We start from the raw sequence: 112,376 nt of genomic DNA on the forward strand, positions 1-112,376 counted from the left end.
TACTGATTATTGGGTATAGTTTGATATATACTTAAATTTGGTATGAATCTGGATTCTGAGAGCTTTTACTCATGCCTCATGCTGTTTTCATGAGGTGATTTTTTTTTTTTTTTTTTGAGACAGAGTTTCACTCTTGTCACCCAGGCTGGAGTGCAATGGCGCGATCTCAGCTCACCGCAACCTCTGCCTCCCGGGTTCAAGCAGTTCTCCTGCCTCAGCCTCCCAAGTAGCTGGGATTACAGGTGTGTGCCACCATGCCCGGCTAATTTTTGTATTATTAGTAGAGATGGAGTTTCACCATGTTGACCAGGCTGGTCTCAAACTTCTGACCTCAGCTGATCTGCCCACCTTGACCTCCCAAAGTGCTGGGATTACAGATGTGAGCCACCGCACCCGGCCTATGAGGTGATTTTTGCTGATAATTTTGAGGCTATCACTCAGGGTTAGAGTAATTAGACACACCTTAGTGATATTTGCTATCTTCCTTTTTTATATTTTGTTGGTGCTTTAGTTGCAGCTCATGCCAAAATCAATTAAATACCATGAGCAGGGAAACCCTTCCTGTTTCATGTCAGCACCATGATTTAAACACTTAGATTCTCATACAGCCTTTGTATATTGCCTGAAGGATGCTGACATTCACTGTGATGCAGCTGCACTTCCTGACAACCCATCACTGTCTATTACATGAATCATTCTGATGGGTGTCATTACAGGGCATCACTGTGCCCTCTTCTAGCCTTGTAGGGACCTCTATTCATCCCACTCTAGAAGCCAAATGGATGCCAATGCAATAATAGCACTGTTATTAAATAGGCTACTTAAGCAGTATTTTCTCAATTTAATTTGACTGTGCTTTACAGGGAGAGTTACAATCCTGAGCCACAATTAAAATCCTGATCATAAGGTACTCACTTTTTTTAGACAGGAATATTAATGTCTATACTGCTTATTTTTAGTGGCATTCTAGGGTCATGCGTATACTGCGCAAAATAGAACAGTGGGCTGAGAGTTCAGAATGTGCGGGGCTTTGGGATGACTTGTGGCTTGGCCCAGGCTAGTCACTTACCCCTTTTAAGACATCACTGAAAAAAACGGGAGTTCTGGGATATGTCTCCCAAGGGAACAACTGAGCTGCCCAATGGGGTGGGCAGAAAGTTAACCTAGGTGGAACTCATCTATGAATACTTGAGTGTCTACTTCTTACAAATCTGTCTCTTTGTCCCTGTTTCTGACATAGGCATCCTAAGGTGCTCCTAATTTCTCAGTGTTCACAATATACTAGACGCGTAATGTAATAAGCAATCTATTTATATTATTTCACTTGATTTTTGACAACCATCATATGAAATAAATATTAGGGTCCAAGATTATAAATTAGGAACATAGGAAGCAAAAGCTTAGAGTAATGACATTCAAAGTGTGATCTAAGCTGTTAACAATCCACAAATTGGGTTCGGTGTATACTGCTTGGGTGATGGGTGCACCAAAATCTCACAAATCACCGTTAAAAAACTCATGGAACCAAATGCCACCCATTCTCTTTCTTTTTCTTTTTCTTTTTTTTTGAGACGAAGTCTCCCTCTGTTGCCAGGCTGGAGTGCAATGGCGTGATCTCAGCTCACTGCAACTTCCGACTCCCTGGTTCAAGCGATTCTCCTGCCTTAGCCTCCTGAGTAGCGGGGATTACAGGCACGCGCCACCCACGCCCAGGTAATTTTTGCATTTTTAGTACAGACAGGGTTTCACCGTGTTGGCTAGGATGGTCTCGAACTCCTGACATCATGATCCACCCACCTTGGCCTCCCAAAGTGCTGAGATTACAGGCATGAGCCGCTGCACCCGACCCACCCATTCTATTTCTTAAAAAAAAAAGAAAAAAGAAAGCTGTTAACAGTCCACAATGAATTTAGAACAAAACTTGAGAGTATTGAGGAATATTTGTAGCAATTTGGCATTGCTAAGATATTTTTATTGCATTTTGCAAAAGTATTGGTCCATAACAGATGGGAAATAGCAAGAAAGGAAGAACAGAAGAAGTGAAGGAAGGAGAAAAAAGCAGGAACAAAGGTTAAAAAAAAAAACAACAAAAAACCCTGATCCTTCACTGTAGACAGCTTGAGAAACAGGGGCTTAAACCTTTAATGATGAGTCCAAGTTCCACATCAAGCACATTCTAGAACCAAGATTTACACCCTATCCTGGCTTCAAACCCTTGCTCTTTAGCATACCACTCTATTACCTACTTGATAACAGTGATGATAAGTCAAGAAAGAAATAAAACAGCAATTTGATGACTATCATTATCTTCTAAAGATTCAGGAACTCAAACTTCAAAATTTGGGAGACTAAAATAAGAAGAGAGTTTATACCTAAGTCAAGATTCTGGCCTGCAACCATCATCATTATTTATTTATTTATTTATTTTATTATACTTCAAGTTCTAGGGTACATGTGCACAATGTGCAGGTTTGTTATATAGGTATACTGTGCTATGTTGGTTTGCTGTACCCATTAACTCGTCATCTACATTAGGTATTTCTCCTAATGCTATCCCTCCCCCAGCCCTCCACCCAACGACAGGCCCCAGTGTGTGATGTTCCCTGCCCTGTGTCCAGGTGTTCTCATTGTTCAATTCCCACCTATGAGTGAGAACATGCAGTGTTTGGTTTTCTGTCCTTGCTATAGTTTTCTCAGAATGATGGTTTCCAGCTTCATCCATGTCCCTGCAAAGGACATGAACTCATCCTTTTTAATGGCTGCATGGTATTCCATGGTGCATATGTGCCACATTTTCTTAATCCAGTCTATCATTGATGGACATTTGGGTTGGTTCCAAGTCTTTGCTATTATGAATAGTGCTGCAATAAACATACGTGTGCATGTGTCTTTATAGTAGCATGATTTATAATCCTTTGGGTATATGCCCAGTAATGGGATGGCTGGGTCAAATGGTATTTCTAGTTCTAGATCCTTGAGGAATCACCACACTGTCTTCCACAATGGTTGCACTAGTTTACATTCCCACCAACAATGTAAAAGCATTCCTATTTCTCCACATCCTCTCCAGCATCTGTTGTTTCCTGACTTTTTAATGATCACCATTCTAACTGGTATGAGATGGTATCTCATTGTGGTTTTGATTTGCAACATCTTTTTGACTGTCATTATCATGGTTAACATTAATTGGGAGCTAAGACCCAAAAATTGTCCCATGTGCTTCACACGAATTATCCTATAATCCCCAGGATAACCCAGTGAGGCAGTTATGATTTGGCTTTGTAACATCAGGGCCAGGATACAAATCGAGTGTGCTTGACACCGAGCCCTTAACCACTAGGTTATAATTTTCCTGTCTATAATCCATGATAGATTCACAAGAAGGTTTGGCAAGGCACTAGAATTTATTCGTTAATACCAGATGCTGGGTTTGAATTTCATTCTAGAGCTTGTGATCTTGGACCTGTTACTTAACCTCTCTGTGTTTCAGTTATCACTGTAAAATGGGCAGAACAAGACCAGCCTCAAAGGTTTATGGCAAGAATTTAATTTTTAAAAATGCATATTTGCACAGTGCTTGGCACATAGACAGTGCTCCATAAATGGTAGCTACTGGTAATATTAAAATAATAAATCAGTAGTTTTTAGATTAACTCCAGAGTAAAAAAAGAGTGGCATTTGATAGTTTGTGGATTTTGATCCTCAATCATAGATTGTACTAAACTTTGCTTTTCACATTAATGTGTGGCTTTAAGGGGTTCTTTTATATTGTGGAAGAGTGAAATTAACTTAATTCTTCCTATTTGCTGTGATGCCACACTATTTCAAATATTCCCACTTAATTAAATTGCTGCTCCTTTAAGTATTAAAATATGAAGACTTCAGTAAACATCAGGAAGGTCTTAATTCGGGGAAAGGAAACTATCATCTATGTGCGTTTCATTAATTATCAAGATTACCAAGATTTATGACTTGCATTTTAAGAATGTAAGTTCCAGGCCAGGCGCGGTGGCTCACGCCTGTAATCTCAGCACTTTGGGAGGCAGAGGTGGGCGGATCACTTGGGGCCAGGAGTTCGAGACCAGCTTGGCCAATATGCTGAAACCCCATTTCTACTAAAAATACAAAAATTACCCAGTCGTGGTAGCACACGCCTGTAATCGCAGCTACTAGGGAGGCTGAGGTAGGAGAATTGCTTGAACCCGGGAGGTGGAGGTTGCAGTGAGCCGAGATCGCGCCAGTGCACTCCAGCCTGGGTGACACAGCAAGACTCCGTCTCAAAAAAAAAAAAAAAAAAAAATTAAAAAAGAATGTAAGTTTCAGAAAGCAAGAATATTTGCTTGTTTTGTTCCACAATGCCTAAAACGGTGTCTAGTGCTCAGTAGGTAGTCAATATATCTGTTGAATAAATGCATCTTATTGGATAACTCAGTCACAGCAATGCATTCTTCTTTGAATTGGATTTAAGTTTGCCTTTTAAAAAGTGTATCTTTTTAAGAAAATTAACGTTTGCTCTTTCTCTGCTAAGAAAAATCAGCTTTACTACACTGGAGGTGGGACCGAGGGAAGGAAACAAAGGCATTCTGTATTCACCTGCATGAAGCAGAAAAGCCAGCCCGAAGCTACTGGCTGAGCTTCTGCCCTAGGTGCGTCTCCTGCGTGCAGCGTTGCTGCAAGGCCTGGCAGCTTCTAGGAGCCTACACCTCTGTCATCGCCTTCGGGGAGGGATAGGGCTAGGAGCTCTGTGCGGAACCGCGTCCAGCCACCGAGTCACTGACACATCACGATGAGTCAGGTGCTCTGTGCACCGGGCGGATTTGTCAGATCCGCTGCTGCATCACGGCTCGACAGGGCTCTCTGGGTTCTCAGTGCCGTCCTAGGTCTGCAATGCAGTGCGAGAGAGGAGGAATATGGGCTTGTGGGGGCAGGGGCAGCGCCCCGACTCCTCCCGGGGCAGGACTCTCAGAAACGCAGGAAGCGATGACGCTGCTCAGATAAACCCTGGCGTCTGCGCTGGCGTCCCGGCCAGGAGCTCCTCTGCCACGGACTCTTCTCGGCGCGCCTGCCGTTTCTGCCTCCGTTATCTATTTACCGACCTCTCATCTCCCCCGAAGATGTTCTCAGTTCTCAGCAGTCAGTGCTTCTCCTCCAGCTTCACTGACCTTTTTGTGGGGGTAATAAACTAAAGAAAGAAGTCGATGTTTGAGTAGATAAAATGTGTTATGCCAGTGCCCTGGGAATCCGATACAGCTGGCCCAGGAGGGGCCTGGGGTTCTGCTTTGTTTTGTCTTCAGATAGTGTCTAGCTCTCTTGTCAGGCTGGAGTGCAGTGGTGAGCCTAACTCACTGCAGCCTCTACCTCCCCGGCTCTAGTGATCTTCCTGCCTCAGCCTCCCGATTAGCCGCAACTACAGGTGCCTGCCACTGCGCCCAGAAATATTTCTTATAGGGGTCTTGCTGTGTTGCCCAGGCCGGTCTCAAACTCTTGGACTCCGGGGATCTTCCCACGTCGGCCTACAGAGTAGCTGGGATTACAGATGTGCCACCGTGCCCAGCTACGTCTATTCTTGAAGGCTGTCGATGTCATTTCCATGGGCAGCCAAGCTTCCCCGTCACCAGACTAGATGATTTCCAAGAGCCCTTCCCACTCTAAAATTCTATGAACAATGATATTTTTTTCCCAACCTAGTCCCTTTGAGCCAAGAAAGGAACTCATTTATTGTATTAATTTAGACAAACCTACAAAGGTAGAAAGATTCTTATAATTTTATTTCATTAAAAATGAAATGTTTATATGCCTGTTTTTAAAGCAGGGTCACCTGGGAAAGTACAGAGCTGTTTACACTTAAATTCCCATGTGTAAGGGGGATATTCTATGCCTCAACTTCCAAAGTGAACAAAGTCCTAATTCGGAGCCCATTGCTCTGCGGCCTCTCATGCCCTGGTAGGGCCAGGGCCCCAGGGAATAGGACCTGGCTGCTGGGTCAGCAATGTTTGAAGGCTTCCATTTTATTTGCAGCCACAGCCAGCCAAGTTCATTGTGAGCAGCACTTCCTGCCTTGTTTGTGAGCTGCAGGCTGCATCAGGAAATAAAGTTTGTAAAATTACATTCTCTGGCTGAGCCTAGCCCTTTGTTGAAATAGCCATATTATCTATGACGACAGTGACAAGGCCAAAGGTGAGAAAATCTACATGAATTATTCCCTCAAAAGTATTCAGATAAGGGCAGAAAAGACCAGATGTTTCCTTTCTAAGTGACAAAGGGCTTGAGAATAAGAGGTAGGAAGAACAACTTGAAAGATTCACTTGGGCTTCTTTCTCAGTACCTAAGAATATTACTAAGTTCCCTAAAAGCATTGCACCCCTGGATTCTAGTCTGTTTTATTTTTTTGAGACAGGGTCTTGCTCTGTCTCCTAGGCTGGAGTGCAGTGGCATGATCACAGCACACTGCTGCCTCGAACTCCTAGGTTCAAGTGATCCTCTCACCTTGGCCTCCCAAAATTCTGGGGGTACAAGAATGAGTCACCATGCCTGGCCATCCCTGGATTCTAGATCAGGGCCTGGCACATAATAGATGTTCAGTAAATATTAAACAGATGTATGAATCAGACAGTCCTGGTCATCTATGTATCTTTATCTACTGAGAGTTTCGTGGGTTTTTTTGTTTATTTTTTTGAGACAGAATCTCACTCTGTAGTCACCCAGGCTGGAGTGCAGTGGTGCGATCTTGGCTCACTGCAACCTCCACCTCCCAGATGCAAGCGATTCTTGTGCCTCAGCCTCCCGAGTAGCTGGGATTAAAGGCATGCGCCACCACGCCCAGGTAATTTTTGTATTTTTAGTACAGACAGGGTTTTGCCATGTTGGCCTGACTGGTCTCGAACTCCTGGCCTTAAGTGATCTGCCTACTGAAAGCTATTTCAAGAAAAACTACTAAATTATAAGCTCCTGAAGGCAGAGATTGGGTCCTTATAGGACCTGGCAAAATTATCAGCAAAGGTTTCTTGAAATGAATTTGCCAAGAGCTCTTCTAGACAGGGGGAAAGTGAGGAAACATAAAAGCTAATAATAAAGATTGGAAAAGGACATATGTATGTATTGGACAAATCTAGCATTTCTTGAAAATTCATGTATTGATTCATTGATGACATATAAGCAAAGATAAAGTCATCTTCAACCGTAAATGTTAATACTTATTCAGTAAGAGAAACAGCATGACTCAAGTCAATGGATTTAGGGACATTAATTTGGCAGTTTTAGGGCAAAATTCTAAGTGGTTGATGATAGTGAAAAATTGAATTGCCTTAAATGCCTAACAGTAGGGAACTTGTTAAATAAACTATGATGCTTTCATGCAATTATGTTTTCAGATAAAATCATGTTTTCAAAAACTATATATGGACATGGAGAAATTTAAATGTGTTAAGTCAAAAAGATATGGTGGCAGAAACTGTTGACTTCCTACCCATACCACTTCTCTTCTCCTTCCTAACACCTCTTAATTTTGGTGGGCTTTCTATTCTCTGCACAGCAGTGTGCTTCAGGGGAGGCAGTCGCCAGCCCTGCCCTGGGGAGTGAATCATCAGTGAGTGGTGAATGTGAATTCCCCTGGCTAGTGATCTTCTGAGTCCGGGGAGTATGATTCATTCCAGGCCAGTGAGGTGGATGAGAGTGGAGAGGCTTCTGGAAAAGCTTCCCTCTATCTTTAAAAGCAGGAAACAAAGTCATGCTTCCATTAAATGTTAGACTCTACATGTGATAAAGCCACCATGCAGCCAGGCCTGAGGCTGAGCTGACAGGCCTGGCAATGTGGAAAAATGCAAAGGCCCCAGCTGATTGATCTGCTGATCTGTTGACTTATTAGCCTTGGAGGCTGCAGGTCAGTGACCAAGAGGCAGTTCACCAAACACCCACCCACTGCAAATCAGTTTCCACTACGGCTGATTTGCTGGATTTACTCGCTTCTTTTAACTATTTAGATATTATTGACTGATTTTCATTTTGTCTTCATAATAGCATTTAAGGAATATTAAAATTGTCTCAATCCTAGTTCATTATTGAGTAACTGAAGACTGACTTTTGATGAGTTGTCCAGCTAAATAACTCATCTTATTTCCAAACTTATTATATGAGCTAATTGTTTCTTATAGTTTAAACCAATTGCATATTGAGTCCAGGTTTTCTCTTAATTACAACTAAAAGTATACTAATGGGATACGTGTAGAATAAGAGAAAGAGAGAAATTGGGGGGTGGGGAGAGAGAGAAAGAATGAATTATTTCCAGGTTGTAGGATTGGGAATATAGCTGATTTATGCCATTACTGTATATTCATCTTTGTATTTCTCTATTTTCTAAATTTTCTGTAATGAACATATATTGCTATTATGAACAAAGTGGAAAGTTGTTCTTTGTTTTGAGACAGAGTCTTGCTCTGTTGCCCAGGCTGGAGTGCTGTTGCTCAATCTGGGCTCACTGCAACCTCCACCTCCCTGGTTCAAGTGATTCTCATGCCTCAGCCTCCTGAGTAGCTGGGATTACGTGCATGCCACCACACCCAGCTAATTTTTGTATTTTTAAGTAGAGACAGGATTTTGCCATGTTGCCCAGGCTGGTCTCAAACTCCTGGCCTCAAGGGATTCGTCCTCCTCAGCTTCCCAAAGTGCTGGGATTACAGGCGTGAGCCTCCACCAGCCCTGAAAGTTGTTCTTAAAAACTGGTTTGAGGGCTATAAAAGGTATGAGTGCTAATCTCAGAGGACTGCAGAATCATTGAGAACTGACATCTACAGCTTAATAAAGTGGTGGCTGGGCTGGTGAGGCTTCACAAACAAGGAGTAATTGAATTAATTCTAGAAGACTGAGTATGTGTAGGATGAGTAGGAAGAGGTGAGGCTTAGGACCTCTCGATCCATTGTTTGTGATTTGGTGGGGGAGGACTGAAAGGCCATATTTACAATATTTAGACCAGGCGTGGTGGCTCATGCCTGTAATCCCACCACTTTGGGAGGCCAAGGTGGGCAGATCACGAGGTCAGGAGTTAGAGACCGGCCTGGCCAACATGGCGAATCCCCGTATCTACTAAAATACAATAAATTAGCCAGGCATGGTGGCGGGTGCCTGTAATCCCAGGTACTCGGGAGGCTGAGGCAGGAGAATTGCTTGAACATGGGAGGCGGAGGTTGCAGTGAGCCAAGATCGTGCCATTGCACTCCAGCCTGGGTGACGAGAGCAAGATTGTATCACAAAAAAAAAAAAAAAAAAAAAAAGCCACAATATTTATTGTCTCTTCCATGCATGATGCTTTACAAATATGCCATCTCCTTTCATCATCACAATTGTGAAAGTAGGTAGTATTATCTTCATTTTGTAGAGGTAAAAAGTGAAGCTCAAACGTGCACAGAAGTAATAAATATTGGACCTGTGATTTTAATGCACAGCTGGCATTAAACGTCGTGTGCAACACCCCTCACAGATGAGCTTACTGGAAGTGAAAATCAGAACATCAGAGCCAAAGAAAGGATTCTGACAAAAAGCTGTTGTGATTGTAAGTGACAGGAACCCAACTCGAAGTACTTAAGCAAAAATGGGAATTTATTGCCTTAGGTAGCTAGAAAGGAATGGAGTGAAACCAGCAAAAGGCTTGACTGTGCCTGGGGTGAAGGAAGGTGTAGACTGTACAAGAGGTATTGAAGCATCTTTTTCCACCTTAGGAGACAGCTTCCCAAGGCTGGAAAGAGGGGAGGGCGAAACATGCCTCCAGCATACCACTGCCCACCTCCTGTGACCTCTGCAGCAAAACCTGAAGTCCCAAAGAGGCAGCTTCTCAAAGTAAAAGTGGAATGAAGGTCAGGTTGGTCTAAAAACCCATCCAACAATTTGTGGAAAGGGTTTACATCATTTTGTTATTTACATGTCATTGCTTTTTGCATCATATTGTTTGTCCTTACAAAACAAATCTGGACACAGCAAGTTGTTCATTCGCAGAGAAAGAAACCTTACTCACACTTCCTGTCATCCAGCAGCAAAGAATACCGATCACAGAGTGACCTTTAAGTGTAAGGCTTTAATGAGTATTAAGCTGAATGCCTGTTTTCCAACGTGGTGCAAAATATTTATATTTTAGAAATTGTGATTTTTAACATTACTGCAAGAAAGAGGGTCTTCTATTTCCTTTTACCTCTATTTAGTCCCTAGATTGAGTTGGCAATTTTTTTCTACAAAGGACCAAATTGTAAATATCTTTGACTTTGCAAACCATGTGATCTCTGTTGCAACTGCTCAACTGCCTTTGTCTTGCAAAAGCAGCTGTGGATGATATGTATGCAAATGAACATGGCTGTGTTCCAATAAAACTTTATTTTCAAAACCAGGAAGTCAGCCAGATTTTGTTTACAGGTCTTGGTTTGCCCTAGATCACTGTTTTTCCCCCTCAGTTTAAAATCATCATTTTTTTGTTGGTTTTAAACCCATGCCAGAGCAAGTGAACTTCACAATTTTCTATGGGTATACTATGTTTTAGTTGTTTGGATGATTGTCCAAAGAATCAGTCTACAATAGGAATTATTGTTACCTGTTTTGTGTTTCTGTTGGTTCCAGAGAGGAATAATCTTATCAAGTCATGTAGATTAAAAAATTAAAATTAGTAAAACTATAGCAATAGAAAAATAAATTTAATGTTTTTAAACCTTGCATTTAAAAGGTAAATTTGGCTGGGGGTGGTGACTCACACCTGTAATCCCAGCATTTTGGGAGGCTGAGGCCGCTGGATCACTTGAGCCCAGGAGTTCAAGACCAGCCTGAGCAACATGGCGATACCCCATCTCTACAAAAAATACAAAAATTAGCTGGGCATGGTGGCGCACACCTGTAGCTACCTTGGGGGGCTGAGGTGGGAGGACCCCTTGAGCCCGGGAAGTCAAGGCTGCAGTGAGCCGAGATGGTGCCACTGCACTCCAGCCTGGGCGATAGGGTGAGACCTTGTCTCAAAAATAAATAAATAAATAAAATAAAAGGTAAATTTGATTAAGAAAAAGAAAGATGCAAAGTGAACTGTGAGTAGATGGAGGGTTCATAAATTTGGGAGACCAATAAATATTTTCCTCACTGTGGTGGGGAAATTGATAGGTGAAATAATAGAGTAGCTGTTATTTTAAGTCTGTAGGAATTTTTGCCCAATGACAAGTGTGGAATTCAAAACCCGTTTACAGGTTGTGCCTGACTAGTTTTCTTTTTCTTTTCTGATTAATAACAATGTATTATTATATGTTTAAAAAATCTGGACTTACATAGCATTTTAATAATTGTTCATGTACAGCATTAAATGCACAACTATCTTATTTAAACTTAAAAAGAAACTCCATTTTGGTGATAGCTATTATCATCTCTTATAGCATGACTAAAAAATATCCTCAGAAATATAAGCCTACCTCACATGTACATGGTAACCTTGGAAATTAGGGTGTGTTGGCATTATTATTCTTACTTTCAGATATAAAACAACATGGAGACTGATTTTTCCCAAGTCGTATATCTAGTGACCTGCAGATTTTTGGACCCCAAGTCCACATTCTTATACTACGCCACAGTTACCAAATTGCCTTTGTTGACACGTAGACTTTTCAATTTGCAATTGCTTTACACATTAAAAAAAATTGTGAATAAAAGAACAAACTATTTCAGTTTCCAGTTGCAACTTAGAGAACAATTAAATAATAACAAAAACATAGTATGTGTTTTGGGTGTATCACTTAAATCAGTAGAATAAAGGGGTAGAAATAAATATGTATGTGGAATTTTTCTTCTTTTCTTTTTCTTTCTTTTTTTTTTTAAAATTTGAGATAAGGTCTTGCTCTGACACTCAGGCTGGAGTGTAGTAGTGCCATCACTGCTCACTGCAGCCTCAACCTCCCAGCCTCAAGTGATCCTCCCACCTCAGCCTCCGGAGTAGCTAGGACTACAGGCACGTCTGCAACCATGCCTGGCTAATTTTTTTTGTATTTCTTGTAGAGTCTGGGTTTTGCCATGTTGCCCGGCCTGGTCTCGAACTCCTGGCCTCAAGTCTCTGGCTCAGCCTTCCAAAGTGCCAGGATAACAGGCGTGAACCATGACACCCAGCTTGCTTTGTGTACTTCTAGGGGCTCAGGTGAACCACATGAGTTCCTGGATGTGCTTCCATGTTTCACAGTGAATTCATGTTTTTGGCCCAATCATGACCATTTAGACTGTTTAATCCATCAGTGGACATTTGGGTTGTCTCCACCTTTTGGCTATTGTGAATGATGCTGCTATGAACATGGATGTAGAAATATCTGCTTGAACCCCTGCTTTCAATTCTTTTGGGAATATACCCAGAAGTGCCATTGCTGGAGCTATGATAATTCTGTTTAACTTTCTGAAGAACTGCCACACTGTTTTTTTGTTTGTTTTGTTTTTGTTTCTTGAGACAGAGTCTGGCTCTGTCACCCCGGCTGGAGTGCAGTGACGCCATCTCGGCTCACTGCAACCTCTGTCTACCACGTACAAGTGATTTTCCTGCCTCAGCCTCCCCAGTAGGTGGGACTACAGGCGCGCTTCACCTCACCCAGATAATTTTTGTAGTTTTAGTAGAGACGGGGTTTCACCATGTTGCCCAAGTTGGTCTCGATCTCCTGGGGTCAAGCCATCCACCCGCTTTGGCCTCTCAAAATGCTGGGATTACAGGTGTGAGCCACCGTGCCCAGCCTGCCATACTGTTTTTTGTTGTTGTTTTTGCTGTTGTTTGCAGTGGCTGCACCATTTTACATTTTCACCAGCAATGCACAAGGGTACTGATTTCTCTACATCCTCCTCAACACTTGCTCTTCTCTGTTTTGTTTGTTATTTTTTCTTAAGAGTTGCCATTCTAAGGGTATGACCTAATTAGTTTTTAACTGGTTGAGAAGATGAAGAAAAAAGAGAGCAAATGAGCATGAGAATCCAGTAACAACCAAGCAGAACTAAAGACTCAAGACTTTCTATAAGCAGCCATGGACTATCCCTTTGCCTTGGCCTGTTATAGTTATTCCTGAAGCAGTGAGATCTCAATACACTAATAAGAAAACAGAGGCACACACCAGTTATGTTTTATGTCAACTAGGTTATGACTTCAAACTGTTATTCTCTGGAGTCATAAATAGAGCCTTTGGGTGAAATGACCTTATAAAAAGTCTTTTGGATACAATGTTAACTATTTTTTTGCATAGAATCCAGGATCACTTCCCAAATCCCTCTCCTTCATAAAGCATACTCTTTCTGAATATATACAGCAATTTGTATATAATTCCAAATATATATGGCAGTTTAAGAACATACAATAAGATCAAAGAATTCAGAAAAAAATAGAGGAAACTTAAGCATTTAGATCAGGATTATCACATGTGAATTGATATTACTTTATACTATTTTTCTCCAAAATCAGTGGAAACTCCCCAATTCCAGCATTTGTTAAGAGTACAGTATTTAATCATTCCTTAAGTGCTCCCTTCCACTGCCCTCCCTGACACCTAAGCACACCCTTGGGCTCCCATGTCCTCAAAGTGCCATCTGCCTGACTACCAGACCTGAGAGAGAACAGTACTCATATCAGAACAATTTAACCTTGCTATTGTTTCTCACTGACAAATGGAGTTTTGCTGCGTATTTGTCATCCTCTGACAACAGATGGTGCTGGTCTACTTCACAGCAATTCTGCTCCATCCTGGTGCCCTCATAATCTTCTTATAGGGAACAAGCTTAGCTGTCTGTGCTCCCAGCTCAAGTTCTCTCTTCAATGAATACAACCATGCTCAGCAATTGCTCCCAGGACATAGACACTATACTTATCAGAATAGCTGCATTTGGAAGAACTTTTATAATAGCATCAGTTTTGTGCTAGTCCAAACCAGCTCTGTTCCACAAATTCTGGAAACTGGACTTTAGTCTTCGTTACCAGTTTGGACACCCATTTCCTCAAGATAGTTTTTGAAATAGGCTTTATTTTTTAGAGCAGTTTCAGGTTCATAGCAAAATCAAGCAGAAAGTAGAGAGTTCCCATCTAGTGGTATACAGAATAGTTTACTGCTCCCAGAATCTATGTGCTGCTTATTCTTTCTCCCTCCCCACTATCTCCTGATCTTTTTATCTCTTTACAGTTCTGCCTTTCCTAGAATGTTGTGAAATTGCAATTATATGGTATTTAGCTTTTTTCGACTGGCTGCCTTCACTTAACATATGTATTTAAGTTTCTTCCATGTCCTTGTTTCTTGAAACAGGATCTCTCTCTGTCACCCAGGCTGGAGTGTAGTGCCATGTTCTTGGCTCACTGCAACCTCCACCTCCTGGGTTCAAGCAATTCTCCTTCCTCAGCCTCCTGAGTAGCTGGGACTACAGGCGTGCACCACCACGCCCGGCTAATTTTTGTATTTTTAGTAGAGATGGGGTTTCATCATGTTGGCCAGGCTGGTCTTGAACTCCTGGCCTCAAGTGATTCACCCATCTCATCTTCCCAAAGTGCTGTGATTACAGGCATGAGCCACTGCACCCAGCTTGATAACTCATTTTTTTTGGTGTTTGTGGACCTAAGTTTTAAACTTATTTGGGTAAATTCCAAGGAGTGCAATTGCTGGAATGTATGGTAAGAGTATGTTTAGTTTTCTAAGAAACTTCCAAACTGTCTTCCAAAGCAGCTGTACCATTTTGTATTCCTACCAGCAAGGAATGAAAGTTCCTGCTGCTTCATATCCTTACCAGCATTTAGAGTTATCTGTATTCTGAGTTTTGGTCATTCTAATAAGTGTATAATGGTATCTCACTATTGTTTTTGGCAATTGACTAATGAAATTTGATGTTAAGCATCTTTAATATGTTTATTGGCCTTCCATATATCTTCTATGGTGAGGTATCTATTTGGATCTTTTGCCTATTTTTTTAACTAGGTTGTCTATTAGTCCATTCTCACATGCTAATAGAAACATACCTGACACTGGGTAATTTGTAAAGGAAAAAAGTTTAATTGACTCACAGTTCAGCATGGCTGGGGAGACCTCACAATCATGGCAGAAGGCGAAGGAGGAGCAAAGGCACATATTACATGGCGGCAGGCAAAAGGCATGTCTTACGTGGCAGCAGGCAGGAGAGTATGTGCACAGAAACTCCCCTTTATAAAACCATTAGCTCTTGGGAGATTTATTCACTATCTCGAGAGCAGCACAGGAAAGACTTGCTCCCATGATTCAATTACCTCCCACCCGGTCCCTCCCGCAACATGTGGGAATTATGGGAGCTACAATTCAAGATAAGATTTGGGTGGGGACACAGCCAAACCATATCAGGTTGTTTGTTTTCTTATTGTTGAGTTCCAAGAGTTCCTTGTATACATATTTTGGATGGCAGTCCTTTATCAGATAGGTCTTTGCAATTACTTTTCTCCCAGTCTGTTGCTTATTGCCTTCTCTCTACAGTGTCTTTTGCAGAGACCTCAGGATAATTTTATTTCTGGAAACTCACATTTCTTCTATGCCACTGGGCCTTAGTCTGGACCAAAATTACTCTGTTTTAAAATTCCTTCCCCAGAGACTGCATTCTTCTTAAGCAGATTGAACCACATCCTCCCTAATAACCAATTTTGAATAGTAGGGACTCAGGTCAACTCTACTTAGTCACAGAAGGCTCTGTTATACCCAAATCTGATGACATGCTGTCTAGACACCCACATTTGCCTGAAAGGGTCACACAGATGACCCGTGACAGGAAAAACATCTGACTAAAAAACTTCTTGGGGCCAGGCACAGTAGCTTATGCTTCTAATCCCAGCACTTTGGGAGGCTGAGGCAGGCAGATTGCTTGAGGCCAGGAGTTCCAGACCAGCTTGGCCAACAAGATAAAACCCTGTCTCTACTAAAAATACAAAAATTAGCTGAGCGTGCTGGCGTGCACCTGTAGTCTCAGCTACTGGGGAGGCTGAGACAAGAGAATTGCTTGAGGCGGAGGTTGCAGTGAGCTGATCCCACCACCGCACTCCAGTCTGGGCAACAGAGTGAGACTTCATCTTAGAAAAACAAAACAAAACAAAACAAAACAAAAACCTTCTTGATTAAAATATATAGTTCTAAAACTATTCTGTAGGACACTGTAATGATGGATATATATAATTATGCATTTGTCAAAACCTGTAGAATGCATAACACAAGGAATGAATCCTAAAGTCAACTATGGACTTTAATAATAATAATGCATCAATATTGGCTCATTAATTATAACAAATGTATCACACTAATTCAAGATGCTAGTAATAGGGAAAATTATGGATGTGTATGTGTGTGTAGTGGGTATATGGGAGTGCTCTTTACTCTGTGACCAATTTTTCTGTAAATCTATAACTGTTCTAAAAAAAGTCTATTAATTAAAATAAATACACTGCCTCAAATACATGTTTTATCTATATATCAATTTAGTTCATTTGTTTGAAGAACATTTTGCAATGGTAAAAACAACCATTAAGGTACTACCTTACATTTAATAAATGCTGATCAATTCATTAAGGTGAAAGTTTAATTATTTGAGTAATTAAATGTGGTATCTTTTTTTTTTTTTTTTTTTTGAGACACTTGCTTTGAGTCTTGCTTGTTTTTGAGACACTTGCTTTGTCGCCCAGGCTGGGGTGCAGTGGTGTGATCCTGGCACACTGCAACCTCTGCCTCCTGGGTTCAAGTGATTCTTCTGCCTCAGCCTCCTGAGTAGCTGGGATTACAGGCATGCGCCACCACACCTGGCTAATTTTTGTATTTTTAGTAGAGACAGGGTTTCACCATGTTGGCCAGGCTGGTCTCGAACTCCTGATCTCATGATCCACCCACCTTGGCCTCCCAAAGTGCTGAGATTACAGGCTTGAGCCACTGCGCCCAGCCTAAATGTGGTATCTTAAACATACACCTTTGATATTCTGCCTCCCCACCATCCCCCTCCCCCACCAGTTCTTTATTAAAGCAACTCAACAAACATAGAAGGAGAAATTCTATCTGCCCTTCCCCACTAGTTCTTTATTAAAGCAACTCAACAAACATAGAAGGAGAAATTCTATCTGCCACTGGAAACTAAAAGGTATTCTCATACTTCTGAGATTCTGGAAGGCAAAATTCTTTTTTTTTTTTAATTTAACTTTTAAGTCCAGGGGTACATGAGCAGGTTTGTTATATAGATAAACCTTGTGTCATAGGGGTTTGTTTTACAGATTATTTCATCACCCAGGTAGTATCCATTAGTTATTTTTCCTGATCCTCTACCTCCTCCCACTCTCCACCCTCTGATAGGCTCCAGTGTGTATTGTCACCCTCTATGTGTCCATGTGTTCTCATTTAGTTCCTACTTATAAGTGACAACATGCAGTATTTGGTTTTCTGGTTCTGCATTAGTTTGCTAAGGATGATGGCCTCCAGCTCCATCCATGTTCCTGCAAAGGATATTATCTCATTCTTTTTTATGGCTGCATAGTATTCCATGATGTATACATACCACATTTTCTTTATCCAGTCTACCATTGATGTGCATTTAGGTTGATTCCATGTCTTTGCTGTTGTGAATAGACCTGTGGTGAACATATGCATGTATGTGTCTTTATGATGGGATGGTTTATAATCCTTTGGGAATACACCCAGTAATGGGATTGCTGGCTTGAATGGTATTTCTGTTTTTAGGTCTTCGAGGAATCACCACACTGTCTTCCACAATGGTTGAACTAATTTACACTCTGATCAACAGTGTATAAGCGTGGAAGGCAAAATTCTAAGCGGGTCCCAACTCCCAACCCCAGATGTACATGGCTTATTTGTGGAGGAAATGCGGGAGTGTGGAGGGAATCTTTGACTATGATGGGATAATTGCTCCATTAATTAGACTGCATCATATGGCACATGGTGGTGGCATAATCACTCCCTTCATTCCATCACATTTTATGAGACTCCCATGGAGCAGATTGGAAGAAAGTTAGAAGTCAGAGATTTGCTTCTGCTGACCTGGAAAAGAGCAAATGAACTGCCTTTGAAGGCCATGTGGCAAGAGACTGCAAGTGGCCTTTAAGAACTGAGGGTAGTTCCTAGCAAGAACACAGGGATCTCGGTCATACAGCTGCAAGGAAGCGAATTTTGCCAGATACCCAAATGAGCTTGGAAGATGACCTGGAGCTCCATATGAAAACTGCAGCTATGGCCAACGCTGATTGTAGCCTTGCAGGGGATCCAGCTGTACCTGGACTCCTGGCCCGTGGGAACCATGAGATAACAAATGATTTAAGCCATTAAGTTTGTGGTACTTTGTTACACAGCAAGAGAAAATGAATACAGAGGGGGTACAGCAGAAATCACATTACAGGAAAGACCACGTGCTCTTGCTCACCTTTCCTGGGGAAGCCCATGGACTCCGTGGTCAGAAGCCTTGTTTGAGGGGGTCCTCTCACTGCCCCAAATCTCCTCAGGCAGTCAGAGGAGCAGATTCAGTGAGACTTGTCACTCTGACCCACTGCTGCCTGCCTTGATGGAGAGGAATTAGCACAACCGGAAGAGGAGCCCTGTTCACCTGCTGTGTGTCCTCACCCCTACCCCCGCTGAGAAAAAGCTCAAGCCCTCTTGTTTATCAACTCTCAGACCATTTCCTTTGGGGAAATCCCAGAGCCAGAGCTCTGCAAGAACTTAGGAAACTTGTTCCAGCTAATAATACTAAATAAGCTAGACAATAATAACAAACCACTAGCTACATGGGTAGAACTGTCTGGTGAAAAGGAGGGCACCAGATTGACCACTCAGAACAAATGAACCTTTCTGAAACAGGAACCAGAAGAGAGTTTAGAAGAAATATTCTAATTCAGATTCACAATGAGATTGGAGAGATCACTTTTAAAAATGTCTTTCATGAAAAAGAAACACTCTGAAATAATTCTTTGAAAAAAAACTTAAACCATAATTGTCAAAATACAAATCTAAATAACAACAGTGAATAATATAATAGACAATTCCAAACACTGCATGATATTGACAGAATGTGCATATAAGAGAGAAGTCATGAGAAAGGATAAGTATCTTGGAGAACAGATTTGGAAGTCCGATCTAAAAATAACGGGAGTTGTAAATGCAAGAAAAAAATGCAATGAAGAACAAACAATCAGTGAAATAGTAGAAAATACTTCCTCAGAGCTGAAAAAAGGGCTGTGTCTGTGGATTGAAAAAGTTCACCCATTTATGATGGCCTTATTTTTCAAAAGCCCATTTCTAATGTCAAGAACTGTGAAGGCTCTGAGACTTAACCATAGTGGCAAGTTAACAAAGCAAAGGAGTCTAACTCACCATCCTAGATATTCAGGGATTCAGAATGTAAATGTATAGCAACAATGTGCACTTTTTGGATAACTACTTGTGAAAATACTCTAGTTAAATGAAAACAGAGTAAAAATGGCAAAAAAGAAAAAACCCACAATATACAAGAAAGACTAGTAAGTAGTAAAAATTCAATGAAACATAGAATTAAATCTAAATAAATTTTCATAAGTGAAGTGTGATGCAATTAAAAGTAATCTTGAAAAAGAAGAGGTATATTATAAGAAAATAATTTTTTGAGCATCTGAAAAATTAGGCAGATTATTCACTAAAACCATGAGGCAGGAGAGAGGGAGGGAGGAAAAAGTAAAAGCTTGCAAAAGGTCCTAATCACATTTCTTTGTTAAAATATAATAATAGGCTGGGCGTGGTGGCTCACGTCTGTAATCCCAGCACTTTGGGAGGCCGAAGTGGGCAGATCACGAGGTCAGGAGTTCAAGACCTGCCTGACCAACGTGGTGAAACCCCATCTCAAAAATACAAAAATTAGCTGGGCGTGGTGGTGCATGCCTGTAATCCCAGCTACTCAGGAGGCTGAGGCAACCGAATTGCTTGAACCCGGGAGGTGGAGGTTGCAGTGAGCCGAGATCACACCACTGAACTCCAGTCTGGGTGACAGAGCGAGACTCCGTCTCAAAAAAAAAAAAAAAAAAAAATATATATATATATGTATATATTTAATAATCTACTGGTAGAATGAATATAGAGAGCTGTCTAGTCCACTAAAAAAAAGCAAAAGAAGAAGATATGAAAACTGGTTTAATGAAAGGTAAATCAAGAGGGAAGAAATGAAATAAACAATAGTAGGAGGCCAGAAATAGTGGCTCATGCCTGTAATCCCAATATTTTGGGAGGCCAAGGAAGGAGGATTGCTTGAGCCAGGAGTTTGAGGCCAGCCTGGGCAATATAGTGAGACCCTGTCTCTACAAAAAATAAAAATAAATTAGCTGGGCATAATGGTGCATGCCTATAGTGCCAGCAACTTGGAAGGCTGAGGTTGGAGGAGAACTGCTTGAGCCAGGGAGGCTGAGGCTGCAGTTAGCCATGATTGTACCACTGCAGTGCAGCCTGGGTGACAGAGCAAGACTCTGTCTCAAAAAGAACAAAAAATACCAAAAAATAATGGTAGAAGAGGAGAAATTTCTGCTGTGTTCCCTCATGCGAGCCTGCCTTTAACCAGGGCCTTCCCTACAGGGAAGAAGCTTATGGGTGTTAAAAGGGAAGAACTCATGGTTGACTCCATCTCACTCATCTTTTCTTTTCCTGCATTTGGTGGGCAAATAAACTCAGGGCTTGTCTCAGGCTGTTTGTACTGCTGTAACAAAATACCACACATTGGGGCATTTGTGAAGAACAGAAATTTATTTTCTCACAGTTCCAGGGGCTGGGAAATTCAAGATTGAGGCGCCGGCAAGTTTGTTGTCTGATGAAGGCTGCTCTCTGCCTCCAAGATGGAGCCTTGTTGCCACATCCTCCAGAGAGAAAGAATGCTGTGTCCTCACATGGTGGAAGGTGGGAGAGCAAGAGAACTGAATGCTGCCTGAAGTCTCCTTTATAAGGGCCTTTATCCCATTCATGAGGGAGGAGCCCTCATGACCCAATCACCTCTAATGGCCCTACTCCCACTTTTTAAAAAACAAACTTGTTTTTATTTTTTATTTTTTTGAGATGGAGTTTCACTCTTGTTGCCCAGGCTGAAGTGCAATGGCGTAATCTCAGCTCACTGTAACCTCCGCCTCCTGGGTTTAAGCAATTCTCCTGCCTCAGCCTCTTGAGTAGTTGGTATTATAGGCATGTGCCACCACGCCCGGCTAATGCTTGTATTTTTAGTAGATACGGGGTTTCTCCACGTCAGTCAGGCTGATCTTGCACTCCTCACCTCAGGTGATCCACCCTCCTTGCCCTCCCAAAGTGCTGGGATTACAGGCATGAGCCACTGCGCCTGGCCAAAAAATCAACTTTTATTCTAGGTTCAGGAGGTACATGTGCAGGTTTGTTACCTGGGTATGTTGCATGATGCTGAAGTTTGGGGTATGAAAGATCCTGTCACCCAGGTACTAAGCATAGTATCCAATAGTTAGTTAGCCAATCCTTACCCCCTGTCTTTGCCTACCACTTCTAATAGTCTCTAGTTTCTATTGTTGTCATTTTTATGTCCATGAGTATCCAATTTTTAGCTCCCACTTATAAGTGAGAATATGTGGTATTTGGTTTTTCTATTCTTGCATTGATTTGCTTTTTTTCTGGATATATACCCAGTAATGGGATTGCTGTGTTGAATAGTAGTTCTAAGTTTTTTGAGAAATCTCCAAACTGCTTTCCATAGTGCCTGAACTCATTTACATTCCCACCAACAGTGTAAAGGAGTCCTGTTCCTCCACAGCCTTACCCATATCTGTTGTGTTTTTTTTTTCACTTTTTCATAATAGCCATTCTGACTGATGTGAGATGATATCTCATTGTGGTTTTGATTTACATTTATCTGATGATTAGTGATGTGGAGCATTTTGTTGCATGTTTGTTGGCTGCTTGTATGTCTTCTTTTGAAAATGGTTCATGTCTTCTGCCCATTTTTAAATGCGTTTATTTGTTTTTTGTTTGTTAAGTTGTTTAAGTTTCTTATAGATTCTGGATATTAGACCTTTGTTGGATGCATAGTTTGCAAATATTTTCTCCCATTTGGGAGAAATCCGTTAATAATTTCTTTTGCTGTGTAGAAGATTATTAGTTTAATTAAGTCCCACTTGTCAATTTTTGTTTTTGTTGCATTTCCTTTTCAGGATTTAGTCATAAATTCTTTCCCAAGGCTGATGTCCAGAATGGTGTTTCCTAGGTTTTCTTCTACATTTCTTACAGTGTGAGGTCACAAACATTTAAATCTTTAATCCATCTTGAGTTAATTTTTGTATATGGTGAAAGGTAGGAGTCCAGTTTTATTCTTCTGCATATAGCTAACCAGTTATCCCAGCACCATTTATTGAATAGGGAGTTCTTTCCCCATTGCTTATTTTTGTCAACTTTGTCAAAGGTCAGATGGCTGTAGATGTGTGGCTTTATGTCTGAGTTCTTTATTGAGTTCCATTAGTGTATATGTCTGTTTTTGTACCAATGCCATGCTGTTTTGGTTACTGCAGCCTTACAGTATAGTTTAAAGTACAGTAATGAATGTCTCTGGCTTTGTTCTTTTTGCTTAGAACTGCTTTGGCTATTCATGCTCTTTTTGGTTGCATATGCATTTTAGAATACTTTTTCCTCATTCTGTGAAAAATGATGTTGGTAGTTTGAAAGGAATAGCATTGAATCTGTAGACTGCTTTAAGCAGTATGGCCATTTTAACAATATTGATTCTTCCAATCTATGAGCATGAAATGTTTTCCCATTTGTTTGTGTCATCTATGATTTCTTTTAGCACTGTTTTGTAGTTCTCTTTGTGGAGATCTTTCACCCCATTGGGTAAGTGTATTCCTAGATATCTTATTTTTTTGGTGGCTATTGTAAATGGGATTGTGTTCTTGATTTGGCTCTCGGCTTGAACTTTATTGCTATATGGAAATGCTACTGATTTTCATATATGGACTTTGTATCCTGAAAATTTATTGAAGTTGTTTATCAGTTCCAGGAGGCTTTTTGTGGAGTCTTTAGGGTTTTTTAGTTATAGAATCATATTGTCAGCAAAGAGAGATAGTTGACTTCTTTTCCTATTTGGATGTCTTTTTCTTTCTCTTTCCTGATTGATCTGCTAGTACTTCCAGTACCATACTGAAGTACTGGAAGTAGTGAGAGTGGACATTCTTGCCTTGTTCCAGTTCCCAAGAGGAATGCTTCCAGTTTTTGTCCATTCAGTATGATGTTGGCTGTGGGTTGTCATAGATAGTACTTTTTATTTTTAGGTATGTTCCTTCTTTCTTGAGGGTTTTTTGCCATGAAATGATGTGGATTTTATTGAAAGCTTTTTCCACATGTAATGAAATGATCATATGTATTTTTTTAGTTATATTTATGTAGTAAATCACGTTTATTGATTGTGTATATTGAATCAACCTTTTATACCAAGAATGAAGCCTATTTGATCATGGTGAATTAACTTTTTGATGTGCTGCTGGATTCATTTTGCTAGTATTTTGTTGAGGATTTTTGCATCTATGTTCAGCAGGGAGATTGGCCTACAGTTTTCTTTTTTTGTTGTGTCTTTGCCAGGTTTTGGTATCAGGGTGTTGCTAACTTCATACAGTGAGTATGGGAAGAGTCCCACCTGCTCAATTTTTTGGAATAGTTTCCATATTAGTAGTACTAGCTATTTTTGTACATCTGATAGAATTTGTCTGTGAATCTGTCTGGTTCAGTGCTTTTCTTTGGTTGGTAGATTTTTTATTACTGCTTCAATTTTGGAACTCAATATTGGTCTGTTCAGTGTTTCAATTTCTTCCTGATTGAATCTTGGAAGGTTTTGTGTTTCCAGGAATTTATTAATTTCCTCTATATTTTCTAGTTTTTGTGCATAGAGAGGTTCATAACAGTCTCTGAGGATCTTTTGTATTTCTGTGAGATCAGTTGTAATGTCACCTTTGTCATTTCTGATTGTGCTTATTTGGATCTTTCACATGCTCATCCATAAAGCAGGTCTCAATAAATTCAAAAAAATTAAAATCATACTAACTAACCACAGTCAAATAAAAACAGAAATACCAAGAAGATCTCTAAAAACTGCACAATTACATGAAAATTAAACAACCTGCTCCTGAATGACTTTTGAGTAAGCAATAAAATTAAAGCAGAAATTTTAAGTTCTCTGAAATAAATGAAAACAGAGACACAATATACGAAAATCTCTGGTATGCAGCAGAAGTAGTGTTAAAAGGACAGTTTATAGTGCTAATGCCTACCTCAAAAAGTTAGAAGGATCTCAAACTGACAGTCTAACACCACCTCTGGAGGAACTAGAAAAACTAACCCCAGTGCTAGCAGGAGAAAAGAAAGAACTAAAAAATCAGAGCAGAGCTGAACAAAATTGAGACCCAAAAACTATACGAAGAATCAACGACATCTAAAATCAGTTCTTTGAAAAAATGAACATGATCAATAGACCACTAGCTATATTAACAAAGAGAAAAAAGACGCCACCTCTTAATACCACCACAATGACCATTAAATTTCAACACCTGAATTTTGGAGAAAACACATTCAAACCACTCTGTCTCTGCATTCGCTACTGAGCATGCTCATCATCGCATAGTGACCAGTTGGAAAGTGAGTGAGAATCCCAAGATTTAGATTTGGGCATGAGCCCAAAGGTGTCTCTTATACTTCATGTCTAAACCATAGTCTTGATATGAGCTTTTACAGAGCTCTGTATTTAGTGTTTGCATAGCTAATCACGGAGTGGACATTGTTTTTCATTTGCTGACTGTGGAAAGCCCATGGGAAAGACAATGATGAGCTGGATCATGTGATACATCTGGGGAGGGGGTCTCTGACCATATTAGTGTAATGATTAAACTGTTAAAATGTGAACCATGTCTTAATAAGAACAGCTTCAGCAGCACAATGACAACAGTGATAACAAAGGGAAGTGGACACTTATACAATGTGGTGTAGACTTTCACCCAGAAATTCCTCTTACATAACTTACCTTTGGGAAAATACTTGCTCATGTGTTTCATGAGTTTGCAAAATCCCAATGATGTTTACTGCAGTGTTTTCTTTAATAGAGAAACAACACTGGAAGGAAACTTTCATCAAGAGACGACAGCTTAAATAAATTGTGGGATATTCAGTCAATGACTTCAGCCCATGAAAAGAATGAGATTGATCTCTATATAGTAATCATAAAATTCATTAGGTGAGGAAAGTACATTGTAGAACATTATCTATATTGCGATCATGTGTGTGTGTTTATCCTAAGAAAGAGGTCTGGCAGAGGCTGGGCATGGTGGCTCAGGCTTGTAATCCAGCACTCTGGGAGGCCGAGCAGGAAGATCTCTTGAGGCCAGGAGTTTGAGACCAGACTTCTCAACATAGTGAGACCTGCTGTCTCTACAAATAATAATAATAATAATAATAAGTAAAAATTAAAAAAAGAAAGAGATCTGGCAGTATATTATCTCTGGTCTCTGGAGACTGTGGGACTCTAAGGGGTATTCACACATTTTTGTATTCCTGTATTGTTTGAATTTTCTACCATGAGAATGTTAAAAAAAAAATTAAAGATAGTCTACTTAATGATAAAGTAGAGTGTATTAGTCTGTTCTCATGCTGCTAATAAAAACATACCCGAGACTGGTTAATTTATAAAGGAAAGAGGTTTAATGGACTCACAGTTCCACATGCATGGGGAGGCCTCACAATCATGGCGGAAGGCAAGGAGGGGCAAACCCATATTTTACATGGCGGCAGGCAAAGAGAAAATGAAAACCAAGCGAAAAGGGTTTCTCCTTATAAAACCATCAAATTTCGTGAGACTTATTCACTACCATGAGAACAGTATGGGGAAAACAGCCCCCATGATTCAATTATCTCCCACGGGGTCCCTCCCACAACGTGGGAATTATGGGAGCTACAATTCAAGATGAGATTTGGGTGGGGACACAGCCAAACCATATCATACAGCAAGTCCTCGAATGTCTTTTTTCCTTTCATTTAACGTCATTTCCTTACAATGCTGATGAGAAGAAAAAATTGATTCCCAGCCAGGGCCACTGTCTGTGTGGTGTGTGTGTTCTCCCCATGTCTGTATGAGTTCTTTCCAGGTACTTGGGTTTCCTCCCATATCCCACAGATATGCACATTAAGTGAATTGTGTCTAAAATGGTCCAGGTGAGAGTGAGTGGGGGTGTATGTGAGTGCGCCCCATGATGGGATGGTGTCCTGTTGTGAGTGGGCTCCCACCTTGGACCCTGAGTTTCTGGGAGAGGTTCTGGCCACCAGTGACCCAGAACTGGACTAAGCAGGCAAATCATGTTACTTGTTTTGATTCATCTTTCTTAAATGTTAAGTAGAGCTTACATGTATTTCAATGTTTAATATTAGAAGTGCTTTGGGTCTTTATTTGAAAGTTGGGTTATGTTTTTGTGATCAGAAATATGCCAGAGGATCTTAACTCTTGTTTATATCAAGTAGCCTATGATCAAATTGATTTCATTATATATCCTTTCACCTAAAGTTGAAATTTTCAAGAACCTATTGACAACATTAAGTACGAAATCACTGTACCAGATTTTTTTTTTTTGTACACAAAGAAAAGCCCACGGTGTAATTACTTGGTTTCTTCCATCACTTTTGTCATTAAGTCTTAGGCAGTGTCACAGAGGCATTTTCCTAGCTGGTTTATGTAGGATAGATACTCCTTTTTTTGTTTGTTTGTTTGTTTGCTTGTTTATGGAATCTAAGAATAAGTTCACGGGCTCCCTCTGGTTATTTTGTAATGTTTAGATTCCTCATATTATATGCCTATTATCATCTGATAACAATGTATTATATATAATTGTATATTGATCATCAGAGCATAATAGGCTGTGACAGAAAAGTCGAAAAAATGAGAAGATATATATTTCTTCCAAGTGATTCAAAAAGCTTTAAGGGAATAATCACAGAAAATATTAATAGAGTACTAAAAACTAAGTAGAGACAGATGCTATTATTATTTTATGAGTGAGAAAGTGAGGTTTGGGGAGCTATGTGCAATCCAGCAAAATGGAAGTCAAGAATAGGTGTAAAAGATTTCCATTGTTTTCCAAACATTCATCCAAGTCCTTTCCCTCTTCCTGAAACATGTCTACTCAAAATTCTTGATAGTTCTATTTTTTTTTCTTTTGCCAGTAACTATGATGTCACAAGCATCAAAACAATTACTATATACTTACTAACCATTTCAACTTGTCAGCAAGGTTGTCTTATGTCTGTGGCCTATATCTGCATTAAATTTTTTTTAACATTTATTTATTTATTTATTTATTTATTTATTTAGAGACAGAGTTTCACTCTCGCTACCGAGGCTGGAGTGCAATGGCATGATCTCAGCTTGCTGCAACCTCCACCTCCCAGGTTCAAGCGATTCTCCCACCTCAGCCCCCCGAGTAGCTGGGATTACAGGCGCCCACCACCAGGCCCAGCTAATTTTCGTATTTTTGGTAGAGACGGGGTTTCACCATGTTGGCCAGGCTGGTCTCGAACTCCTGACCTCAGGCGATCCGCCCGCCTCAGCCTCCCAAAGTGCTGGGATTACAGGTGTGAGCCACTGTGCCGGCTACTTTTATTTTTTTAGAGATGGGGGTCTCACTCTGTCACTCAGGCTGGAGTGCAGTGGCTAGATCATAGCTCACCGCAGCCTTGAACTCCTGGGCTCAAGGGATCTTCCTCCTTCAGCTTCCTGAGTAGCTTGGATTACAGGGGCATGCCACCAAGCCCGGCTAATTTTTAAAAAGTTTTACTTTTTGTAGATGGGGACTCACTTTGTTGCCCAGGCTGGTCTCAAAATTACTGTTTCACGTGATGCATTATTTTTTGACCTACAGCAGTGCTTCAAAGTCACAGAGATTTTTGTCCTAGATCATTAGCTAAACTGCTTCTATTTAGAATTTTTTGTTGTAGTTTTCTTAAAAAAAAAAAAAAAAATCTAGAAATAAAGGTAGGAACACCTTTTTCCCCCCAAGGTTGAGAACAGTCTCTTTCATCTGTTTTCCAGAATTTTAATAACTGCTTCACAGCCTCTCCTGCGGGTTAGATGTCCTGAGTGTGCTGATGTTTGCAACACTTCCCTTTTCTGCTGTTTGAATCATCTGCAACTTCACAGGGTTAGTAATAAAGTCGGCTAAAGGGCAGATCTCATCCTGACCCCGGCAACAGTCACTCTTACCTAAGGCAACTGACTCAGGCTTCTCCTGGGCTCTTTTTTTCACCCCACTAGGCAGATTTCTCTCTATATATGGTAATAATGCTCCCAAGCAGAGGCCGCTGGCTTCCCCAGGAAAACTGGAAAGTGAAATCACATACCAGAAACTTTGTGGTACTGTGGCCACGGTCGTTTTTCTGCTACTAAGGGTGAAAGTCGATTACTAAAGCAATTGCATCTTCCGAGAGCGATTTTCCCGCATCCCTCTGGGCTTGGGGGCTGCAGGGACCCAGCCGGCACACTCCGCACGCCCTGCAGATGACTCACTGCGTTTGCACTGCCGCAGGCGGACTCGGTGGTGGTGACGCGGCCCGGCAGCCCGGGAACGCAGGCGGGCTGCACCCTCTGGAAGCCAGCCCGGGTCTCCGCGCTGTCTTTCCCAACATCAGAAATGCTGCTCCTATTTGCATAGTGCTTGACCTTAATTGGAGTCCTGTTAGCGCCCGCGATTCTCACCAAAACTTAGTGAAGTGTGGGTCAGTGATCTAGGCCCTTTACTCATCGGGGAAACTGAGGCTCAGATGAACGTCTTGCCCAAAGTCACACCTAAATTGCACAGCTTAGATGTAAATACATAATTGCAGGGGGAGGCACTGTGCTTATGTCACTCCATGCTGCGTTTTAGGTTTTCTTTACAAGGGCCAAACACCATCTGCTTTCATATAATAAACTTCCATTCCACTTTAAATATATAGAAAGCAGCAGAGAGGAAGTTCAAGGGAGGGGATGAGCAAGCATGTATGGGAGTCCTATTTGTGGAAATATCACTCCAAATCAGTTACAGTTTTTTTCCCAGTGAAGTTGATCAAAAGAAAGCCCAAGTTATTCAGAATGCTGAGATTTAAGGAAATGTGTAAAAATATTTATTTCTATCTTTTTAGTGTGATCTCATTAGCTTTAAATAACTGGTCTTCCTTGCTTTTTTGGGAGAGGAAAACAACGTATCTTCAAAACAGTTATCTAAAAATAGTAGAAGCTTTACCAAGGGAGCAAGGCGTGGTGGCTCATGGCTGTAATCCCAGCACTTTGGGAGGCAGAGGTGGGCACATCACTTGAGGCCAAGAGTTCGAGACCAGCCTGGCCAACTTGGTGAAACCTCATCTCTACTAAAAATAGAAAAATAGGCCGGGCATGGTGGTGTGCACTTGTAATCCCAGCTACTCAGGAGGCTGAGGTGGGAGAATCGCTTGAACTCAGGAGGCTGAGGTTGCAGTGAGCTGAGATGGTACTGCTGCACTCCAGCCTGGGCCACAGGGCGAGACTCTGTCTCAACAAACAAACAAAAAGAAACTTTACCAAGGGAGTTGTAAATAGAGGTTTGTTTTCAAATTTCATTTTCAAATGCAGCACTATTTGTTTTGCTGTCTGGATATTGTTAGAAAGTGTGTGAGAGAAAACTGAATGTTGTTAGAATATTTAAAAATATGCAGCAGTCTCACAAGCTTTGGTAAGTTTTAAGTTCCTTTAGGTGGGTGTGATAGTTATGACATCAGTTCAAGAATACTAACTGTAGAGTATGTTAGACAAAATACACACTCAATGGATATTGATTAAAACCATTCTTACCCCACTGTTCAAAAAAATTCAATTGTTGTTGTTGTTGTTTTTGTTTTTGAGATGGAGTCTTGCTCTGTCACCCAGGCTGGAGTGCAGTGGCACAATCTCAGCTCAATGCAACCTAAGCCTCCGGGGTTCAAGCAATTCTCCTGCCTCAGCCTCCCAAGTAGCTGGAATTACAGACATACACCACCACGCCCAGCTAATTTTTGTGTTTTTAGTAGAGAGAGGATTTCACCATGTTGGCCAGGCTGGTCTTGAACTCCTGATCTCAGGTAATCCTCCTGCCTTGGCCTCCCAAAGTGCTGAGATTACAGGCGTGAGCACTGTGCCCAGCTGAAATTCAATATTAGAGTCAGGTTTGAAGCCCACTGTCAGCTTCATTGTACTGTTGATATAAGTATAGTTCTATCCAGAAGAAGAATAAACTAGATGTCTCCGTAAAGTAACTTTTAGTCATGTTTCTCAGCCCCGTCTGGATTGCCAGGGCATTTCTAAAAGGGGCCAGGTGCAGTGGCTCTTGCCTGTAATCCTAGCACTTTGGGAGGCCAAGGCAGGAGGATCACTTGAGGCCAGGAGTTGGAGACCATCCCGGGCAACATAGCGAGACCCCATCTCTAAAATAAAGTAAAAATAGGGCCAGGTGCGGTGGCTCATGCCTGTAATCCCAGCACTTTGGGAAGCTGAGGTAGGCAGATCACCTGAGGGCAGGAGCTTAAGACCAGCCTGGCCAACGTGGTGAAACCCCATCTCTACTAAAAATACAAAAAATTAGCTGGCTGGGCATGTGACAGTCCCCTGTAATCCCAGCTGCTTAGGAGGCTGAGGCAGGAGAATCGCTTGAACTCAGGAGGCCGAGTTTGCAGTGAGCAGAGATTGCGCCATTGCACTCCAGACTGGGCAACAAGGGCAACAAGAGAGAAACTCTGTCTCAAAAAATAGAATAGAATAGAATAGAATAGAATAGAATAGAATAGAATAGAATAAAATAAAATAAAATAAAAAAATAAAAATAAATAAAAAGCCAGATGTGGTGTTGTGCGCCTGCAGTCCCAGCTACTGGGGAGTCTGAGCTGGGAGGATCGCTTGAGCCTGGGAGGTTGAGGCTGCAGTGAGCCATGAGCCATGATTGTGCCACTGTACTCCAGCCCGGGCAACAGAATGAGAATCTGTCTCAAAAAATAATTTTAGAAAAGGGTGGCAAAGACTGTATGGCCTTTGGGAACAGTCTCATTGCTATTCACCTTGATCATATCTTCCACCTGCACAATTCCCACTGCCCTTCCCACCCGCACTCCCCTTAACCCTGACTGCAGAAAATTAACGAATGAATTAATTAAAAATTAATACATTGTAATCAATATAGTCTCACCTTATAACACTATCATTACCACCTTCATTATCTGTTCCCGGCACTATTTTTCACCTGGACAAAACACAAAGACGTCAATCAAGCAAACAAAAAACTCTAAAAACAACACACAAAAAGCAAAAGTACCTGTACCCCAACTCAGTAGTTTGAAAACCCTTCCGGCATTTTTCAGTGGACTACAGAGCGATATTGGGCATACAAATTTGTGTTTCCTTTTCTAAGTTCAGAAGACAAATAGAAATGTGTGAGCCACAGTGCTTAGTTTTTCCATATTGTGGCTCTCATTTTCCGACCGGGATGCAGAGAAAGTAGTTCTTGTCTGTCACCTAGTGGACAAAATTGGATTTGCGCCTTGCCACTATGCTCTGATATCTAAACTTCAGAAAAATACTGCATTGATTCAAATAGAGATTGTTGGATTCTATGAGATGATTCTACTTTCCGAGCTTCAGAGCTCCACAGGTTGAAACAAAAACAAGATGATATAATGCTGAAGACTTGTTGCAAAACAGAACAGGAGCTGATGCAAAATCAAGATGGGAAGAAAACCACACTTACAGAACCACGTAATAAATAGCTGTGCTTGGTGAGGGAATATTATTGTCATTCATATGAGTCAATTGCAATCAGAATACTCTGTGGAGCAATGGCTTTAAATGGCCCCATCCTCCAATAAAGCAAAGCAAACAAGAATGTATGCTGACTTTCAAACGAGCAGAAGTTCTTGTAATCCCCCTGCTAAAAAATTTATGTGAACTTTAACCCAACTCTTTCCCTTTTATCTAGCAAGTCATCTAGTCTTACCAGTTTTTTTCTTACTGCTACTAAGAGTGAGCAATAGATGCTTTTCCATATCAGTTTCCATCTTAGCTCTGACCAGACTACACACTGTCATTAGATTCATCTTCCTTAAACTTGTCACTATTTTTTGAAAATACCCTATAACTCAATTTCCCTTTCTTTCCAAATACCTCCTCCATCTGATTTCACTGTTACTTTAATCCAGTGTCTTCTACCCTTACATTTTCATTTCCCTGGCCCATTGAGGAAGTGTTGCTCATTGCAGCCTTTGAGTCTTCAGATGAGCTCCTGTCCTTCCCTCCCTTTCCCAGATGAAGCCTTTTCATCCCGTAGGATCCAGCCCAGCTGTTGCCCCTCCATGTCACTCTCCCTTGTCTGTGTAATCCTATGGGGGTTATAGGTTATATTCTATAACTGTGTGCTTGTGTGAATACTTGTCAAATGGTTTACTATTGATACACAGGTTTTAGTCTCATCTTATCCAAAATCTATTGGGAAATATTCCAGGCCAGATACCATTTCTTATCCCTTTTCAAGCCCTCGTCAGGGTCTACATTTTTGGGGGCACTGTGAGCTCAGTAAGATACTTGTCGATTGGTTTTCTTTATCAGTTCATAATTCTGCAAGGAAGATGGAGCTGGTATTGTAATTCCCGATTTACAAACTAGGATGCTGAAGCCCAGAGCATTTTCAAGACTTGTTCTTGGGAATGGCAGTGCCAGGACAGGAACTCTGGGTATTTCCTCCTTGTCTAGTCCCCTTCCCGGTGCGCCCCACGGTCATCATACTGATAGAGTGATGCACTAAGCCTGTATTTATTTTCAGATCGATTTCTAGATAATGAGCACGAGCTCATATTGTCAGGAGCAGCTAGACAACAGATGATAATCAGGGTGTGTGCTTATGCAGCCTGTGTGGCAATTTCAGTTCTTTCTGGGTGGTGATGCCACACTTTCAGCCCACACCCATTTGTCCTTTCTGAAAACCACAAACAAGTGCTTGGGCATATATGACATTCTCCGGCACAGCCCTCTGTACTCATCCAAATACATGAACTGGCTTGTTTACTCCTTTAAACCACAGTGGCTCCAACTGCTTCCTGCCCTCCTAGCCTGCTGGAAGGTCTCCTGTGGTTTTGGAGCTCACAGGCACATGAGGAATAACTAAAAACCACTGCTGTGCGAAAGAGTGTTTTAACAAGAGTTGTCAGTGAATGACTGGAGTTGGAGAGAATTTCTAGGTAGTTCCTCCTCTGGCCACAGGATGGATTCATTTTCCATCTGGAATTGCACCGTGAAGCCTCCTTGGATGCTTTTGTTCTTCCATGCCTGGCTTGGACCCTGAGGCTTGGGTGTGCTGGGCAAGAGCACACGGTAGTAAAATGAAAATATCGTGTCTACACTCAGGGAGTTCAGAGGGATGGCCTTGATGAAATCAGTCCATTAAATACTTAGAAAATAGATGTTAACAAGATTGTTATGCAATGCTACTGATTTAGAAAGATCGTGTGTATTAATCAAACAAAAGCAGTAGAGAGAGGCATAACTTGATTGTTTAAGGAAAATCTAAATGCATAGTTGTAACAAGTGACTTTTTTTTTTCTCTCTGCTTTGAGACAGGGTCTTGCTCTGTCACCTAGGCTAGAGTACAGTGTCTCTATCACAGTTCACTGTAGCCTTCATCTCCTTGGCTCAGGTGATCCTCCTGCCTCAGCCTCCTGAGTAGCTGGGACTACAGGTGTGCACCACCACACCTGGTTGATTTTGTACTTTTTGTAGAGGTGGGAGTGTCACTTTGTTGCCCAGGCTGGTCTCAAACTCTTGGGCTCAAGCCAGCCTCCTGACTCAACCTCTCAAAGTGCTGGGATTATAAGTGTGAGCCACCATGCCCAGCCACAAATGACTTTTATAATTGCACCTAAAAGTATCATGAAATGCAATATTAGTACTTCTATTTTATGATAATACTATTGACATATAAAGAAGATTGGTTTTCAAATTTACAAGATAAAAACAACCCCATTAAAAAGTGGGCAAAGGACATGAACAGACACTCCTCAAAAGAAGACATACATACGGCAAAAACATATGAGAAAAAGCTCAACATCACTGATCATTAGAGAAACGCAAATTGAAACCACAATAAGATACCATCTCATGCCAGTCAGAGTGGCTATTATTAAAAAGCAAAAAACAAACAAACAACAGATGCTGGCAAGATTGCAAAGAAAAAGGAATGCTTTTACATTATTGGTGGGAATGTAAATTAGTTCAACCATTGTGGAAGACATTGTGGTGATTCCTCAAAGACCTAGAGGCAGAAATACCATTTGATCCAGCAATCCCATTACTGGGTATATACCCAAAGGAATATAAATCATTCTATTACAAAGATACATGCACGCGTATGTTCACTGCAGCCATTCTATAATAAAGATACATGCACGCGTATATTCACTGCAGCACTATTCACAATAGCAAAGATATGAAATCAACCTAAATGCCCATCAGTGATAGACTGGATAAAGAAAATGTGGCACATAGCCCCATGGAATATATGCAGCCATGAAAAGGAACAAGATCATGTCCTTTGCAGGGACATGGATAGGGTTGGGAGCTGCTATCCTCAGCAAACTAATGCAGGAACAGAAAAGCAAACACCGCATGTTCTCGCTTAAAAGTGGAAGCTGAATGATGAGAACACATGGAGACATAGCGGGCAACAACATACACTGGGGCCTGGCATGGGGGTGCAGGGGAAAGGAGAGCATTAGGAAGAATAACTAATGGGTGCTGAGCTTAATACCTAGGGGATGGGATGGTCCATGCAGCAAACTACCATGGCACAGGTTTACCTATGTAACAAACCTGCACATCCTGCACATGTACCCCTGAACTTAAAAGTTGAAGAAAAAAGAAAGAATATTGGTTTTCGACCAAGTTATAAAAAAGTTTCATGATGAAAGTGGCAAGAGATTTTAAAATGAGGGTTGAAACCAACTAGGAACTTGCCATGTAATGTACCAGATACAGAGGACTCAGGAAGAGCCCAGAATTATTCCCACTGGGAACTGCCCAGATGGTGACAACAACACCAAGTACAACTGCAAACCTTGTGTTCTTCTGTTCTCCCAGCAGGCCAGTGGGAGAGAAGACCAGCTATTCAGAGCCCTCTTTTGTAGGCTTAGAAAGTCAAATGTCTCCCCAACCCCACATTCCTCATTGCTTGGTGGTTGTGGTGAGGGTGGGCGGGTCCCGGTTCTGAAGCCAAGGCCGTGTGACTTCACTATCCACTGAATATCCATACACCAGTGTGTTAAGATACAAACTCCAGGCTGGGTGCGGTGGCTCATGCCTGTAATCCCAGCACTTTGGGAGGCCAAGGTGGATGGATCATGAGGTCAGGAGTTCAAGACCAGCCTGGCCAAGATGGCGAAACCCTGTCTCTACTAAAAATAGAAAAATTATCCAGGTGCAGTGGCAGGCTCCTGTATTCCCAGCTACTTGGGAGGCTGAGGCAGGAGAATCGCTTGAACCTGGGTGGCAGAGGTTGCAGCGAGCCGAGATTACACCACTGCACTCCAGCCTGGGTGACAGAGTGAAACTCCATCTCAAAAAAAAAAAAAAAAAAAAGATACTAACTCCACCCATGTCATAATAATATTGACTATTCAGCCCTTGGAATATGTGCGCGAAAATATTATTTTTCTACTCTTACGTAAATTCAAATGTTGTCTGAACAAGTTTCAGTGGGAAAACTTAGGGAAAAAATCCATTGGGAAATGTCTTGTGGGCTGGGTGTTGTGGCTTACCCCTGTAATCCCAGCACATTGAGAGGTCAAGGTGAGAGGATTTGTTGAGTCCTGGAGTTCAAGAGCAGCTTGGGCAACACAGTGATACCCTGTCTCTACAAAAAATTGAAAAATATTAGCTGGGTGTGGTGGTGCACACATGTAGTCCTAGCTACTTGGGAAGCTGAGATGAGAGGATCAGTTAAGTCCAGGAGTTGGAGGCTGCAGTGAGCTATGATGGCACCACTGCATTCCAGCCTGAGTGACACAGCAAGACTCTGTCTCTCTCTCTCTCTTTTTTTTCTTTGAGATGAAGTCTCACTCTTGTCCCCCAGGCTGGAGTTAAATGGCACAATCTCAGCTCACTGCAACCTCTGCCTCCTGGGTTCAAGCACTTCTCCTGCCTCAGCCCCCCAAGTAGCTGGGATTACAGGTGCCTGTCACCACACCTGGCTAATTTTTGTATTTTTAGCAGAGACAGGGTTTCACCATGTTGGCCAGGCTGGTCTCGAACTCCAGACGTCAGGTGATCTGCCCACCTCGGCCTCCCAAAGTGTGGGGATTACAGGCATGAGACACCGTGCCCAGCCGACACTGTCTCTCTTAAAAAAAGTCTTTTAGTATAAATTTCATTGTGTATGAGTTAGTTTGATTTTAAGGAATCTTCCTATCACTTCACACAAAGCTTAGCTAATGAGGAAGACAAAAGGCTAGAATCATGCCCATGGTTTTTTAGCCTTTTATCGGCCAACGACATCTGCAAAGCCACTTGCTGTGCTAAGTAACTAGGAACAGAACCTGTATGGCCTGGAATGTCTGTCCAGTCAGTAGACCTTGGACACAGACATCACAAAACCATATAACCAGAAATGACAGGTTGAAAAACATGTTTGAGGTTGTTGCTTATCTTTGATTTTTCTCAAACGTATCAGAAACTATATTCCTTAAGTCCTGGACGCAAACCACATCTTTTCCATTTAACGTGACAAACTTGGACTGATAGATGGTTTCCTGCTGATAGAAAATTCTGGGTGGGTTCATAAGACCAAGTCAACTTAGTAGAAAATCCTGTGTTGACTTTTCGTGTGCAAGGCTCTAGTTTCTGATTTCTTGAGTGCCAAGGGGAAGGTATTGCCATAGGAAATGAAAGCTTGATTGATTAGAACAGAGTTCTGCCTTTTAAAAGATTCAATTGCTGGACTTAAAGGACTGCACTGAACTCTCAAGGGGAAGGCTGCCCTTCTAATTCTTTTCTCTCCCTAGGCAGTGGTGACTCTTTTTCCCATGCCTTGAAAGAGCATGTTGTGGACAGTCACACTGTGGGAATAGCCTCATGTAAAACATCCCTCGGGTCTTGGTCTAACCATGACCATCTATTAGTCATCTATTAGAAAAGGAAAGGCTTCAGAGATCCACAAACCACAGACAAAGCAAGAAATGTTTTCTCACTTCACATGACATTGGCAGGAGTGTACTCTCAGTGGGACAGCTCCCACTTCAGTTAGAAAAGTTAAAAATTAAAGTGCACTTAGTAATAGCCTTGCAGGCTGCACTGGCAGGCTCCTGGACACACCATACCTCTGTCTAACTACAACTGTGACTTTGGTGTCTCTCTCCCTGGTTGGCACATGGCACAACAGTGGGCAGTCTCTAGCCTTCTCTTGAGGCAGGCCCTGGGCTGCTGATCTAGACTGTTTCTAGTTCAGACGGTGATCCCCGTGTCCAAGTCCCCTCTAAGTCAAGCTCTAAGTGGCTCCAAGCCAAACTGAAACCTTATCTCCCAATGGGACCCAAAAATAAATTGGATACTCAGAGATGTTCTAGGCAGGAAATTATTCTGGGTCAAACTTCTTCATTCCCAATTCACTATAAACTGCACTTGCATAACAGGGCTATATTAGTCCGTTTTCCCACTGCTATAAAGAACCACCCAACACTGGGTGATTTATAAAGAAAAGAGGTTTAATTGACACAGTTTCTCATGGCTGGGGAGGCCTCAGGAAACTTACAGTCATGTCAGAAGGGGAAGCAAGACCCTCACACTGCAACAGGAAAAAGAAAGTGAGCAAGAAAGGGGAAACTGCCTTATAAAACCATCAGATCTCAGGAGAACTCACTCACTATCGCGAGAACAGAATGGGGGAAACAGTCCCCGTGATCCAATCACCTCCTATCAGTTTCCTGCCTCAACACGTGGGGATTATGGGGATTAAAATTCAAGATGAGATTTGGATGGACAGAGTTAAGCCATATGAAGGATCAATCAATTGGTAAGGTTATTTTTGCCTTTTATAAGTTATAATATTTAATTTCTGTGATTTTGACTAGATAAAACCTGCACACGTACAGAATCCATAAACCACAGAAGAGTACACAGTGAAGTGTTTCTTTCTTACCCCCAGTTCCCAAGGATCCAGTTTCCCTCTTTGGGGACATCTGTTTTTACCCTTTCTTTAACCTTCTGGGGATGATAATATATGCCTACACCCACACTACACATACACAGATAAATACATATGATTTTTCATCAAATGATTGTATACTGTACAACGTTACTTCTAAATATTATTTTTTAAACCTAGCAATATTACCTTGAAGCCATTCTTTTTGACTGCTATATAATATTCTGCTTCATAGATATGCCATAACTGATTCAGTTTCCTATTGACAGACTTTTAAATTGTTCCCAGTATTTTGATATTACAAACAATTCTGCAGTCCACGTCTTTGTACATACACAATTTCACATGTATATATTTGTAATATAAATTTCTAGAAGTCAGTATGACATTTTATTATAATTAATGATATGCTACCTGTTTTTATTGATGCATTAATTTCTTTCACTATGTAGTCAGTGTTTTTCTTTTTTGTGATAACGTGAAAAGTTAAATTTTCTCTAGGGGTTTGTTTTTATAAGAATATAGTATGCCTTATATAATGACTCTATTTCTCTGATTATCATTTGTTTATTTCTTACTATAATCAATGTTGAATTCAGTGATTTCCACTTAACCCCAGCCTTACCTCTACTATGTGATTTTGTTTGATTTTTGCTATTTTTCTTAGTATTAATATTTATAATTATAAATTATATAAATTATAATTATAAATAAACTTAAATAAACTTAAATTTGTTGGTTTATCAGCATTGGTGCTTGGCTATAAGATATAAGGAAATCTCCAAACCTACATTATTTTCCTCTTTCTATCCCCTTTCTCTCTGAACTTTTGTTATTTATATAGTATTTCTGTTGTCAAGAATTATTTCTTTATCTTTGGTATCCATTAGCTCTACTGGAATATGTCTCAGTGTTGATAATTTGATAAAACGCTTTTCCTAGAATAAGAGGTGCCATTTAAGATTTAGACCCAAGCCTTCTATTAATTCTGGATCTCATTAATCTATCATCTATATTTGTTGTTTTTCTCTAACCCTTTCCAGCTCTCATCTACTCCCATTTCACTTCCTCACTCTTCTCACTCTTGTCCTCCACATCTCTTGCTATGTTTTCAGCAGTGTCTAGGCCCTTCGTGCTATTTCTGAAGTCACCTTCATAATTCTCCTATTATTCCATCTAATCTTCCCTTATCATTTGGCTTTAAACTCTTGTGAGTTTGTGATGAGATATTGATGCTAGTTTTTAACTGGTCTGTGTCACACTGTTTTCGTGATATTTGCTTTCCCTTCGCCTACCGCCATGATTGTAAGTTTCACTGCTTTTAAATTTGTCAATCTCCTCCACCTGCCCCAGCTTCCTCTCCTCCATTTCTTTCTGCCTTTCTTCTTGTAGTGTCTTTCTATAGATCCTGTGATACTTCCGTAGCACTTGTCTTCATTATGATGGGCTACCTGAACCAGCAATTACTGGTGGTGAATGTGAGGCAGGGGACAGAGCCATCTAACTTCCCTGTGAAGTTCCTCTTTGCAGAGTGGTATGTGTGAGTGAGCTCTCTTTTCCTTCTGTCTGCCCAGCAGAGATTGGCAGCTGCATTGCCATTGGCCATGCACACCCCCTTGCCTTTACCCTGCCTTGTGGGCGGATGGGATAATGGTGATCCATTATTCAGCTCTGCCTCTTGTGTTTCTGGAGTACAGAGGAAAGGAGGCATTGATAGCTTTATTCTGCCATTTAAATATTGGAAGTCTGCCAGGCATGGTAGCTTATGCCTGTAATTCCAGCACTTTGGCAGGCCAAGCTGGAGGATTGCTTAAGGCCATGAGTTTGAGACCAGCCTGGGGAACATAGCAAGACCCCATTTCTAAAAAATTATTTTTAAATTTAAATATGGGAAGTAAACTGGTAAGCTTTTATCAAGGTTTGGTGATATGGAGAAAAGAGCGAAGGTCTTGAAGCAAAATGAGCCATCCCGCCTCTTACTAGCTATGCAACTTTCAACCTCTCTGAGCTCATACTTTGTTGTCTGAGATGATAATGAAGCCTTTGTAGCCTGGCTCCTGGGGTTCCTGTGGGCAAGAACAGCAAAATGCATGTGAAAGTACTTTCCCTGAAATTCGCTGTATAAATGTGAGAAAATCTTAAAATTATTATTAATCATAACTTAAAAAAAAAGCAAAACCATTATCTCTTAAGGCCTATCTTAACGCTGGTTTCAAATTTACAGCCCTCGAAATGCAGGAGGTTCATAAAAGCATTTTGCTCACGCTTAGACTTCCATTGTTTGTCAAGGGAACATTTCAAATTTTAAAAGCATCCGCCCTTCTAAGGAGCCATCTTCATTTTTAAAGAGCCCCAAGTAAATCCTGCATGATTTTTACTATCCATGTTTATCACTGTTTCTTCCTCATAATTACAGCTTTAAAATAAGCTCTCCATTATTTGTAGAAACTCTTAAAGGTCCAAAAATAGCTTATCTTAGAATTCATCAACAGCAGCCCAGAGCCAGCCTGAGGGAAAGCTCTAAAAACCTAGGATAAACTGCTATGTTCTTGCTCTGAGGTAGGGTTCTCAAAGTGTCTTTGATTAGAATCTAAATCTGATTCAGTTTCACTGACTATCTACTACCAAAAAGAAACTCCACTGGTGAAGAGTTTCTTACAGTCCCAGCACCCTTTCATATGAGAAAACTTTTTGGAAGAGCGAGAAATTTTGTGCAAAAATATAAACTGGTTGTTTTTAAGCTATCCTTCACAATATGTCTCCTCAGTCCAGGTAGTTCAAATATAGATCAAATATGTCACTGACAATTTACAACATGTCTCATAGGGTTTATAAAAATTAGAGAGATGATTTTCTTTTTTTTATTTATTATTATTATTTATTTTACTTTAAGTTCTGGAATACATGTGCAGAACGTGCAGGTTTGTTACGTAGGTATACATGTGCCATAGTGGTTTGCTGCACCTGTCAATCCATCATCTAGGTTTTAAGCCCCGAATGCATTAGGTATTTGTTCTAATGCCCTCCCTCCCCTTGTCCCCCACCCCCGTGACAGGCCCTGGTATGTGATGTTCCCTGTGTCCATGTGTTCTCATTGTTCAACTCCCAATTATGAGTGAGAACATGAGGTGTTTGGTTTTCTGTTCCTGTGTTAGTTTGCTGAGAATGATGGTTTCCAGCTTCATCCATGTCCCTGCAAAGGACATGAACTCATTCTTTTTTATGGCTGCATAGTATTCCATGGTGTATATGTGCCACATTTTCTTTATCCAGTCTATAATTGATGGGCATTTGGGTTGGGTTCAAGTCTTTGCTATTGTAAATAGTGCTGCCATAAACATACATGTGCATGTGTCTTTATAGTAGAATGATTTATAAACCTTTGGGTATATACCCAGTAATGGATTGCTGGGTCAAATGGTATTTCTGGTTCTAGATCCTTGAGGACTTGCCACACTGTCTTCCACAGTGGTTGAACTAATTTACACTCCCACCAACAGTGTAAAAGCATTTCTAAGATAAATAATTTTCTGTTTTATTCACCTTATTGAACTTTATAAAACTTTATAAAAGGTATAAATTTCGATAATTCACCTTCAATAATTCAATAAATATTTAAGAATGCTAATTCTTCTAGAGCTGTGATGGGTAAATGATGCTATAGAGAGGACACCAATGACAGGATTTAACGTTAATTTTGAACATGGGATGTGCCAGGCATTGTACTAAGTATGGGTGATTGCAACAAATCCTCAAAATATTCTCAAGTATTAACTTATGTTGTTGTAACAAACATCTTCAACATCTCTGTGGATTACAAAGAGTATTGATTTGACACTCATACTACATTAGGACTGAGGGTCAGCTGCAGCTCCCCTGGGCTGGGCTGGGCTTTTCTTATCTTTTCATTCCAAAAACCAGGTTGAAGCCACTCCCTGGGACAGCAAAAGAGCTGGTTGCAATGCCTCTGAAACCTTCTGCTCAGACATGAAAAACGTCCCATCTAATCTTGTACCATTGGCCAAATCGAGTCACAAAAGAACAAGAAAGAACAGTACATTCCATCTATCGAGAAGGTTGGCAATGGCAGAAAGAGTTCAAATAATGGTGAATAAAGAATGCAATCTGTGGTCAGGTGTGGTGGCTCACCCCTATAGTCCCAGTACTTTTCGAGGCTGAGGTGGGCGGATCACCCTAGGTCAGGAGTTCAAGACCAGCCTGCCCAATATGGTGAAGCCCTGTCTCTACTAAAAATACAAAAATTAGTCAGGCATGGTGGCTAATTGGGTACAATGTTCACCATTTGGGTGATGGGTACACTAGAAGCCCAAACCTTGCCGTTACACATATACCCAGGTAATAGACCTGCATAGGTACCCCCCGAATAATAATTTGGGGAAAAAAAGAATATGAGGACACTGGGAATGAATGGGCAACACCCCTAACAACCTCTGCTTAGATGAGGCAAATCATTTACCTGCTTATACCCCTTCTTGGCAAGTGACATAGCCAAACCCAAATCAGTGAGATGAGGGTAATTACAGGGAGATCTCAAAAAGAGGAGAAGAAAATGAATACTTGTGAACAAATGATATAATCTTCATGCCTCATGTAGCAGATACTGTTATGAGTCTTTTGATAAAGAAAGAAGTGGAGGCTGGGCATGGTGGCTCGTGCCTGTAATCCCAGCACTTTGGGAGGCCAAGGCAGGTGGGTGACCTGAAGTCAGGAGTTCGAGACCAGCCTGGCCAACATGGTGAAACCTCATCTTTATTAAAAATACAAAAATTAGCTGGGCGTGGTGGTGCACTCCTGTAATCCCAGCTACTCGGGAGGCTGAGGCAGGAGAATAGTTTGAATCCGGGAGGTGGAGGTTGCAGTGAGTTGAGATGGCGCCACTGCACTCCAGCCTGGGTGACAGAGTGAGACTCCATCTCAAAAAAAAAAGAAAAGGAAATTGAGCCACAGAGAGATTGAATGTTTTGTCCAAGGTCCTACAACTGCTTAGTGGTGGAGCCAGGATTTTATCTGTGGCAGTCTGTCTGACTCCAGGATGTTAAATTGCAGATTATTTCCCAGATTCCTCCTCCAGAGCACTCTCTCTCTCTCTCTCTCTTTTCGGAATTTCCCATACCATCTTGTCTAAGTCTTCAATAGGCTATTAATGAAAAGAACTTTAGTAGAAGATTCAAAGATGGCAAATCATAAAGGCTGTGTGAAATGATGTTATGGATTTCTTCAAGAAAGAACTCATTAAATTGATGCCAGTTGTAACTTGTGAGATCATAAAGCTTAACATAAGAATATTGCAGACAGGAAGGTGATCCAATCACAACGTGTTCAATAATTACATTCCTTTAGAGGAGCTCCCAGTTTCCTCTGAATTGATGTGCTATGCTTTCACCCAGAACCTGGGAATATAAAAATCTGAAGTATCATATTGTGGAAGGGCTTCAAATTTCTGAATCTTACACCCAGATAGGGAAATCTTTTAGGACCAATCCTAAATGATTTGTCAGTATCAGCCTAAGTCTCTGGATTCAAAAGTAATCCAGCTCTCATTAAATATCACATTCAGGAAAACAGCTATTAAAGCCACATGTTACAAACCCATCACGGGCAAGTGTTAAAATTCCAAATGAGGTTTCCTTCTCATCCTTGACTTTTCATTCTTTTAGTACTCTCATTTCTTCACATCTATCTCAGATGTGCCTGGTAGAAGAATTTCCTGTAAATCGCATTCCGATTTGTTACCAGGAAGGCACTGAGCTTAGATCTGTTATATATCTAGGCTCCCAAACATTGCCTAAATAAATGTAGATTAAATTACTATATAGATTAAATCAATTTAAATAAAGTCAAGAGTGGCCTTGGGGAGAGTCATATACAAACATAGCTGACACCCTGAATGATGTGAATGGGAAGAGCAAGGGGAGGAGTAGCAAAGACTGAGCCTCAGAACCTTTCATATTCTTAGAGGCTCCTCCCGGCTAGGGGCTGTTCAGGTCCCAGCATACCAGCTGCCATGATTATTAGGGGGAGTAATCAGGTTGTCAATACTAATTAGGGTGTTGATAATGAATCAGAAAAATGATAAATGAGAAGTTTAGACTGTTGTCACTGTATTGGCTGAAGAGAAATAATCCAACGAGGCTAATTAGTAGACTGTGCACAGTTGTATGAACTCAGATTATGTAATTCTTGGAATATCACATCACTGGTAAAAGTATTATTGTTGGTTTGATAATTTTTAGCATTGAAGGAGATTTACGTGCTGTACAGAGGTCTGTTGTGGTGGCTTACGTCTGTAATCCCAGCACTTCGGGAGGCCAAGGCAGGAGGGTCACTTGAGGCCAGGTTTTGAGACTAGCCTGGGCAACAGAGCAAGACCCCATCTTTACTAAAAAATAAAAATAAATAAATAAATAAATAAATTCCATATCTAATCTAGACCATAAGTATTAGACACCATTACTAGTAGTGCTAGGCCTGCAGCAGCTTCACAGGCTGTGAAGACTGCAAGAATGATTATTATCTTGGTGGCTAGAGTGAAGTGTAAGTTTAAGATGATGAGAGTCCCATGATAAACATTGATAATATTATGCCTATTAGACGTAGTAGTGAAGATATTAGGTGGAATTGGTAAACTAGTATCTTTAATAAAGATACAATGAAAGCTAGAATAATATTATTATAAATAGAAGGCCTATTGGTAATTATGAGTAATTATAATTTGAGTCAACATAATTTAATTTAAATTAATTACCCTATTCAACTCACTCTTATCCTCTATGGAGCCATTTATAGGCAAGTCCCAAAGCTAGAATGGAGACTAAATAAGTGCTATAATGAGTATTAGTTTTAGGCTGCTTCTTTGGAAGTCTCAATCTAAAGTCAGCCATGATTAGGTTTTAAACATAGGCACATTTACATTCTAGACTTTCTTGCCGTAGGGTGCCGAAAATAGGTAGGAATTTCCTAAGGATGTTGATCTGCTTTTGATGGAAGCAAGAACTGAGTATTCTGTGACCCTTAGGAACCCTGCCTGGAGACCTGGTTCTTTGGAGCTGGCTCTGTACTGTCTTATGGAAGTAGTCAGTCAGGGATGGGAGAATGAGAGGACCATGGTGCACTTATGGCCAATGAATTGGGGATAATCTGGTGCTATGGCTTGTGCAGGACTCCCACACCCTCCTGGAGAAAAGTGAGCAGGTGCCATTGGTTTTTATCCCATTGGGATACCATTGGCAAGCAGCTATCTTTTCTCTGAGAACTTCCTCACCTATTGAATTAGTGGATAGGTTAACTACTATCATGAACAATCTCCAATTTTTAATAGCTTAATGGCATAAAACTTCTCCTTCCTTCCTTCCCTTCCTTCCTACCTTTCTTTCTTTCTTTCTTTCTTTCTTTCTTTCTTTCTTTCTTTCTTTCTTTCTTCCTCTTTCTTTCTTTCTTTCTCTTTCTTTCCTTCTCTCTCTCTTTCCTTCCTTCCTTCCTTCCTTCATTCCTCTCTCTCTCTTTCTCTCTTTCTCTCTCTCTCTCCTTCCTTTCTTTTCTTTCTCTTTTCTTGCCTGGCTCTGTCACCCAGGCTGGAGAGCACTGGTGCAATCTTGGCTCACTGCAACCTCTGTCTGCCGGGTTCAAGCGATTCTCCTGCCTCAGCCTCTCGAGTAAGTGGGATTGCAGGCATGCACCACCAAGCCCAGCTAATTTTTTGTATTTTTTGTAGAGGCAGGGTTTTACCATGTTGGCCAGGCTGGTCTCAATCTCCTGACCTCAGGTGATCCATCCACCTTGGCCTCCCAAACTGTTAGGATTACAGGTGTGAGCCACCATGCCTGGTCAGAACATTTATTTCTGACTCAGGTCAGAGTTTGATTGGGTATTTGGTGGACAACCTCCCATGCAGTGGTCATAGGACCCCATGATTCTTCCACCTAGTGCCTCTGCCATTTTGTGGAGTCCTAGTGGTCTTCACTGGAAGGTTCTGGAAGTGGTGCCCATTGCATTGCCCACATTTCATTTGGCCAGAACTTAGTCACGGTGCGTCCATATAATTGTCTGGGAAGCTGTGCAGTGTAGTCTTCCTGGGTGCCCAAGAGGAAAATGAATGGGTTTGAAGAACATGATAAGAAGGCCTATGGGGCCCAACACACTTATAGGTAAGAACTGAGTGATGCCCACCTGCTGTGAAGAGTGCAACTGTTAAGCCAAGCAGTTTCTCTTCTCTTAGCAAAAGAAGTTCTGAGCCCTTGGCAACGTCTACGACATGCTACACAATCCAGCCCTCACCTACCTTTCAGGTTTCATCTCTTTGCTGCTCAGCACTCAGCCCTCTTGCCTTCCCTGCCCTGTGCACTTAACACTCTGACCACACCGGACTACTGGCTATTCTTTGAATGTGTCACACACGTTCACACCTTTGGGCCTTTGCAAATGTCATTTCCTGTCTGAGACTCTTTTCCTCTACCATATGACCAGCTTTTCCTCCACCATAAAACCAGCTCAGACATCTCTTCTCTGTGAACACCTTCCTAGAACTTCCTCCCCCAAACAGAATGAGTTACTGCCTTCTTCATGCACGTAAAACCTTCTTTATGGTATTTTATTATAATACGACATTGCATCTTTTTAATTTGCTTTCCTGTTTGTCTCTCCCCCTATACTGTAAAATGTTGGGAGAAATAATTAAGTGAGATAGATAGGTTAACTACTTGTAAGGAACAATCTGCAATTTTTAGTAGCTTAACGGCACAGAAAGTTTATTTCTCACTCAGGTCATAGTCCAATGGGGTATTTGACCATGCAGCAATTCTGGTTCCCCAGGTTCCTTTCATCTAAGGGTTCTCTCCCTTACTGTAAAACATTGGGAGAAATAATTAAGTGAGACTGATACCCAGGAGTCCTTAAGGATATCAGCATCTCAGTGAATAACCTCTTAGCAAGTATAAGTCAATAATCAGGCAGAAATTCTTGCCTACAATATAGTAAAAAACCTGAGTTTTATTCAAGAGAAGTTGTAAACTATTTGGGAATGTGTTCTAGATGCATCGTTCATCCCTGGAGAAATATAAAAGCTGAAAGAAAGCATAGGTAATACATTTCTGAGGCCAAGACAATCATGATACTGTATGCTTCACACTGCTCTCCACAGCGGTGGCTGACATACACAGAAAAGAATAAAACTGAGATCGGTGAGGGTCTCTGATGAAATACAATCTCTACAGCACTTGTACTGAGGAACCCTCAAGTTTTGGAGAAATGCAGGACAGAAATGAGCCTTCGTGAGCATTTCATTGCCTGGTCTATGTGAAGGAGGTCCTGTCACAGGGGAATGCGGGAAGCTCTGGGCGGAGTTACTTTGAATCCTTCTTTCTCAATAAATGAACCTGAATTTCCACCTTATCAAGGTCAACACGGACAGCTACAGTTCAAAAGAAGATTTTTCCATTACCAAAATGGATTGCAATAAAAACTGTTGGCCGAGCCTCTTCCTCCTCATCTTCGCATTTACAATCCTAGGCTTAGTAACTTTCAGAGTAAAATGAGTTCACCTTTTATTCAGACTTTTATTTTATGCAGTAATTTCATGTGCTTGTGCTTATACAAGCTCACCATCTCCCTGGTTCCCTCTCTCCTGGCCCTGATTTCCCTACTGCCTCAGGCCAGACCTTCTAAGACAATCTTTCCTAGCAGCCAATGCCATGGTCGTTGCTCCCAGGACTGTTAAAAATAGACCCTGGTCTGCTGCTTCGATCCTTAAAGAAAAAGAGATGAGATCATTTTCCGCTTGGAGAGTAGATCCAGACTGTGAGTGATTGGCATTAGGGCATTCAATTGCAGAAGAAACAGGTGTTAAAGAGACTTCTCCCATCTTATTAAGCATCCTTTTCATACGTTGATTCACAGACTTGTTTCAATTCTCATGACTGAATAGGCAACCCTGTAATTTGTCAGCTACATCCATTTTTCCACCCCCTGGCAACAGTTTCTCTTCAGTTTCTGCCAAGATTGTCTATTGTCTCCATAAGTTTCTGCCCAAGGTAAGTGACAGAAGGATGGCCGTATGAAATTAAACAGCAAAAAGCAACAGGCATGTAATTTAACAGAACTACCAGGCAGGAACATCAATCTGTACTTTTATTTGCATTCTGGTAATGGGGTTCCTCCCATGGCTTTTCAGGTGTTTTCTGACAATAGCTTAAAGTTAATCAACTTTTAATCTTTGGAAATGACCCTTTGACAAAATAAGGAGCAAGGTGGGGGTATGTATAAAAAGGAGAGAGAATCCTAAAGTGAAAATACTGAACATCAGAAATCAGGAAGATATTGATTGCATTCCTTTCAAATCTTTCAGTCACAGTGTATAACATTTTTAGCACAGGATGGGTGAAAACCACAAAACATGTTTATACCTGAGTAAGCTAGAGGTTTGCAAACACCCTGTTACAGACATCAGGATCAGAAGGCAACTTCAGTTTTAAATACCCCAACTGAGGAAACGACAACGGCTGTTCATGGAAAGATAGGTGTTTCAGAGAGATCCGAGTCCTAATTCTAGTTCTAACATTGACCATCTCTCTAACTTTGAATAAATTTCTTTATTTCTTGAGACCCCAGTTCCTTCATCAGCAAAGTGAGGAAATGGAATTAGATGATCACCAAGATAACTCCTAGCTCTAATGCTCTGTGAATGCTATTGTCTACTCTGTGTCATGTCATCTGGAAAATCAATTCTGTAGAGTTATAGTGCCCAGCTTATGCCACTGGAAAATGGCAACAACTGTGAAATGAATCCCTTGTTGATTTGCTTAATATTTTCAATTTGGAAAGAGTCCGTGTGAATATGTGTATATACCTTGGTATGGGCCACATGCCTGTTGTAAGGTGTTCTATTCAGATTTAAAAACCTTAAAGCAACCAAGTAAAGCCATTGCATTTAGGAGACCAAAACCTAGAGGATCCACCCTATACAGACATGATACCTTTCTTTCTCTCCTTTATCATTTTTTTCCTTTAAACTATCCTTCCCCTTTTCTCATTTCACTTTCAGAATCCAGGGAGGACTCCTTCAGACTGGTGCACTTCTGCGTAACAGATTTCTAGTGCCAAGGTTCTACTGAGGCCTGGAGGGACTGCCTTGGTCTTCTCAGGGAAGATTAGGGCCAAAGGAGAATGTGAGTGTGCCAGTCTGGGATAAGGCTCACCTGGAGCAGGGACAACGGGTGATGACACCCAGGGGGTGAGTGAGCAGTTTTAAGTTCTTAGGCCAATAGACTTCTGGTAGCCTTCAGAAGTTACCCTGAGCAAGTTTCTTTCTTTCTTTCCTTCTTCCTTCCTTCCTTCCTTCCTTCCTTTCTTTCTTTCATGGAGTTTCATTCTTGTCATCCAGGCTGGTGGAGTACAGTGGCACAATTTCAGCTCACTGCAACCTCCGCCTCCCGAGTTCAAGCGATTCTCCTGCCTCAGCCTCCCGAGTAGCTAGGATTACAGGCACCCACGACCATGCCAAGCTAATTTTTGTATTTTTAGTAGAGACAAGGTTTCACCACATTGGCCTGGCTGGTCTTGAACTCCTGACCTCAAGTGATCCACCTGCCTCGGCCTCCCAAAGTGCTGGGATTACATGCGTGAGTCACCATGCCCAGCCCTGAACAACTTTCTTTAATGTGGCCTCCACCTTCGATAGCAAAGACCAAAATGCTTCTAAACCCTAGAAGGTGGAGACTGAGCAAGTTTCTTTAATGTGGCCTCCACCGTCCAGGATTTGGAAACATTTTGGTCTTCGCTATCTAAAGTGCAATATGCAAAATCAGTTCTTTTCCAAACAGATGTTTTTGCAGAGCTTATTATTCTTCAAGCTGGTTGTTTGAACTTAGATGTGCGATAAATTCCCCTATATGTATGTTTTAAGTAACAGACATTATTTTCTTTTTAGTTTCACTTTATAACAGGGACAAAGAGCAGGAAAACAATTTCAGAAAAGAAATTTTATTTATTTTCTATTTTTTATTTTTATTTTTGAAACAGAGCCTCATTCTGTCATCCAGGCGGCAGTGGCACAATCACAGCTCACTGCAGCCTCAAGTTCCTGGGCTCAAGTGATCCTTCCACCTCAGTCTCCTGAGTAGCTGGGATAACAGGTGTGCACTATTATGACTGGCTAATTTTTTGCCTTTTTTTTTTTTTTGTAGAGATGGGTTCTCACTATGTTGCCAGGGCTTGTCTTGAACTCCTGATCATAAGGCATCCTCCCACCTCAGCCTTCCAAGGTGCTGAGATTACAGATGTGAGCCACTGTACCCTGATAATTCCAGGACTTACTTTGATTGGAAGGTTTTTTTATTACTGCTTCAATTTTTTTTTTCTTTTCTTTTCTTTTTTTTTTTTTTTGACAGTGTCTCACTCTGTCAGCCAGGCTGGAGTACAGTGGCACAATCATGGTTCACTGCAGCCTCAACTTCCTGCTGCCTCAGTCTCCTGAGTAGTTGGAACTACAGGCACACACCACTATGCCCGGCTAATTTTTGTATTTTTTTGGTAGAGATTGGGTTTCATCATGTTGCCCTGGTTGATCTCGAACTCCTGAGCTCAAGCAATCTGCCCACCTCAGTCTCTCAAAGTGCTGAGATTACAGGTGTGAGCTACTGCGCCTGGCCCAGAACAGGAATTTTAAAAATAAAACTCCATGGCCCAAACTGAACCTAATGCCCAGAATTACACTGATGTCTGCTATTGGACTAAGATTGTTGGTCTATTGGTCTTTGGCTAGTTTTTATGTGTGAGCCCAGCAGAGAGCCATGCACCATGATGGGTTCAAGAATGTGAAGCCGGGGTCCAGCTTGCAGCTAAGCGGATGCTGGCACTGGAAATGAGGTGTGGCTGCTGCACGGGTCTGAAGCTCATTAGATGTCTACTTGCTTGAGGCAGTGAGGTGCCTGGAAGCAAACCCAGCCCAAAAAGAAAGAGGCAACCAGGTTTGCAGACTTAACCCAAACCTTGCCTACAGGTTGAATGAGGTGATTTGGAATCTGTCTCTCTGATTCTTTCTTTTTTAAATTTTTTAATATTTTATTTTATTTTTGTATCCCTCTGATTCTTTTCCTGGCTGCCTTCCAATGAAGTCCTATTTTAGGAACAATGTTTCCCTAAATAAGGACTGTTTTCCTAAAAGCTATCATAAGATATTGGAGGCACAAGAAACAGGACTCGAGGGCCCCATCCAATGAGATGACGAGCAGTGGTCATGACAGCCTTCAGGCAGAGCAGCAGGTGCGCTGAGCAGACTTGATGTGGGTGACAGTGCCAGGTGGGGCTGATACTGCAAAAGGGAAATATAATATTCTAGAGACAGGGTCTCACTCTGTGTCCCAGGCTGGAGAGCAGTGGCGTGATCATAGCTCACTGCAGCCTGTAACTCCTGGGCTCAAGGGATTCTCCTGCCTCAGCCTCCCGCATAGTTGGGACTACAGGCATGCACCACCACGCCTGGCTAATTTTTGTATTTTTTTGTAGAGATGGGAGTCTCACCATGTTGCCCAGGCTGGTCTCAAACTCTTGGCCTCAAGTGATCCTTCTGTCTAGGTCTCCCAAAGCGCTGGAATTACAGGCAATGAGCTACCATTCCTGACCCAAAGGGGAAATATTAATGAACCCTGTAGACACATTCTGAAGCCCCCCAGAAATATTCAGGGCAAGGACTGAATGCAGGGAGCAGGTGAGGTCATGAAGCACCAAAATTTTCGTGACAGAGATTAAGGTTTTAGTTTGTCCTTCTGGAGTTTATAATCTGGTTGAGAAGGCAAGACCATCACCCCTGAAAAACTTGAAAATAATAAAATACAGGACGTGATCAAACACTAAATTGCTTTTTAGATTTTTTTCAGGCTAATCACAGCAGTCTTTGAGAAGGAGGTGGAATCTCACAAGGACTTAAAGAGTGGGTGGGATTAGGGAAGGTAGAGGGTCTTCCAAAAGCATTAAAAACTGTGGGCCAGAAACAAAGACCTCTTACAAGCACGTTGAGCCCTTGCCATGTGCCATAAACTGTCTTAGGACCTTTCCGCCATGTGCGTTTAATCCTCACAACAACTAATAAGGAAGGTTTTATTTCTACCATTGTACAGAGGTGAAGATCGGAGATTCAAATGAAGCGATGTCCCATGCCCATGCCATTAGGATGGGAGAGCTGAGTGAAAGGCAGATGGCAGATCTGTCTGTTCGCGGGGAACAGAGGGGACAACGCCAGACAAGGAACAGGGGTGCCACAGAACAGGCAGGAAACCTTGGGAGCCATGCCCAGAGGCTTGTGAGCAGTTCTGTAGATAAAGGAAAGTCACTGGGAATGTTTTTGGAGGAAGGCTAATATATTGATTGTGGTTGGGCTGATTAATTAGGAAATGGGAAGGAAGAGCCTGAAAATAAAGACAATCTAGCAAGAGCGTAAAATTAATAATCTAGATATCATGGACTGTGAAGGAGTGGTGAATTGAACATTTGAAAGGAAGAAACGACAGGCCGTGGCAACTTGTTCTTTTTTCTCTTGTAGAGGCAGGGTCTTGCTCTGGCACCCAGGCTGGAGTGCAGTGGGCCAAACACAGTTCCCTGCAGCCTAAACCTCCTGGGCTCAAGCAATCCTCCTGCCTCAGCCTCCTGAGTAGCTGGGACTACAGGCAAGCACCATCATGCCTGGCTAATTAAAAAATTTTTTTTATAGACACAGGGTCTCACTCTGTTGCCCATGCTGGTCTCAAACTCTGGGCCTCAAGTGACTCTTCTGCCTCTGCCTCCCAAAGTGTTGGGATTGCAGCTGTGAGCCACCATGCCCGGCTGACTTGTCCTTAATAAGGACCACACATCTTATGACACCAGAAGACTCTCCAAGGAAATACTGCCTTTTATCTGGTGGGCCAGGTTATGGCAATGCTGGGCCAAACTGTAAGTCTAGGACAGCACCAGAGGCCAGGGATTTCCCCAATCACTAAACTGAAATGGAAAGTAAAGCTCAGAAACTCATTGCAAAAATGAACCCGGACACAGCTGGTAGTAATGATCTTTCTGGGACGCTAGAGTCCTCCTCAAGTCCAACCAAGGGTGTGAGCAAAACAGAAGACCTCTGTAGACTGGAACCAGGGCTCCCCAAAGTCTAGCAAGCACAGAACTCAGACAAGGTCTGGGATTTTATGTGTCTGTGTTTCAAGCAAGGAGATTAAAGGACGCAATTAGTAGCCAGGCTCTTAGAACTGTAGTTTTAGCTTAGCTGTATTTTAGAGAAGTCTCAGTCTTTGAAAGAGGCTAGGCTTTATTTTACATATGTCATATTCCTGGGCTAGAGTGATCAATAAGCGATAATGCCCTAATTCTTATCCTGGAGTATATGTGAGTGTGTGTATGTAAAATTGTCTGATGTTAAAATGTATCATTAATTTATTTTCCAGCATCTAGGTTAGACTATAACGATGTGATATATATCAAATGAATTTCATGGCTATAATCCAAATGTAACAAATGAATCATTTAAAATGATCTGCCTATTGGTGATGCCAAATTTTTCATTTTCTTCCATTTTATAAATGCATCCTATCTCAGCTCAAAACCAATCTATTAACCTTGAAAACATTTTGAGCTGGAACAAAGGTTAGCAGTGAACTTTCTGACCTTCCACATGATATTAGTCATAGTTAGCAATTATTATTGGCTTTCAGCGATGAGGAACCAGATGAGACAAGACTCATAACGTGGCAATGACCAATAAACTAAACTTCAGAGACCACAGGGAAAATGAAAAGCCTGCAAAATCTGGGTTTTAAACCCCAAGCCTGTCTGCTACAAAGCTCCTGTCTTTTTAAAACAAATCTGAACGTCTTGGCAGCTATTCTGATAAACTACAAGTAAAATGCTCATGTAAAATCCTTGTGTTATGAGATAAGGAATTCTGTTTACTGGATTTGAAGGGCAACTGAAGTCTGAAAAAATGATGTGTCTGCTCTCAAAGCCTCCACTGGGATGAGTCTGATGGATTTCCCAGGTGCTAGAACTATTTTCTCTGCCATGACACAGGAGGAACAAGGCGGATAGAAGCTTAGCATAATTTTTAAAATTAAAATCCAAATGAATATCTCAACTAAAATTGCCTGAGGAATACATAAATATATTATCCTCTGGATGAATTTTGTATTACATTATATAGATTTTAACACAATATAAAACATAATATAGATACTTCTGGATTCATGACATGAAAGAACAGTAAATGTTTTGCCCAGGACGTAGGAAAATACTTCTCTTAAATTCCTCAGCCGTGTTTTATAGATATTCTGCTTCTGCACCACTAAGAGTATGGAAACTTGTTACTGTAAATGGAATATTTTTCCTCAATTGTTAGTTAGACATGGAATAAAATAGTGCCATCTTTCCTGTAAAAGAGCCTCACTTCATGGAATTTCAAAGTATTTTCTGTTGTATTATTTTTCTTAATTTAAAAATATTTTCCCAAGGCAGGCAGATCACCTGAGGTCAGGAGTTTGAGACCAGCCTGGCCAACATGGTGAAACCTTGTCTGTAGTAAAAATGCAAAAATTAGCTGGGCATGGTGGCTGGCACCTGTAATCCCAGCTACTTGGGAGACTGAGGCAGAAGAATCGCTTGAACCCAGGAGGCAGAGGTGGCAGTGAGCAGAGATGGCACCATTGCACTCCAGCCTGGGCAACAGAATGAGACTCTGTCTCAAAAATAAATAAATAAATAGAAATATGTTCACATGTGCACCATCTCATTTTATTTGCTGTCCTTACATATGAAATATCTATTAGATATATAATTTTATAGTATTATCTACAGAAAAAAGAAAACACTAGATTGACTTCTCAGGCCAAATGATAAATATCTTCTACTTCCAGATTTAATTACATTTTTTTCTTTTCTTTTCTTTTCTTTCTTTTTTTTATTTTGAGACGGAGTCTCGCACAGTTGCCTGGGCTGGAGCGCAATGGCACGATCTTGGCTCACTGCAACCTCCACCTCCTGGGTTTATGTGACTTTCCTGCCTCAGCCTCCCGAGTAGCTGGGATTACAGGTGCACACCACCACACCCAGCTAATTTTTTGCACTTTTAGTGGAGACGGGGTTTCACTATATTGACCAGACTGGTCTCAAACTCCTGACATCTGAGTAGTTATAACAGAAGGAATGGGTGGACCTATCTGATATACTTTCCATGGATCCTCTTAAATATTTAATACATCATGAGGTTCATTGTAGATTCTCAGTTCCTCTTGAACTGAAAATTCCAGTTCCAATGGAACTCCTCGGAAAATGGAAGGAGCCTCCACTTCCAGAAAAGACCCAAATAAAGATTACAAGAAAGAGCAATGGACCTAAGCTATTGAGGGCACAGAACTACGTTGGTCTCTGTCTAGGAAGAGGCTACAGGGGCCAAGTCAACTATAAGGATTTGCAAATACAGCCTGGGCAACGTGGTGAGACCTCATCTCTACAAAACATTTTTAAAAAATTAGCTGGGTGTGGTGGTGCACACCTGTGGTCCCAGTTACTTGGGAAGATGAGGCAGGAGGATTGCTTGAGCCCAGGATGTCGAGACTGCAGTGAGCCTTCTGTTCATGCCACTGCACTCCAGCCTGGGCAACAGAGCAAGACTCTGTCTCAATTTTTTTTTTTTTTTTTTTTTTGAGACAGAGTCTTGCTCTTGTCGCCCAGGCTGTAGTGCAATGGCCTGATCTCAGCTCACTGCAACCTCCTCCTCCCGGGTTCAAGCAATTCTCCTTCCTCAGCCTCCTGAGTAGCTGGGATTACAGACACACGCCACCATGCCCAGCTGATTTTTGTATTTTTAGTAGAGACAGGGTTTCACCATGTTGGCTAGGCTGGTTTCAAACTCCTGACTTCATGATCCACCCACCTTGGCCTCCCAAAGTGCTGGGATTAAAGCGTGAGCCACTGTGCCCGTCCTAAAATTTTTTTTTTTTAATTAAAAAAAAATTTGCAAATAGCTTTGAGTCCTGTTGTGAAAGAGGATTAATCCTGGGTACATCATGAAAGACTTGGGCTAATCTATTAGTGTTTTACCCCCACAATTCTCAGAGAAAGCAGTAGAAGATTAAATTCCAAACCTGTCTGAAGTTACTGTTTTACTAGGAACATGTTTATAAAGAAATACTAGAGTTTACTTTTACTATCCCTTTGTGACAAGTAATAATGTATATGTTTTGCTTAAACTCTTTGGATGTTTTGAAATGTTTTGGTTTAACTAGCAAGTACTTTATTAATGGCAGCTTATCCCATAGATCTTTTAATGATTTGGCCTAAGAGCAAAATTAAACTTCCTGGATTTGATTTCTCTAAAACATATCCACCAAATGCAATTGCCCTTTCTGTCAAATAAGCCCTTCCTGGTATATAAGTCTGAAGTGATTTTTTTTTTTTCTCTCTCATTATGGTTGTTCCAAGATTCTTGACATTCTCTAAATCATCTTTCGCTGAGTACAAGAGGTCCATGAGGAAGTCAAGATCGATGATAGACTTCATCTCTCTTGAATTTTAATGCAAATGTCTGTTCCTCTAATCAAACAAAGGTTAAAAAAGGAAATCAAATTAGCTTATTACAAAAGCCAGCATAACTGAGCTGACAAGAAAAATGCTTTCTGCATAAAAAGTCTTTAATCAATACCTTAAATAAGAATGTCACTGGTCAGTTTTAATCTGCAAATCAATACATTCTTTTTAATAAATATTTGACCACAGCTGCTCAATAAGGCATTGTCCATTAGAATTTCTTTCTTTAAACCAAAATGAAACAAAATTATAGCATAAATGTAATGTTCAGGGCATAACCTAAACTTGCGAGAGAATTCAAGGTTAGGGTTATTTCACCATTTAATCATTGGGTATTAAATATCAGTGAGATTCTCTTTAGTACCTTGTCCCAGATACTAGTGGTCTACGTAATTTAGCTGTTCAAAAGTAAAATGATGTTGGAAAATACATTACTTATTAGAGTTAGGTCTAAGGTGCAATTTTCCTAGTCTAGGTATAGTTTACCTACCTGAAACTGTTTAATGAAATAACATACAAGCAATATAGTCCAAACATCAGCAAGTTTTTAAACCAAGTCTACAAAAATACAGTTGTGGCAGATGACTTTTTACAAATAAGTATACTTTCATAGTATTCTATCAAAACTATAATTACTAATATCTGATAAGCATAAGCATTTTTTTTTTTTTTTGAGACAGGGTCTCTCTCTCTCTGTTGCCCAGCCTGGAGTGCAGTGGCATGATCTTGGCTCACTGCAACCTCTGTCTCCTGGGCTCAAGCGATCCACCTACCTCAGCCTCCTGAGTAGCTGGGACTACAGGCGTGCAACCACCATGCCTGGCTAATTTTTGTATTTTTGGTAGAGACAGTGTTTTTCCATGCTGCCCAGGCTGGTCTTGAACTCCTGGACTCAAGTGATCTGCCTGCCTCAGTCTCCCAAAGTGCTGGAGTTACATGCATGAGCCACCGTGCCTGGCCAATGGCACTTTCTATAAGCATAGTAGCAGCCGTATATGTTGGTAGGTGGTTTGTATCACTACCGATGGCAATGGCGGCCCAACTGGAGCAGCAGCTGCAGGGATGCCAGTTGCAGTGAGGGAGGCGTGGCCAGGGCTGTGTGCTCAGTGGAGCCAGTGGGGGCTGGAAACAGGTGGAAGCCCTGCCCCCTACCGAGTTGGTGGGGCGGGAACCCTGTGCTCCCGGGCGCAGCTGCCCAGCCATGGCTCCAGACCCAGGCATCCCTGCACTCTTGGGGGCCCAGGAAGCCTCCCTGCCCTGTCAGGCTCAGAAGTGCCTGCTCCCTCTCTCTTGTCTCTCCCAGCTTCCGGTGCCCACTCTGATCTTGAAGCAAAGTTGAAGCCGAGCCTGGGCGCTGTTGTGACCTAGCCGGGCGTGCACACACTCAGGGCCGCAGTGACACACCATCCCCCTGGCCTTCTCAGCCCCCTCTGAAACTGCAGGCACCGACGGACTCTGAGAGGGAGGCCCGGGGGCTAGGGGAAGCTCAGTATGAACAGTCTGGGTGTCGTGGATGGCACGTTTATGGTGGCAGGAGGCAGACAGGTTCCTAGGTGGGAAGGAGAGGGTCCCTGGTGAAGCCTCACCTTCAAGCTAGGGACGGCCTAAAGCCTGGGGGCTGGGATGCTGGTTCCAGGTGGAGTCCAAGACCAGGAGTGAGAACTCAAGGTGCTTTTTCCAGGCCCAACCATGGCCACCCACGGACCAATCAGCATGCACTTCCTCCCTTCTGAGCTCATATAAACCTCAGACTCAGCCAGACTCATACAGTCGTTGGTGGGACCTGCTTGTGGAAAGGGGCTACCCACTGTAGTCTCCTGAGAGCTGTTCTGTTGCCAGTAAAGCTCCTCTCCACCTTGCTCACTCTCCAGTTGTCTGCCAACCTCATTCTTCCTGGACCTGAGACAAGAGCTCGGGACCCCCCGAATGGCGGACTGAAAGAGCTGTACCACAAGCAAGGCTGAAACATGCCTCCCTGCTCATCATGTTGCAGAGGATGAGGAGAGAAGAGTTGTGGCCCTTCTGGGAGCCCAGACCTCCATGAGCCAGGGATGTGACCTGCTGAAACACCCTCTTTGGGGCTTTGTGGTTCCTGGTGTCTCTGAGCTTTTGGGCACCATCATGTTAGCCTTGTCCAGACACTGGTGCCTGCAGTGGAAGCCGCTTGTTGTATGTCTGGTCCAGCCGCAGCCTCCCACAGAGCTGGCACATTGAGCTGCCTAGCCTGCCTCAGCCGGCACACCTGGTTGTATGCAGTGGCTGGACCCCCAGCTCACTCGCTCTCACACCCTTTGCTGCTCTGCACCTGACTCGCCCTTGGCAGGCGTGGGATCCGGGCCGGGAGCATCAGTCAAGCAGAGCCTGCTGGGCCGAGTAGGCAGAAGGAGCCCAGGGGGCGCGAACAAAACCCAAGCAGAGGCGCTGCCTGCCACAGAAGTTTCAGGGTGGCAAAGCAACACCCAAAGGATCCTGTGACACTGCAAACATAGTATGGAATCTTCTACCTATTGGATGTGTAACCTTGTGCAAATCAGCTAGTTTTCCATACTAGAAAGTACGAATGCAGATGGTGTCTACTTCAATGGTTGTTTCAGGGATTTAAGGACATAATGTATGTAAAGATGTTAACATAGCGCCTGATCTATTGTAAATGATGGCTGGTAACTCTTTATTAATGACTATTACTTGAATTGTAATAGTAAACATATAAAGAAACAAAATTTAATACACAGTGCTGACTTTAACAGCCCAGTAGTAGCAGTCAATATAAATAAAATACGCATTGGAACAACCCATCATACCATTAGAGATACTTAACCTTAATCCATAATTTACCATCTGTCTTTGCTTTGCTTTCTTTCTCTTTTGCCATCAAATGAGATAGTAGAACATATGCTTTAAAAAATTTTCCATATCAAATAGTAATTTTAAAAAGACATCATAATAGCTTATTAGAGACGTCAAAATAACCAAAATACACAAAGGTAATAAAATTGTTCCTAGATTTCTGCATTTAAAGTTGTTTAAAGATGTTTAAAGTTATTCTAGGCCAGGCACGGTGGCTCATGCCTATAATCTCAGCACTTTGGGAGGCTGAGGCTGAAGGATCACTTGAGGCCAGGAGTTCGAGACCAGCTTGGGCAACCTAGCAACACTTCATCTCCCCAAAAATTAAAAAAAATTAACTTGGTGTGGTGGCATGTGTGTGTAGTCTCAGCTACTCAGCAGGCTGAGGTGGGAGGATCACTTGAGCCCAGGAGGTTGAGATGAAGTGAGCTGTGATTGTGCTGCTGCATTCCAACCTGGGTGACAGAGCGAGATTCAGCCTCAAGCAAAGAAATAAATAAAATAAACTTGGTTTAAACATTGAATACATAGCTTTTCTCCCTTTAATCTCCTTCTTTGAGATATAATTTCTTTTTATTCTATTATGAGAATTCGTTTCTTAAAGAAGTTTTACAAAGCAGATTCTTTAAAAGCGTTAGGTTGCTTAGTCCTGATATACACAATCAATGAAGATGCAAAATTTATTTCCTTGAAAAAAATATATACCCTTCTCGTTTGGAGATAATTTTGAAGTGGTTTCTGCATACAGTAGGAGGTCTTTCTGTAAGTATCACTGAAACAAACAAGGAAAGCCCAAGGTAAATTTACACAACAAATGCCTGCCTCTTGGCAACTTGAGGAAGCCTCTTGCCACTGCTGCTACAGCTCTTTCATTTAATTATTCTTAGGTGACCATGTCAGGATTTCTAGACAGTATCCTTGGAAGCTAAGTGCTTTGAATGTTTGAACTGTATTAGTCAATGTAAAACTCATGCTCCTGAGTATTAGAGATAGTGCTCCAGTGAATTATAAAATATGTTAATTAAACAACAATGTTTTTAAATGGGACCCTTTTCTGATCTATTAGGGTACCTAATTTAGGGCCATGATTACATTGGCATTATGACTTTTTAAATGAAGAAAGCAATGATCATGGCCAACATATGTGCAATAATTTCTAGTTGACAATGTGCTGTATTTAATCATCTCTACATGTATTAACTGATTTAACTCTCACAGGTATCCTGTGAGATAGGTTTTATTATTCACATTTTACAGATGAGAAAAATGAGTCTTTGAGAGTTTGTGTGCCCGGTTACACAGCTAGAAAATTGTCAGAACAAGATTTTAACCTGGGCTCTTTAGCTTTAAGTTTCTTTCTTTTCCATTACATACATTGATGAAAATTTCCCAACTTTTCCTCTTTTGTATTTGAGAAAGCTGAATATAACAGAGGTTAAGGATAGAAATGGCTCATTCAAGACCAGATGTGGTGGCTCACACCTGTAATCTCAGCATGTTGGGAGGCCAAGGCAGTTGGATGGATTAAGTCCAGTAGTTTGAGACCAGGCTGGGCAATATGGCAAAATTCCATCTCTACAAAAAATACAAAAATTAGCTGGGCATGGTGGCGTGCGCCTGTGGTCCCACCTACTTGGGAGGTCTAGGCAGGAGGATGGCTTGAGCCCAGGAGGTTGAGGCTGCAGTGAGCCAATATCGCACCACTGCACTCCAGCCTGGGTGACACAGTGAGACGCTGTCTCAAAAAACAAAAAACAAAAACATAAAACAAGAAAGAAAGAATGAAAGGAAGGAAGGAAGGAGGGAAGGAAGGGTGGGCTAATGCAACTGTCTTTATGGTTTTTCAAGTAACAATATTTTTAACTTTCATGTGTATGATTTTGAGGTACTGGCATTGGAGGCCTCTATAGTTACAAATATTCTATTTCTGCTTTGAAACGGCAAAATTCAAAGCTGAAAAATAGACAAGTTCAAGTTGCTCAGAAGTAAACTTTCTGTAATAAAGTATTTTGTGAATGATCATGATGTTCAGGACTTCAGCATTTCCAATTGTCTTGTAAATGTAAGATGCTCCCAAGTAATGAAGGGTGACCTATTGAGGCTGGCAGATTAGATATCAGGTAATTAGATTTGGTCATGAGCTTATCTAGTACTGAGCAACAATTGCAAGCTTAATCCCATCTGGGATGAATCCCATTTGCTTTCTGGCCGCTAACTTGGATAAGTCAAGGTCACTACATTCAGCCTACTTTCTTTAAACACATACACTTCCAGAGAGGCATTGCTTTCTTTCACATAGGAGCACAACAAATAAGTTATTATTAGTTAAGGTTTTCATTATAAGATGCCAGAGATGCTACCTATTCATAGATTTGGTGTAGAAATGAAGCTGTTTTGATGCTGAGGATAGAATTACGTAGTGTTTCAAATATTTCCATGCTGGGCATAGTTCTGAGAGCAGAAAGAAAATGAGAGAGCTGACCTCTCTCTGGCCTAGGCTCTTTCAAACAATGTGTCTCATGGAATTAGTTGCAGGCTTCAATCAATCAATAAACAACAAGTAACTATTGATTCCTTTGTAAATCATGTTCAAGGTTATCATATATATGATAAGAAAAAACTCCTACTCTCAAGGAATCTATAAGCTAATAGAGGATATTTGAAAATATTTGAGAGCAGTCAGTGAGCTGACCCAAATCAATGGTGTTTGAATCTTTGCTTTAGGGACTCCAGTGAGGGAAACAGGGATTTCAACTGAGGAGACTAGGGTGACCATTTACGGACAGCATTGAACTAGGTTGGGCGGCATGCGGATAAGAGGCAGAAATAAAGGATAGTCCTGAGAAGGAAATCCACAATAGAAGGGAAATTATGTGAGTTTGTTTTGAGGGACTGGAGAGAAGGTTCCTACCTAAAATAAAAATCTGGAACATTAGAGTGAACCCATTTGTGGAGGGACTGAAATGACAGGCTGAAAAACCTGGGGTTCATGACAAAATGCCACCAGCAATTTTTTTTTCACCAGCTATTTTTGAGGGAGCAGATGCCCAGCTGAAGGTGACATGTCAGAATGACTGAGCTGGTGGCAATCTGACATGAAAAGGGAGGTGATCGGAGCTTGCCACTGGAGGCAAGGAAGCCCGCCAGGAGGTACGGCAAAAATTCAGGACTGTTTTTTTTTTTTTTTCCTGTATGGTTCTAGTTAATGAAGCTAGAGACTTAATTGTATCCAAGGCCTCTCAGCACAAATTTTGCTTTGGACCAGTAAGCTCTCTGCACTCTCTACTTCAAGGGTAAGATGGAGAATTGCCACAGATTGCTGACTCCTTCCTCAAATCCCGGAGATACCATGTCAAAGAAAGAAAACTAGGTGAATTAAACAGCTGTGACTATCAGACAGTGGCAGTCAGAAACTGACCAAACCTTCCTGAAACATGGAGAGTCAAATGGTGGGGTGTGGGGGAGGGCTAGTTTGGGAAGAGCAGTAGTTGTGTGAAGGTTGCCTGGAGTGGGAAAGGGCCAGGTGATATGAGAGGGAGAGGGGCTGAGAATAGTGGCAGAATTGTATTCTCTTCCCTTCTCTAAAGGGGCCATTGTTAATCTCATTGCTGCCAGGTGGCAAGAAAGCCAGCCTGAAGCTGCAAGGTTAGGCTGCCCCAGGGCAGCTCAGGAGCCCAGCTGGTATGGGAGGTCGATAGATGAGAGAGGGAATTAGCAGGCCTGGAAACTTCACACTTCCCCCAAGGTCAAAGCCATTATCACAGGGACAGAAGATGGCACACTACAAATCAGTGCAGCTCACAGCAGTCCCTGATTCATTCTGAGGTTCCCTGGGGAGAGGGATGGCTGGAAGAACAGGGAATGTTTGAGCCCAGATTACAATTCTAGGGCCTCTCTAGCCTAGGCCTATTAATACCTACGGGACAGAAACTAGATACTAGGTTTTCATCCACCTCTTTAGGTAGACATTACTAGCAAAAGCAACCGTTAGTCCTACGAGAATAAAAAGCAAAGATGGCTGGGTGTGATGGCTCATGCCTATCATCCTAGCACTTTGGTAGGCCAAGGGAGACCAGCCTAGAAAAGAAAAAGATTAGAAAATTATCTGGCTATGATGTTGTGCGCCTGTAGTCCCAGCTAATCAGGAGGCTGAGGCAGGAGTATCGCCTGAGCCCAGGAGGCTGAGGCTGCATTGAGTGTGATTGTGCCACTGCACTCCAGCCCAGGCAACAGAGCAAGAGCCTGTCTCAAAACAAACAAACAAACAAACAAATATCTTTATGAATTCTAAATTATAAATTTAATTCTTTATGAATTTAATTCTTTATGAATTCTAAATATCTTTATGAATTATGTCATTATTCAGATAAAGAAAGATGAAAAATGGGCATACATGCAGACCTGTTTGTGCAGTGTTTGTTAAGGCTTGAAAGTCAGAACACATTGGAGCCCTTTCAGTTTAGCCACTGAAACCTCCAAAGGTAGACTCATCTTCAAGGTAGTTATTGAGGATGCCCTGGAGAATTAATTTATGGCATGAAAGAGTATTTGGAGGAAAATCCTGCCAAGTACCTAATGCAAAGTTCCTAACTATGTGTGTCTACGAAAATTATAATATATGCAGACATACCTGGAACTTAAGAAATATGTGATTGAACTCAAATAAAATTGACTAGAGGTTCTTAAGTGTAGAACACCCGGCAGAATACTCAAAAGAGAACTGATCACCCTTCCTATCCTTTCTGTTAGGTTGTGGACTACGCATCCATAGCACTTGGATAATGGTTAATAAAGCATATGTGTACTCATTGCTTTTTAAAAAATCTTCTTAGCAGTCCTGGAAATGATTATTTCTTACATTGAAACTTAGAAGCGTAGAGTTTTGAAGTTGGAAGAAACCTCAGAGATCCTAGAACAGTCCCTTTGTTTCGCTGATGAGAAAGATAAATTGCCTGTCTGAGTTCACAAGGGAAGGTAGTGGTTGAGACAGAATTTAAACCTAGATAATCTAAACCCACATTCCAGTAATATTAATACCTTCTGCAAAACAGACCTTTTGTATTGTTAGGGGCATTGCTGGAAGAAAGAGTATGGAGGGGAGGTGGGTAGTGCTGGCATATAGGAGGTATTCATTGGACAGAGGGAAGATTCCCAGTCAGTTTAGTGCATATTCAGTGCAGTTTGGTGCAAACAGTAGGTGCCTATTCTTTTTGAGACAGAGTCTCGCTCTGTCACCCAGGCTGGAGTGCAGTGGCCCTGTCTTGGCTCACTGCAACCTCCGCCTCCCGGGTTCAAGCGATTCTCCTGCCTCAGCCTCCTGAGTAATTAGGATTACAGGTATGAGCCCTCACGCCCAGCCTAGTAGGTTCCTGATCTATGCAGGGCCCTGTGATAGGCATTAGAGTACTACCCTTGTCCTTGAGAAGTCCTGACTTAATACCCCCCTTCCTGGTTTGCGATTCTTCTTTTATTAGACACTGATAATTTCCCATATTATCAGTTTTCCCCCATATTAGCCACTGATAATACTCGCATTATGCTGTCAACTTTAAATAATAAGATATTAAAATATGATTAAATATAGAATTTATTTGAGCATAAAGCTTAAGGATAGCCACCTGGAAAACACAGATTCTAAATGAATGGGGCCCATATTCCAAAGCGAAGCAGTTCAAGTTTCACTTATACAGGCAGACACAGGGAAGTATTAACAGGATTACAGCATTTTCTACCCAAGACTAGTGCATAGGTTACAGTGATTTGATTGGTTACAGATTGCTACATTCCAAGGAAAATTATTTTGTTACTACCTGACTAGAGGTAAAGATCTGAGTGGGTCTTATCTCTGGAGCCACTTGGTATTCTTACCAATAATTCTTAATTATTTACAGAAAGAAAAAAAAGAGGCAGAAGTTCACTATGTGCTGTGTGGCTCAGGGTGAATAGCCACATTTCATTCAAGGCTCAGAATACTCTAAAGTACCAACAGCTTGGCCAGGCATGGTGGCTCACTCCTGTAATCCCAGCACTTTGAGAGACTGAGGCAGGCAGATCACTTGAGGCCAGAAGTTTGAGACCAACATAGCGAAATGACCAACATGGCAAAACCACGTCTCTACTAAAAATACAAAAAATTGGCCAGGCATGATGATGCATGCCTGTAATCCCAGCTACTTGGGGGGCTGAGGTGGGAGAATCGCTTGAACCCAGGAGGCAGATGTTGCAGTTAGCTGAGATGGCGCCACTGCACTCCAGTCTGGGTGATAGAGCGAGACCCCGTCTCAAAAAAAAAAAAAAAAAGAAAAAAAATTCTAACATCTAACAGGTTTAAATTCAGATTACTTAATTTCACAATGCTTTCCACTTATTTTGCAATCTGTGAGCTCCTGGGCCAGGCACAGTGGCTTACGCCTGTAATCCCAACACTTTGAGAGGCCGAGGTGGGTGGATCACTTGAGGTCAGGAGTTTGAGACCAGCTGGGCAAAATGGCAAAACCCGGCCGGGCGCGGTGGCTCAGGCCTGTAATCCCAGCACTTTGGGAGGCTGAGGCGGATGGATCACGAAGTCAGGAGATCAAGATCAGCTTGGCCAACATGGTGAAACCCCGTCTCTACTAAAAATATATATAAAAAAGTAGCCAGGAGTGGTGGTGTGTGTCTGTAGTCCCAGCTACTCGGGAAGCTGAGGCAGGAGAATTGCTTGAACCCGGGAAGCAGTGGCTACAGTGAGCCGAGATCGTGCCACTGCACTCCAGCCTGGGCGACAGAACGGGACTCCGTCTCAAAAAAAAAAAAAAAAAAAAAAAGAAAGGAAAGAAAAAGAAAAAGACAAAACCCTGTCTCCACTAAAACACAAAATTTAGCCGGGCATGGTGGTGCACACCTTGTAGTCCTAGCTACTCGGGAGGCTGAGGCAGGAGAATAGCTTGAACCCAGGAGGCAGAGGTGCAGTGACCCAAGATTGTGCCACTGCACTGCAGCCTGGGTGACCGCAAGACTCCATCTCAAAATAAATTAATTAAAATAAATTAAAAAAATAATAAAGATCTGTGTGCTCCTGGAGGGCAGAGGTTAAGTCTTCTTCCCTTAGTTTCACCCAGCATTGAGGAAATCGCATGGCTGTGGTAGGTACCCAGTGTCACATGCGGCAGAGGCCTGGGTAAGGGTAATGAAAGTGTCACTGATAGTTCTGGGTGACTCAGAGCACACGCTTTCCCCAAAACCTACTTCTGGTTAGCTGGTGTTATAGAGGCCAAGGGAAAATTTTCTCTTTGCCCTCTGGAAGTTTTACTGAAAAACCAGCTGACAAAAGGCAGGTTAATAAGAAAGAAGGCATGCAAATTTATTACGAATTATATGCATGGGGGACAACACAGATGACCCCCCCCCTCAGTGAGGCTAAGAAGCTTTTCTCTCTCTTTTTTTAAATTTAATTTAATTTAATTTTAAGTTCTGGGATACGTGTGCAGGAATGCAGGTTTGTTAGATATGTAAACGTCTGCCATGGTGGTTTGCGGCACCTATCAACCCATCACCTGGGTACTAAGCCCCACATGCATTAGCTATGAGGTTACACAAAGAATGTGGGCTCAGAGCATGGCCACAAACAGGTTATGGTCGTAAATCACGTGACGGTGGCAAGACAAGTTATGGAAGGGAGAGAAGAGGATGGCTGGCTAGCAAAGGTGGCCTTGTTGTGTAGATGAAAACTCACGGGGTAGCAGCCCTCAAAGAGAAGAGATGGTATATGTTTCTTTTAGACCTTTAGAGATGTCAGACTCTCAGTTCATCTTTCCTAGATCCAGACAAGGGAGGGCCTCAGATAATGCATGGCTGCATGAATCAGATTTTCTCCATAGAGGCAAAGCTCCCTGCAAAAGACAGCTTCTTAGCTACCCTTCTATTTCCAGCCCTTCTGAATTGCCATCTTGAAATATGTCAAAGAAGTAGGCTTTGGAGTGAAGTATTTTGGTTTCCTTCGCTATCCATGCCTTTCCTCAAGCTGGGGATGATTTACCGCTGCAGAGATTCTTTCACTCTCTCCATAAGTGGTGAGAAAACTTAGCTCTAGCCTCATGGTATAGAGCTCTAACAAGTCCCCCAAAGCTGTGGGAAGAAAATGAAGATGTTTTGTCTGTGACATTATAGAGATGTCTGTCTCAGGTGAACCCTGTCTAAAGGACAGGAATTTCTGTGGGGTCCTCCAAAGGCGATGAGAGCCAGAGCCAATGGTTCAGCTTCCAGTTTTCTGAGTGGTGGGGAGGGGTTTGCAGACACACAGGAATGGCACCTCCATCCTTTTGTGAGCCATTCCTGTGTGTCGTTCTGCCAGTCGATGGCCTGCTGGAGTCTGCTGGTGCCTGTCGGTGTGCTGTTCTGCCACTGTGTTCCTCTCGATGTCCGGCTGCTTGTGTATTCTTCCCAACAGGGACTCGGGGTTTTTATAGGCACAGGATGGAGGTGTGGCGGGCCAGGGTGGTCTTGGGAAATGCAACATTTTGTCATGAAAACAGAAATGCCTGTCCTCACCTAGGTCTGTGCGCACAGGCCTAGGGGTGGAGCCCTCATCAGGGACCCTGCCCTTCTTCTCCCAGCACTTCTCTGTATCATTTGTGTAGCCATAGTTTAGCTCCCACTTACAAGTGAGAACATGCAGTATTTGGTTTTCCATTCCTGAGTTACTTCACTTAGGATAGTGGCCTCTGGTTCCATTTAAGTTGCTGCAAAAAGCATTATTTATTTTTTTTTATGGCTGAGTAGTATTCCATGGTGTGTGTGTGTGTGTGTGTGTGTGTGTATGTGTATATATATATTCATATATATATAGAGAGAGAGATTGTGGTATACCTATATCACAATCTATATATGTGATATATATGTGTATATATGTGTGTGTGCATATATATATATAGATCTCTCTCTCTCTCTCTCTGTCTCTCTCACATACTCTTTATCCACTCATCAGTTGATGGGCACTTAGGTTGACTCCATATCTTTGCCATTGTGAATTGTGCTGTGATGAACATGCATTCAGGTGTCTTTTTTGTATCATGACTAATTTTCTTTTGGGTAGATACCCAGTAGTGGATTGCTGGATCGAATGGTAGATCTATTTTGAGTTCTTTGAGAAATCTCCAAACTGTTTTCCATAAAGGTTGTAGTAACCCCAACAGTGTCTAAGTGTTCCCTTTCCCCTGCATCTGCACCAACATCTATTGTTTTTTGACTTTTTAATAATGGCCATTCTGGCTGGGTTAAGGTGGTATCTCATTGTGGTTTTAATTTGCATTTCCCTGATGATTAGTGATGTTGAACATCTTTTCATATGTTTTTTGGCCATTCGTGTGTCTTCTTTTTTGAGAAATGTCTGTTCATGTCATTTGGCCACTTTTTAATGGGATCATTTGTTTTTTTCTTGCTGATTTGTTTGAGTTCCTTGTAGATTCTGAATATTAGTCCTTTGTTGCGTGTATAATTTTCTCCCATTCTGTAGGTTGTCTATTTACTCTGCTGATTATTTCTTTTGCTGTGCAGAAGCTTAATTTAATTAGGTCCTACTAATTTACTTTTATTTTTGTTGCATTTGCTTTCTTGGTCTTAGTCATACATTTTTAGCTCAGGACAGTGTCCAGAAGAGTTTTCCCTATTTTATCTTCTAGGATTTTTGTGGTTTCAAGTCTTAGATTTAAGCCTTTAATTCATCTCAAGTTAATTTTTATATATGGTGAGCGATAGGGATCCAGTTTCATTGGTCTACCTGTGGTTATCCAATTTTCCCAGCACCATTTATTGAATAGGGTGTCCTTTCCCCAGTGTATGTTTTCATCTGCTTTGTTGAAGATTGGTGGCTTCCAGGTATTTGGCTCTAATTCTGTGTTCTTTATTGTGTTTCATTGGTCTAGGTGTCTACTTTTATATCAGTACCATGTTGTTTTGGTTACTATAGCCTTATGCCTCTGGCTTTATTCTTTTTGCTTAAGATTGCTTTGGCTATTGGAAGTGGGGAGAAACAGACATTAGCTTGCAGATGTTCTTTTTGGAATTTAAATGATCATTTGAGACAGTCATTGTCTTGAAAAATGGTCTTCTTTCCTGTAATGGATAATGCATTAACAAGGAGGAGAACAAGAACAATTGTTCTTGTTGGTGGGTCAGTCCTATTTCTCTTTCTTTTCCTGTCATGTTGCCCAGGCTGGTCTTGAACTCCTGGGCTCAAGTGATCCTCTTGCCTTGTCTTCCCAAATTATGTAATTACAGGCATGAGCCACTGCGCCCAGCCAGTCCTATCTTTATGTAGAAAAGGCAAAAGTCTCTTCCAGCACTTGATGGTCTCTATGGATTTTTAGTGTAAAATACTCATGATGCCAGGGAACCGGTTTTGTGGTGAGATATTTTGATTTCTTTCACTTTCCTTCTCACTTCCATTTGCAAGACTCAGGCTTGGCTCTCCGGAAACGAAGTCTAAGGACAACTGGAACATTTCTCTGTTTCCCAGTTTTAAGGGAAACTGCTCCCAGTTTCAGGGTGAGGTTGAAGGCCGTTAGGCTTACTACCTTGGTCCTCCATCTCAGACTCTTGGATGGGGTCTGAGAATGTGGTTTCTAGGAGCCCTGATTTCCATTCCTTTGGCTGTTTCCTCTACTCTCAAGCCTGAGTAAGCAAGAATTCTCTTTGCACCATTTTTTATATAGTGTTGTGCATAACAACAAAGACATTTTTATGGCACTGGAAAAAATATAAATGGTGGTTACAGCACTTCATTCAGCAGAGAGAAATAAATACCGTGTGTTTAATTTTTTTCCAGCAAACCATTCCCATGTTCTATTTTTCTGACTGCAGAACATCAAACATTGTTAAAGAATTATAAATAGCGTGTGAATCAATTTGTAACATTGCCTTCTTACATAGTCTCTTTAATTCTTGGCAATGATTTAATATACAAACATGCCTGGTGCACCTGCCTTGGTAAAATGCAGCAATTTCCCCTGTCGAGTGGTGTGTGATTTCTTCCCTCTGTTCCAAATGGGCTATGCTTTCTTTCCTTTTTTCTTCTGTATTACTGATCCTATACCTCTTTCCAGTAGCTCATGTTTATCCTGTGCATTAGACATGCTTCTAAGTGATTTTAGCATCCGCTTAATTTGCTGGGGTGGTGTCTGGAAATGTGATCAGGTTAGGGTGAGCAGCTGCACAGAAGTGTTCTTTCCATCTGAGCTGAGGTTGGGAGATCACACAGGCTTCTTCTATGAGTATTACACAGAGTGTTTTGCTAGTGAAACATAATTCAGAACTGAATTTATAATGAAGACATAATTTGTCTCTGGTGCATAAATACCAGTATGGCGGGGCTGAATCCAACACACATTTTTTTTCCTTTCTTTCTTTTGAAAGGCAGAATGGGGTGGCGGGGGGAGTCTTTTGAAAGAAATAACAAAAACTCCAGGTATGCTCACTGGGTGGGCTGAGATGAGGGTCTTAGGTTTAGTGAGCAAGTCCAGAAAGTTTCCATTCTGATCAAGTTCTGCGCTTTAGAATTGCTGGGTTTGGAAACAATTTTAACCAGGTCAGTTGAGATGAGCAGGGTTAGGGAAATGATTCATCTGTAAACAAAATATTAAAACCTAAGAAGCCTGTGAATATACGATGTGATTAGATTTCCTTTATTATCTGACATTGGCTTGAACCTCCCCCTACCAGGAAGAACATTTGCCTCTCCCAAGGCAGCCCCCTGGTGTGACATGTCTGTGGTGTGCTCTCCACTAGGTCCTTGTGGTTGTAGCACTGCCTCCTCTCTGAGCCATTGTCCCGTCAGCTCTGTTACTACTGACGGCTGCCCTGGGCACAGTGATTCTTCACCGCATCTACCTAAGCTACCTCCACTGTGGCTTCAGAAGAGACCTTCTTCCATGGATGGCTCACAGGACAGCTGATGCCAGGATGTCATGAGCCGCAGAAAGAGAAGAAACGTTTTGCCGGAAGCTCAGCATAAGTCCCACACCCAATTGTCCTTGGTTCCTGTTCCATAATCTACCATTTCCTTCAAGAATTAACAATGGAAGTATCTACTTCCCTCCGGAGGAACCCACTCCTACACACAGGGTAATGACCTTGCTCTATGTCTCCAGCAGAATAATATCTTTGGAACATAATGGTTTGATATCAGTGTGTTCTGAGTCATTTATTCATTGAAAACATCACTTAGGAGAATTGATACACTAGTCTGTGTTGGTCCGTGCCAAGCTCAAGCCAGTATTTTCCACCATCTCTACTCTGGTGTGAAGAATCTTCTGGAAAGAAACACAGGTCCTTTCTGTCTCCTGCCATCTCTCCAATCCAGATTTCCCACCAACAGTTTCCAGAGCACAAGCATCAGTGTGCAGAAGGCCCTCTAGAGTCACACAGAGCTAAGAACACTCCAGTACTCTTCCCGGAGACTATCACCCCCACCACCATCAAAAGGCAAGACATTCTTTTTTTTTTTTTTTTTTTTGGCAAGACATTCTTAAATGGCTTTAGCTCAATTAAGTCTAGCAATGTTCTAATTCTTCAACCAAATTTCTCCTCAATGTGAAATATTGCATTCAGGTCAATGGTCACCCCAAAGCAGCAGGGACAATCTTGCAGTGTTTTCTTTCAAATCCATACAATCAAAGGATTTCCTTAAAACAAAGTTCACTCTGCAAACATAGTGAATGCAGACCTTCAGACTCTTTATAGAGAAAAACTTTTTGTGGCTTAGAATGGTTCTTCTTTTTTTCAGATTCTGACCATTAAGTTCCAAAAACAAATAATAATACAACTTTGATTGATAAATCACTATGTAATGTACTTAATAATGAGAAAAAAATATTTTGAATAGTTTGTTAGACATTTTTTCCTACTTTGGTTACTTGGAAAAGCTGAATTAAAATAAAAGTAATTAAAGCCAAGGGATTGGTGGGTAGGGACAGGTTGGGAGAAAAACCTAAATATTTATTGATCATCTGCTATCTTCGTTGCTGCTCTAGGTAATTTAGATAGGTTATTTTATTCTACCCCTAACCATCCTGTGAATTAGACCTTATTACAGCTACTTGAAGATTAATGTAAAACTGAGACTCAGGGATATTAAGTATCTTGTTTAAGATCATGAAACTGGTTTGCAAGTGTGGGGCTTGGCTTCAACCAGGTCTATAAGATTCCAAATCTCTTCTTCTTTCCATAGTACCATTTTAAGCTTAGGGAGTATTTTCATTAAGCTGTGAAAGCCTGGTGGGATACTCTTCTCTACCTTGGACTTTTGCAAACCTTATCGTACAAAACAAATGTGACCCTGTACCTTGGCCATTCAAGACTTAACTAATTCATTCATTTGAGTCCTTACTATGTGCAGGACACCATCAGAATGGAAGTCACAGAACCCAGTGACAGTGGGGAAACCCATTTCAGCACAATACACTTGTAATATTCTTCAAATTGGGCCACGTGCGGGGGCTCACATCTATAATCTTAGTGCTTTGGGAGTCTGAGGTGGGAGGATTGCTTGAGGTCAGGAGTTTGAGATCAGCCTGGGCAACATAGTGAGACACTGACTCTACAAAAATCAAAAATAAAAAAACTAGCTGGGCATTGTGGTATGTGCCTGTAGTCCTAGTTACTGGGGAGTCTGAGACAGGAGCATCCCATGAGCCCAAGAATTCAAGGCTACAGTGAGCTATGATCATGTCACTGCACTCCAGCCTGGGTGAGTGAGACAGAGTGAGACTCTGTCTCAATAATAATAATAATAATAATAATACTCAAATCACACTTGATCCCATGCTGCCAATCCCACCTACAGTCCAATCCCCCTGAGAAAATACACTGGGTAGCAGCCTTGGGTCATCTGGGGCATCAAGAGAATTTGAGCAATCAGAAGACTCACTCCCATGTTTCTTTGCCATTTTCCACATTCTTATCATTTTCTTGTAATGTGTAATTGACTGGATTTTTAATTGTGGGATGGTAAATTTTTAATCAGGAGAAAATTGTCATGGATAGAAGTAGGTGAAGGAAAAGATTTATGGGGCTTTCAGTAAACTTACAGGAAAATCCCCTAAAAAAGTCATCATTTGTTATTCTCAATATTGACTTGTTAAAAGGGAATCTCATTACCTTTGTTTTATCTGGCATGTTTATGGAGTATGTTTATTTATTAATGAATTTTTCTGGAGCAAATGTAACAGGCACATGGGACATTCTGATAGTCACTCAGCTCTATGTCTGGGTATATTTATTACTGTTCAGAAATGGAAAGTTCCAGGAAAACAACTGAAAAGCATTCAATTCCTTACAATGCATGCATTCCATGAATCATTTATTCAGAGGATTAAGAAGAAAGATATTTGAGTTGGTCTGTGGTCAAAAATAATCTCTTTCTCAGCATTCTTCCCAGAATTGTTCAGAACAATTTTCTTCAAACGGACAGAGGTGGATACAAGGTTGTAGGAATACTTCCCTTCCACCCTCCGAAGGTTCTCTAAAAATCAACTGACAAAAGGCAAATTAATAGGAGAAAAAGTATATAAGTTTATTGATATGCATGGGAGTCTGACATAATATAAGATCTCAAAGAAATGGCCAGATGGTTGATGCTTTTATACCATCTTGAGGTTACACAAAGAATGGGGGCCCAGAACCCAGCCCAAAACAGGTTATGGTGGTAAATCAGGTGACAGTGGCAAAACAGGTTATGGAAGGGAGAGAAGAGGACCGCTGGCTAGCAAAGGTGGTCTTGTTATGCAGCTGAAACCTCATGGGTAGCAGCCCTCAGAGAGAAAAGGTGGCAAATGTTCCTTTCAGATCTTGAGAGATGTCAGACTCAGTTCATCTTTCTTAGATCTGGACCAGGGAGGACCTCAGAAAGCCTGGCTGCAGGGATGCAGGCTTTCTCTACAGATGCAAATTTCTCTGCAAAAGACAGCTTCTTAGCTACTCTTCTATTTCCAGCCCTTCTGAATAGCCATCTTGAAATATGTCAAAGAATTATATTTTGGGGTGAAATTTTTGGCTTCCTTCAAGGTCATGGTACAAATAGGTGGGCACACCGGCTAGGGGGTTTGCTACCAAAGTTGCTATCGATCAGCTTGATCTGGTCAAGGGAAATATGGAGGAAGTAGGCTCTATTATCCCCTCTCTTGGATCTTTGCATGCCCCATTGCTTCCAAGCCTGGCAGATGCTGGTGGGCATCACTGAAGTCCTATGTGACACCAGAGGAAGTGGATGATATCACGAAGGGAGACGGAGTCACAGAATCAGAGACTGCCACATCAGGGAGGATCTGCAAGCCATTTCACAGCCAGCTCTCTTCTTCCTTCTTCTCCTTCCTTTTTTTTAAAATTCTTCCTTCTTTTTTCTTTCTTCTTCTTTTCTTTTTAGTGGGCATCTCTTTCTGTCACCCAGGCTGAAGTGCAGTGGTGTATTATGGCTCATTGCAGCCTCAAACCCTTGAGCTCAAGTGATCCTCCTACCTCAGCCTCCCAAGTAGCTGGGACTATAGGCTTGAGTCACCATGTCAGAGGCATTCAAACCAGAGCGACTCCATCTTGAATAGGGCTGGGTGAAGTAAGGCTGAGACCTACCGGGCTGCATTCCTAGGAGGTTAAGGCATTCTAAGTCACAGGATAAGGTAGGAGGTCAACACAAGATACGGGTTATAAAGACCTTGCTGATAAAATTGGTTGTGGTAAAGAAGCAGCCAGAACCCACCAAAACCAAGATGGCAATGAGAATGACCTCTGGTCGTCCTCACTGCACGTTATATGCTAATTATAATGCATTAGCATGTTAAGAGACACTCCCACCAGCACCGTGGCAGTTTACATATGCCATGGCAATGTCAGGAAGTTACCCTATATGGTCTAAAAGGGAGAGGAACCCTCAGTTCCAGGAATTGCCCACCTCTTTCCCAGAAAACTCATGAATAATCCACCCCTTGTCTAGCATATGATCAAGAAATAACTATCAGTACAAGCAGCTGAGTGGCCCACACCACCGCTCTGCCCTATGAAGTAACTATTCTTCATCCCTTTACTTTCTTTTTTTCTTTTTAAAATTTGTATTATTTTAATTATTTTTATGTACAGAAAACTCAACAGTGTACATTTAACCCAGTTTAGTGGCAAGTTATTTAGCCTTTGCCTTTTCAAGCTTGGCGATGAGAGCCACAGACTTGGGACCCAGGACACTGCCGCCCCATTGATGGAGGATCTCATCATATCTGTCATTGTAATTGGTCCTGATAGCTTCCACCAGCTTAGCTAAAGCGCCTTTATCTTCCGAGTTCACTTGTGTGAGGGCGACAGTGGTGCAGGTCTTCCTGTGGACTAGATGGCCCAGTCTTGCCTTCCCCTTGATAATGCAGTAAGGGACCCCCATTTTACGACACAGGGCAGGCAAGAAGATAACCAGCCCAACGGGATCCACGTTGTGTGCTATCACCACTAGCTGAGCTTTCTTGTTCTCCACCAAGGTGGTGACGGTGTTAACTCCTGCTCGAAGGACACGTGGTCTCTTAGTGAGGATGTCCCCTTTGCCGGCAGCTTTCTTCTCGACCCAGGCCAACAGCCTCTGCTTCTTCTCTTGCTTTGTCTCTGGTCTGTACTTGTAGGCCAACTTAAGCAGCTGAGTAGCTGTTTGGTGGTCCAGGGCCTGGGTAAACCGGTTAATCGCAGGGAGGCACTTTCAGCCATTTATAGAGGATGGCTCTCTGCCGCTGCAACCTGATATAGCGGGGCCATTTCACAAAGTGGGTGAGGTCTCTTTTAGGCTGGATGTCCTGTCCAATGCCAAAATTCTCAGGCCTTTTCTCAAACAGGGGATTCACCACTTTCTTGGCCTCCTGTTTCTTCACGCCAGCAGGGGCCGGAGCCACCTTCTTCCCCTTGGCCTTCTTTCCTTTCGGCATCTTGGGCGGCAGGAGGAGACAGAGCTATTCCTTTACTTTCTTAATAAGCTTATTTTCACTTTATGGACTCGCCCCAAATTCTTTCTTGTGCAAGATCCGAGAACCCTCTCTTGGGGTCTGGATCAGGACACCCTTCTGGTAACAACCATACCTGGCAGCTCCCTTAGTCTACAGATTTGGAAACTGAGACCCAGAAAGGGTCACTGACTCTTCCACGGTCACTGCATAATTGCCAGAACCAGATAAGACTCCACCTGGAACTTTTCACCTTTCCATCCTGAGGTGTGAGCTCTCAGGGAACTCATCCAGTCTCAACTTCCATCGCCTTCAGTCTTTACCTGCTAGAGCAGCTGCTACATGCTGAGCCTGAGCCTGCACATCTGAGAGCCTGCCCAGCGAAGCTGGATAAGAAATGCTGCTGCCCAGACAGGGGGATCAGTGACGCTTTGTCATAAAAAAATCTGAGGAAGTAAATAATCCATGCTTAAATAAAAGACATCCATAGACAAGTATGTGCACCTCAGTTATGAAGATAGTACTCTGCAACGGGGTCTAAGTGGTGTTTCTTACCTTGTAATTGCAATCCAAGGACTTGAGTGGAGTTCTAGAATCTGGGACTGTCCTTGGGCCCTGCTTAATTTATCAGCAACACCTCAAGCCTCACAAAGAGAAGGCTGCATTCCTGGTTGCTGTGGTCTGATTGGCAGCAAATTATCTCTCTGACCTCGATTTCTTTTTTAGGAGGGGGCCTACATGGGAATCTTATTAGGCTGCGCTTTTTTTATGTGTGTGGGAGGCCCTTTTCTTCTTCCCTTTTTAAATTCTGATCAACAAGCAGTTCAAGGCTATCTCATTATCAAACCCTCACTGCCCTGGAAATTAAGGAAGGTGGAAGAGGAGGCGTAGCAAAGTGAGGGTCTTGGTCTGAATTTGGCTGGCAGACATTTCAGCTGGCCCTAACGAACGATGTTTAAAATAATTTGAGACAATGTTTAAAAACCAATGATCTCGTATGAAAATCTGGATTTGGGGTGTCTCTTTAAATAAAAATATCAGAAAATCTCGCTGCACTGAGCCCAAATTGTCAGTGGCAAGAATAATTAGGGGCTGACCGGTCTCTGTGCATTTTAGACCAGCTACACGTTCTCTCTCTCAGCCTCCCGGAACCATATGCATTGGAGTTTGCAATCCTTTTTGAGGAGGAAATAATAAAAGCCACTAAATCACATCTCCACTAGAGTTCGTGTATTGTATTATTCACTACAAATATTTATTGAACCCAACTCTATGCCAGGGTCAATTTCATTTTACTTTTTATTTTTATTTCAATAGTTTTTGGGGTAGAGGTGGTTTTGGTTATGTGAATAAATTATTTGGTGGTGATTTCCGAGATTTTGGTGTACCCATCACCCAATAGTGTACACTATACCCAGTATGTAGCCTTTTATCTTTCAATCCCCTCCCATCTTCCCACCTGATTCCCCAAAGTCCATTATATCATTCTTATGCCATTGCATCTTCATAGCTTAGCTCTCACTTATAAGTGAGAACATACAATATTTGGTTTTCCATTCCTGAGTTACTTCACTTAGAATAATGGCCTCCAGCTCCATCCAAGTTGCTGCAAAAGACATTATTTCATTCCTTTTAATGGCTGAGTAGCATTCCATGGTGTATATATACTACATTTTCTTTATCCATTTGGTTGATGGGCACTTAGATTGGTTCCATATCTTTGCAATTGTGAATTGTGCTGCAATAAACATGTGTGTGCATTTATCTTTTTCATATAATGACTTTTTTTGGGGGGGTAGATACCCAGTAGGATTGCTGGATCGAATGGTAGTTCTACTTTTAGTTCTTTAAGGAATCTCCATACTGTTTTCCATAGTGGTTATACTAGTTTACATTCCCGCTAGTCATGTAAAAGTGTTCACCAGGGTCAGTTTTAATATGAACCTGTTCATGACATTGAACACTCATTCCTCAAACATTTCTTATGGTAGTGCTATTCTAGGCACTGAGGGCACAGGGGTAGACAAAGCAAAGGAGATCTCTGCTTTTGTGGAACTCATGTTTCTGCACGCAGCTCATCAGTGCACTTCAAGTCTCTCACCCTCTGTCTACTTGCCTCATTTCCTACCACTTCCTTCAAAGTTTCGAGGCTTTTGAGGCATCAAACATTCATAAATGGCTTGGTTCAAGCCTGCAGAGCTTGTGAATGGCAGCGTCAGGCTCAGACTTATCCTGCCTGATGCTTGCGCTCATGGTCTCTCCTCTCACCACTGCATCTGCCAGAGATTGACAAGATACCTGAGCTTCTGTCAATCGAGGCTGTAGAGAAATATTTTCAGTGGTTTGTTCACAAAATTTCCTCTTTTGACAGCACGGCTGGCTGAATAATGGTCCTCCAAAGATGTCAACATTCTACTCCCCGGAACCTGTGAATATGTTACCTTATGTGGCAGAGACACTTTGTACATGGGATTCATTTAAGGATCTTGAGTTGGGGAGACAATTCTGAATCCAGAATCCTGGGTAGGCCCCATGTAGTCACAAGGGCTCTTATAAGAAAGAGACAGGAGGTCATATGGCAAAGAAGACTCTGCTCTATTGGCTTGAAAGATGAAGAAAGGCGGGCAAGAGCTGAAAGATGCAGGTGGTCACTAGGAGCTGGAAAAGGAAAGGAGAGAAATACTCCCCTGGAAACTCCAAAAGGAACCCAGCCTTGCAGACCCATTTTAGACTCTTTTTTTTTGAGATGGGGTCTCACCCTGTTGACCAGGCTAGAGTGCACTGATGTGATCATAGCTTACTGCAGCCTCAAACTCCTGGCCTCAGATGATTCTGCCACCCCGCCCGCCTCAGCCTCTCGAGTAGCTGGGACATCAGTGTATGCCACCACATCGGGATTTTTTTTTTTTTTTTAATTTTGTAGAGATGGGGTCTCACCATTTTGCCCAGGTTGGTCTCAAACTCCTGGCCTCAAGTGATCTTCCTGCTGTGGCCTCCCAAAGTACTGGGATTACCTGCATGAGCTACCATGCCAGGCCTCCATTTTAGACCTCTGACCTCCTGAACCAGAAGAGAGTATATCTGTGTTGCTTAAAGTCACTAGGTTGGGGGTAATTTGTTACAGCAGCAATAGGAAACTGATCAGTGTAGCAGAAAGGTTTCCTCATCTGTGGAATGTGAGCTTTGGGCCAGTTTATTCTCAAGGCCTTTCTGGTCTGTGTTCTAGGTCCACTGTGTTGGGGTCTTCAGCAGCAGATAGGATCAATCAAGGCCCACAGTACTGACTGGGCATGTTTGGAGCTTCTGAAGCTCCTGGTCCCTAGGATCACAGGCATTCACCTAGTGAACAAATGTTTTTGGTGATCAGTCAAAAATGCAACCAGCATTTTATTGGCAGGGTCTTAAAAGCACATGACTCATTCAGAAATACAACATTTGGTCGATGGATATGTCAGACTTTCAGGTAAATTTAGTCAATGAACAACCATTCTTTTATTTTCCTTCAAACCAGGATTTCCTATTACATTTCATTCCATTAGCCTTGATATAAAGTGGCAGTTGATAGCAAGCCATATCGACAGGCCCTCCCAGGTATAATGTTACCTTAAATCACTTATTCACCACATGATTCATGGCACACAGAGGAACAGGTCATCACTGAGTCTTTAAATATAAAGCTAACATAACACTCAAAATCTTTAATGTCTGTAATTTAATCCACCTTAATTAATTAGAAGGCATGTGATGGCCTCTTCGCATCTTGAATCATAACCAACAGAGTATTTGTTCTTACTATGATAAAGGGTAACAGGCAGGTGCTTCCTGTGGGTGGGGGTGGAGGGGGTGACAGTGCCTGATTTTGGAAGACCAGCCTCCTGCAGGCTTCACAGTGAGAATTCACTCCCACTTGGCACAGCTGTCTTCCTTTGATGCAAGGGATGCTGCCAATCATTTTAGATCAACAAACATTTCTTGATCAACTACTAAATGTAGAAAGGCTGGACATTAGGGGTATAAAGCTGAATAGGGTAGATCTATACCCCAAAGAAAGGAATTCAGTATCGCAAAGAGGTATCTGCACTCCCATGTTTACTGCAGGACTATTCACAATAGCCAAGATTTGGAAATAACCTAAGTGTCCATCAACAGTCAAATGGATAAAGAAAATGTGGTACATACACACAATGGAATATTATTTAGCCATAAAAAAAGGAAATCTTGTCATTTGCAAAAACACAGATGGAATTGAAGGACATTATGTTAAGTGAAATAAGCCAGGCAGAGAAAGACCAGCTTCATATATTCTGACTTATTTGTGAGAGCTAAAAATTAAAACAATTGAACTCATGGAGATGGAGAGTTGAAGGATGGCTACCAGAGGCTGGGAAGGGTGGTGGGGAACTGGGAGTGGAAGTGGGGGTGGCTAATAGATACAAAAAATAGAATGAAGAAGATCTACTATTTGATAGCACCATAGGTTGATTATAGTCAATAATCATTTAATTATACATTTAAAAATAACTAAAATAATTTAATTGTACATTTAAAAATAACTGAGCATGGTGGCTCATGCCTGTAATCCTAGCACTTTGGGAGGCCGAGGTGGGTGGATCACCTGATGTCAAGAGTTTGAGACCAGCCTAGCCAACATGGTGAAACCCCTGTCTTTACTAAAAATACAAAAAAAAAAAAAAATTAGTCAGGCATGGTGGCAGGCACCTGCAATCCCAGCTACTCAGGAGGCTGAGGCAGGAGAATCGCTTGAACCCGGAAGGCGGAGGTTGCAGTGAGCCAAGATTGTGCCATTGTACTCCATCATGGACGACAGAGTGAGACTCTGTCTCAAAAAAAAAAAATAAATAAAAACCAGAAGAGTGTAATTAGAATGTTTGTAATACAAAGAAATGATAAATGTTTGAGGTGATGGATACTCCATTGACCCTGATGTGATTATTAAACATTGAATGCCTGCATCAAAATATCTCACGTAACTCATAAATATACACACCTACTATGTACCCACAAATACATATTTTAAAAATTTGTGAATAGATGAACGAGACTCAGACCCTGCCCTGGAGGATCCTTGGTCTCAAAAGGGAGAGTAGAAGTTATGATTCTGGTAATGTTTCTCAAGTTTTTGCATTATTTTCTCACTGACAAGTTATTTTGGTTTAGAAATACGGCTGATGAGAAAGCTAATAGTGACCTAGGAAGGAAGCTTCTAGGAGTTCTGTGTGCACAGCAGGGTCACAAAACAGATTTTGGGATTGGAGAAGGAAGCTGATCTGGAGGTTTTTTTCTGGTTGCTGGAAGGTGCTTGGGGAGAGGAATTGTAAAGTTAGCAGAACCTGGTTACTTGAGTCTAGGAGAATGTTTCCTGGTGGCCTTTGCATGGTATCATATTACTGTTGGGCAACGTGCAGTTGGAGAATCTGAGAAGGAATTAAATGAGAACAATAGAAAATCCAGCTATACGTGAAAAACGGAGGTAGGCACACTTTGAGAGTGAAATGCAAACATGTCACAAGGGAAAACAAGGCAGACCTCTGTCAGCAACAGAGCAAAGGAGATGCTTGAATTCCCCCAGGTTTTGCTTTTCTGAAGCACATGAGGATGGAGCAATTTGACCCAACCTCATTCCTATATGTAAAGAGTACATTAACTCTTTGGGCATGTCACGTGAGCAATCTTCCCATGAAGTAAGTGGTCAGTATTGGTGAGAACACTGAGATATGAAACAGCTCAGTCCTTCCTTGGCCTCCTTTCCTCGCCAGGTGATATGGTTTGGCTGTGTCCCCACCCAAATCTCATCTTGAATTGTAGCTCCCATAATTCCCACGTGTTGTGAGAGGGACCCGGTGGGAGATCATTGAATCAGGGAGGTGGCTTCCCCCATACTGTTCTCATGGTAGTGAATAAGTCTCATGAGATCTGACGGCTTTATAAGGAGAAACCCCTTTCGCTTGGTAAGATGAGCCATTTGTCTTCTGCCATGACTGTGAGGCCTCCTCAGCCATGTGGAACTGGGAGTTCATTAAACCTCTTTTCCTTTATAAATTACTCAGTCTCTGGTATGTCTTTGTCAGCAGCCTGAAAATGAACTAATACACAAGGCTTGTTAGAGTCATAGACCAGTGGCCCACCTATAAGCTGCAACAGCATTTTGTGTAAGGCATAGTACTTGGTACTATGGGCTTGATGAGGTTAAGAGGCAGGCTCTGCTCTGGAGGAGTCTGCAGTCCATCTGGAGTTGTGGGGTGGCTGCCCATCCCTGGAAAGATAATCATACATTTTGAAACCAAAATACCAATCAAAGTTTACAAACTATCAGGCCTGTAAGAGTTGAGTTGAGGACAGAGGGCTCAGGAAAGCCTTCGTGGAAGAAGTAGCCATTGGGCTGGATTTTGAAAGGACAAACCAGATAACTAGGAGATAACTTGGGCTGATAACTGGGAGAACTCTGAGTGCTCTTTTCTGCATGTGATTTGCATACCATTGTTTACTGGTACATAGCACAGTGTTGCAAAACAAGCCTAGAATCAATCTTTTTCCCCTAAAGCCATAAATAGTTGTGCTATGCATGTCTTTGTATATGACTTTTTTTTAAAGATACATAATCTTGAAGTAAGATCGGTCCGAATTCAAACCACAAATCCCAGCTCTGCTATTTCCTACCACTGTGGACAGGGCAGTAAATGTCCCTGAGCCTCAGATTCTCCATTTATAAAATAGGGTAATACTGATCTCAATATCTTGTTAAATTACATTTAGCCTAAAGCTGCCTCTACATACTTTAAGTCTGGCCTGAAGGTTTCTCTGTACATAGTGAACTGTAACCTAACTGGATGTGTAAACATTCTGTAACCTATTCATGTTTTGGTCAATCAAACACGGCCAACTGTTCAAACTGTGTCCAAATAAGGCAACTGTCAAGTTGTAACCAATCCGGTTGGTTCTGTACCTCACTTACATTTTCTGTCCTTCACTTCCCTTTTTCTATACATAAATCTTCCACCACATGGCTGCTTTGGAGCCTCTCTGAGCCTACTCTGGGTTGGAGCTGCCTGGTTCATGAATTGTTTTTTGCTCAATTAAACTCTTGTTAAATTAATTTGTCTAAGGTTTTTCTTTTAACAATGTTTTTATAAAGATTAAAATGAAAAAATATGTAAGGTGCCTAACTCAGTCTGAAAATTATAGTCTGTTTAGGGTAATGATTAAGTAGCTATAACAAAGACTCCCAAAGCTACAGCATTTAAGAAATAGAGGACCAGACATGGTGGCTCACACCTGTAATCCCAGCACTTTGGGAGGCCGAGGCAGGTGGATCACCTGAGGTCAGGAGTTCGAGACTAGCCTGGCCAATATGGTGAAACCCCGTCTCTACTAAAAATACAAAAATTAGCCGGGCATGGTGGCGCATGCCTGTTATCCCAGCTCCTTGGGAAGCTAAGGTGGGAGAATCGCTTGAACCCGGGAGGTGGAGGTTGCAGTGAGCCGAGATCGTGCCACTGCACTCCAGCCTGGGCAAGAAGAACAAAACTCCATCTCAAAAAAAAAAAAAAAAATAGAGATGTTCATTTTTGTCTCATGTTAATAGCTCCTGACAATGATTTGAGTTGGTGGGGTATCTCACTTTATTAAGTTTTTCAGGGACCCATGATCCTTTCATCTTGTTCTTCTGTTGTTTGCTAGGGAAGAGATATACAAATGATGGCTCCCAGATTGTTTTTGCAAATAAAGTTTTATTGGCACCCAGCCACACTCATTTGTTAACATACTATCTACAGCTGCTTTAACAGGTAGAGTTGAGTAGTTGCAACAAAAACCAAATGGACCCCAAAGCCAAAAGTATTTACTATCTGCAACTTTTATTATTTATTATTTATTATTTTTTGAGACAGGTTCTTGCTCTGTTACCCAGGCTGGAGTGCAGTGGCACGATCTCGGCTCACTGCAACCTCTGCCTCCCAGGTTCAAGCCATTCTCCCACCTCAGCCTCCCAGGTAGCTGGGACTACCGGTACGTGTCACCACGTCTGGCTAATTTTTGTATTTTTAGTAGAGATAGGGTTTCACCATGTTTGTTCAGGTTGATCTCAAACACCCAACCACAGGTGATCCGCCCACCTCAGCTTCCTAAAGTGCTGTGATTACAGGCGTGAACCACCGCACCCAGCCGCTTTGTACATCTTTAGTAGAGTTTGCTGGCGAGGCTTTATTATGGGTTTGTCCATGTTTCAGCTCACCAGGAAGAAGAGCAACAATTTCCTTTCAGGGTGGAAGTTGCATACATGACATCAGCTCACCTTTCATTGGTGAGAACTTAGTCACGTGGTCATACCTAGCTGTGAGGTAGCCAGGATATGCAGTGTGGCCTTGGGCAGTGATGTGCCCAGCTCTAATCATGTCACTTTGAAAGATGGGAAGAATTAATTCTGGTACAAACCAACAGTGTCTGTCACATTTGTCCTCAGTATGAGCTCCCTTTCCCTTTTCCAAGTGTCAGACGACCCAAAAAATCCACAGTTCTTGTTCCTTCACTGCAGTGCCCTCTAGCTTCTGCTCCTGGCTTTCCTGAGTGTCTCTGTTGTTGCTTCTTATCTCTAATGTCACCCAGTTCTCATTTAATCTTAGCAAGTCCGGTTGACCTTTTAAGAAAACGGCCCTATGATTTATGACAGGGTTTCTCAACGCTGGCGCTTGACATGAAATTCTTTGTTTTAGGAGCTGTCTTGGGCTATGTAGAATGTTGAGTTGCATCCCTGCCTTCGGCCCAGTGGATTCCAGTAGCATCCCCCTGTTGTGATGACCAAAATCGCCTACAGACATTACCAAATGTCCCTGGGGGGACAAAATTGCCTGCGGTTGAGAATCACTGACTTACAGGTGGATGGGATCTCTACCTTTTGTCCTACCGTGTTTTTAATGGTCACCAACATTTTGGTTCAAAGAGAATTCCTCCTTTATAATGATAAACCTCTCTTGGTTTTACAAAGCAATGCTATTTGACTAAATTTAACTTCTGAGGTATTGAGTCTGTATTTCTAGAGGTGAAGCTTTTTAACTCTGAGGAGCTTTATGGAATTATTTCACCCAAATAATCCTATGAACACTAGAATCTATTCTAAAATATCAGATCTAGGCTATGGATCAGGGGAGACTTTGAGGCAGAGAGAAGAGAAGCTGTTTAATTTAGGAGGCAAAAAGTGGGGGCAGGAGGAAGAGAAGTTCATTGAGAAACAGTAAAAAAAGGACTTACTGGAATGTTGTATTCATGGGCAAGAAAATGCCTATTCATTTTACAGTGTGCTACATGATATTCCAGACCTGGAACTTCAGGATGCATTAAAGTCACTTGGCGCTCTTGTTCAAATGTGTTTAACCCACCTCCAGAGATTCTAGTTCAGTTGATCTGGTGGCAGGAGGTGGGGGGTGGGGTGGGCAGAAATGGAAATTCTGATGCCATTGATCCAATTTAAAAAAATACTGTCTTAGACTAACTTTTCAGAAACGTTTAAAAATGTTTCTATGTTCATTTAAATAATAGCTGTCAATTGTGATTGAGGAATCACGCCAGCATGAGTAGTTTATTTTGTCACTTAGCCCAGGTTCTAATTCATGGCATCTATGCCAAGTGAGGAACAAAGTGGGGCTTTGTTAATTGCCTGCCAATACCTTGTTTCCCAGCACAGAACCCTCTAGAAGCTGGATTGCACCATGTGCTTTAGGCTGGAGCTAATGTTTGGCCTTTTATTTCCTCCTCTCTGGATTTCTGTCTATTTTATCTCTTGTCCTTCCCTCCAAAATAAATGAGAGGCAGGGCCCTGCTGCTGTAGCACCAGGCAAAGTCTATTGGTTACACCCTCCACTGACCTATGAAAGGGAGCAGGACACAGAGTGACCATTTTGGGTTGTAAAGATAAAAACTGGAACCAAAGGCAACAAGTCTCAAGTAGTTAATGAGGAACCTTAAAATGATGAGAAAAAGAATTTTTTGAAAGTTAAATAAGTGACTCTAATGAATTCACTTTAGCATGTGATGCCTAATCTCATTCTTGCCTGGTATCAATGACCAGCGCCCACTAGTCAAGGCTCCTTTGCCCATGGCGAGGGTTGTTGTTTGGGCCAGCCAGACTCCCCTTGACACCAGAGAGGAGAGGCCAGGCCTCCTGTCCCGAGGTGGAAACCAGTCCTGTTCTTCCTGTTGCATGGGCAGTTGGACTCCAGAGTGCACAAGAGAAGATAAAAGTCACGCTTTGCAAGGGAACTGATCTTTAACACAGCAACCTTGGCTGATGAGGCTTAGGTTTTCACAAAGGAGATCTGCCTACTCCTCAGGGTTGGTGCAAGCAGGAGGACAGAAAAAGAATCTAAAATATGGACAGGGCTGGGTGTGGTGGCTCACACGTGTAATCCCAGCACTTTGGGAGGCCGAGTCAGGCGGATCAATTAAGCCCAGCAGTTCGATACCAGCCTGGCCAACATGGTGGAACCCCGTCTCTACAAAAAATACAACAATTAGCCAGGCGTGGTGGCAGGCGCCTGTAATCCCAGCTACTTGAGAGGCACAGGCATGAGAATTGCCTGAACCAAGGAGGTGGAGGTCGCAGTGGGCCAAGATCATGCCACTGCACTCCAGCCTCGGCAACAGAGTGAGACCCTGTCTCAAACATAAATAAAATAAAATGAAATGTGAACAGGAGTTGGCTCCTGTAGAGACCAAGTCCGAAATCAGATGCAGGGGAATAAGAACCTGACCTTCAACTCTTTCTCCTTGCTTTTACTCCTTTTCTCCCTTTCTTCTTCTTTTTCCTTCCTTCCTCCATCTCTTCTGGTTTTTTTTCCTTTTAAAGACCAAAGACAAATTTTTCATATAGACCAACCTTAAGACAAGCTCAAGGAAGTAGCATTGTTCACACCTCTCCTTTTCTTCTTATTCTGATATGACCCCAATCTAGCTTGGGTTCAGTGTTACCCCCTCATTTTGATACTCACACACTGTTTATCTCTCTCCCTTCTTTCCTTCCTTCCTTCCTTCCTTCCTTCCTCCCTCCCTCCCTAGCTCTTTCCTTATTCTCTCTCTTTCTCTCTTTCTTTCTCTCACCCTCTTTTTCTTTATCTCTCTGTCTTTCTCTTTCTTTCTTGATAGGATCTTGCCATGTTGCCCAGGCTGGTCTCGAACCCCTGGCCTCAAGTGATCCTCCTGCTTCAGCCTCCCAAAGCATTGGGATTACAGGCATAAGTCACCATGCCTGACTCTTACACACTCTGATAACAGCAACTGAGCTGAGCACATAGTAGGAGCCTTGTAAAAGCACAGAGTCAGTCAGATGCATACAGGCTGTCTCAAGTTGAAGCAGCTGTGTCTGAGAGGATTACTCAATGCTAAATTTCTTCTGTCCTATGTATACTTTCTCTCTTGCTCCCACTTGCTTTGATCACCCACCCATCCTCAGAGATGTGTGTCCACCTGACCTGCCTGGCTCTAGCATTTTTACGAGGTGGTTGTGTTCTGACGGTGATCATGGCCCAGGTTCTAACTCTGCCTCATCCTCCCCATAGTGAGCCAGCTTTTCCCTCCCACCCTGCCCTCATAGCCTCTGGATTTGTGTTGATTTGCTTATCTCAGGGCTGAGAACTGATTTGGTCTTCCCTGGCTACAGGGTTGAAGTAGGGTTGGTTGATACAGAGGTGCTCAGTCTGTCCTTAAGACCAGGGATGGTGTGTTAGTTTCCTAGAACTGCCATAACAAAGAACCACAAACTAAGCAGCTTCAACAACAGACATTCATTGTCTGAAAGTTCTGGAGCCTCCAAGTCCAAGATCAAGGTGTTTCAGGATTGTGGGCTGTGAGGAAGAATCTATTCCTGGCTAATTTCTTGGCTTCTGGCACTTTGCTGGCGATCTTTGGGATTCCTTTTCTTATAGAAGCATCACCCCAGTCTCTGCCCTCATATTCACATGGCCTTCTCCCTGGGTGCATGTCTGCGTCCAAATTTCCCCTTTTGATAAGGACACCAACCATATGGGATTAGGGGCACATCCTACTCATGTGTAATTTTATCTTAACTAATTACATCTGCAATAACCTTATTTCCAAATAAGGTCACATTCCAAGGTACTGGGGGTTAAGACCTCCACATCTTCTTGGGGGACCCTTAAGAGATAGTGACTTTTCTGTTGCCGTCTTTCACATCTGTCACTTGCATCTATTAAGCTCTTTCCTGGGGCTGATACTAGAGTGAAACAAATGAGAACTCATGGGGAACAATAAATTTAAGGTGACATAAAGTAGCTCAGCAGTCAAGATAAATTATATTTTAAATGAAGTGGGTTTTAAAAAATATATATATTGTGTCTTTTTTTGGTCAGTTTTTTAGTGTTTTTAATTTTTAATTTTTATTTTTGAAGCAGAGCCTCACTTTGTTGCTCAGGCTGAAGTGGAGTGGTACAATCATGGCTCACTGCAGCCTCCATCTCCTGGACTCAAGGGATCCTCCACAGCCTCAGCGTCCAGAGTAGCTGGGACTACAGGCATACATATAGCTGGCTAATTTATATATGTTTTTGTATAGATGGGGTCTCTCTGTGTTGCCCAGGCCTCAATCAGTTCACCCACCTTGGCTTCACAAAGTGTTGGGATGACAGGCATGAGCCACTGCACCCAGCTGTGAAATGTTTTTAAATGTAAAAGTCAATGGAAAAAAATCCATGATGAACAAAATATCAATGTCATAAAGAAAGGCAGGATCTGCCCCCACGCTTGCACGGTGGAGCCTCTCTCATCTCATCCTGTCTTTGCCTGCCCCAAGATTGGCTTAATGGGGACTGAGCAAGCCAAGGCCCACCTTGCCCCCTGTAGCTGAGGCCCTTGCCTCTTGTTACCCTTGCCTATAGTTTCTTTAACTTCAGAACACAACCAAGGATGCTTTATTGGATTTTGGAATTCAGAAGGCTTGTTTAACACTAGGTTTGAACCTTATTAATTTCCTGCTTCAGTGATTCTCTGCCAAGTCTTTTATACTCCTCTCAAGCTCTGTGTTTGATTAGAATACTTTCATTCCTTGAACTCAGACACTTCCTGGAGGGGGATCTTGTTGATTAGTTTGATGTCATGTGGCCCTGTCAACATTCCTTCATCTTTGCTGTTTTTTTGTTTTGTTTTGTTTTTAAATACCAAATGAAGGTGCACTTAGGTACGGAACTCTCTCTCTGGGTGGCGCTCCTTCCCTGGCCTCCTGCAGGGTTGGACCGGAACGCTCTCGGTGTTCACTTCTAGGGTCAGAACACATCTGGAGCAGGATTATGAAGTAGCATTTCCCCTGCAATCTGTCAAACTCGTCAACAACTAGAGAAATCACCCTGATTCCTGAGAGAGATTACCAGGAAGCCTTTTTCAGGGGCAGAGGGGGTTATTTTGCCAGTGTAGCAGAAAAAAGGTAAATAGCAGGTGTAAACCAAAAATAAAATTCTAAGCCTCCAGAATGACTAAATGGATCTCCCTCTTGGCCAAGGCATTCCAAAGTGAACCTGAAAAACTAGTTCAAGCTGTGATGGGAAGAGGGGCTTGTTGGATAGACCTCCTTATGCCCTCCTCCCTTTGGAATTCAGGCTCAACTGACAAGAGTTAACATTTAACCTGACTCTAGTATAGCATCACAGGACAGGTGGCAGGCCCTGAAAGACACTGAAGTATTTTACTCCAAAATAGGTTTCTTTGACATCTTTTTAAATGGCCCTGAAAAGCTGTCTTTTGTGAGGAAATCTACATTCTGTAGAGAATCCTCTTCCCTTTCTAGGTTTTTACCTCATCTGGGAGATATTTAACTAAGGGTTCGGCAAGTTTTTAGGTCTGATAAAAGACATTTGTTCTCTATTCTCTCTACAGCCTGGAGGCTTCATTTGCATAATGAAATCCTTGGTCTCCGCAACCCCTTATCTTAACCTAGAAGACTTTCCTTTCTGTTGATTCCAGGTCTTTGGATAATAACTTAACTCTTTCAACTGATTGGCAATCAGAAAATTTTTGAATCCACTAAGAGCTGGAAGCCATACCCACCCTCCCAGCCTGTCCCCTACAACTGCTTCCAGACCCAACCAATGTACACCTTACATGTATTAATTGATGTCTGCCTACAACTTCTGTCTCTCTAAAAGATATAAAATTAAGCTGTAACCCAACCACCTTGGGCACATGTTCTCAGGACCTCTTGGGGCTGTGTCACTGGCCTTGGTCACTCATATCTGGCTCAGAATAAACCTTCTTAAATATGTCACGGAGTTTAACTCTTTCCATTGACACAGGTGAGTTTGTGTTGCTCACTGCTTGTTATGTGTTACAGTAAGAACGAGATGATCCATCTGCAGAGCTTTGCCTTTTCTGTGGCCAGGTGGGCAGGTGAAGAGACTTGACATGTAGGCCAGTCATTCCATCTGTTCCCAACTCTTCCAGCCTCCTTCTGGGATCCTGTTTTTCCTGCCATCACCCAGCTGAACCCAGACTTTATTCCTTTATAACACACCCCCAGCACACAAATTTATGCACCTACACCAAATTCACTTGCCAGCCACCTCATTCAATAGTTGTGAATATTTCTGTAGGCTCTTTCTTTTGTGAACTGCAAATAATGACCAGCCTAGTCTCTATGGTTATATTGAGGGGGAAGAGATTCTCTGTAGTGGATTTCTTTTATTAATTAATATTCTAGTTTTTCCATTCACTGATACCCTACATTTTATAGCTTCTAGGAAAATTATACTTGGTACAGTACTTTGACCCTAAATGTGTCCATGTGCAGGAAATAGTACAGTAATTGACACCCAGTTAGTGTTTAGTTAATTGTAGTTCTAAATTATGTGTCTAATGAAGAAAATTTGGAAATCCCTTTGCTTAAGAATAAGGAAGTTTTGCAGGGCAAATGTACTAGTCTGTTCTCACGCTACTAATAAAGACATACCGGAGATGGTGTAATTTATAAAGAAAAGAGGTTTAATGAACTCATGGTTCCATATGGCTGGGGAGGCCTCACAATCATGGCGGAAGATGAAGGAAGAGCAAAGGGACTTCTTACATGGCAGCAGGCAAGAGAGCTTGTGCAGGAGAACTCCTGTTTATAAAACCATCAGATCTCGTGAGACTTCACTCCCTATCACGAGAACAGCATGAGGGTAACCACCCCCATGATTAAATTACCTCCCACTGGGTCCCTGCCATGACACGTGGGGATTATGGAAACTACAATTCAAGATGAGATTTGGGTTAGGACACAGCCAAACCGTATTAGCAAACATTTGAGCAAATGTGCTATCAATATTAAGAAGACCAACATCTAGGAGGCAGCACAGAGCTAATGCAAGAGCATTACACTTGGAATCAGGATTGCTAAGAGCTCCTTGCAGATCTGCTACTGGGTGACTAGTTAACAAGTAACTTAACTTCTCTGGGTCTCAGTTTCCTCATGTGTAAAACCAAGAGGACTGGCAGAAACACTAGCGGAGAGCCCTTCCGGCTCTAAGTCTGTGACACTTTGATGGCTCTTGTTCCTGGATGAAGGGACACCACTGGGAGAAATTGCTTCCTCCATAAGTCAACAAATTGGAATTAAAGTGCCTGTGATTCCCTCCATGAAGTTTGGTGCTGCCAACGATCACAATTCTCATGAACTCAATAAATTGTGCAATATTCTGGAAACAGCTGCCTCTCAGGGGTGGTGTTTAAGTCATCCAATTGGGAAAACAGAGGACACAAAATAATTGTAAAATGGTTTCAGGGAGACATAAGACTGACAGAAATAGAATCCCTGCTCTTTCTGGAATCGAACGCTGCTGTTGCACCACAATTTCTGTGAGTTGGACCTAAAAGGAATGTCTTTACTTTTCAGGACTTGCTTTTTGTTCCTTAAAGAGCCAGGGAAATATGAAAGCAATCGATTTCTTCAGAATTCCAAAAGAAAGATATTGCTGTTTGCAAGACAAAGAAAAAAATTAAATGGAGATGGCAGCCTGTGCATGCTGTTCCCTTCAGCAACGAGCAAACTGTGACCCACTTTGCAAGCCCTTGCAAGTTTGCAGGGTAGACCCTGGCGCTGTCTCTTCCCATTAGTTTCTCTGGCAGCAGGACTGGCTGGGAGAAATTGGCTCAGTAGTACATCAGTAGTTATATTACACAGCAGCTGTGGAAAATTATTAAACTGAGAGACAAATGGCTTGGGAGAGAATAAAGTTAGCAAGTCTGGAAACCCCCATTGCAGTACATCATGTTGAGTTTCTTCTCCCTAGATTAAGACCCTGGTTCCTAAATGAGAATCCAAATTGCAGCTAAACTTACTTTACTTACCCGTCTTCTTTTAAATTTGTTTCTCAGTTTTCTTTGGCCAGTTGGAGATCATAGAACATTGTCCCATCTTATGCCATTTCTTTCCTCTTTGGTCTTGGACCATCTCTTCCTCTGTGCTGTCACTGGAGACATACAATTACACACATTCGATCTCATGTGTTCCTCATACACACACGCTCATGTGGATACCCTGATACTCTGCACACACATGCTCACATGCAAACACACCCTGTCTCAAACACACTCATGGATGTGCACACACACACTTTTGCAAATTTTTTTTTTTTTGAGATGGAGTCTTACTCTGTTGCCCAGGCTGGAGTGCAGTGGCGTGATCTCGGCTCACTGCAACCTCCACCTCTCAGGTTCAAGTGATCCTGTCTCAGCCTCCTTAGTAGCTGGGATTATAGGCTCGAGCCACCAAGCCCAACTAATTTTTGTATTTTTAGTAGAGACAGGGTTTCACCATGTTGGCCAGGCTGGTCTTGAACTCCTGACCTCAAGTGATCCGCCTACCTCGGCCTCCCAAAATGCTGGGATTATAAGCATGAGCCACTGTGCCCGGTACATTTGCACACATTTTTGAGACTCCAGTGTCTGGGCTCTGGTTGAAAGGCCCCTCTGAATTTTTTTCCACTCTTTGTGGTAGTTGGAACTATGTCTACTCCCAAGAGTTCAGACCACTCTGCTAAGAGTTCAGCATGTTTGTAAATGTAATTGATTTGTTAAACGGTATGAATTTAGTGAGAAACACACAAGAAGTATTTATTTATTTTTCCTCCAAATGCAACCTTGCAATATGCTCTGTTGAATCTCTATTTCATTTCTCTTAATGATAGGTCCCACAGCTTCTCGGTTATAATGCAGTTGGGGACCAGGCGTGGTGGCTCATGCCTGTAGTCCCAGCCACTCAAGAGGCTGAGGTAGAAGGATTGATTGAGCCCAGGAGTTTGAGGCTGCAGTGAGCTATGATTGCACCATTGCACTCCAGCTTGGGTGACAGAGGGAGCCTGTCTCAAAAAAAAAAAAAAAAAAAGAAAAAAATGCAGTCAGGTCCAGATCAAAACTTAAATTTCTTGTCAGATTTAGTGCTCATGTCCTTCTCCAAGAGCTGCCAGGCCCTGAGAGTCTTGTCTAGAGGAGAGAGGAGTGGTTGGCTTTTTTATTTCTTTCACCTTCTGCTTACAGCCCCTGTGTAGTTGACATGAAACAAAGTGATTAGAGAAAAGAGACAAATGCTTTTATTTAGCTGCTGTTGTTGAAGCTCTCTCGGCTGCTTTTTTTTTTAGATGGAGTCTCGCTTTGTCGCTCAGGCTGGAGTGCAGTGGCACAATCTCGGTTCACTGCAACCTCCACCTCCCAGGTTCAAGCAATTCTCCTGCCTCAGCCTCCCAAGTAGCTGGGACTACAGACACCTGCCACCATGCCCGGCTAATTATTGTATTTTTAGCAGAGACAGGGATTCGCCATGTTGGCCAGGCTGGTCTTGAACTCCTGACCTCAAGTGTTCCCCTCACCTAGGCCTCTCAAAGTGCTGGGATTACAGGCTTGAGCCACTGCTCCCGGCCTTTCCTGGCTGTTGATGTCCATAGATGGAGGCATTAGAAACCTGACTCTCCAGGTGGGTCACAGGTGGGTGCTTTGGAGGGTGATGTGCTTGCCTCCCCATGTGTAGTTTGCTGATGTGGGGAGCTCATCTGGCTTGATGTTTCTGGCTGCACCCCTCAGCCCCCATGCCCCCTGGCATGCTCACAGCAAGTGTGGCTTGGGTATTGTCCTGGGAAGCGTGGCCAGAGCTTTCCCCATTCTGCAATGTCCAGGGCAGCTCTCACCTCCTGGCCATGCCATGGGGTGGGGTGTAGACCTCGTTACTGCTGTCCTCTGTTCTCCATGAAGTGCAGAGGAGCAGGTCTGCTGCAAGAGAGGCTGTCCACCTGAAGACCGCCTGCCAGTGAGTCTTCTTGCCTTCACCCCTATTCTTCACAAATGATCCTTTGCAGCCCCCCTGTATGTGGCTTTTGGGAGGGCATACCCATGTCAGGCAGAATTGTAATCCAGCCCCAAGATGCCTGCCCCTGATGTGGACACCTTGCACAATTCCCAAGATTACGATTATGATGGACTCAGCTCTTGCAATAGGTCCCTGATGTATGGCACTGTCGACTTTAATAAAGGGATATTACTGGTCGGGCGTGGTGACTCATGCCTGTAATCCCAGCACTTTAGAAGGCCGAGGTGGGTGGATCACAAGGTCAAGAGATCGAGACCATCCTGGCCAACAAGGTGAAACACCATCTCTACTAAAAATACAAAAATTAGCTGGGCATGGCAGCACGCACCTGTAGTCCTAGCTATTCAGGAGACTGATGCAGGAGAATTGCTTGAACTTGGGAGGTGGAGATTGCAGTGAGCCGAGATCACGCCACTGCACTCCAGCCTGGTGAAAGAGTGAGACTCTGTCTAAAAAAAAAAAAAGAAAGAAAGAAAGAAAGAAAGGGATATTATGGAGGGTGGGTCTGACCTAATCAGGAAAGTGCTAAAAAGGGGCTGGGCTCTTCCTGGAAAGAGATTTGAAGCATGAGAAGCATTCAACCTGGGAGCTTTGCTGGCTTTGAAGATGGAGGGGTCATGTGGTGAGGAATGTGGGTGCCCTCTAAGAGCAGCCCCTGACTGACAGTCAGCAAGGAAGTGGAAACCTCAGTCCTACAGCTACAAGGAACTGAGTTCTGCCAATAACCACATGAAGCTGGAAGAGGACTTGGAACATCAAGTGTGAACCCAGCCAGCCAACAGCTTGGTTCCAGCCTTGTGACACCCTGAATGAGAACCCAGCTACATGGTGCCTGGACTTCTTACCTACCGAGCCGTGAGCTAGTGAATTCATGTTGTTTTAAGCCACTAAGTTGGTGCCAATTGTTGGAAAGCAATAGAAACTGAAGAGTACATTGCCCCTTCACCTGCTAGTGGGGAAGAGAGAGAAAAGGCTCCAGCACCTTTCATCTAAGTCAACAACTCCCAATTCCAACTAGTTTTTTGCAAATATGATCTGGGGGCAAATGGTGGATTGATTGTAGCAAGGTCAAATAGCCTTGGAGAAGTCTCTGGCTTCCATCCAAGTCAATTATCTTTAGGGGCCGTTAGTATTACTGTTTTCAACCTTGGGTTTTTGGCCACAATTCCCAGACAACAGAAAAAGTCCTGTTCAACATCCTGCTGCCCATGGGAAAAGCAGTGGTCCCAGTATCTTTATTCTTTTATAACCATGATTTTGAACAAGTATGGCTTCAGGGTGTAATTATTAAGCCATTTTATTTTTGTCTCCTATCGCTCCTTTGTTCTGTGGAGCTAATTAGTCTCTTGCTCCTGGATCACCATGACTTTTATGGTCACCTTCAGGGAATGAGAAGTCTTCTAATCAGTAATTAATGTCTCATTCAGAGACATCACCAAAACTTACCACTTCATTCAAGGTTACAGCTATACCCTTTTCCCTACCACTGTAGGTGCTGGGAGGGAGGGGAGTGGTTGACTTTGATTTTCTCCAACTTGAGCTTTGATTTGCCAGCCACATCCCCCGACTCTCTGGTTTTCTACCTCTGTGAGATTAGAGGAGAGAAGAGAGGACAAGGAAGGGAATGACCCAGGCTTGTCTTTACTGAAGGTAAAACATCACCTACATAGGGTATCTCTAGAGAACCCATGAGAGCCCTCATCAGTCACTGTAAACCGTCAGAGCGCAGAGAGTGAGAGGCCAGCCTAGGACAGACTCATTCACGTGGAGCTTTCCTTCTCCTTCCCTCCTTGTCCATTTTTCATTTATTTGGCCCCGTCTGCTGGAGTGTCTCTGTGCTCCTGCCCTAAATGTTCCTAATTTCTGTCTCCTCTTCTTCCTCTGAGGGATGCCTCAGGGGTAGGTGTTTCTCAACATTCTGCCTTTTACTTTCTTCTCTTTTTGGTAGTCTAGCTGCTGTTTGTTGTGTTTTTTTTTTTTTTTTTGGAGATGAGGTCTCCCTATGTCGCTCAGGCTAGTCTTGAACTTCTGTCCTCAAGCAATCCTCCCACCTCCACCTCCCAAGTAGCTGGGACTACAGGCACACGCCACCATGCCTGGGTGATTTTTAATTTTTTTTTTTTTTTGTAAAGACAGGATCTCACTACATTGCCCAGGCTGGTCTCAAACTCCTGGGCTCAAGTGATCCTCCTGCCTCAGCCTCCCTAAGTGCTGGGATTGCAGGTGTGAGCCATCGTGCCTGTTTGGCTGGTGTTTTTCATGTGTTCCTGGGGCTTTGACTCTTAGGTTGAGGTGAATGATTTTGTTTTTATTTATTTATTTTTATTTTTTGAGATGGAGTCTTGCTCTGTCACCCAGGCTGGAGTGCAGTGGTGTGATCTTGGCTTATTGCAACCTCTGCTTCCCGGGTTCAAGTGATTCTCCTGCCTCAGCCTCCCAAGTAGCTGGAATTACAGGTATGTGCCACCATGCCAGGCTAATTTTTTATTTTTAGTAGAGACAGGGTTTCACCATGTTGGTCAGGCTGTCCTTGAACTCCTGACCTCGGGTAATCCACCCACCTTGGCTTCCCAAAGTGTTGGGATTACAGGTGTGAGCCACTGCACCCGGCCAGGTGGATGATTTTAAAATCTGCATTTCCAGAACTCTCTCTCCTCTGAGCTCCAGTTCTGTGTTCCTGATTGTACATTGGAGACCTTGACCCAAAAGGCCCACAGCCTTCTAAAGTCCCACATGTTTCAAAGGAAAGCCATCGCTCTCCTGCCCCCTTCCACCTCCCTCTCAATCCTTGTTTTTCTTAACTGTACCTCTGTTCTCCATCCACCCAGGCTGCCCAACTTCTGACTGCTCCTTCTTCCTTAGTCTCTACATCAAATCCACCAAGTCCTTCCATTCTGCCTTCACAATAGCTTTTTGTTTTGCTTTTTAATCTTATCAAAATTGAATTGTTAAAATTTTTTTTTGCTTTATTTCAATAGCTTTAGGAGTAAAGGTGGTTTTTGATTACATGAACGCATTGTATAGTGGTGGAGTCTGGGCTTTCAGTGTACCCATCACCCGAACAGTGAACATTGTACATAATAATTTTTCATCCCTTATCCCCCTCCCACAATTGCCCCCTCTGAGTCTCCAATGCCCATTATATCTCTGTATGCCCCTGTGTACCCAAAGCTTAGCTCCCATGTGTGAGGGAGAGCATGTGGTATTTGGTTTTCCATTCCTGAGTTGCCTCACTTAGGATGATAGCCTCCAGATCCATCCAATTTTCTGCAAAAGACATTATTTTCCTCTTTTTTTTAAATGGCTGAGTAGTATTCTGTGGTGTGTGTGTGTGTGTGTGTGTGTGTGTATGTATGTGATATAGTTTGGCTGTGTCCCCACCCAAATATCATCTTGAATTGTAGCTCCCATAATTCCCACATGTCATGGGAAGGTCCCAGTGGGAGGCAATTTAATCATGGGGGCTGGTCTTTCCCATGCTGTTCTCATGGTTGTGAATAAGTCTTACAAGATCTGATGGCTTTATGAAGGGGGGGTCCCCTGCACATATCTTCTTGCCTGCCGCCATGCAAGATGTGGCTTTGCTTCTCTTTTGTCTTCTGCCATGATTGTGAGGCCTCCCAAGCCATGTGGAACTGTGAGTCAATTAAACCTCTTTCCTTTATAAATTACCCAGTCTCAGGTATGTCTATTAGCAGCATGAGAGCTGACTAATACGGTGTGTGTGTGTGTACACACCACATTTTCTTTGTGCACTCATCAGTTTATGGGCACTTAGGTGATTCCACATCTTGGCAATTGTGAATTGTGCTGCAATAGACATTTGCATGCAGGTGTCTTTTTAATATAATGATTTATCTTTCTTTGAGTAGATGTCCAGTAATGGGATTGCTGGATTGAATGGTAGATATCCTTTTTGCTCTTTGAGAAATTTCCAGACCGTTTTCCACAGAGGTTGTACTAATTTACATTCCCAATAACATTGTATATGCTTTCCCTTTTCATCAAATCTGTGCCAACATCTATTATTTTTTGACTTTTAAGTAATGGCCATTGTGATGGGGGTAAGGTGGCATCTTACCACAGGGGCTTTTGAATGGGACTCCTCCTCCGCATCACAGCTGCTCCTCCCTTGGTCCAAAACTCAGAGGCAACAGTCTATCTTTCTATCAATATGCTTTTAAAATACATACATACATACATAAATATTTTTGTAGACTGGGATAATACTGCTCATGTTATTCTATAAATTGATTTTTTTCCCACTTAACAATATATTGTGGAAATCTTTGAAGTCACTTCATATTCATCCACAATAGTTTTCAAATATTATGACAGTTGAGGACTTTGGGTTTTGCCTTCTGTTGTTCAGACAGAGTTCTCATGGTCTCTTTCTCCTTTTCAGTTCCTGGTGACCTGAATTGCCATGGAGGAAAGAGGAAAAGGACATTATGCATAGGAGATGGCATCTCGTGTCCCTGGTGAACCAAATTCCATTAGGAAGACGGTGCGGTGTGAGGTGGACCTGGACCTGGACCTGGATAAAATGGGTGTTTAACAAGTATTTGTTGAGTAGGTGATGAAGGAGGCATGACTAGATGCAGAGTCTAGTTGCGACTAGATGCAGAGTCTAGTTGCATCTAGATGCAGAGACTAGATGCAGAGTTGACAAGAGCTAACACCAGGTGCGGACCAGGACAGGGGGACCTTAAGCGAAGACACCCTGCCAGATGTGTCTTGTTTCCTTGACTGTGGGGAGGCCCTTGGTGGTGGGGTGACAGCCCCCCAGTCTGAGGACTTTCCCTAGATGCAGCATCTCAGTGCTAAAATGGGACAGTCCCAGGCAAACCAGGTCAGTTGGTCACTCTACTCAGTGAGTCCCGTGCTGTGTTCAAATTTTCCTCTTAACAGATGTGGATGGATTTTGGAAACTTAGAAACCACCATTTCTCTGTGCCTGGGAGGAGAATTAAATCTTCTCACCAGAATCCTTTTATGTGTGAGAGAAATAAATATCTATCCTTTTTATATCTCTTTTTCGGATTCTTTGTCACTAGCAGCCAAACCCAATTCTTACATAAACGTGATACTAATTAAATTCATTTGCATAAACTCACCAGTTTTATTCTTAATTACTGTGATATACAATCATGAAGTGTGTACCCTAAAATACCACTGTAAGTTTTATTTGATTACAGCATTAAACTTAATTTACAGAAATGCTTGGCTTCTTTCAATAGCTTGTTGATTATATAGTATGATCATCTTCTGATAACTTAAAAGAAAAAAAATGGAAGGACCCATATTCCTTCCAGCTTGTGAATGGAGGCCCAGGGCACCAGGCCCTGCTATTGAATTTGAATAAATGGGATCTCTTTTGAACAGAATCTGAGAGATGACATTAACATATACCTCATGGCCAAAGTGCATTACATTTAGCCTTTACTGCAGACAGTTGTTTCTGGAGACACAATATGACCTTTGGTATATCTGCATCTGTGAAACAATAAGCCGTTCTTTAAATGAAGATTTTGCTGCATTACAAATGACTGGAGAGGGTTTTAAAAATTATTATTCTAGTGCTGATCTGCTTCCCTTCTTTCTCTTAAATAATCTGCTTTAAGCATTCAAAGGGTCTACTCATCTCAGGACATGACTATAGCTAATTTGCTGAGAGCCTCTGAACATACCCCAAGCCTGCTTAGGACATCTGCAGAGAAGTTAAATCATTTTAAGTGGAGGAATTAGGCTAATGTTTTCTGCTAGGAAGAAACCTTGAATCTGGTATTCTGAACAAGACTTCAAATGGTGGAAACAAATTACGCTGTAGATACACAAAAGAAAAATAAATCCATCATATTTTACTAGGAGCTTGACACTTTTATTTAGAGAATTTATATTTCTGAATGCTTCCTTCATACCTTATGGATGCATGTCAAATGTAGCTGTTAGGTCGATGACTACTTCTTAAAAACAGATCAGGGAGAAAGAGGAGATTGGGGCCACTTTAGAATAAGAAAGAAAGGAAAGAGAAGATTTATTTAACAATGAGATGAATCTGAGCAAAATAAATCTTTTTCTTGCAAAAGCAGGCAAATTCTGATAGGCTTGAGAGATTCTGAATTAAAAAAATGTTCTTTTGCAAATGACTTTTGCATCGCCACTATCTCCCCAAGACTTTGTGGTTTTTTTATTTTTTGAGACAGGGTCATGCAGGCTGGAGTGCAACGGCAATCCTCCTGCCTCAGCCTCCGAGTAGCTGGGACTACAGGCACGCTCTACCATGACCAGCTGATTTTTTATTTTTTGCAGCGACAAGGTCTCATGACCTTGCACAGGCTGGTCTTGAACTCCTAGTTTTAAGCGATCCTCCCATCTCAGCCTCCCAAAGTGCTGGGATTATAAGCGTGAACCACCAGCCCTGCTTCCCCAAGATTTTAACGTGGAAAACCTAAGTGATCCACTATACATCAGTTACAGATGTGCACATTGTTGTGCGTGTTTTCATAAGCTTTCCTATGTGGACGTTCAACACTGAATGCTACGTAGGATAAACTGGTGAGCTGAGGTTATTTGCTGGAGACAGCCCGGGGAATTACAGCCAAGGGGATAAAAGGTAGCCGCAGGGTAGATTCTGATTGGCTTTTAAATGATTGCTATACGGCAGCCGGTAGTGCTGAGAGAGGCGAGAGAGGTGTAGTTTGTGAACTAAGCAGGCAGAGTTGCCCATCCTCATTCACTCCTGGGCCCTAATGAAAGCCAAGTTATCTACACCATGACCAGCTCAGTGCAAACTATTTCCTCAGTACTGGGGGTCTGTAGGGGAGAGCCCATCTCTGGGTGCAGACTTTGCTGGGAGGAGTTAAGACAACAAGTAGATGTCTGAATAAAAATGAAGCCCACGCCCTCCCCTGTCTCACTGCTCTTGTTTTTCTCTGCTATTAGCCGTATTTTGAATCTCAGCCTCTCACCATGGGATACCATAAACTAAGAGATCTAGTGAAATATTCTGAAAGTGCATGTTCTAGAAACCGCACGTTCTTTCCATTCTTCAAAGGCATCTGGCAATTGGCTTCTTCACATTGTTGAACCACTATCAGAAGGGGTGAGGACTAGGCATGGTGGCTCATACTTGTAAACCCAGCCCTTTGGGAAGCCGAAGCTGGAGGATCCCTTGAGGCCAGGAGCTTGAGATCAGCTGGGGCAACAGAGCAAGACCCCAACTCTGCCAAAAATTAAAATATTACCCAGGTATGGTAGTGTACACCTGTAGTCCCAGCTATTCAGGAAGCTGAGGCAGGAGGATCACTTGAGCCCAAGGAGTTCAAGGCTGCAGTGAGCCATGATCGCGCCACCATACTCTAGCCTAGGTGACAGTGCAAGGCCCTGTTTCAAAAAGTAAAAATTTAAAAAACGGGTGGGCAAGGAATCACAGTTGCTTCTGGCTTTTCTAGGCTGTAGGGTCTGATTGTCCTTCTGAACATATGCATGGCTAGGCCAGCCCATGAATCAGACTCCAGTCCCGCTGTGTCAGATTCTGGGACTGCTAGGAAACTTTGTAAGCTCATCTATAAAATAATGATTCAGAAAAATTGTGAACCACTAGCTGATTCCCTGGTCATCGTGAATAAGCGTCATATTCTCCCTCTGTGCCAGGTAGCATTATTCTTTGTCTTAACATCTTGCTGGAGAAGAATGGTGCCTGGGAGATTTCAATCTTGCTCTCTTGGAGGGCATCCCAGTGTGACAATGAGCTCATTCTTGCAAGGTTATGGTCTATATTGGCATTTGTTTCCTGGTAGTGATGCATCGTCCCCAATACCTGTAACCCTATGGTACTCCTTCCAGCTGGATTTCTCCACTGGGCTAATTCAGAATGCAGCATTTCATCTTGAGAGAAAGTCCAACATTTTTTTTGTCCTTTACTTAGCCTCCCAAGGATGACTGCAGCCAAGCAGGTGTCTATGACCAGAGCTTATTTGCACACCCATATTTATCCTAAGAATATGAAATGTGCAAGAGCCCCCATCCTCCCTCACAAAAGATCTATCAGCAAAAATAAAGTTCATGTTACCCTTAGAAAGATCTTCAATTGTTTTGCAAGTGGTTTCTCATTTCCTGAGACATTGAGAAAGTTTGACCTAAAAAGGTTGCTTTTTAATATATTTTATTGAAAAGAGAGAAGGTGATGCTCTTGTCACTAAGCAACTTGAATAGGGAAGAGCACCCATGGTTGTTTGTTGTATAAACGGGGCAATAATGAAGATAATGAATTCTTGACCTTTTTCTATTTCTTTATAAAACAGCCCGAAATGCCATTTCAGTGTCTGAACACGTTAATATAATGGGAGAGACGCTGTTCACACCCTGAACCTTGACCTTTGCAGGCAGAGGGGAGAATGCTGGTATACTAGTTGTTTTATGAGAAAGGCCAGCCTAATTTTTATCATTAGGTTGGAGGCATGAAGTACACGTCATCGCTACTTCAGATATTTATTCTGGGATTTTGTTCCTTGGCTCCATTTCAAAGGCTACTTGACCAACTACTTTGTGCCTGTAATTCAAAATGTTATCTGGGGCTGTTTTTCAGTAGAGGGAGGCACTTAGAGTCAGAGAGATACATGGATCTGTTTTCCTACCGAACAGATGAAGAAATAGAGTGTTCAGTGGGTTTGCCTAATGTCACCACACTGAAACAGGCTCCAGGGCTGTCACTAGAATTTACTCAGGTTAATATGAAAACTTGGAGGGCCTAAACAATGAATTTCCCATAGTGAAGTTTCTTTTCTGAAAAGGGTAGTAAACTTGGACATAAGAAGGAAAAAAAAAGACTTACATCCAATATTCATATTTACATGGCCCTTAGAGACAAGACTTCTCTCCTTTCTCACAATACAAAGTCATTTTCATTCACTCATTCATTAAGGCAGTCATTTATTCACCCAATAGACATTTATTGAGCACATATTACATGCTAGGTATTGAGTGGGGAGCTGAGAATTCCAAGATTCTGAATAGGCCAGTCTCTGCTTCAGAGAGCTCCAAACCCAGTGAGGGAGGGAAGATCATTTCAAGCTGATAAGCAACACTAAATCAGTGTGCAGCCATGTACCCTATAAATATATACACCTACTATGTGTCCACCCCCCAGGAAATTAAAAATAAAATACAAAATAAAAAAAGGAGTTAAGGTTTTAAAAAAAATGTGTCTCGAATGCCAGTCAAGGATGGGATGAGGATTCAGGAATGCCTTCTGGAAGAGGTGGCTGGAGTTGTGTCTTAGAAGGAGTTATCTATGTGGATTTTGAAGGAATAGGAGAGGAAAAGGCATTCCAGGCTGACAGTATAATGGATACAAAGGCTGCCAAGTAGGAAGCAGTGTGCTGTGTGAATACGTAGCCCGGTGCAGGTGCGACAGAGAGGCAGAATAGAGTAGTTGTTGAAAGCCTTCTCTGCATAGACCTGATACAGAGACCTTGACCAAAGAAAGCTCCACCTCTATATCTGAATGATTGCCAAGGGAGGAGAAGAGATTGTATAGAATTGTACACTGGCTTTTAAATCTTCCATTTGGGGGTGACATATTGTTTTGCCTCTCATTTCATTGACTAAAGTAAGTCATACCATCATGCCTAACTTCCAAGGGGACAGGAAAGTGTAATCCTGTTATTTGCCCAGAAGGAGGAAAAATGGAATAACTGTGATTACCACAGCAAAGGAACTATGTTAGATATTATCAGAAAAATGTAAAATTAAAGCTATTCTATTCGATGGGTATTATTCCTTTTTAAAATCTGGTTCATAGATAACGTCCTTGCCAAAAAGTATCCTCATTTTTTTCTTTGGGTCATATTTCCAAGTCATTTACTTTGGAGGGCACAGGAGGAAGCAGTCCTTCTCAGAATGAAACATTCTTTTGTTGTGATTGCTTTCCTGAAGTGATCATCTGGCTCCACTTATTTAAAAATCTATCTGTGTTCATACTATTTTACCAGAACTTTGGGAGCATGGTGTCCAATTTTTGGTGATCTACAAAAAGATAACAATGAAACTCTCAGCTCATCTGCAATGGAAGATGGGTGTAATTGACTACTATGCTCTTGCCTCTTGCCAGGTAGTATTTACTATTACTCAGTGTTTGTTTGGGGTATTGAACAGTATTGATCAACTCAGCTAATCAATGTATGCCAAGACCATAAATTTCATAGGATATTCTAAAGTTCACCTCCTGGAACAAGGGAGCCTGAAGTTGGAGCCTGAAGGTTTGCATTGTACTGTCGTGGTCTCCTAAAAAGATTGCTTCTTCTGAAGGGTGTTTTGGTGCAAAGGAGGGTACTAGAAGAAGTAGGCTACTGTAAGACATGGTCCTATGTAAATTGTTATGAGTCTGTTATAAGAACATTGTCCTACTTAGAAGGAACCCTCCCACTTCCTGAAGAGAAAGCCGCACTTCTCCTAAGCAGTGGTTTGTTTTTCATGTCATGGACACTTTTATCATTAGCTGCTGGGAAAGATAAACCTACCTTGTAGCTCAGGAGTTGTAAGTGAAGAATTCATTATGAAATGCACATTGTCATCAGCACTCTTCATTTGTATCTATTTGTGTTACTCTCTGTGTTTTCTTTCTTCTATTCTCCCCACTTTTAATGTCTGTTACCCTGTATTTTACATTTAAAAAACTCTTTCTGAAATAAGGTGGAAAACTAACATGTAATAGAAGGGGAAAATTGAAAGTTTCTTATAATTGACCTTTTCTGTTCTGGACCCTCCATTCCTGATTGGAAAAAAAAAAAAAAAAAAAGTGCAACTCATTTAAAGGTAACCCAGCCTCTTGCAGTAAAAATAATCTTTATACAATAAATATTTTGTGTTTCAAAGTACAGATTTACTCAGAGGGGTATTTCTTCATCTTGAGTTGTCTTTCTCTTTCATCTTTCTTCAAATGGCGTTTAGGAGTGGGGAGAAGGTCTGAAGGGAAGGAGAAGTAGATTGTTACTTTAGTAACAGTGCACATGTCTATATGTGTGTGGTGGGGAGGGTAGTACATAGAAAATGAGTTTAAATAAGGGTGTATTGAGTTGGAACTGCCTGTGAATAATCTGGGAGGCAGATGGTTGGCTGTCTGTGTTTAATGTTTAACAAATTCTAATGAGACATTATTACTTTAACTTGTGAGTTAATATGATTTTTGAGAGTTTGAGCAGTGGAGGAAAGAGGAAGCCATCTTTGTAGTACCACAGTTCATCTTGAGGAGGCCTAGAGTCACTCTATTCTACCTCCTACCTACTCAGCCCTCATTTGTAGGTCATTGATTTATATCTCAAAACTTTAGCATAAACATGTCTATGAAAGTTTTTTTTGTTTGTTTGTTTGAGACAGGGTCTCGCTCTGTCACCCAGGCTGGAGTTCATTGGTGCCATCATAACTCACTGCAGTCTTGGACTTCTGGGTTCAAGTAATCCTCCTGCCTCAGCCTCCTGAGTAGTTAGGACTACAGGTGTTTACCACTGGGCTTGGCTAATTTTTTTTTTCTATTTTTAGAGATGGGATCTTGCTGTGTTGCCCAGGCTGGTCTCAAACTCCTGGCCTCAAGCAATTCTTCCACCTTGGCCTCCCAAAATACTGGGATTACAAGTGTGAGCCACTGCATCTGACCTATGAGAGATGTTTTAAAAATTAAAAATACACATATTAACCAGTGAGCACAGCAAAGCACTCATTTCCTGAGAAAACTCACCTAAGTGAACACTGACATTTGGTGTAGACAGGTGGGGTTGGGGGTGGGATGTGAGTGTCAGGGCAAGTCTAGACATAGGCTTTGTTGGTGAGGGGCTAAGCAGTGGTTCCTCCAAATTATTTGGTTGAGAAGGGGCAATTTGAGAAAAGGAGGAGAGATGGAAAAGGGAAAGGGAAGAGTTGCCCATTTTGTTGGGGTCCCAAAGATGGTGACTGATTGTAAGGTTGCCTTTTGAGTGGAATAGGAAGGCAAGAAGATGTGTACCCCCTGAGACAGACTAGGGAACCTTCCACCTGAGAGACACGTTACTATGTGAACACCAACTATTGGATGCATCTACGCTCCATCAATTTCTTGAAGGAACGATGTCTGCTTTCACTTTTAGCTCCAGTCTCAGCCAGGCTCAGGAGTGACATTGATGCCAGGAGCTCCATAGAAGCAGGACTGAATGCCTCTGGTCTTTCGGCAAGTTGTTTCCATCACGTCCTAGCAAGTAGCGTGTCTGGAGCCATCACATGGCATGACATTCTGTAAGGGGCTTGCTCATTATTTACTGAGCATGTCAAAGTGTTGGCCGCCTTCAGGGCTCTCAAGGGAGCACATATTTGCCAGAGCACCTCGATGAGAAATACAAGCAAGTTGTAAATTTGCTACTTATTTTAAAGGCTGTCACTGAGAATGCATATTCTGTTAGCTCCCTTTCCTGCTGAGGCTTCTGGATGCAGAGAAATAAATATAGTAAGTATTATATTTATCGAGAAACAAATATAATAAGTATTATATTTATGGAGAAACAAATATAATAAGTATTATATTTATGGAGAAACAAGTATAATATCAGGATATTTTAGCCAGGGTGACTGCTATGAACTGGGCATCACAACTAAAGAATAAATACCATCTCCTTTCTTTTGTGTTGTTCAACGAATGACATAATTGCTCATGTGCTTTATGAATAGGAAGACTAATACCTTCCTCTTGAGTTTTACCCTCCAGAGGCTAAATTGTGCAAAATCTCTGGGGAGATTTGGACAGACTGCCTTGAAATCTCATTGCCACAGAGACTTGCCATTGAAAGCCTGTCCTCTGCAGGCTGACAGGTGATGCTGGCCCATCCTGCAGTGATGTCTTAGTGGCTCAGATTTCTATAGAGGTTGATATGGTTTGGCTGTGTCCTCACTCAAATCTCATCTTGAATTGTAGTTACCATAATCCCCATGTGTTTTGGGAGTGACCCAGTGGGAGGTCATTTAATCATGGGGGCAGTAACCCTCATGCTGTTCTCATGATAGTAAGTGAGTTCTCAAGAGATCTGATTTTTTATAAGAGGATTTTTCCGCTTTTGCTCATTCTTCTCCCTGCCAGCATGTGAAGAAGGACATGTTTGCTTCCCTTTCCACCATGATTGTAAGTTTCCTGAGGCCTCCCCACAGTTCAGCTAACTGTGAGTCAATTAAATCTCTTTCCTTTATAAATTACCCAGTCTCAGGTATGTCTTCATTAGCAGCATAAGAATGGACTAACACAGAGGGGGCCCTGGACCTTCCAACACCATGACCCCATTTTTCTCAAAGCTGCAGCAAGCCTCCCTGAACTTGGGCTCCCCAGATTGTAATTCTTTCTGTTTGGTTCATTTAGTAGCCAACACACTGGGTGCCCACTGCTGCAGAAGCACAGGTCATTCCTGAGCTGAACATCTGCCCTTTGCTCCCCTGGACCCATAGTTCTCTTTACCTTTACCAGCTAGTCACCCTCGGGGCCTTCACTAAGCAGAAGTTCAAGGGTCTACGGATGCAACAGTGCCTGAGACAGACATGGGCACTGCTTCTCGGGACAACTTAGTGAGTAGATGGGACACTCAATAGGATACAGAGGTGGAGAGTGAGAAGAGAAATGAGCCTACGGCAGAGTAATGTCAGAATCAACATTGAAGGAATGGGAAGAGGAAGAGGAACCTTCAAATAAGATTGAAATGGAGAGTAGGGGAATTTTTAAGAGGTCAAAGGAGGTAGGAGAAAAATGTAGAGAATAAGGTCTATCTAAAGAAAATATTATGCTTTAAAAAAGAGAGGTGGCCAACATTGATCAACACTGCAGAGGGCTTAAAATAAAGTCAAAGACCCAGTGCATTTAGCAATTAGGAGGTCATTGGTGGAAACGGGTGAGAATGGTGTTCAGGGAGTAGTGAAAGTGGCAGCTACTTGAGGACCAAATGAGAAGTGAGGAAGTAGACAGTAAGTGTTGACAGTTCCTTAGGTTTTCTGTGGAAGGGAGGCTAGGAAATAGAATGGTAGATGAAAAAGGATATGATGGTTTTTGTTTTGGTTTAATTTTTTGGGGGGGAGGATTTTGTAGAGATGGGGCCTCACTGTGTTGCCCAGGCTGGTCTTGAACTCCTGGCCTCAAGTGATCCTCCTACCTCAACCTCCCAAAGTGCTGGGATAACAGGTGTGAGCCACTGTGCCCGATTAGTACGTTAGCTTTCAAAATGTTTTATATTTATATTGTTCTTTATAGCCTACAGAACATTTTTGGAACCATTATTTTAATACTTTATTACAACATTTAATAACTGCAACATTAATTCTCAAGATTAATTCTTAATATTTCAACTTGGGAGAGAACAGAAGGATTAAAGAGCTGGCATTACTATTCACAATAACAAAGACATGGAATGGACCTAGGTGCCCATCAGCAGTGGATTGGATAAAGAAAACGTGGTACATATGCACCATGGGATACTACAAAGCCATAAAACAAAATGAAATCATGTCCTTTGGGACAACATGGATACAGCTGGAGGCCATTATCCTAAGTGAATTAAAGCAGGAACAGAAAAAAAATACCACATATTCTCAGTCATAAGTGGAAGCTAAACACTGGATACTCACGGACATAAAAACAGCAACGATAGACACTGGGGACTACTTGGTGGGGAGGGAGAAGGGAACAAGGGTTGACAAACTAACTATTGGATACTATGCTTAGTTCCTGGTTGACAGGATCAATTGAACCCCAAACCTCAGCATCACACAATATACCCATGTAACAAACCTGTACATGTACCCTCTGAATCTAAAATAAAAGTTGAAATTATATTTAAAAAAGAGCTAGCATTTATTTTGTGCCTCAAATGTGCCGGGCACCTTACACATTATTTTATTTAATATTCACATAAACCCTGTGATGCTGGTATTATCCCTATTCTACAGACAAAGAAGCAGAGGCTTAGATCTTGACTGAAGTCATTTATCTACAAGAATGCCTGGGATTCAAACTCAAGTCTACTAATGCCATAGCCCTTACACTTTCCACTGGGCGATATTTGCTTAGAAAGATATTGAAATAATCTTTTGCATCTTTGCAGCCACCCTCTGAGGTGGATAAGAACACTGAAAGGTTGATAGTCTCATTCCCAGCAAAGGCCAAGGCAGGAGTAACTGAACTCTAGGCCCCTGTCTTCCAGTCTGCACTGCCCGTGACTCTGAACTGGAATAAATGGGGAACTCGTTGTGTTACTTGTTTTGATTCATCTTTTTTAAATGTTAAGTATGGCTCACATTTATTTCAATGTTTAATATTAGAAGTGTTTTGGGTCTTTTTGGAAGTTTGGTCATGTTTTTGTGATCAGAAATAGGCCATAGGCTCTAATTCTTGTTTTATCAATTAGCCTATGGTCAAATCAGTTTCATTATTTGTCGTTTTGCTTAAAGTTGCAGTTTCCAAGAACCATGGAGATTTTGAGTCGTCCCACTTCCCCTTCCCAATGGGACGCCGTACAGAGCCTCACATCATCCTACCAGTGTTTACCTGACATTGACCCACCAGAGAGTCTACGCATTCTCGGGTAAGGCGACATGAGCTTCACTTCAGGGAGCACAGTTAGTCCCTGGGAGAATCTGGCTTGTTATGTTTCTAGCATCTAGAGTCTTGCTGCATCTCTGTGCTTGACAGGCACTCATATTCAAGCTTCCCTCATTTCTTACAAAACAGGTGAGTCAAGGGAAAAAACAAATGAGAGACATTTGTTAAGGGCTGGGGAGATATTGACAGATTGTGGCAAATTTCAGAAAGAGTCTCAGAAATGATCAGTGATCTGGAAGGATAGATTCAGGAGGCGAAAATGTAAAGTAGCAGCAGCAACAATAGCAGCAATAAACAGAAACAAGCTAGACCTCAACTATTTATTTCTTGGCCAGCCCAGGGACTAAATGTGCTCTTTTCTGAGGCAAAATGCCAGCGTATTTGAATCATAATTTAGAGGTGTAAATGGTAAAATAAATTGATAATAAAAGGATATTTAGGTTGAACATTAAAAAAAGCTTACCTTAAAAAGCTGAGGGGATAGACAAATCTTCCTATAAACTGTTTTTTTTTTTTTTTTTTTTTTAAGAGAGATAGGGTCTTGCTCTGTGTCCCAGGAAAGCAGTGGCATGGTCATGGCTCACTGCAGCCTCTAACTCCTGGGCTCAAGGGATATCCTCCTGCCTCAGCCTCCTGAGTAGCTGGGACTACAAGTAAGCACCACCACGCCCAGTTAATTTTTTATTTTTTGCAGAGATAGGGTGCCGCAGTGTTGCTCAGGCTGGTCATAAACTCCTGGGATCAAGCGATCCTCCCACCTCGGCTTCCCAAAGTGCTGGGATTACAGGTGTGAGTCATTGCACCCTGCCTTATTAACTTGTCTTAAAATGTAGAATGGGGCCTTTTTCACATCATAACAAATTATTGTTAACTAAGTTCCACTGCTTCCGAATGGGTAGGAATTCTGGCATCAACGGAACTGAACTGAACTGGACAAAATAGTGAAGGTCATAGTTAGCCTTTTGTTCCCCCCTCCGCACCCCACTTGAAGGTCTTCTTGCCCTCCCAGCTCCCCCATCTCTCCTTGATGTCCAGGGTCTTCACGCTGTCCCTTTGTGGCCCCAGGCTGGGACTATCTCTTGGCTATTACCCAGCACTCTACTTTCAAAACACGGCTCTCTTATGTCCCATTTCCTCTAACTTACTTTCATAATAAATAGCAACCTAATCCCCTAACACTTTACTCATACATTAATTATCCAGGAATATCTTCATTTTAAAGAAGAATCCCCCTACTTCTCCTACATCTCCACATCCTCAGCAAAGGAACCAAAGTCTTAACCCAGAAGAAGAGTTTGAAAATGGGGACGATCTTGATTTCTTTCCCGTTGATTTCCTTGAAGGCAAATCCCAGCGTCTGAGGTTCTGTTTACTCAATTAGTATCACAAACAATATAGGCCACTGGATATTTGTAATTTCCTGAGATACCAAACTTTCAACATACTCTTAAAACCATAGGAGCCTCTCTTTGTTAACAAGTCATTTATTTGCTAAACAGAGTTCATTTTAATGAATTTTTAAACATAATTTTCCTCCAGGAACTAGAATAAGCTCATTCCAATCATTTCATACATTTGAAGGGAGTAATACTGTATTTAGAAAAAATGCGTAATTCAGTATTTTTATTAGTTCAGATATTACTCCCAGACCACAATCTGTTTGAGTTATGATTAACTCTACATAGAATAAATAAGACTATGGAAACAAATGTTGCATTGGGACAAAACACAAGTTTGAGAAAAAGGTGTATCTGTAGTATTCTTTCAGGGCTTTTGGTTTTAAGTAAGAGAAACCAACTCCCTTTGACTTAAACCAGAGTGAAATTGAATGGATGATACTGATGAGCAAAGATGCAGGAACTGAACAAGCAGAAAACAAGAGAAGCTGGATAGCTGA

At 42.1% G+C, this 112,376-nt stretch overlaps 1 long non-coding RNA gene and 1 pseudogene across 1 annotated transcript; one reads left to right on the top strand and one right to left on the bottom strand.

Moving 5' to 3' along the window:
* Nucleotides 1-6,707: 6,707 nt before the first annotated feature.
* On the top strand, nucleotides 6,708-100,098 carry LOC134740144 (uncharacterized). Its single transcript, XR_010127404.1, has 3 exons — nucleotides 6,708-6,823; nucleotides 9,711-9,845; nucleotides 99,285-100,098. It is a non-coding gene; the product is annotated as an uncharacterized LOC134740144 (long non-coding RNA).
* LOC129006282 (large ribosomal subunit protein eL8-like) lies at nucleotides 75,663-76,512 on the bottom strand (annotated as a pseudogene).
* Nucleotides 100,099-112,376: the final 12,278 nt, after the last annotated feature.

The sequence above is a fragment of the Pongo pygmaeus genome, chromosome 8 (genome assembly GCF_028885625.2).
Source record: "Pongo pygmaeus isolate AG05252 chromosome 8, NHGRI_mPonPyg2-v2.0_pri, whole genome shotgun sequence".
Taxonomy (NCBI): Eukaryota; Metazoa; Chordata; class Mammalia; order Primates; family Hominidae; genus Pongo; species Pongo pygmaeus.